At 39.2% G+C, this 144,179-nt stretch overlaps 1 protein-coding gene across 4 annotated transcripts; it reads right to left on the bottom strand.

Annotated features, from left to right (window-relative positions):
* Positions 1-25,284: 25,284 nt before the first annotated feature.
* On the bottom strand, positions 25,285-135,692 carry LOC127574359 (protein EFR3 homolog A-like). 4 transcript variants are annotated; one of them, XM_052023307.1, is made up of 26 exons: positions 135,555-135,692; positions 134,710-134,798; positions 122,227-122,263; positions 117,032-117,167; positions 110,369-110,445; positions 105,452-105,579; positions 100,758-100,908; positions 92,708-92,829; positions 85,024-85,173; positions 80,474-80,611; positions 68,750-68,828; positions 67,300-67,435; positions 65,978-66,127; positions 59,899-60,007; positions 58,703-58,754; positions 56,452-56,624; positions 55,436-55,511; positions 52,749-52,910; positions 51,239-51,370; positions 49,669-49,730; positions 44,567-44,694; positions 34,625-34,713; positions 31,533-31,581; positions 30,611-30,714; positions 30,022-30,071; positions 25,285-27,973 (listed from the first exon to the last, which is right to left on the bottom strand). In XM_052023307.1, the coding sequence occupies exons 4-26, from the start codon at positions 117,120-117,122 to the stop codon at positions 27,868-27,870; spliced, it is 2,514 nt and encodes an 837-aa protein (XP_051879267.1). In that variant the 5' UTR covers positions 117,123-117,167; positions 122,227-122,263; positions 134,710-134,798; positions 135,555-135,692; the 3' UTR covers positions 25,285-27,867. The 4 variants fall into 4 exon arrangements, with proteins under 4 accessions (XP_051879267.1, XP_051879266.1, XP_051879269.1 ...); XM_052023306.1 differs by lacking the exon at positions 122,227-122,263; XM_052023309.1 differs by lacking the exons at positions 117,032-117,167; positions 122,227-122,263.
* Between the last annotated feature and the right edge of the window lie 8,487 nt (positions 135,693-144,179).

The following is a 144,179-nucleotide window of genomic DNA, read 5'->3' as shown; positions in this document are numbered from 1 at the left end:
ACGGTATTTAAAAGGCATTTAGATTGGAAAGGAATAGAGGGATATGGGCCCAATGCAGGCAAATTGGAGTAGCATAGATAGACGTCATGGTCAGCATGGACAAGGTGGGCCAAGAGGGTCTGTTTCTGTGCTGTATGATGCTGTGGTTCTATGATTCTATGAAAATAATAAAGCTTAGGAAAAGGATACCCTGGATTTTGTAATGCTGCTGACTGGCCATCATGTTGCACTAAGCTTCTTATATATGAGGATTTACCTTTTATGGTAGACTGCAGAGGTGTTCCTAAGCAAAAAGAGGAAGAGGTGTTCATCGCAGGTATACAAAACGTAAATCGGTGTGTTCTGGAAATTTGCCGATTCTTTCAACGATGCCTATGCAAAATTAAGAGAAGAATTCAATCAAAGAGAACTGTTGTGATGTAAGTGAAACTGCATATTATTTTGGATCTTATTCCTGACTCAGTAATGAGATGTTGACATATAAAATTAACATTGGATTTTAAGCAATATCATCTATTCATATATAATCTCTAATGCTGGAAACATACTTTACACTTGGTAGGAGAGGGACATAACTTGGGTGCTTTCTGCTGGGATTGCACCAATTTACGGGACCCACATAATCAACCAGCTAGTCTTACCCGCCTTTGATTTACGCATGTTTGCAACGTCTCATTTTGGTCACAGTTCTAGTTAGGATGGAATCCATCCGATCTTTTGCCTTACCCAAATAAGATAGACAACAGGTGGTGTCTGACTTTCTGTCCTAAGAATTGTATGTGGATATAAAAAGGTGCTGAACATCAGAGCATACAGACATACATTCATGAATATAAAAATTAGGAGCTGGAGTATCTCACACCTGCCCTGCTGTTAATAAGATCATGGCTGAACTAATTGTAACCTCAATTCCACATTCCTGTCTAGCCATGGTAAACATTTTACAACCTTGCTTATCAAGTACCTACGAATCTACCTCTGCCATAAAAATACTTAAAGACTCTGTTTCCACGCCTGTGTTTCTTGGAGAACTGTCAGCACAGCTCCAGAGCAACACTGCAAGATTTCCCCAGAACAGAATCTGAGGTCCAACCATCCTCAGCTGCTTTAAAGGTCAACATAGGGATGGTCAGTATCTAAGTTTGTTTCTCCCATGAAAGTCTTTGCCATGTTCTCTGCAATAAAAGCAACATAAATGTGACCTATTGTTCAAGAGAAAGACCTGGGAGGTTTAATGTAATCCTTTATTTCTAAAACATCTACTCACAATGTCTTCAGTGAGTAGATGTTGAAAACCTGTGTAGAGGGTTCAGTGGAACTCCTGCCAATTTTTAGACAACATAAGTTGCCCTAAAGTCCCATATCAGAGGAATTTTCAGGAGTAAAATAAGAATTCCCAGTGAATGGGAAGTCCACAAAAACCTTCTCCTCTTATTAGAATTATTCTCCAGAATCAGTCAAAGTTATCCAAGTAATTGTGATATAAATACTTTCAACCTCGATTGCTAATTATTGACTGATTATTTCTTTGTAATGATTGTCTTGTTCCCTTTTATCTTTATTATTGCTTTATCTGTGAAAATGATAAAGCAAAATGACAAATTAAAATGTGTGTAAATATTCTTGAATGGAAATTTTAACAGTAATTTATTGTATATTCAGGTATTGTACTGATTACTACTCCTGGTACCAGGCACAAAAAAATAACATCTGCAGGATCACAACGAGTTTTTCTAAGCTGAAATGTAAGTATAACAGAGCTGAAGAGATGCAGCTTTAAAATTAATTAAAATGGAGAGAGAGGGGAAACAAGGATTGAGGGACTGTCTGTGGAAGTTATCCAGGCACTTGAAGTCTCTACCACCAAGACAGGGCATAGAATGGGGATGCATGAATGTCCAGGATCAGAGAACTGAAGGGTGCAGTAGGGATATGACTAGTGGGAGTTGAGCTATTTCAAGAAAGGGCCAGAAAAATGATAAGGGGTTTAAATTTAGTGTATAATGATTAAATTTAGTGCATTAATGGTAGTAAGTGAACAGGGATCATTGGGAGCAAGTGATGTGATAGCTTTCAGTATCTCTCTCTGTTCAAAGTGTTTGAATATGAAGTCACCACGATTCAGTTATCACTACTGAAGTTTATGAAGAAATCATCTGTTTGAATGTAAATTAAAAATCCTCAGATCTGTAATATCTCCGTCTGTCTACTGCAGCTTTGATGAAGATATGCCTGTCAAAAATCTGCAAATCAAACCGACTACCATAAATTAAGAAAAGAAATATTCTCATGAAATTACCAGTCATTTTGGATTATTCTGGAAAAAATATTTCTGTATCTATTAGCAATAATTCTTTTTTATGATATTGTGTTAACTGGACAAGGTGAATTCTGTAAAAATGATGGGTAATTAATGTAAACATACAAATCAATGAATCAACATGTTCTATATTAATACATCAAATGTTAAATATTAATCAATACTATAATGCTTTAGAAGAAGGTTTGGACTTGAGAAGATTAAACTGTTAAAGGCATTTTCTAGTAGTGTTCTTTTATCTCTTCAGTGGAAAGCACTTTCATTCTATCCTATCTGTTTCTCTGCTTAGAAATGCCCATCATGATTTACTAGATGTTTTGGATCACTGCCCTGCCATCTGAAGGCAGCAACTGTAAGGTTTTACTTTCTCATGGGATCTGGAAGAAATTATTGATTCAGGTGGAACAAACGGCCACACCTACCCAAACATGATCAATGTCCAACAGTTCATTAGAATCAACTAGGATTTGGAATGACTAATTTAAATAGTTCTTTAATTGCAATTACCTTGGATATTAATTTAAGAAAAGACGAGAATAATGAAGCATGATTTACTTTCTAAATAATTGTGAGGCTTATATGTCTTGTCATTACATTTGATGCAGCAACTTCAGGCAATGGACCCTTGTACAGTTAAGCTCCAAAGTTACCATCTGAGTTGTGCCCTTCCTCTGGTAGGTTTATGAAAATGATATCTTGCTGTTTGCTTTCACATGGAAAAGATCTGAACTTGTCCCGTACACAATAAAATTGCCACACAAAGGTATATCTTGCCCCTGTCAGTTTAGCCAAACGATTACGTGAATTACAAACCAGTCAACCTCCCGGACTCTGTAAATTAGCTCTTAAAGTGCTTAGAATTGGACTTATTAGAGCACTTTTTCACATGTAGATAGTGGATAAAAGATAGTTAAGGCATGATTTAAAGGAGATGTAAGTGCCCAGGCCAATTTATGGTAAAATTTTTTGTTAGAATTAGCACACACCATAAATTGGCCTGGGCACTTACATCTACTATTCACCTCTGTGCAGAAAACAACCTCAGGCTATTATTTCCACAGCTCAAGTAGAGTCACTCTGTGAGACTTCACTTTCTGGTTTTAATATCATATATTTGGCTGATTGGTTGCAACATTCTTGAAATCCATCCCCAGTTCAGCTGTGAGTACTTCGCTCTAATTTGCGATTTAAAGGCACACCACAGAGCAAGGGACAAACGTCTAATTGGCCTCCTTGAGAAGTCAGAATGGGCTACAGAAGCAACTTCCAAAACTCATTGATTTGGTTGAAACTCACCGCATTTAATGGGCATTAAGAATTAGGGACCCCAGTGGTCATACAGCTGGCTGCTATTACTGGAGGAATCAGTATGGTGATGATTGGCCATGCAGTGTGGATTGGGATCTCACCCCAGGAGGCACACCCATGGGCATCAGAACCCTATTCGCAGACAGTCTTCAGATACACAGTTTTCAGTCTGCACCTCTCTGAAGGGCAGTGTCTTTACAGGCTCAGGTTTTTAAAGGTAGCCACGACAGATATGAGAGCTCCTCAAGGAAGGCCTTACACCACACTCACACGCCAGGACTGCTCTCTCCATCAAAAGCAAGGTCACCTTGACTGTCAAGCTCTTGCTGCAGGACTGGGTAGATGAAGGTGCGATGGTTGGTTGGTAGCCAGACCACACCGCCACTAAATCAACCCCTATGCCTGTTTGCTGAATCCACCTCCCCAAACACAGGCACCCAGTCTCTGCTGCTTCACTCCCTCCCAGAACAGCTGGCAGTCTGTGAGGTTGTACATTGCTGAGGACACATGATGGAGGCTGCATGAAGTCTGAATGCATCCATGCAGTCAGTAGGAAGGTTGTCATCAGAACAAAACCCTGGAGCATGTATCTGGCAGGTTTCATATCCTACTTGTTCTCCTGGACACCTGTAGCCCAGCTTCCCCTGTATACATTGGCACCATACACAACACCCATTTCCTGCACCAAAAACACCTAAAGATCAATTTCTAGGCACATTCCTTCAGGTATTAATTGTAATTGGAGATATATAAATGTAAAATGAAATCTCTTTTAAGTTAAAGGAAGGGTTTGGAGGCCTTGGAGAGGATGCAGAAGAGGTTCACCAGGGCTTTGCCTGAATTAAAGAGTATTATCTATAAGCAGAGGTTGGGCAAACTTGGATTGTTTTCTTCGGAGCATCAGAGGCTGAGCGGTGACCCAGTAGAAGTACCTAAAATTCTGGGAGGTATAGATAGGATAGATAGTCAGAGCCTTTTTCCCAGAGTGGGAATGTTAAATACTGAAAGGCATAGCATTAACATGGGAGGGGGGAAAGTTTAAAGGAGATTTACAGGGCAAGTTTTTTATACAGAGAGTGGTAGGTGCCTGGAATGAACTGCTAATGGAAGTGGTGGAAGCAGATACGGTAGCAACATTGAAGAGACATTTAGACAGGAACATGAACAGGCAGGGGATTGAGCAGTATAGGCCTTGTGCAGGCAGTTGTGGTCTTTAAATTGGCATCATGGTCGGCACAGACATCGTAGGCCGATGGGCCTTTTCCTGTGCTGTACTGTTCTATATCCTATGTATGTTTTCCTTCATGCCTATTTGTTCTACATCTCTCTTAACCCAGGCTTTCCTTCCCTCTCTACTCTCATCTTTCTGTGTCTGATCTGACAGTAAATGCAGCTGCTGTGATTTACACTTACTTCTCAGTTTTTGTGCTGTTTATTTCCAAGTCACTTAGTTTGGTTAAGAACAGCAGCTTGTCCTGTCCCCTGATACCAGGTTTTACTCACTGCAGTGTTATTAGCTCACAATTTCAGCAACCTGTCACACAAAAAGTTTATAAATGCAAACTTCAAGGGTGCCATGGCTCAACAAATAATGAATCATTTGTTTAGAAGTATTTCATTTAAATTCATTTAAAAATATCTAATTTTTTTTTCGCTAAGGCTTTGAAAGGTTTTCCCCTTCTCTCTCTGCACAGACACCACCAAATAAAATGGCAAGAGGAAGAGGCTGGTCGGCTTCCCTCCAACTTTAGCTGCTTTAATTAGCCTAACAGACAAGAATCACCCCTGGTTTTCTGATTCCCTTGTACCTCCAGGGAAGCTCTCTTGCCATTTCTAAATGTCATGGGTAGCAATGGAACTAAGATTGGGCACCCAGTACAAAGGAGAATATTGAAATGATCTCACAATGTTTTGTCAACATCTTTCTCATAGTCAGTTTGGTGTGTGAACCTCTGCCAATTTTGCAGTTTCCATTAACTGCCTCTGACTATGTATTGGTTTATTCTACCTGAAGGAAGGGAAAATATTGCAAGTGTTTGTAGACATATTTTCTAGTATTTGTTAATAATACAATTCCAACTATTAGTAATTCTCTTTGGAGAGGAGGAGGATGAAAGGTGACTTGATAGAGGTGTACAAGATGATAAGAGGCATAGATCGAGTGGACAGTCAGAGACTTTTTCCTAGGGCGACAATGGCTAACACGAGGGGACACAATTTTAAGGAGATTGGAGGAAGGTATAAGGGGGATGTCAGGGGTAAGTTTTTTACACAGAGAGTGGTGGGTGCATGGAATGCACTGCCTGCAGAGGTTGTGGGGGCAGATACATTAGGAACATTTAAGAGACTCTTGGATAGACACATGAATGATAGAAAAATAGGGGGCAATGTGGGAAGGAAGGATTAGATAGATCTTAGAGTAGGATAAACTGTCGGCACAACATTGTGGGCCGAAGGGCCTGTACTGTGCCGTAGTGTTCTATGTTCTAATTGAAAACCGACATAAACAGATTGTTCCATTCTTTTTTCTAGTATAATAGGATGCAGTGTAATATTACATAGAGTCATTGAGTTGTATAGCACAGAAGCGAGCCCTTTTGTGCACCAAATCCATGCCGATCCTTTTACCCATCTAGACTAATCCCAGTTGCCCGCATTAGGTCCATATCCTTCTATGCCTTGCCTATTCTAAACACCTCTTAAACATAGTGATTGTATATGATTCCACCAACTCCTCAGAATGAGAAAAAGCAACTAAATATGTATATAGTTTCCACTCCTCAAAACTACATTGGTAAATAATATCCAGTGTTCCAATATGCTTTGAATTGCTCCAGTTCTGAACAGAAAATTGCAATATGTAAAGCTCATAAAGAAGCCAATCACAAGAACAATATGTAATTTTCAATGACATAGGAAGTTCATTCTGGGATCACTCTTTGCTAGCTGCCAATAAAAAGGTTTTCACAAATGTATTAGACAATTCCAAATAAGCTATATGGAACAAGCTGCCAAAGGAGGTGGAAGAGGCAGGTACAACTACAACATTTACAACATTTGAACAGTTAGGTGGACAGGAAAGGTTTAGAGGGATATAGGCCAAACACAGGCAAATGGGATTAGCTTAGATAGGCATCTTGGTCGGCATAGGTGAGTTGAACTGAAGGGTCTGTTTCCATGCTGTATAACTCTATGAATCTCTATGAATCTCAATGAATCTCTAAGGTTCTCAGCCTGTCTAGGCTCAACTTACTTTTCAGATCTATGGTGACAATGCTTCAGTGATTGTGCATTGCTAAAGAAGGAACTGCTTCATATTCTGTCTAGCCCAGCTTCAGTCATTGGTTAGTAATTTTCTCTTTAAATATGCTTTACAGGATCAGTGTTAGCTACTGTTAATGGTTTATTAATGGTGGGTTGTAGAATATGTTATAGAAGTATTCATAAGTTTTAGATGTTGGGTTGAGCTTTGGAGTTTGCTAATGCAGGGCATACACAGAGGTCTCTGTTTAGCTTAAAGTTAGTGTTAATGAATGAATACATCATTAGGCTGGTTTTGATTAAATGTGAAATGTAATTTTCTTGTCATTTCAAATTACAAGGTAGTGAGAAGTGATTTTTAATCCTGCTCTGACAAATCTGATAGAAAAACTAAAGGATATGATCCTATTAATTTTGTAATGACACATTGTTAGCATTATAAATTCTAAATTTCTCATAAATATTGGTGTACATTGCAGTATGTACATGTCTTCTCAATGAGGAGACACTGGATACCAATCAGGAGGCTATTTTTAACATTGCCACATATGCACAATTTTCAGCAAAGTATTAGGATGGGACTTTGAATGACTTCTAATGTATCAGAAATAGGACAGAGTTGTCTTCCAGGATAGACTTTGGCAGGATATTGCTGCATAATTCTCTGAAGTTGAAACTGAGGCTTCTTTTGAAATTTGTTACAGGCCTGTCATAGGCACCTGAAAATTTTCTGCCTTGCACTGGATGCACTGTAAAGATACTAGTATGTAGTTCCATTGATTCTCTATTCACAACTTTCTGGTTCGGTTAGCAGCTCATTGTCTCAAAATTGGATGGCACATTTTTGCCATTGTAACACATCATTGTATTTACAGCTAATGCCAGTTTGGGTCCCCCTTCAGAAAGTCATGATGTTGGTCAAAACCAAGTGTGGAACTGTGGCACATCTTCCACCCAGAGAGAAGTGCCAAAATGCAACCTGTTTTGTACCTGACAGGAGCAGGCTATCACTTTGCAGCCATCAATCAGCCCTTTAAGGCACACTCCCCACGGCAGACAGACCACAGCAACACATGCTGCTGCTGCCATGGAGGAGAGAGAGGATGCAGGGGTGAGGGAGGACACAGCAGGGTTCACTCAAAGGGACCAGAAGGTCCTGGTCCATGAGATGCATACCAGGAGGGTGGTATTGAGTATCAGGGTGAGTTGCATGCCACAGAAGGCATTGCTGTCTCACACACAAACACACATGCAGACATAGACACAAACACATATGCACACACACACACACAAGCTGGGACAACATGACCTGTCACTCCATCCACACTGCCACACAGACCACCTTCTCCCACATCGTCCCCCAGCCTGAACCCACCATTGACATTCTACCCGGACAACCACCCAGAGAACGTCTCCAAATGTTGGAAAATGATATTCTTCAGTGTGTGTTGAGCATTCTTAGTTGTCTGTCAGCTGGTGGCATTGATGCACATCCTGTCATGCCTCATGTAATTGGATTGCTAAAGTAAACTCATTGAAGATAAGCCTTGATCACTGCCAGCAGGTGAGGGTGCTTCTCAAATTGAAAAAATTGCAGCACTGCACTGGATCAGATGATTGTGGATTAATGTGACCAATGTAGAGCTGCTTTTATATTCTGGCAATGATTTAGCATGTGAAATTTATTGTTATCTCTGGAACCTCCGCTGCCATATAGTCTGTTCTTATAAGATTTATAGGCAGGACTCCTATAAAACTTAGAGGCTGCATGGTGAGATTGAGATCAAACATCAGCTGAACGCTGCCTGTTCTTTGGAGCCCCCCCTTCACCCCTCTTGGCGTGGGATTGGAAGTGGCGCACAGAGTGTGTTTGTCATAGCGATTGTTTGTGCAGGAAAGTGTGATACAATCAAGTTTTCACATCCGATTGCTGTGAAAGAATGAAAGGTGGTTCCTCGCCTGCTGGGTCTTCATCAGTTCTTCGACATTGTTTACCTTGAAATAGTCACCCTCCATTCCACAAGGGATATGTCATTGCTGAATGATTGTGGATTTCATTGGCTTGATATGCTAACCTTAGTACAACTCTTTACCCACTGCACACCACTCTAATCAATATATAGATAGGTACTTGATAAGGATGGGAGTAGAAGGTCAGACAGCAATGAAGATTTCTGATTGCAATAAAATCAGTTATTATCATTAAATGGTTGACCAAATGTGAGGGGCTGAGTAGCCTACCACTGCTGCTAACTCACAGGTTCAGATGTATGTTTATGTTTTATAATGCACATTACTCTCAGTTGCAGATGGTACAGCTGTGAATAGCTTTCAATAATGTTAAGCTACGGGCCAAAGGGTTCAAGCTCAATCAGGGACTCCTTCAAGTTGTTGTGATCTGTGCAGCTAGATCTCCAGAGCGGCAGATGAAGGATTATTGTGTGTCATCTAAGCTCCTTCAGCTGATTATTGGTATAGAAAGATGGTTGTTATGACGGGAGTGTGGAGAGGGACACCTGCTTGGCAGCAAGTACTCTGATTTTGCAGGCTCCTTACAAAATGTGTTTATCAGAGAGATTAACGGCTGGCACAGTGGCACAGAACTGCTGCCTCACAACTACAGTGATCCAGGTTCAGTCCTGATCTCAAATGCTGTCTGTGTGGAGTTTGCATGTTCTCCCTGTGACCATGTGGGTTTCCTCCGCGTCTCCAGTTTCCTCTCACATCCCAAAGATCTGCAGGCTGGTAGGTTAATTGGAAATTACCCCTAGTGTATAGGTGAGTGCAGTGGTAGTGTTAGAATCTGGTGAGACTTGAGGGGAATGTGCAGTGAATATAATATTATTAGTATAGGGTTAATGCAAAAAGTTAGTTGATGGTCAGTGTGGACTCGATTGGCCGAAGGGCCTGTTTCCAAACTGGATTACTCTCTGCCTCTATCCTTACATGCCTGCAGACAATGCCTGCTTCCTCAGCTTAGCTCGGAGATGAGGCAGTGGAAGCTGAGCAGGGAATCCCCCGGTTGCCTCCTTTCTCCTGTTCTTTCTCCTGCTGTGCTCCAAACTCCACCTCATTGTCTAATGGCTCCAGGGCTCCTTGCTGCTCCTCCAGCGCAGTAGACAATAATGACATCTCCACACCTCTTTGTCCCGTCCCCACGGTCGTCTGCAGACTGACATAATGAAATTTGAGTTCCATTCAAATGCACCAGTCCAATCATCATCACAAGGAAGAAGAATTGGGGAAGGGGATCTGAAACAAGACATGTATAGCCTGGGTCCATGTGAGTTCCCTTGGCTACACCTTTGACTTAGAGAAAGTGAGTGGAGTTCTAAGAGAAATTGTTCAATGTAAGAATGAGTTCAGATGAGAAAAGAGCTCGATGGTGAAGAAGGAGTGGTCTTTTTTACTCTTTTTTATAGAGTGGGCTTACAAGGCTATCAACTGTGGCCTCACCACTAGGCTAGGTTGTAAGCTCATCCTGTATTGGATTGCTGCTTGCACAGTCCACCTCTGTTCTTGTTCCAGTTTATTAACATCGAGTGTGAATTCCTCAAGGTGAGGAGTCTTTAGTAGAGAGATTTCGCCTTTATATCTGTAGCCCTATTAATGCCTTGCTTTCTGAAATAGGGCCACATTACTGTGTGGACCAGCAACCCATGCCTGTTATGGCAGCATCTGCTGAGAGTGAAACTCTTGGGCCATGTTTCCACAGTCAGATTAATATATAAATAGTGGATCATCAAAGAGGAAGTAAAGTAGACCCCGCCAGTATCAGAAACCACCCCGCCCCTCCATTCCCTTGCTCTTTGAGGCGGCAATCTCATGTCATCGTGTCTCATTCAGGGAGGTGATGTCAACGTCAAAGCTCTGCCTGTGGTAGCAGGAGGTCTAACAGCTCACTGATGCCACGTGCAGAATCTACAGCCCAAACACCCTAGGATGCACCCCGCTGAGAGGCAAAAACAGAGGTGAACTGATCAGGGACAGAGGAGTGTCAATGCCCATTAGAAGGCACACTTTGAACAACTCCTCAACCACGTCTTCATCCTTGTTGTAACTGCCTTGACTTCATTCCAAAAAAAACTAAACAATACAGCTGTGTCATTCCCCCAGCTGACACAAATTTGAAAAGACCACAAGGCTAAAGGAAAACAAAGCCAATATCCCTATTGAAGGCCTAAAACTTGGCAGAGAGAAATTCAGTTACAAATTCACAACCTCCTCTCCCACATCTAGGATGCAGAGAATATACAATGGGAGCTCAGAGGCACCATAACCTTGACCAGCTTCAAGAGAAGAGACAAATCCAACTGTGCTAATTACAGAGGGGTCTTCCTGCTGTGTGCATGGGGAATGTCATCATCAGGGTCCATCTCAAAAGCTCCTCCCAGTGGCTGAAGAACCAAAGGAAGGGATAATGACTGTTTCCTGAATCACCATGATGATTCTGTCCATGGTGGACACGATCTTCACCATGTGACAGCTCCCAGAGGAACACAGGAAGCAGCATCAAACACTATACATGGCCTTTCTTGCCTTTGACTCCATCAATCAAGAGGGACTGAGGAACATGGACTATAGCTTTCACCTCAAGGCACTGGAGAAGTACCATAAGTATTGTCTCCGCAAAATCCTCCAACTCCACTGTCAGTGTCTTTTCCCAAACATATGTCCCCAGAATTGAAGCCCTATTATACTCAGTCAGTTCCATTTGGCAGAATATGTCATTCATATGAACAATACCAGACTCCTGAAACAGACACACTGAGATCTGTCACGGCATCACATTATCAGCTGGACAGAGGAACTGATTCAAGGATGTGCTCAAATCCTCTCTGGAAAAGTGTAAACCATGAGAAACCCTGGCCCATGACTGGTCATATTGAAGAAGGAGGAATCAAGCTGGTATTGGGGATATAAAATCCTTTTAGCAAGAGAACACAAAAGCCCAATGTAAACTGCAGAAGGATTACACCACATCCCAAAATATCAAACTGCTCACCTCATCTGTAGCAAAGTCTACAGATTTCACATTGACCAAATAAGCCACCCATAGCCAACAGAACTGGTGAAAGCAAGTCATCCCCAACCCCAAAGGACTTTATAACAGAGAAAGAATTTATTTACATCTTCAAGCCTCTTTTCCTTTCATATACAAGCAATAACATTCTACCCAGATGTGCATATCCTCAGCACTGGTCATACTATTAATACCAGGGAGTAGAAGCTCACAAGAGGTGGGCAAAGTTTCATCTACATATGTCTTCACGAAGAACAAGATCATATAATTTGAGCAGAGGTCATGTTAGATGCATGGTGACACATGACAACAATTCTCCTATGGTTTCGTGTCCCTATATCTCTCATTCCTTTCTCATTGATTCCCACCGTCATGTACTGTATATGACCAATTGCTGCAGTTTTCTGTCCCTGGACAGTAATACCATGTCCCAGAGCAGTGACACTCCCTGACAGGAAAATGAATTGCAGCAAACACAAGGCATGCTGATGGGCATTTTTTTTTCTGTCTATTCTAATAATAATAATTTTTCAAAATAAAGATCTTAAATGGCTAATGGACAAAATGATTGACAGTATGATTATCGTCTGGCTGTAGTCACTGCATTTCTATTTCTGGACATCTGTAATGTCTCTAGGGAAAGCACTTTGTCATGATGACAGACCTCAAAAGGAAATGCCTAAAGCAAAATAAATGCCCTTCTCTTCAAAAAGAATATATTTCATAGTTTATTCACAAATACAATTACCTGCCAAAAATCAGTGAACAGTGCAGAAATCCAGATGTAACCTTTCTTTCATATATGCATAAACATTTCCTCACAATCCAGAAAAAGGATATAAATAATGTATAAACATCAACTTAGATATTTCCTCTGGAGAATTTTTACACAACATTAAAATTACCATGAGCTTTAATTATCACTTCTTCTTCCTCCTCCACAGTTCCATTGCTCCAAATTCCCATCCTCATACATCTATTGCATCTTAATATGTTAATATGATTGAAGGCTACTTATTATGTTCCAAGTTAAGCATGATAATTAGTTTAAAATTAAGCAAATACTATTGCGCAGTTATATAACTCTTAAGTCTGACATGTTCTTGACTCTGCCATCTTTTTTGAATGAGACACATCTTTACCTTGGATATGTGATAATGGGTTCACTGAAGCACCATTGCTCTTTGCAATACTTTGCAGTTGCTACTTCTAGCACCAAGAAGTAAATGAAATTAACTGTAGTTTAAATCCTGGAGAGATTCCAAATGACAGCAGATGTTTTACTGAAATTCTCACCTTTGCTAAGTATTGCTCTATATGATACTGGTGGGAAGGTTCTGCAAACAATCCCTAGTTGGAGTAGGCCTGATTCAGGAGCAGGACTTCCTGATTTGTTTTCTGCCTTTTGTTTTTATTATTTTTTCTTCTCTCCTGCTTTGGGAGTAGCTTAATTTGGGACATGACTCCAAGAATATGAAGCATTGATGTTGGTTAGCTGTTGGTAACATCACAGTCACACTTGATCCTGTTGTTACTTGACATCCAGACATCAGTGGAAGAAGTATTGGAATTGGTATTGGTTTATTATTGTCACTTGCATCGAGGTACAGTGAAAAACTTGTCCTGCATACTGTTCGTACAGATCAATTCATTACACAGTGCATTGAGGTAGTACAGAGTGCATTGAGGTAGTACAGGGTAAAAACAACAACAGAATACGGAGTAAAGTGTCACAGCTACAGGGAAGTGCATTGCAGGTAGACAATAAGGTGCAAGGTCAAATAAGGTAGATGGTGAGATCAAGAGTCCATCTCATTGTATAAGGGAACTGTTCAATAGTCTTATCACCATGGGATAGAAGCTGTCCTTGAGCCTGGTTGTACGTGCCCTCAGGCTCCTGTATCTTCTGCCAGATGGGAGAGGGGAGAAGAGAGAATGACCCGGGTGGGTCTGGTCTTTGATTATGCTTGCTTCTTCACTAAGGCAGTGAGGGGTATAGACAGAGTCCATGGAGGGGAGGCTGGTTTCTGTGATGCGCTGGGCTGTGTCCACAACTCTCTGCAAGTGATACAATTCATAAGCAGTTGACTTAATACTGCGTTTAGACTATCAATCCAAATTGATACAATCCCACATACTTTTCAGCAAATATCTCTCCATAATGGTTTGGAGTGGAAATTTTGTCTCATATCCTTTTCTTTCTAGTCTAGAGCTGGAGCCAACTGCATTTGCCTTACTTGGACCCAGAATCCTGTATGATGGTTTCACAACAGGCAGAGCAATTGGCCACCCAGCAGCAAGGGAAGCTTCAGACCCAAGGGGCCCCCTTGTGACAGGAATTCTGATCCTGTTGTGAAACCACAGCAAATTAAACTTCTACTTTTCTGCAGAGTATTTTTTTTAAAACACGATAGCTTTGAAAATGCAAGGAAACAAAATTCCAAACTAGTAAGATAAAAACTTGGCTTTTCCTGCCCTGGTAAAAATCAAATGGAAACAGGGGCTCAGAGGAATGTGGGTGCTGAGTGTTTTCAAGGTTGAGGTGAATAGATTTGTGTTCAGAAAGGGAATCAGAGGATATAGGGATCTGGCAGGAAAGTGGATGAGGAGTAATATCAGGGGGCATAAAGCCTACTCCTGTGTCTATTTTTTATACTGTTATATTGTAAGTGCAAAATTGACCAGAGTGTGAGCTAAGGATGTATGGGTAGGGGTGAGGGGTTGGCTGAGGTAGAGAACTTAAAAAAAAGCCAAAAATTGCAGATGCTGCAAATCTGAAATAAAAACAGAAAATGCTGAAGATACTTAGGCCAGGCAGCAACTGAACTCAGAGAAAGAGGTAACATTTCAGGTCAATGACCTTTCTTCAGAAGGGGAGAAATTTAGAAAACAGGTATGTTCAAACTTACGGAGAAGGAAAGAAGTTGCAAGATGAAGAGCACAAAGGTTAGATCTTGGATAGGTTAGACACCCAAAGAAAACAGACAGCCCAGATTGGTGTTGACTAGAAGAGGGTGCTGAAGGCTTGTGAATGGCAGCCAGCCACTCTCTCTGGAGGAGTTGTGAGTAGAGGAGAGAAACTAAAGTCTGCTGTAGCTGTTGATGGGAATCTGAAATGCTGGGAAAGAAATGTGTCTGTTCTGATGACATCACTTTGCACACCAGTGTATCTGAAGTGTCTTCCTTTTTCACTAACGTTGCTCCCCCTCCACCATAGTTGACAGGGCTCTCAACCACATCTTTTCCATTTCCAGCACTTCTGCTCTCATCCCTCTCCTTCCACCCAGAGCAAGGATAGAGTTCCCCTTGCCTTCACCTTTCACCCCAAACAGCCTCCACATTCAACAGATAAATGATTCACTGCAATTTACACCAACAGTATTGCACCACGAAACACATGTTCCTTTCCACCCACCCCCGGTTAATCGTCCATTGTCACCAACACCCACCCCCTCCTCTCATGGTGCCTTCTCATGCAAGCATAGCAGATACAACACTTCCATTGCTCCCATTCCACTGTGCAGGGACCCAAACTATCCCTTCAGGGGAAGTTGTGATTCACTTGCATTTCTTCCAAGTTAATGTACACCTGGTGCTTATGATGTGGTCTCCTCTACATTGGAGAAACAACAAATAGATTGGGTGACCAATTTGCAGAACACCTCTGTTAAGGGCACTAGGGTAAATTTCCAGTTGTCTGTCACCATGCTAGTCCCAACTATGAACTCTCTCAATTTGGCCTCATACACTGTTCCAGCAAAGCCTAATGTATGCTCAAGGAGCACTATTGCTTCTTCCACTTAGGCAAGATTCAGCCCTGGGGGCTCAACATTGGATTCTCCAGTTTCAGATAACCAGCCTTTCAGTTTCTGTCAGAACTGACCAGCACTGGTGTAAAGGCCAGGAATGCTGGACGATGCTAAGTGGGTAAATAGCATCTGTTAGGGTGGTAGGGTGGGTAGGGTTGTGGGTCAATGTCCTGTGTTGAGGGGTTATCAGCCTGTGGCATAAGCTCTGTTTATCTTTCTGCAGATGCTGCCTGAACTACTGAGTATTTCTATTATTTTCTTGTTTAGTTTAAGATTTCCAGCGTCTGAAATTTTTTTGCGTTGTGAACACTGGCCACATCTGGTGTAGCTCAGTTTTTCTTTCTCTGCCAACACTGCTTGACCTAGTGGGCTTTCCCTGCATTCTCCTTTATTTCAAATTTCCAGAAACTATTGTGTTCTGCATCTCACAGTTCCAGCAATGTTTTTTTACACTCTGTTCTCTGTCTATTTACACTTTGCCCAGACAGATTTGCTGCCACTGAAGAAAAAGAGACTACAGGTGCTGGTGCAGATGCAGAAGCAGATTTGTTGCCATTATCAAGCCTTCAACACCTTCTCCTTGTCAATATCATTCTGTGTCATTCTCTCCCTCTCTATCACATTTCCTTTGTTCTCTCCACCTATCTCCCTACTCTTCAAGTTTAAACATGATTGTTTTCTAAATTTTCCTAGCTGTAAAGGAAGGGGATCAATGCGAAACTTTAACTTTCTCTCTCTCTGCACTGATGTTGTGTGCCCTGCATTTGGTTTCTTCCCAAAAGTTATAATTCTCTCAAAAATTAGATGAGATACAAGATATTTCTTTATTAGTCACATGTACATTGAAACACACAGTGAAATGCATCTTTTTGCATTACTGAGAATGTGCTGGGGGCAGCCCACAAGTGTCACCACGCTTCCAGCGCCAATATAGCATGCCCACAGCTCCTAACCCGTACGTCTTTGGAACGTGGGAGGAAACTGGAGCACCTGGAGGAAACCCACGCAGACACATGAGGAGGACGTACGAACTCTTTACAGACAGCAGCGGGAATTGAACCTGGGTCGCTGGCACTGTAATAGCGTTATGCTAACCGCTACACTACTGTACCACCCGTATAATTGTAGGTGCGTGATTGGCAGTGCTTGTATGGAAACCAAGTCTTTGAAAATAGCAGTATAGAGCATTGTATGCTTATAAATTAATAAATTAAGAGTGTTGCAAATGTTCAGAAAAATCTCTGCAGCTGAATTGTGAACCTGAAGGTACTTCCCACAATGTACTGTACATTACGCCATTTTGTCTCAAGCAACAAAGGAGCTGTTGGAGGCACTCAGGGGGTCAGTCAGCATCTGTGGAGGGAAATGGACAGTCAATGTTTCAGACCAAATGTGGACTGAAAAAAGGTGTAAAGAGGTGAGTGGGAGGTGTGGGGCAAGAGATGGCAAGTGATATAGGAGGTGCTGATTGGGAGATGGAGTCAGGTAGGTGAGGGAAGGGTGCAGATAACAACAGAGGCTGGGAGGTGATACGTGGAGACAACAAAGTGCTGCAGATTATGGAATCTGATATAAAAGGAACCAAATAAGAGATGGATGGTGGGCAGATGGGAAGAGTAGGGGCAGGGGATAGGGGACCCATTGGCAGGACTGTGTGGGTGATGGACAGATTGAGTAGGAGAGAGAGCGAGAGACAGCAAGAGTGAGAGAGAGAGAGATAGATAGATAGAGATAGATAGATAGATAGCTGGGTACTGAAATAGGAGAATTCAATGCTCATGCCATTGGGTTGTAGACTACCCAGACAGAATATGAGGTACTCTTCTAGGTTGCATATGGCCCCACCCTGGCAGGGGAGGAGGCTGAGGACAGACAGGTTGGGAAGGGGAGTTAAAAACTCCAGATGGCCATTGTGGACAGAGCATAGGTTCTCGGCAAAGTGGTTGCCTAATCTGTGCTTGGTCTCACTCTCCCTCCCCCACCCACCACTCTCCACTTATCACCTCCTAGTCTCTGTCTCTATCTGCACCCTTTCCTCCACCACCTGACTCCATCTGCCAATCAACGCTGACTCAGCTGTATCCACTTATTGCTTTCTGTCTCTTACCCCACCCCTTCCCCTCTCCTCTTTATACAGACTATCTCCCCTATATTCTTCAGGTCAGAGAATCTCAACCTCAAACGTTGACTCTCCATTTCCCTTCACAGATGCTCTTGACCCACTGAGTTCCTCCAGCAGCTTGTTTTTTGCTCCAGATTCTCTTATGCCTCTGAGATGCCATTTTGTCTGTCGATGATATTTTTCAGTTTCTGCAAGGTAATGGGAGTAAACTCAACCTCAGCAGTCATAAAAGAAGTAGTGGGTCACTTGGCATGCATCATGGAACCTTCTTGTTTTCCCTTTCCATTGAACTTAATTTAGGATGGTTTGTACTTCAGGCACCCCTGGGGCTTATGAGTTGGTAGCAAAAATTGAAACATTTTCATATTGCTCTGGACTGGTAAAACACAACCTTCCTGGACTTGCAGTAAAAATCCCAGTGACTGGAAATGTTTTTTCAAATGACCTTTCTAATCAAACTTACGTGCTAAAGCTGCCAGCAATTCAGACTGACTGGACAATAAAATGTCCTTTTGCATTTAAGATATTCCAAATCTGTAAGAGACTGTGTAACTGGCTATTCAGGAAGGGGATTTAATGTAATGTAATTCAGTGGTTTCACAAAAAGCCTCAGAATAAATCTGTACCTACTTGAATGGTCCTAAATTGAAAGTTTGGAGCCCATCCATCAATTGCCACTTTCTGGAAGTGGTTACTTTGCTTGCTCTTCAAAATAGCAAAAGTAATTGCTTTAATTTGGGTATCCTTGAAAGATGGACCGAGGCTATCCAGTTGGAAATGTGGGCAGAGAAATGGCAGACGGAGTTGAAACCATATGAGTTGTTGTACTGAGGGAGGTAAAATCTAAGACGAAAGAATACAGCAAATGGCAGGACCCTTAGGAGCATAGGTGTGCAGAGGGATGTTGGGGTGCCAGTCCATAGCTCCCTGAAAGTGGCAACACAAGTAGATAGGGTGGTAAAAAAAGATGTACGGCATACTTGTCTTCAGCAGTTGGGGTGTTGAGTATAAAAGCTGGGAGGGAATGTTGCAGCTGTATAAAACTTTGGTTTGGTCACATTTGGAGTAGTGTGTGCTGTTCTGGTCACTGCATCATAGGGAGGATGTGGAGGCTCTGGAGAGGGTGCAGAAGAGGTTCACCAAGGTGTTGCCTGGATTGGAGAGTATTAGGTAATGAGAGGTTGGACAAACTTGGATCATTTTCTCTGAAGAGTCAGAGGCTGAGGGATAGCCTGATAAGAAGTATATACAATTATGAGCGGCATAGAGTAGATTGAGTCTTTTTCCCAGGATGGAAATATCAAATACTAGAGGGCATAGGTTTAAGATGAGAGAGGGAAAGCTTATAGGAGAGTTACCCAGCAAGATTTTCTACATAGAGAGTGGCAGGTGCCTGGAGCACACTGCTGGGGAAGTGGTGGAAACATATACGATAGCAATGTTTAAGAGGCGTTTAAGAAGGCACATGAACAGGCAGGGAATCCAGGGATGTAAGCCACATGCAGGCAGATGCTCAATTTGAATTGGCATCATGGTCAGCACAGACCTCGTAGGCCAAAGGTTCTTGTTCCTGTGCTGTACTGTTCTGTGTTGACAAATGCTTCATTTCCATTCAGAGGAAGATGTTCAAGGCTGATTCACAGTGGCATCGTCTTGTATTATGAGTTTACAATGTATTCAAAATATGTTAAATGAATGGAGAATATTGTTTATTTCATGCATGGTTAGATTTGGATCTTTATAAATCATTCCACGTGAATTAATTATGGAAATAACTGACACTGATTTTGAATGAAGGAAGTGAAAATTATAGCAAGTTAAATCAGATTCAGTTACATGGAGAATGATAACATACCTGGCTGTGCCATTGAATAGGCAATATCAATAGGCTTTCTTCATCTGTGTTTATCTATTAGTTAAGTGTACTACATTGATTTATGGAACACTGATGCAGCTAGAGAAGGTGCTTTATGGTTGGTCCCACATCTTTACTAGTAGAATGCAAGCTGATCCTATATTTTGATTTCATCCCCCCCCCCCCCCCCCCCCCCATTGCCTGTGCTTTCCTGTCTCAAATGCTAGATAGGGTAGGTGGTAGGAAATTTTTTCCTGTAGCATTGTTATCTAAAACTAGAAGGCAAAGGTTCAGGGTAAGAGGCAAGAGATTTAGAGTGATCTGAGGAGGAACTTTTTCCACCCAGAGGGTGATTGAAATCTGGAATGCAGATACCCTCACATCATTTAACAAGTATCCAGCATTTGAATCACTAAACCTGGGAAGGCCACAGACCAAATGTTGGTAATTGTGAATAGTACAGATAGATCTTTGATGGTTGGCATGGGCCGGTTTCCATGCTGAATGGTTCTATAAATACGTAGCATTGTCTCAGCACTTCTGGTTATAACCAACTGCAAATAATTCAATTTTGTCTATTGCTGTCAGTAGTAAGCTTAACCATCATGGGGAATTGGGATTTTCTTGAGCTTCCTTCTCTCCCATTTGTTGTTTATTTGTCAGCCACCATTCACAACTGGAAGTGTCAGACCTGCAAAGTATTAATCTTACTTGTTGATTGTGACCTTTGCCCCCCCAATTTTCTATCTCCCTCTTTACTTTAACAGTGAGGTTATATTTACTACATGGATACCATTCAGGAATTTAGGGTACACTGCATGAATATTCACTTTCCCTGCAGCCACCTCAACAATTATGCAAATAAATGCTGACATTTTCCCCAAGTCTTTTTGGGGGGGGGGGGTGGTGGGTGGTGGGGAGAGAGTGGTGATGGTGGTAATAAGTGCATTAAATGCAGTTCAGCAAATAAAAGGTAAAATCTAATTTGCCACAGATTGTGGATTATAACGAGTAAAACAGAATTAATTTTATCTCTGCACATTAAGCTAGGGTTACTATAGGACAAAGCAAAACATGTTAAAGCAGAATAATGATTGATCTGGCATTGAGATGTCAACATCTGATGAAGTCTGGAACCAAGTGTTGATACCAATGACTTGTTGCCACAGAAAAAGCTTATTCACATCACATCCTGTGTTGAAATATGTCTATAAATAGCAAAACCTTGAGTAGAGCAATATTCTGTTCATTTGAGATGCTCAACATTTTGCTGATGCTGGATTAATGGATTTTCCAGATTATTTATTGGATGGCATTCATATTAAAACTCAAACATTTTAACTCACTTCCACCCCCCCCCCCCCCCCCAGATGTTGCACAGTAGTATAATAAATTTTCCAGTGAGCTTAAAGGGAATGCAGGAAATAGGGCCCCAGTGTTTCAAGGAAGCACAGGAAACATGGCCCTGGTGAGTTAAAGGGAGCGATGGGAACCAGGGAGCCAGTGTGTTAGAGGTGCACAGGAACCAGAGCCCCTTGAGTTAAAGGGAGATCAGAACTGGCACCCTAGTGTGTAAAAGTGAGTGCAGAAACCAGCATCCTGATGTGTAAATGGGAGCAAGGAAACCAGCACCCCAGTGTGTCAAATGGAATGAGGGAACCAAGGCCCTAGTGTGTCAAGAGGATCAAGAGGAATGTGGAACTCAGAATTCAGTGAGCTAGATGCCAAACCATTGAAAAATCTGAACAATGGAAAAGCTGGTTGTTAGAGATTTACTGTACTGCTAAATCTACATTTTAACTGTAATTACTGACCAATGATACTGTTACCAGTTGCTGTGTTTATTGTGTGCAATAATTAAAGTAGGAAACAAAAGTTTGCTGCATGGACCAGGATGTAACAACACAAAATTAGACTTTATAAAATGTCATGCATTTCCAGCTACAATTGTGCCATTATCAGGCAGCTTCTAATGAGCAAAACATTCACCTAACATATCCAAGTACTTTCCCAATGAATTTAATAGCCTGGGAAATGAATTCTCTCATACTTGGGCTAATTGACATCAACTGAATGTAAAACAATCCTGGTTATGCTCCTGTTCCAAAGCCCGAGTGTGTTTCACTGCCAAAGGATTGTTTAATACATTTAGCTTTGGTTCTTCTGTAGAGGGTGGAAATCAGTGGGCTGGAAAAGCCAAATCATTGTCCTCTTTTCTGAGGTTTGCAATCGGAGAATTTGAGAACTGAGATGATCGTGGTTTTCTTCGTCCCAGAGTTGTAATTTTCAGCATGATTTGTCAGACTAGTGTTTGCCAATTTTTATTTTATAGATTTGAAAATATATTTTTGTACCTTAAAACAATAATGGAAAGGAAAAGACTGGTGAATGCACCACCTTCTTACTTTCTACAGTTCCCTTACCTCTTTGTCCCTCTGAGTCTTTCTGCTTTAATGTTTCTGTTTTTAGAAAATATTTTAGAGACAGGTGAATGCAAAATCATTCATTAATTATATTGATACTCCCATTTGTTTAATTAGAACATAGACCAATACAGTAAGGAACAGAACATTTGGCCCACCATGTCCGTGCCAACTATACCACCAAATTAAAATAATCCCATGTTTGCATGTGGCCTATATCCCTCCACTTGCTGCCTGTCCATGTGCCAGTCCAAATGCCTCTTAAACATTGCTATAGTGCCTGCTTCCACCATCTCCCCTGGCAGCACATTCCAGACACCTACCACTCTTTTGCATAAAAGAAAACCTTGCACAGATTGCAGCATCTGCAGAATCTTGTCTACCTCTTGCACATCTCATGTAAAGTTTCCCCTTCTCACTTTAAAGCTATGCCCTCTGGTATTTGACATTTCCACACAGGGATAAAGTCTTTGAGAAGTGTAGATAGGGTAGATAGTCAGTTTTATATACTTATATCAGCTCACTCCTGAGCCTCCGATACTCCAGTGAAAACAACTTTGTCTGACCTCTCCTTACAACTAATACTCTCTAATCCAGACAGCATCCAGATGAACCCCTTCAGCACCCTTTCCAAAGCCTTCACATCCTTCCTGTAATGTGGCGACCAGAACTGCACACTATACTCTAAATGTGGCCTGATCAAAGTTTTGTACGGCACCTGACTACCAGAGGATGCATACAAAAGACTGAGCCCTTCTGGTTCAGGCTCTGCCCCGAGTGCTCACCACTTTTAGGAGATTGGAGATTTGTCCATCATCTTCAGCCATGCACAAGGTACCAGAAGACTGGTACTTGATGTTGTTCCCATATTCAAGAACGATGGGGATAAGCCAGGAAACCACAGGCTGGTGAGCCTTATGTCATTAGTAGTGAAAGTACTGGAAACAATTTTTTTGGGATAGGATTTATGGTCAAGTGGAAAGGGAGCCACTGATTAGGGGGAGTCAGCATGGTTTTGTGCATGAGAAATCTTGCCTCACAAATCTGTTTTTTTTTTAAGGTTACTAAAAAAATTGATGAAGGCAATAGACTTGCTTCTCAGATTGTCTTTAAATATTTTCCCTCTCACCTTAAACCCAAGTTTTAGACTCTTACGATTGGTAAAAGACCAATCATCTACCCTACTTATGCCCCTCAATTTTATAAACCTCTAAAGTCACCCCTCAGCCTCCTTCACTCTAGTGAGAACAATCCCAGCTTATCCAATCTCTCCTTTTAACTACAGTCCTCCATTCCAGGAAACATCCTGGTGAATCTCTTCTGCACTCTTTCCAATGCTACCACATCCTTGCTATCGTGTGGTGACCAGAATGGCACACAATATTCCAAGTGTGGTCTAACCAATATCTTATACAGCTGCAATATAACATCCCAATTTTAGTATGCAATACCCCTGCCTATGAAGGCAAGCAAGCCAAACGCCTTCAGCACTGCCCTATCCAGCTGCATTTGACATTTTCAGGGAGCTATGAACTTACAACCCAAGGTCCTTCCATACATCACGGCTTCCACAGATCTTGCTGTTTGCTGTACACGTCCTACTAGTATTAGATGAACCAAAATGCATTACCTCACATTTTTCTGGATTAAATTCCATCTGCCACTGCTCTGCACAATTTTCCAGCTGATACATATTCCTCTAACTTTGTTTATCTACAACTCCAATCTTTGTGTTAACAATAAAAACTTACCTATCAGACCACAGATTTTTTCCAGAGTCATTTATACGCAATGACAAGCAACAAAAGTCCTAGCACCAATCCCTGTGATACACCACAGTTTACAGACTTCCTCACAGAAACACAACCTTCCACCACTACTTTCTGCCTCCCGTCACCAAGTCAATTTTGAATCCTGTTTAACTAAACACCTTGATCCCATGTGTCCAAACCTTCAGGTTCAGCCTACCATGCAGTACCTTGTTAAAAGCCTTGATAAAGTCCTCACATACCATGCCTACTGCCTTGCCTTCATCAATTTTCTTAGTAACCTCAAAAAAACTCAGATTTATGAGGCAAGACTTCCCCATGCACAAAAGATCTGAGGAGCAAGACCCTACAGACGGTGATGGGTAACTGGAACAAGCTGCTGGAGGTGGTAGGAGTAGGTGCAATCACAGGAAAGGAGGGGGGATATGGGCCAAATACAGGAAAATGGGATTAGTATGGACGAGCATCTCAGTTGGCATGGCTGAGTGGGCCACAGGTCCCATTTCCACGCTGTACGACTCTATGACACACCTGTGTGTATATTGTTAGTTGACTCAAAGCTACATAGTTCCTCCCTCAGACTTATCAGGTATGCTTTGTCCTCAGAGTAATTAATGATCCACTTCCTTGGAAACGTTGATCCAGGTGATAGACTTACTCCTCAATACTGTGTTTTTTCTATTTCAAAAAGGTAAACTGATCTTATTCTCATAATTGTATGTTAGCTTGGTCACATTTGTGCAATAATCTTGCTCCTGTATGATATAGGTAGGTTGCAACTGGCAGAATAGAAAAGGGGGGAACCAGTGGAGGTAGTGGACTTGGATTTTCAGAGGGCCTTTGATAAGAAGTTACTAAACAAAGTAGGAGCAGATGGGATTGGGGTTAATATACTGGCATGGGTTAAGGATTGATTAATAAACAGAAAAAGGAGGTTAGGAATAATGGTTCCTGGGAAAACAGCATCTCTGCATCCATCTTTATTTTTTTCTGCTCTTGCCAAGTCTGTTTTCACATATACCTGTGACATCTCAGAAGCACAGTTTTCAGGTATGCTCTTAAGCTCCATTTGTGACCTTTAGGTAAAGATGCACTGAGGTGGGCCCAAGACATGCAAATTACCGAGAGGAATAAGATGGTAATGCATTGTGCCTGTCAAAAATCTCAAATAAAATTCACAAAGATCCGAAACACTGCTGTGCAACAAGTATAAATGAAGATTGATAACATGTCATTCTCATGCCTGTCTAATAATATTTAAACACATTGGCAAGGCAATTGTTGTACAATGTTCACAATTCACTGAATAATTTCATAACATATGAATGTTAAAATATCTGAATGTCAATCATGCATTATGAAACCCCTCTCCTTAATGAAAACATGCTACAAGCTACAGCAAAGCTGTTTATTTTGTTCTTTTAATTGTGCAACATTTCACTTCCCATTAAGTTTAACATTTCTGAAGGTTGATAAAGCTTGAATTCATAGAAGCCTACATTTTAAACATTAATAAATACATTCAAGGTGTGAAGCCTCATCTGAAAATACATGATACATGACTAGGATTACATAATACATCATCACACATGATCCTAGTTTCAGCGCATGCATCAAAGCAGACTAAATTTGAAGTAATATTTTCCATGAGCATTATAAACAGAATTGACTCTGGTCTTATGGCATAAATTCACAAACCTTCCACTGATAACATTAAAAACTTGCTCAAGAACAAATGGTATTTTCAAAAGTGCTCAATAAAGTCAGAACATTCAATTAATGCAAACATTTGACTTTAACCAATACAAAAATACTATTGCTCACAGTATCAATCAAGTCCAAAGGAGACTGCAGCTTCCAGCATTGAAACTTTTGGGTTTGCCACTTATTTGGTTAAAAAAATTAAACATTGTGAAAAGGGAAGAATGTCCAATGCAACCTTTTCTCACATTATACAGTTATCATAATTTTGATTAAATATAGAAGATTAAAAACAGACAGCAACTTACCTATTACTTCCAAAAGTATATGAAGTTTTAAATTGAAAGCAAAGATATTCAAAATTAAACAAAATAACGTGAAAAGCACCACATTTAAATCACTTGACTAGAATAGCAAAGGAATGAATTTCAATCCTACTATAAAATAGCATATCCCTGCCACTCTCAGAACTGCTGCTTTAAATTTGGCTGACTGGTGAAAGTTTTGCAAAACCTCAAAAAAAAAGCAATTAATTTATCTAGTATTCCTTGTACTTTATCTGCATTTACATATTTTAATATTTAAGCTAATACAAAAAAGAAAAACTGTTATTACATATAGACGTTTAACCTCAGCATCTCAGACTTGTTTGAACTGGTCCAGTGCATAGATATTTCATGTGTGCCCTCCAGAATTATTTGAAATAGTCAACTTATTAAAAAAAAATTGGGTTTCAAAATGATAAAAACTGGCCGTGTACATTCTTAAAAACAAATATGCCATAACAAATTAATATCATATAGTTATTCAATAAAGCTGGATATGCAGCCTATATTCTAGGTTTTGAAACTCCAGGCATAATAAAAGTCAAAAAGGGATAGAGTGCAAAGAATTGGCCATTTAAAAATATGCAATGTGAAAACTTAATGCAACAAAAACAAATGTTCCATAATACACTGTAATGTAAATTATCTGCAGCTACTTCTTGTCTAGTGGTGCCAAAATGAACATACAGTCTGATGTAAATGCACATAACCAGCAAGCAGGGTAGAATTATACAAATTATATTTAATGCTGTGTTTTTTTTTTGAAACAGTGTTTTAAGTGTATATTTAATGGAACACTGACTCAAGCTGTTTTTCTTCTGAAAAGGGAATAGTTATTATTCAGTGTGGAGAATTAGGTTGGGGAGGGATGCAGAAAAAAACCCAATGCTACCTGTAATGGGGACTGTTAAAGAGTCTTGGATCCTCTGGTTTATATTACCTATTAATTTGTCAATTATTAAAATGCATAAACTGACCATAAGAACATTGATATTTTGCAGGTATAATTGAAACAAACAATAGCTTTTAAAGAATAGCAGAAACATTCTTAAGTAGGATTGCTGCAAATGATTTCAGTGATATTTTATCCTACACATCTAATATCTGAAAAGTTCGGCTTTTTAAAAAAGTAGTTGGCTGAAATATACAATTAACTTTTCATATGTACATTGGAAATAGTTCTCTTGATGCTTTACATCAAGCACATTTATGCCATGCTCATTGCAGTACTCTGCATTACTAAGTCTCTAGATTATGTTGTGCAACTTTATACAATTGATTTCATCCAATGTAAATAGTTGTGTAGACATTGAATACCAGCAATCTAGATGGGATTTTAGGTACCAAAAGTGAATAAAATCAACCCATTTCTCATATAGCTCTAATTTGCAAAACCAATTTGCTTCAATGCTCAATGTGGATGGCTCGGAGAATAAATCAGAATTGAAAATTGTTAACAAGAACTGTTTTGTTACATTTTTACATGTTTGGAATGCTGCTGAACAAAAATGACAATTCATTTAAAAGTTCTAATCAACAAATATGACATTATAAAAAAGTTATCACAAATTATTTGATAAAGTCCATTCTTTTACTGGATTAACTTTATTTTTAATATAAAAGTCATGCATAATTATGTTCATGACTACACTTTCACAGTTGTGAATGTTAGCAATTCCTCCAACATGTTGGACCTCTTGCAGGGTGAAACAAGATTTTTTTGCTTAAGTAAATAGTAAGTTTTTAAATGCACACTTGTACTACCTGATACTTATACATTTAGACATCATACATTTAAAGGACTAGAGCACATCACAGTGAACACCAGTCCAGCAAGCCCTAATAATTAACTGATTGTTCAACTAATTTATTGAGAGATTCAGTGAAGTACTCCAAACATTATTTTGAAAAATAGTAAATCAATGGAGGTATCTCAAACAGAAGCAGCAACTAATAAACACAGAGGTCTGGAAACTTCATTTCGTAGACTGGGATGGAATGATACTGAACATGGCCAGCTGTCACACTCATAGATCCCGATGGGCTTGGAGGCGGCCTGCTAGAAAAAATTCTACATCAGATTACTGACTTTCTTCCCACCTTGAATAAAGTTATTTTTAAACATTTAGACCAATGAATATCACATCTGTCACTGTGCTTGAAAGCCAAACAGTATTTTCAGAGAATAGGTCTCTTTATTTTCTTTCAATAAAGTTGTATTTAAATAAAAAGCAGATTAAGCATGGAAGATGTTCACTTTTTCTGCCCAGGAGGTATTCTACTGACAACATTGCATCTGTAGTAGTTGATGCTCAATTTTGAACGCACAGGATCCCAAAACCTATTTCTACCTTCATAAGTTTCCAAAGTCACATCCATTCTAGTCTCTGATACTGAAAATGCTGGTTGCAAATGGATGGTGTCTTGCAAACTGAAATGTAGTTGCACTTTACCTAGCTTAACTATTTTCCCCCAGTTATGATGTTTAGATATTCAAAAGTAGTAATGTAATGACAATTTTTTTTTAGTGTATGCAAAGGGTTTTATTTGAGAAAATATTTACTTTCCTGTTAACTTGTCCTACCACACTTTTCAAACTATGTTTCACATAACAGAATCTTTTACACATCTCTATCGTTCTTCATATCTCTACAATCCTTTGGGATAATGGAAGCCCCATTTCTGCTCCGGCTCTCTGGCTTCTGAGGTGGCTGATGAGGCCAATTTAGGACTACAGAATCTGCCACAAGTAGGGCAGGAGGGGTTTATTGGAGCTGGCCATGGGTAGTTTGGAAGGCGATGTGGTGAAATGGAAGGCGATGTGGTGAAATGGAAGGCAAACTTGTTAGTTGTACTAAACGTCATTCAAGATCTACCTACTTATTAGTTAGAAACGAAAAATATCTCACTTAAAATTTAGCTTAAGGTTTATATCAAGGTTTAGAATTTTGAAAATTATGGAAATACTCTTAATTGTGTACAAACTTACACTATGTCACATCACAATGAAACCTAACTTGGCTCTTGGGTACAACATTTCAGGCATTTGATTTCAGGTACACAACAGCTCTAACACAACACAATGCAGTTGAATAAAAGACAGATTCATGCTGTACCCTTTATAAACATAAAAAATGTGCATCTTTGATAGATGAATGCTGAAGTCACACAGCATAAACTTTGACTGTTTTAGGATTAATGATAGCACTGGTTTTCCAAACAGTAATATAGGGACAATACACAAATTGCCAGGTACAGAGCTTTCTATTTATTGGAAATAGTTGAGGGTAGAGTAGCAGAACATTTGAATTCATAGAGATTTGTGGAACACAATTGCATTCTAAAGTTCAGCTTGTCAGAAAATATCCAATATTCTTTTTCCTACTCTCATTTAAAATACTATAATTTTACAAAGAAAATCATAAAATGTGCATAAGAAGGTCAATTTTAGAGTTGGAATAAGTTGATTGCAAAGGCACGATCTTAGTTGCTGTATATATGATTTGCTTGTGATCTTTACAATTTTTCCCTGATCATTACCATTACCTGGAATATGTTTACAGTCCTGGACAGTAAACCATGAACGTTAAACTTAATTACACTGCCAGCGATACTCATGAAGAATTTGATTCTATTCACTGCTGAGGTAAATGCACATTTTTTTTTTGTTTTACATTTGGCCTCATTGAAAAAGACTTGAAAATGTATTCAAAATTGAGGAAATATTTTGGTCGTCAAGGTCACTTCTTAGAAGTGTGTGTGGGGTGGGGGGGGGGGGGTGGTGGAAGAAAGAGGAAGAGAGACAGATTTCAAAAGGTAGTCCATGTGTGATGATAGATTATTAATTTGTGAAGTATGATTAAATATGATGGAACATTAGTTGTATGGTTATAACACATTGGTATTTGAACAGTTCTATATCAAAATTCTTCACTTTTGGTAAAGTCAGAGACTAATAACAGAAGGTAATTCAATGTGTAAGTTAACAAAATAATTGTTTTGTAATAACTGGACACTCATTTTATTGTACTTCATTATCTATTAGTTGGTTATAATAAAATTAATGAATAGACTTAAAGATTTTACTCAAACAGAAGCACTCACCGTATTGTCAATTCAAATATCTCTGCAAGCTTGTCGTGGAGGAGGTTTGACTGGAAGGGAGATAAGTAAGACTTATCGTGGGAAATAAACTATTGCAATTTCATACAAGACTTATTTGGTTATTTATCATTAGTTTTTGAGCCAGTCAAGCTTTAAGACCAGCCCTATAATTGGAGTTTTACCAGATCATTTCTAAAATATATAAATAGCTGAAGAAATAATGTTGAATATCATGACAAAGACAATTTTGGTTTTTATTCACAGGCAACCATCCTTTAGGCTCACATATTCATTTAAATGTATTGAAATATTTCACTTTCAGCAGACCCCAAAATGAACAGAAATTCTACAGTGTGCATACAAAAATTAGAAATTATTAGCTTGGGAAAAAAAAACTCAACCATCAGGCTGTACACGCTCACGAAGAAAAGGATGCTTTTAGTGGATAGAGAATATGCAATAAACAGAGCATAGATGAGGCCTGTTAAATACACTGCTGTTATAAAACTACTTTGATCTGATGCAATACTGATTTGCTTTTATTAGCATTATATGTTGCATTTACACTGCATTAGAAGGTTGGTCTAACCTTGGATTCACACTGAGCTGCAATCTCCTCAAATGGTGCTTTCTGAAACTTCTCAATTATTTGACGCCGCTTCTCTCTTTCTTGTTCTTCAAGATTTTGGCTATCTGATTTACAGAAAGGATGAATTCGAACTCATTAAAATGACAAGGATAGTACTGAAACTATAAAAATAAATGTCAACAAAATAATGCCAGGAAAGCAATATTATGAAGTTTCAATTTCTTAATCTAATTCAGTCACAAATCATCCAAGAGAACCCACTGGTAGTAGAATAACTTTCTGCCAGTTTTAATCCATGAAGAGGCCACAGTATACTCAAATCTAATCAACATTGCACCACAAAACAATGAATGATATCTTGCACTAAATTTGCCTTATTTACACACACAAACACACCAAATTCTCTTCAGAACCAGGTTGTAAAATAAATCCAACAAATGTGGGCCTGGATTACACAAGTTTATTCTACATGCCAATTCCCTCTGGAATTAAAGACATATGAATTTTATTTGCTCTTGTAGCTCTCAATTCAGTATTTTAAAATTGAGAAATCAAAACAGTTGGAGAAATATGGAAAAAACTGCTACGAAGTTAATTGGTAAAAAAATTATACCACTGTATGGATGTACTAGCAAGGATGGCTAAAATGCAAGGCTTTTTACTAAATGACCAACTTCTCTTTAAAGCACTTATAAACTGAAGATTGGATGGGAGTTGTTAATAACTGTGCAATCTGTTTATCAACTGAGTGAAAAACATTAAAAGATTAAAGAAACATTCTTTGATAGACAATCAGGAATCAAGCTTTGTATAGATCAAAGATTTTCCATTTTATTGCAGTTATACATCAACCCTTAACCCTGTCACATTGTGCTATTGCTTGCTGCTATTTAAAACGCATTTAACTTTACATTACACATACCAATAGCTTTCTTTAGTGTTTCAAAGGTGATTTCTTCAACTACCTTTGCCTGTGTAAAAACAAAACAAAAGGAGTACTGTAGATCTTGAACCAAACCATGCATCTTTCCTTAAAGTGGTGCAAAGGCCACTGAGGATCTGTAGAAGAGATTTGCTAGCATGATTCTAGGGATGAGTGACTTTAGCTTCGTGGATAGACTGGAGAATCACAGAATGGTAACAGCGTGAAAGGATGCCAATTAACCAATTCAGTCTCTAAGTTCTTAAACTGGAGGAATCCAGACAATTCCACACCACATTGCACTCAAACTCTCTTTTCAAATACTTTCTTCTTTTCAGAGTCTATCAAGTTCCCACTTGAATGCCTTCCACCACTCAAACTGGAAACCAGGCGTTATTCTCTCTAACAAAGGAGCTGATAAAGGCTTGTAAAAATCATCAAGGGTATAGACAGTAGGTAGAGAAGCTGACCATTGTCAGGAGACACAGAATGAAAGCAATTGGCAAGAGGACCAAAACTGACAGGAGAAATTTTTAAAAATGAGCAAATGATTAGGATCAGGAATGTTATCGGATCTGAAGGTAAAGTGGATTAGCACTTGAAAGTGGAAAACAATACTTGATGAAGGGGTAAAGAACAGTGAAATGTGACAAGGTGAGTTGCTCTTGCATAGCGTGGTACATTTTTGGTGAGCTAACTGGCCTTCTTTCATACTGTGAGCTTTATGATTATGTGATTCTTCATTAATGATACACTTTACAGGTCAGTCTTTCCAAAAATGCAACTATTTCAGCTAGGCGTCAATAAGGATCAGTGAATTCAAGCCCAATCTTTTACACAGTGCAATGTCTGTCTATACCATATGAAAGGTCTATGCATCCATGAGTGGGGGTGGGGGTTGGTAAAGTAAAGGGATTCCAGTCAACAAGTTATTTACATGACCAAGTAACCATCCCAAGAGATGTGTAGGTTTAAGATGAGAAAGCTGCATAATCCACAGACATCAGGCCTCTTTCAAAAGAATAGAATCCATCAAATAAGTTTCAGTAATAAGACAATATCAGACTTCCATAGAAGGACAAATTTCAAAACAGCTCAATTATAGAGATGCATTTTAAAGACTGGTGTTGGAACAATCACTATGCAAAACCAAATATACTTCAAAATCACATATTTCAAGAACAAATTAATCTTGATATTTAGAATGTTGCATCATATAATCTGCAAATGTGCTTTATATCCAACTTTTATTTATATGCATATTAATGACTTGGATATGGGTAGATATTGCCTATGATATCAAACTTGGGAGGTATGGGAAACAAGGATGATACAAATTGAATGTAACAGGATACAAACACGCTACAAGAATGGGCTGACAAGTGGCATCTCAGCACATGGAATGGGAAAGGCAGTATAGACTTAGAGGCACAATTCTAAAGAATGTGCAGGAACAGAGGGTCTTGATGGCTCTTGTGACCTACTGTTCCATGGATGAGACTGGCTGCACACAGGGTAGGCTAAAAATTGAGAAATGAAAATAAGGCAAAGTGGTAGACTGGAGTGTGACCATCCACTCAAAGACTCCAGGCAGCACAATGCAGACAGAAAACTTTGACTTCGCTATCATGTAGCAGTACACAATTGTTTAGTGGGGAGGGCCAGATATATTACCCAAACCAATTCCACGGGCTATTCACAAGAACAACATTTATTTTGTCCAAGGGCTATTCATGAGAGGCATTTTATTTCGTCCAAGATATTCAGAGAAATGCACAAAAGCAAAGTTTTTTTTTAAATTATAAAAGGTATCTGTTCCTACTTAGGAAGCTGGACATACTTCCTCCTCAAAAGTCATCAACTCAACCTGACATACACATGCTCGTTTCTAACAAGAGTTAAATTAGGGAGACAGGCTGTGGACAAAATAGTAATTCAAAAAAATACTTGCAACCAACTGTGGCTGTACCAACTCTTTAAAAATCTGGTTAGTGGCGCCAAGAGGTGTTTTGCGGTGATAGACTTACGACGAACAGCACAATACATCTAGATCAATGGATATGGATCTGGACTTGTGCTTGAACTCACTAACTTGGACAGGGCTTGCATTTGGTCCCCAATTCCCAGGCAAACAGCAAGCTGAGTCAGATATCCAGTCTGCAATCATTACTTCTGCTGCACCCCTCCTGGTCACCACCCACCTCTGTCAGATGACATCATGGAACACTGCCTTTAAGGATTTGGGGATGTCCTGGAAACTGTCAGTAAGCTAATTGGTCTGTTATTGTCACATGCACCGAGGTACAGTGAAAAATCTGCCTTGCATACTGTTCATACAGAATTTGGGCAGCTAGTATGGCAAGGAGCTAGACACTGTGGAACTGTATGGTGGCAAGTGTTCACAGCCCAGATGGGCTCATTCCATGGGCACCATGGCTAATAAGGTAGACTGGGAACTCAAAGCCACCTGCAAAGTTGGAATTTAATAAATGGAATTCTGGAAGTCCACAAAAATCAAAAGATTTGTCCCTGCACACCAGAGACCCTTTAATAAAATAATTTAATAATGCAATTAGATTTTTAAGCAAAGACCCCAAAATATAAAGATCACAAGATAAAGGAGCAGAATTTATTAGTCACACATATATCGAAACACACAGTGAAATGCATCCGCAAGTGTCGCCATTCTTCCAGCGCCAACATAGCATGGCCACAGCTCCTATCCTGTACAGCCTTGGAATGTGGGAGGAAATCGGAGCATCCAGAGGAAACCCACAGACACAGGGAGAACATACAACTCCTTACAGACAGCGGCAGGAACTGAACCCAGGTCGCTGGCGCTGTAATAGCATTACGCTAACCGCTACGCTATCATTTCAACCAAATCAAAATGATTGGTTCTTAAGATGAAAGGTATACGGTTTGTATTGCTGGGAATGAGGTGGGTAGAAGGTTTAGGGGAAAATGAGGAGAAACAATTACATTTATTAGACAAGTATTCACATTCCCAAAGACAAGAGATTTCCTTCCAAAATGACACATGGCAGAAAGCCAGGAATAGTATTAACATGTAGAGAAAAAGTTTCCTTTACCTTATCCTGCTGAACATTGACACCAAGGAGGTCAACTTGGATTGACACAGTGTCAACAACGCTTTTTCTTCTGGACAGTCTATCTTCATCTAAAAACGTTTATATGGAATGTGAATCAAAGTTCAAAGTACTTTTTACTTATAAAACGCAAGAAGGTATTTATAAACAATCAACCAAAGTTTATAAATATGTTTGAAAGTGGCTTTTAAGATCCAGGAGTACAACAATTTATTCTAAGAATAATGTAGAACATGCTACAATATCCAACTTTACCACTGTCCTAATTCATAAAGCATCACAATCTCAGTTTCGGAAAGCATGGTTATTAGTTTATCTAGTAAAATGCGTCAATAAATGTAGATACTGTAAGATCTTCTATTGGTGATGCTGTAAAACACAAAGTTTGGATCATCAAAACACACAGAACGCCATTATTTTAAGCTTAATAGATCTCACTGCTTTGAGGAGGAGATGGTGAAAAGGCAAGAAAAAAAAATATTACTAATACCAGAAGTACAAGAACATTGCACACAGTACCACAAACTGGGCTTGGTTAAGCCAGAAAAAAAAGCAACATATTTCTATGTACATCACCAAAATTAATTTTAAAGATGTATAGGCAACCCCCGCATTATGGGGGAAGGGGTAGACTTTGCATTCCTAGAAAACTGCCTGTATCACCACTTTTCTGCAATGCAAAGCTGCATTATCTGTGCATTCGTCAAGAAACACGAATTGAAACAAAAATTTGTATTTACTTCTTCCCCCACCACATATATTGAATTTTATTCCTTATCTCAAATTTTTGGTTAATAATTTATGAATTATGCAAGGGCAAATTTACGTAACTTGTATGGCTACGATGCAGGGGTTGCTTCTAATTGGAGTTTAACAGACCTCACTCAATTAAAATAGTTGGTTAAACATGAAATACATTTAGTGCACTCAGCCCCATGTATATTAAACCAGCTCTGGCCCGAAGATGGTGATCATAACCTTAAATTACATTAGCTATGTATCATTTGCTTTCTCAGATTTAATCATGGTAAAAAATGCACATTAATTTAAAACTGCATTTGGAAACTGATAGAACACATTAGACAGAATAACAATATTGTTCACATGTTGAGTTATTCATGCCAGTTACCTAACCTTAAATATTTGAGAACAGATGGCTATGTGATTAGTATTAATGAAGCATTAAAGTATTCAATAGAATCAAATCTTAATTTTCTTCGGTTGTCAGAGGTGGGTCTCAGCTGAGGCTGCTTAACTGTCTGTCACACTCTCATTCAGATTTGAAGGTAGAGTTTGATGAAAATGTAGGGAAGACATTTGGTAGTATCTCTGCCCACTGATTAGCAAGAAAAGCTTAATAGTACTACAGCGCAGGTATTAGGATTACTGATAGGACTATCCTTTTGTTAAGCACTGTTGAGTTTTAAATGTTCAATAAGGTTGCAGCTAAATAATAGTGTTGACTTTTCATTCCTTTCATCTGGTGGGGAATATAAAGCCTGAATGTAGTTTAGAAGAAAACCATTAATTTCATGTCCAAATTAAAAGCCTTTTTAGTCTAGAAAACAAAGTTCTTTGAGGAGATTTGGTCAAGAAATAAACCTGTTCAGATCCTGGATGTGGATGAAAGGTAAAATAAAATAGAAATTACAAGCAGCACTCCAGGTCAGACAGCATTTGAGGAGAGCAAAACAGAGTTAGTGTTTTAATGTAATAACCTTTCAGAGCTAGGAGTAATTGTAGATATACAGACTTAAAATTGCAGAGAAAAAATGGGGAGAAGAGCAATCAAGTCTCTGATGGGTGGAAGGCAGGAGTGATTAAACGGTGAAGAGGATCATAATGTAACAAAAATCTAGAAAAGATGTAAATGTAAAAATTAATCAAAGTAATGGAGAATGGATGTTTGAAATCTGAAATAAAAATGCTAGAAATTCAATTTAGAATTTGGAAGGCTGTAATGTACCTGGTTGAAGAAACAAAGTTGTCTTTGTAAACAAAATAGCCAACACTTATCACAGCAGAAAAATGTTTTCACATTCTGGGATCATTTGTTCTCTAATGAATAATTACACTTGGGGAAAGGCAACACAACCCCTATTCAAACCTGGGATCTCAAATTGCTCTTATCTGGCTAATCATTATCTTTCAAAATCTATCATAGTTTTGAATATATTCTTCAGTGGAGAAAATTCTGTAAGGAATATATTCACAATCTTTGGAGCGAAGAAATTTCTCATATCAGTTCTAAATGATCTCTAGTTTTAGGGTCATCAGCCAGGGGAAAGGCACTCAGCAAATGTCTGCCAATCCTCTAAAAAATTTATGCAAGTTTCAATGAGATTTGAATTTAGAAAGAGGGGTGACCTTATTCAAACATACAAGGTGCTAAGGTAGCTTGTCAGGGTAGATGTTGATACGTGTTATTGCTAGGGGATATACCTATAAAATAGGCTGGTCATTCAAAATTGAGGTGCATAGAAATTTCTCTCTCAGAGGTCAGTGAATCTTTGGAATTGTTTGCACCAGAGGGTGGTTGAAGCCAGATTATCAGATGTATTTAAGACGGAGATAGATAAATATTGGAAAGATTGAAGAATTGAGGGTTATGGGGAACTGGCACAGAAAACGAGTTGAGGACAGCATAGGTCAGCCATGATCATATTGAATGGCGGGGCAGGCTCGAGGAACCTGGTAGCTTTCTTCACCCATTTTCTTGCGTTCTTGTATGATCTTGGATTTTTCTAAATTCAAGAGACTCAATCTCACCTTAGTGACCTCCAGGAGTCTGTTTCAAAACAAAGGTTTGCCATTTAGGATCGAGATAAAAAGAAAATTTTTGAGAGAGTCATGAATTTTTGGAATTGGAGGGCTGGAATTTTGGAATTGAGGCTCAGGATAGAGTTTACTCAAAACAGGGCTAGGCAATATTTTTTTTAATATTAAGAGCATCATGGGATCTAAAGTTATGGGAAAATGACACTAAGGCAAAAGATCAGCCAAGATCTTGGCCTACTCCTGTATCTACTACTTATGTTCCTGCAGCATAACCCATAATATTGTAAATCTGTCTGCCGAGGCAAATATACTATCCCAAGGGCAAAGAAAGCAAAAAGACAAACTATCTTAATGAAGTTCTAAATCAAGTTATTTAAATTGCTTCTGCTTCCTTCATTGTGTTGCAACATCCTTGTAATAAACTTCAATGTGTAAGATTGCTTTGCACAATAGAAAAATTAAAAGATCGTAAAAAGAAAACAAAATAACATTGAACCACTTGTTCAGAGTTCATCTTATCTTTTACAAATGCACTCGAAAACAGCAATAAATCACAACAGTGAACTTGTCATACTGATATGCATAGCTTTACTTAGAAGAAGCCTTTGGTTCTAAAGCAGAAATTCCTCTCTTCCCACCATACATCACAAGTGGGCTACTTAATTGCAAGAGAGCTTAACATGAAAAATTTTAGTTTTTGGAAGACCTCAGATTTCCTGTTGAAATGAAAATTCAAAGATTTAGTTAAGTACTGATACAATCATCAGCTGAATTCTGCTGTAACAACTTATCCCAAATGTCATTTCATCTTTCAGAAGTTTCAAGAAAAATTCACTAATCAGCTCAAGATATGTCCAATATTTGTTTTCAGACATCAAAAGAGCCAGCTGTTATTAGCCCGTTATGAGATTAAGTATGCTAAAATGATGTTGTTCATCTATGCGTATGCCTCTGAAATCAGCACCAGCATCTTTTGGAGCCATTTTGCTCAAGTCTATGAACTAGCGCAAGGCAGCAACAATTGGGTGAAATAACGTCTTATGCTGGGATGCAGTCATGCTTTTTATTTTAAAAACATGATGCAGCTCCTAAGCTTATGTTTACCTCTTAATTTCCGCCTGCAATTACATTTGGGTTTTCCTGAAGTAGGAAGCTATTTGAAGACTAGGCATAGGAGACAAATTAAAGAGAATAGTAATGGTAAGTGTAAAAAATAAAGGAATATTTATGAGATAGGATGTATTAGTATCTATTTTTGGATGAACCATAGGAATATTGTCCTCAAGTACTGCCAACTTATCCCATGCATAAAATGCATTTTAAATAGTGTCAATTTAAACTTTAGCTTAGTTTTATTTGCTCATTATAGTTACGTTTATCTGCTTATTTAAAAAAGCCAATTTTCTCTCCCATCTTCAACGGTCTTTATTAGTTAGCAATATTTGCAATATATGCAACATTTTAGTCAGCTGCACAGAATACCTACAAGTACAGTCATTCATTATATTAATCTGTTACATTACAGGAGGTCGTATACATTTTCTCCACGGAAATATTTGCATGCATTTTAAAAATAGATGAAAAAATGAACAGACCTAACTATGGTACCTTTAAGGACTTTAAGGTATCTTTTAAGACACAACTATACTTCTTCATGCAATGACTCTGGAAAGGCAAGGAATCTCAAGGAAGATTTACAGAGTTTATTAGCCACATCAGTAAACTATTATTTGCAAGGTTAATCAAAGCAACGAGTAGGCTTTAGGAAAAGCTGCAGAAGCCGGAAATCTGGAACAAAAAGTGAAAATGCTGGAAGCATTCAGTAAATCTGGTGGAGTAGTAGTAGTCAACATTTCAGATTGATGACACTTGATCAGAACAGGAACTATCATAGGACGTGTGTTTTAAGTTGCAGAGTGAGGGAGGGGTCAAAGGTGAGGCGATTCTGTGGTCAGATCTCTGAAGGGCTTGAGCCCAAATAGTGAATTTTTAACCAGTTGACCAAGGTAAGGGTCAACAAACCATAGTGCAACTTACTTAACTGACACAGCATAGGAATCTTATATCCCCACTGCTTTTAAATCAACAGGGCATTCTGCAAGGCAAGATGATAACGGGGTTCATATGCAGTGTTGATGGACCAAGCTCTTGCCACAAAATGACAAAGAACCTTTGACATTCAGCCAAGCTGTGGCCCGTCTTAGATGGCTGTTAAAGCCTTTGACTATTTCTGAATGACTGACCATTGCAAACATTGAGGAAAAAAATCTTGTACTTACCTTAACCAATTACATTGTTGTTTCACTGAAATCAGGACAAAATGGTGTCTACATCAAGACCAACAGCACAAATTTTCAAGACAAGTTTCAAATGCAAACGTGAAGCAAAATGCCCAAATTCTCACTCCCAAGACAAGGATAATGGCAGAAACTAGCAGCCACAGCTCCTGGATTTCACAATTTTTTTTGCAGGAAAAAAAAAGGTTTAAACATCTATTCTGTGAACTGCTAACTACTCCTAAAAAAAATTTGAGGCTGTGGCGACTCACCGTCTAGTCAGGCGAACCGGCTCGGCAGTCGGGTCGCGCGGCGTCGGAGCGACGAGGCCCAAGATGGCGGCGGGCCTCGTCTTTCCGAGCGATGGGGAGAACCCGCGCGCGGGAAAGTCCTGATGACGTAGGACTTACGTCATTGCCGGTTTTTTTGGGCGGGAGTTTTTCTCCCTTAAAGGGCCCGCACAAGGCGGGAAAATAAACCAGTTCTGTTTGGCAATCCTCCGAGTAGAGTCTTGTTTTATTCCGCGGTAGCAACCGCTACATTGGTGACCCCGACGGTCCAAATGGCTTTTGGACCCGCGAAATGGACGACAGCGCAGCAGCCAACGCAGTGGCCCTCAAGCTGCCCACCTTTTGGACCCTTCGGCCCAGCGTCTGGTTTGACCAGGCTGAAGCGCAATTCCACCTTCGGCAGATCACCTCCGACTCCACGAAGTACTACCATGTGGTTAGCTCTCTGGACCAGGAGACAGCCGCCCAGGTTGGAGACTTCATCCAGTCGCCTCCGGAGGAAGATAAGTACCTGGCTTTCAAAGATCTTTTGATCCGGACCTTCGGCCTCTCCCGTCGTGAGCGCGCCGCCCGCCTGCTTCATCTGGACGGCCTGGGGGACAGATCCCCATCCGCCCTAATGAATGAGATGCTGGCATTGGCCGAGGGACACAAGCCATGCCTGATGTTCGAACAGGCCTTCCTCGAACAGCTCCTCCTCGAACAGCTCCCCGATGACATCCACTTGTTGTTAGCTGAAGCCGACTTCAGCAACCCCCGTGAGGTGGCCGCCCGGGCAGATGTCCTGTGGAGGGCCAAGCGCGAGAGCGGTTCGTCCGTCAGTCAAATCACCAGGCCGCGAGCCCAACGCCTGCCTCGCCCGGCCCCAGCAACCGAGCAGCCACGCCCCAGGAACGCAGACGACGACACGGGTGACCAGCTGTGCTTCTACCATCAGAGGTGGGGTGCGGAGGCCCGTCGATGCCGCCCACCCTGCAAGTTTCAGGGAAACGCCAGGGCCAGCCGCCGCTGATGGCTACGGTGGCTGGCCGCCGACAGAGCCTCCTCTTCGTTCAGGACAAGAAATCTGGACGGCGTTTCCTCGTTGATACTGGAGCGGAGGTCAGTATTTTGCCCCCGACAGGCCACGACACTCGTGACAGGCCACCAGGTCCTCTACTCAATGCCAACGGTACAATGATACGGTCTTTCGGCACCCGTACGCTTCAATTACACTTTGGCGGCAGCCGTTTTACCTGGACCTTTACCCTTGCCACCGTCGCCCGACCACTCCTAGGCGCCGATTTCCTTCGGGCCCACAACCTGTTAGTCGACCTGCGAAGGAAGCGGTTAGTCCACTCTAGCACTCTCCGGACCTATCCCCTGGGAGAAATCAGCCCACCAGCCCCGCGCCTGGACTCCATTACCCTTTCTGGCGACGATTTCGCCAGGCTCCTAGCCGAATTCCCATCGATTTTGGCACCTTAGTTTACAAATTCTCGGCCCACACATGGGGTACGACACCACATCATTACCACAGGGCCACCCCTTCATGCCCGAGCACGACGATTACCTCCAGACAAGCTCCGCCTGGCAAAGGAAGAGTTCCATCACATGGAGGAGCTGGGGATTGTTCGCAGGTCAGACAGCCCCTGGGCCTCCCCCCTGCACATGGTCCCCAAAGCCACCGGAGGGTGGAGGCCCTGCGGCGACTACCGCAGGCTGAATGACGCCACCACCCCGGACCGCTATCCCATCCCTCACATCCAGGACTTCGCAGCGAACTTACACGGGGCCCGCATCTTTTCCAAAGTGGACCTCGTTAGGGGATACCACCAAATCCCGGTCCATCCGGATGACGTCCCCAAAACTGCGATTATCACCCCATTCGGCCTGTTCGAATTCCTTCGGATGCCGTTCGGCCTTAAGAACGCCGCGCAGACCTTCCAGCGGCTGATGGACGCGGTAGGCCGAGACCTGGACTTCGTGTTCATTTACTTGGACGACATACTGATCGCCAGCCGTAACCGCCAGGAACACCTTTCCCACCTCCGCCAGCTGTATTCCCGCCTCCGCGATTTCGGCCTCACGATTAACCCGTCCAAGTGCCAATTCGGACTTGACTCTATCGATTTCCTCGGCCACAAAATCACCAGCGACGGGGCAACACCCCTACCCGCCAAGGTGGATGCTATCCGCCGTTTTGCCCGCCCCGACACAGTCAAAGGCCTACAGGAATTCCTTGGGATGGTCAACTTTTACCATCGTTTCATCCCTGCAGCAGCCCGTATCATGCGCCCTCTGTTCTCGCTGCTGGCTGGTAAGGGCAAGGACATCACCTGGACTGACGAGGCTGCGGCTGCTTTCGTTAAGGCCAAAGACGCCCTGGCAGACGCCACGATGCTGGTACACCCTAGGACTGACGTCCCGACTGCCCTCACGGTAGACGCGTCCAACACCGCGGTGGGTGGGGTACTGGAACAGCTGCTCGAAGGCCGCTGGCAACCCTTGGCATTTTTCAGCAAACACCTTAGACCGCCCGAACTGAAGTACAGCGCTTTTGATCGGGAACTTCTAGCGCTGTATCTGGCGGTCCGGCATTTCCGATACTTTCTAGAAGGCAGGCCTTTCACCGCTTTCACCGATCATAAGCCTCTGTCCTTTGCCTTCTCCAAAGTCTCCGATCCCTGGTCAATTTATCCTACATTTCCGAGTTCACAACTGACATCCAACATGTCTCCGGAAAGGATAATGTCGTTGCCGATGCACTTTCCAGACCGATCCTTGGGTGTCGACTACACGGCCCTGGCTGACGCACAGCAAGCCGACGACGAACTGCCCAGCTACAGAACCGCAGTCTCGGGTCTGCAGCTCCGAGATTTCTTGGTTGGTCCAGGTCAGCGGACCCTACTTTGCGACGTTGCGACTGGTCAGCCCCGCCCTATTGTCCCTGCAGCCTGGCGGAGACGCGTTTTTGACTCGGTACATGGGTTGGCGCACCCATCCATCAGATCTACTGTCCGACTAGTCGCCAGCAAGTTTGTCTGGCATGGCCTGCGCAAACAGGTCAGTGAGTGGGCCAGGACTTGTCTGCACTGCCAGACGTCAAAAATCCAGCGACACACCAAGGTCCCGCCACAGCAGTTCGAGCCTACCCGTAGGAGGTTCGACCACATACACGTCGACCTCGTGGGCCCTCTGCCGGTTTCAAGAGGAGCCCGGTACCTCCTTACCATCGTGGACCGGTTCACGAGGTGGCCTGAGGCAACCCCCCTGACTGACATCTCAACTGATTCCTGCGCCCGAGCGCTGCTCACAACTTGGGTCTCACGTTTTGGCGTTCCGGCCCACATCACTTCAGACAGAGGCACCCAATTCACTTCCAGTCTCTGGGCTGCATTAGCGAACCTGCTAGGGACGCAGCTGCACACCACCACGGCCTACCATCCTCAATCAAACGGGTTGGTGGAACGTTTTCACCGCCATCTAAAATCGGCCTTGATGGCCCGCCTGAAGGGTCCTAACTGGGTTGACGAGCTGCCTTGGGTCCTGCTCGGCAGACGCACTGCCCCCAAAGAAGACCTCCGCACTTCGTCAGCTGAGCTTGTATACGGGGCGCCACTAGTTGTCCCCGGGGATTTCATACCTGCCCTTCAGGACCAAGGGGAACAACCCCCAGCAGTTCTACAAAGACTGCGCGAGAGGCTCGGCGCCTTGGCCCCGATTCCCACCTCATGGCACGGTCAAGCCCCATCCTGCCAGCCCAAGGAACTACGGGACTGTAAGTTTGTTTTCGTTCGCAGGGGCACACCTCAGGCGCCATTGCAACGACCATATGAGGGACCGTTCCGAGTCATACGGAATAACGGATCCACTTTTATTTTGGACATTGGAGGCAGGGAACAGGTTTTCATGGCGGACCGCCTCAAACCGGCCCATTTAGATCTGCAACAGCCTGTCGAGGTTGCCACGCCACGACGCAGAGGCCGCCCCCCTAAGCGGCAGCTGGCACAGCCCACGGACCTTGGGGACTGTCTCGCCGGTTCTGGGGGGGGTTGTGTGGCGACTCACCGTCTAGTCGGGCGAACCGGCTCGGCAGTCGGGTCGCGTGGCGTCGGAGCGACGAGGCCCAAGATGGCGGCGGGCCTCGTCTTTCCGAGCGACGGGGAGAACCCGTGCGCGGGAAAGTCCTGATGACATAGGACTTACGTCATTGCCGGTTTTTTTGGGCGGGAGTTTTTCTCCCTTAAAGAGCCCGCACAAGGCGGGAAAATAAACCAGTTCTGTTTGGCAATCCTCCGAGTAGAGTCTTGTTTTATTCCGCGGCAGCAACCGCTACAAGGCCATATATTAGGGTTAAGTAATTGTCCAGAGATTTTCCCCATGACACATCCAATCTGCTTGCAAGTAAAAGTTGTTTCTATGAGGTGTCAAGATAAATTGTCTAGGACCAGATTTACCTAATGCAAAGAAGGTTACCAGATCATTTTAACAGTTTTGTTTTCAGAAACTCAAGTCTTGTAATGGGTCAGTACAATCACGTGTTTCTGGCCTTTATTACTATTAACACACAGATTCTACACTCTGTAATGCATTCCTACCTGTAGCCTGGGGTACATAAGGCACTGACAGCCTGTCCACACTGTACCCACTACCAGCAAGTGCATCCGCAATCCTGTTTTGCAAGAAAAGACAGCTTTTGTCTGGTGTCTCCAAAGACTTGGGCAATCTAAAAATAAAAAGAAACACAAGATTATATGGTAAGATTAAAAAAATTCTCCAAATATGTGAAACCAGTAATAAAATTTTGTCTTTTATAGAATTTGAATTTAAATTCAATGTTAAATAATTTCAAAAGTCATGAAATCTGAATCATGCAATAAATGTGCAACAAAAACTATATTTAAATAATCACCAACTGACATCTCAAATGCTTTGCATATAATTATTTTAAAATGAGACTGAGCATTATAACGGCAGTATCTTTAGCCACAGTTAAAATCCTGTGAACAGCAATAAAATGAATGCCCAAGAAGTGAACATCATGATTGAGCTGGCCTACTGTCTGGATGCATTGAGTGCAGAGGCTGCTTGGAGCTACTTTTTCAAAAATGAAGACTGAACAATTTAATCCCCCCTGCCCCTCCATCCCACAAACACACACTCCTGAGAGATGTCATAGCAAGGTGGAGCAGGCTCTGAACAGTGAGTAGGCCTCAGAGAGCATACCATCAACTCTATGACCCCAGAATGCCCTGACCATCTATGACAGATTGCCACTGTGAAAGGCCTTGGAAGTATTTCTAAGTGTCTCAGACAATGACATCTAAAAACAATGCAAACAGATTTAAATAATTAAACACAAATTAGAACCTTAAAACACTAACAAATAACTAAAAGCATTAAAACAATGTAAAATAAGTCATTCAGCCTCAAGCTGAGGGGTCTGATGCAAAATGCATCTGGCCCCTATGCTCAGCCTCCTAGAGCTTCACTGCTGGATGGCGGCAAGTCCAAAAGAGGTACAGGTGGTCAGATAGACCAGTGTCAAACTCCAACTCAGACTTTTTGTTTAGGCAAGTATTACAGTTGTCAAACAGCCTGGTTTAGCACTGATTGAATTGGGACACAACAAAACATTCTCCATGAATCACTGGGGAAAACCTTTAGAGCTCAAGAGTGACATTTCTGTAATGATTCCAGGTTAGAGTTCAGCATTACTTCTACCCTGTTTTAGGATTAGAACACAATCTTAAAACAAAATTTCAATGTAGTATATTGGTACTACATTGGCATTTTGTTTTAAGATCAAGTGCTCTAATCCTAAAAGCAGAGTAGAACCAAAGCTAAGCTCTGATCTGGAATTGGGAACCATAGCATACATTCAGGGCCAGATCGTCAGCACTAAGGGCCTGGAAATTTTAACAACTTGAAATCATACAGTAAATTAGGCTTATATGGCATGGATTCTTGATGTCCCCGCTTTAGTAAACAAGTCAGAGATTATGCAGGCTATACTCAGGTCTAAGGTTTAAATAATGCCTGCATTTGACATGGTTCCACCATTTAAATTATATCTCCACACCTTTGGGGCATGGTCCTTGCCAACCACCAATTTGCAGAAACAATATCAAAATTGGTAATCTTGAACAACATCCATCAGCTGAATGAACAAGAGTAAAGAATCATGAGAACTTCAAGTAAGTTTGGGCTGAAGGATTAAGTAGCGTCTAGAGTAAAATAAATGAATAGCTGTTGGTGGAGTTAAAGGGCAATTCATACAAAATAATTCACGAACTCTATCCAGGTTGATAAAAATAGATTCCATGATGGCAAATTGCAAGGTGGCAATCTCATTATTCCCCACTGAAATTAGCTACAATAATCAGTGCTAACGTGTTGTTTGAGTAATGATATGGAAATGCTGGTACTGACATTTAAATTAAATTTTAATTTTGCATGAAGTTACATGGCTAACTGGGTTGCTTGCTTTTGATCAAAATGCACAAAATTGCATTCATAAAAGTTAAAAGCGAGGTGAATCTAGAATTTGATGGAGTTTATGACAGTGAACATTTTTTGCAAAGAGCAAGACATCTAGCTATAAAAAAAAAATCCCAAGAATCACATTTCCCTCAAAGACTTTTACACTACTTTCACCAAGATTAAAAATATTTCAAAACTAGAAAGTATTCCAGGAACTAACTAGATACACATTTTCTCCACTGACCAGCATGACACACAACCTATTTGTTGACAGTGCACATTGCAAATTAACAAGCTAGAAGCATTGCAACCAGTTTGAACAATAGTAGTTAATAATGCTACATTTTTCCATATCAAACAACAAAATTGGCTAGGCTGCTGAAGCCATACCTGCCCACGCAAACCAAGTAAAACCAGGAATGTGTAAAGAGCTAGAATTGGAGAAGTACAGAGACGTTGGCAGGTTGTAGGGCTGGTGGAGGTTACAGTGACAGAGAGGGGAGGATAAGGAGAAGATTCGGTTCACCTAAGGACATAAAGTGGAGAGCTTTGAGTGAGTTTAGGTTTCTGGGATAGAACATGCAAATCCAGTCTAAATACACTGGAGTAAAATCCCTTGGCTTTGATCTTATCATAGGCATTCCACTTTTCTCTTCCCTTCCCCTCTACCCTTTCTCTGTATCTTAGTTATTGTTTCTATATCCATCCAATTCCAGTGAAAGCTATCCCACAAAACATTAATTGTCTCCCTCTGTCCACAGATACTATTTGACCTACTCAGTATTTTTGGACAAGAATAGTCACAAAATGGTGATTCAGGGCTGAATGCTAAAGCTTACCAGCAAGTACAGGTGATGTGCGAATAGGAATTAATACACAGGCAAGATGTGAAGCAGCTCAAGTTTGTGGCGTGTGAATGACAGGCCAGCCAGAAAGGCAACCGCTCTAACTATGCTTGCCTCTGCCTTTATTTTAGCCCAACAGCAGATGGGCTGAAATAAAGGCAGAGGCAAGCAAAGTTACAGGAGGTGGAAGCGAGTGACTTCTGAGATGGGAAAATAGCTTGGTTGGAAGCTCAGCTCAATTTCAAATGTGGCACCAAGACAATTCAGTCTGAGGTCATTTTTGGACCGCCTCTTCCTGGTAGGTGTCTAAGTGATGGAAAAGCCCAAACCCTTCTCATAGATGTTGGAGATCAAATTAGCTAAGGCATACATTAGTTGGCAGCCAGCCAAATAGGCCACTGGTTGGCTAAACTAACTTCCAGAGTAAACAGTATTTAGTTTTAGGCACTTCTCAGAAAGAAAGGGGAGAGGCTCTGAAAAAGATTCAAAACTACCACCAGAATGAATGGAGAACTGAGTCATTTTACTCCATTCGAGTATATACTTGGATATATTATTGAGAAACTCAAAATGATGAAGGAATTATATGGTTCATTTAGATACTTCATATAAATTTGATGTTTTAAGAAAAAATCATGAAATGTGATATAAAAGATATGCAAGATAGATAAAACTTCAGACATTTGGCAGGAAATTGGATGGGAGAGGTATACAGGGATCTGGGCCTAAGATGAGCAAATGGGAGTAGGGTAGATAGGCATCGTGGTCAGGATGGATGAGGTGGACCAAAAAGGCCTGCTTCTGTGTTGTGGGTTTCCATAACTTTATGATATTAAGGTAAAGAATTAGGTGAGATGCAAGGAAAATAGTTTTTACAATAGCTAAATGACATTTGGAAAATGTTGCTAACTCTTGCAGTAAGTACAGATTCACTGCAAACCTTCAAAAGGGAATCGGAAGCGATTCCTGGCTAAGGCAGAAATTACACAGAAGGTAGGTTCTGTGTTTTGTGTCTCTTGCAGTCACAGTGATCTCCTAGAACTCATTTCCTGAAAGTGGTAACACAGATGAATAAGGTGGCGAAGGTGACACACAACATGTTTGTCTTCATTGGACAGGGTACTAAATACAAGAGTTGGGATGTCACGTTACAATTTTACTCCAATTACAGCCAAACCAATGTTTCGTATCGTGTGCAGTTCGAGGAAGGATGAGATTGTGCTGGAGAGGGTGCAGAGGAGATTCGCAAGGATGTTGCCTAGATTGGAGGGTATTACTTAGGAGAGATCGGAAGAAAGCTGGGTTTGTTCCCTGTCAAAGTCAAGTTTACTGTCACACGCACAAGTATATGTATGTACAGGTCCAATGAAAAACTTCCTTGCAGCAATATCACAGACACACAACATTCACAAGAAAAACAAATTATACAAGAAATACCACAATTACAACAAAAAAAAGTCAGTGGTGGTGCAAAGTGGTCATAGTGAAGCTATATTGAGGTAGTGATTAGAGTCTGACAGAGCTAAATAAAATTATGAGGGGCATAGACAGAGTAGATAGTAATAGTCTTTTCCCCTCCATGGTGGTGAGAGGGGAGGGGTATCCAAAACAAGTAGTAATAGGTTTAGGCTAAGAGGGTGAAGGTTTACAGCAAATCCGAGGGGAAAGTTTTTCCACAGAGAGTGGTTGATATCTGGAATGCACAGCCAGAAGTGGAGGCAGATACAACCACAACATTTAAAATGCATCCAGACATTTGACTATGAAGGCACGGAAGACTAAAGACCAAATGTGAACAAATAGGATTGGTATAGATAGGTACAAAGGTCAGCACAGATGGGTGGACTGAAGGGCCTGTTTCTGTGCTGTTCGTTTCTATGACTCCATAATTGCTTTGGTCACTTTCATTGGCTTAAGAAATCTATAGAATTATTTTTATCCTTGAAATTCTCTTCAGTTTTTCTTTACGTACATGATGATGTGGCTGCTGGTGCATGGAAGCATTATAATCCTTAAATACAACATTTGTATGGGCCATTCAAGCACATCCATTGCCTTTAATTTATTTGATAACATTAGATTTTCATTTCCATAGAATGGATACAACCTGAAGGATTGTTCATACATAAACTTTTCTCCCTACTTAAGTAGCAATAACTTTATTTTTCCATGATACTCATCAGTGAGCACAACCAGTAATTTCTCAAGTCCTTTTTTCATGAGGTTCTAAACTTTATCACCTTAAATATAGGAATTGATTGAATACCAACGTGTGTGAATAGATCCAATTTTCTATACCACAGACATTTCCCTTCCATCAAAATAAACATAGGAGTCAAGTTAATTTCCAAGGAACATCCACTTGCACATACTTTTCTCTAGAGAGGTTTTCTGGCAGAAGATGTGGTGCTTCTTTGCTTCGTATTTCAATCACCTTAAAAAAAAACCAGAAGTTGTATAATATTTAAGTTGGACAATTCTATACTTTGCTTATTCTAGGTCCCTGGATTTCTGGTCCTGCAATTTAATCCCCATGCTCTAATACCATGTAAATATGGATACCATTCTTGCTGAAATTGGATTCATTGTCTTGTGTCTCAATGGACTACCTTCTATTGGACACTATACAGTTCAGCAGAAGACAAAATTAGGGAACTGGAGAACTTAACTTTGAGAGGTGAAGACCTGATAATGGATACAAGAACGTTGCTCAGTTATCCAGCTCAGAATCCTCATTTTTCATGGATAAAATTTGAAATCTACAACATATTCCAGTTTATAGCTTTCGTTCAAGTAAACACCAGAGTAGGAATAGCAAAGTGAGATTTACAAATTCTTGGATCAACTTAATTTTAACAAATAGGTTCAACAGTATGGTATGCAATAACAAGTTGTATTTGTACAGCACATTGTGAATAACTGTTCAAATGTACTTCACAAAAGCATTATCATGTATAATTTGACAGGTTAAGGAAATATCTGGATAGATATCTACATCCTATTGATTGGTCAACACTGATGGTCTTAATTAGCATCTTAAAATTGGAATGAGGTGGAGGGATTTAGGAAGGGAATTCCAGGGTTCTGAACTTTGGTTATAGAAGCATCTGCCAAGGTGAAGCAGTTATTTTCCAAGAAGCCAGAATTAAAAGGAGTGCAAATAAATCAGATAGATCAAGGGATGGAAGAGGTTATACAGATGAGGGGGGCTAGGATCAAGGAGAGTACATGTGAGAACTTTAAAATCAAGTAATAACTTAACCAGGGAAGAATGAAAGTCAACAAAGAGCATGGTGAAGAGCAAATGGAATATGGTGCAAGAAGAGACAGACAGGTATTTCTTTTTGACAAGTTCAAGTTTATAAAGGGTAAGATGAAGGACACAGGCTGAGTGTGTGCTGGAATAATGCTGTCTAGAGATTAAAAATTGATATGAGGGTGGGATTTAAGAGATGTCGGGGTAGAGTTACACAAGGTTAAAGGAGGAGGTGAAAATAGGTGGTCTTAGTAGTGGCACAGATGTGGTTTGGAAGCTCAACTCAGGGTGAAATCTGTGGCTTGGGAATGGAGTCTGTGGATAGGCTAAGGAAGGCTATTTAATGATAATGGCAAAGGAAGGAATTTAAACCCTAGCTACATTTTGTTTTTAGAAACTACTCCCAATGCTTTCTCCTCTAGGCAAGGAACATTATATTTTCACTGTCATTCCTATTGACACATTAATCAGCAAGATGCCTTTAACACTGAAAGAATCCATTACAGCAGCATCTATTTCAGCATTTGGCTATGGTTATCAATAAAATGTATTATTTAATTTTAAAATACTTCAATCCAATGTAGCTAATGGCCGATCTGTGCATTGCACAATCCTCTGGTACCTTATTCAAGCAACCATTCCTTTTGTAACCCAAGAAAGAAAGCGCCTAAAACTAAACTACAAACCTTATTTACATGTTGACAAAAAGCTGGTACTGCAATCATCTGACTCAGGAAGTTCAAGTATGCAGCCACAAGAGCTAGAATGGCACAACGGTTGTACATGGGTAAGTTATCTTCATTAGTCACAGCCAAATCCTATTAGCAACAATTAGAAAAAGAAATTAGAAATAAGAGCAATAACCAAGTGTTTTAAAAATGTGCTCCTGAAAGCTGTGATCTTGTCCAAACCAGGAACAAGATTATAAGCTAATATTTCACTTCTAACATAGGGTAATGCATCACTGAATTTCAATCCGAAAAGTGTGACTTAAATGCCACAAGTGAATTATGGAGATTTTCAGGAACTAAATTAACTCACTGATGTATTGGAGCTAATGGAACTTGTGTTACAGATATATTAGGAAAGGATGCAAAGGACAGGATGTTTAGAAATAATTAATGAGGACATGGATTTTTCTTTTCCAAATATCATTAGATCAGGTAATCATTATCCACATCACTCAAAACATTTTTTAGTTGTTTCACCATGCAATAAAATCACTATGCAGAGTTCTAAGGTCTTGAATTTTCTTTGGTTGCCTTCAATCAAATAAAAGATACAAAATATTAAGGAATTTTAAGCACATTTTATTTCCTGTGCAAATTGAGTTGCAGGTGATTTTTCTGCTAGTTCAGAAAACATGCTGGTCCTGACCAAAAAACTACCCATATCCAATCAAGAAAGTAGACCAGGCAGAAGCACAAGGACATTAGTATCTGAGTGGGTGTTTCGATCGATTGGGGGTTGGGGGGAGTGGTTGGATTCCAGAACAAGGGGGCATAATTTCAGAATAAGGATTGCTCTTTTCAGATGGAGGTGAGGAAGGTCATAAGCCTTTGGAATTCTCTACTCTAGGGAACAGCGGAGGCTGAATCACTAAATACACTCAAGGTCAAATTAGGTTTTCAACCTTACTGAAATGATGAAGATGGTTCAAGGGGCCACATGGCCTACCCCTGTTCTTGCTTCTTACGTTACCGTCATGAGCTTCATTTATAGCTTTTATCTTACAGGCCTAACTGCATTAATAATGAACTTTTCTTTTTGTAAATCAATTATAAATGCGACTTCAGTACAACAATACAACAAATAAAAGGTTCCATGCAGATTTTATTTTAACCAAAAAGGTTGTTTTCAGCTATTGAAACTGCTTTTGATTGATGATATGCTAATGTAAGGATCAGAATCTTGAGTAAATATCACAGTTGTTTTGCACACTGAGTTATTGAGCACAATTTGCAATTGGATTAATAATTATGCCCCATGCAGAATTCTCAGCCTAATGTCTCAGCTTGAAGCATTTAAAATGCTAAAAAGCTTACAACTAACAATACTTACATTTTAGAAATTAAATCCTAGTCAATTCCTTCCATACAGCTGTTTTGATTAATACAATTATTTGCATTAAAGGTTATTATAAAATAACCATTTCCAATACTAAACTGTAAACTTAGTCAAATTTGTGAACTGTACCTGAATAGCTAGAGCAAGACGAATCAAGTCTACAATCACTTCATCATTGCCCAGTTCGATTGTAATAAGTAAAAGAGCAATGAATAGGGATTCAAAGTTTTTCTGTTCATTATCATCTTCTTTACATCCCACGTAAATGTGTCTGTACAATTGCTGTCCTTGCTGAAAAATGCAATGAGATTAAATTGCTGGTTACCATGAGGAGGAAATTGTTAATGACCGACATTTACCAGTAAACGCACTTAACTATGGTAACAAAACTTACCACAATCATTTCAGAGAGTAGTCGATTGGACTTTGAAATTCATTATTTAAGTGACTTTTTTTGATAATCAGTGATGAGTAGTCATAACTTCACTATAAAAAAATGACTACAGTCTGTTCTGTACATAAGGTTTTTGTTTGCACTAAAAGCAACTTCACTGCCAAGAACACAGCCAGATTTAACAGCCATCCTTACTTTTCAAACCTTAAACAGATCCCTTCACAATCACCCAGCTGTCAACTTTTCCCTAATGCCACTCCTTCCTCATCTACTCGAGATTACTCACTCAAGGCCAATGGTAGTTATGGCCACAAGTGTTCTTTCTGTTTTAGAGCAAGTTCCTTTTGGTCAGATTGTGCTGTGATAGGTGAACAATGACCTCACAGATTTGGAGTCTGAGAAGTTCGAGGTACTGTTAGCAGTGGTGGAGACTAATTTAAGTACTCTCACATATCTTCATTCTCATTCTTTTATAACAGAAGCAATATTTCTGATATGCCACGAAGTGTACAGTGGGTGGACGTGTTATGTGAGGAAGAAAAAAAAAGGTGAAATTCCAACAAGATCTGGTGGTAGCAGCAATTTCATTCTGGTAATCTCTCATATCCCATCAAAAACTCTGATTAAAATTCTTTCCACAATGTTTACCATGATTTCTGTTGTTGCATTGCAATTTCTCAAATGAAATTATATTTTTAGCAGAAATCAATTGTTCATTATCCTGAACAATCTAATAATTGAGCTATTACCAACTGCACTATTGAAACAATAAGGAATTTGGATGTTTTGAACTAAGTCTTATTAAATCATTTGTGCGAGGTGGCTGAAAATAAATAAAACCTCAGGAATTTGTTTTAAACTCCAGTGATTGCAATACTGATAGAACAACTACCAAAAAGAGTATCAAGCTCTTAATATCTTAAGCTTAAAGTAAACTTTGTATCAGGAAATGTGCCAAGGATAATTATGTAAATTTCCCCTTAATGATTAATTGTAAAATTAGCTTTATCGTATAGTGATTATATTCATGTACTCAAGAGTCAACTTTGTAACTATACTCATAAAAGCCTAACATTCAGCTGAAAAGATAACCGAGTAAGAAAGGGTCATCATGACATTTACCACAAGGGACATTAAAGGTACTTACACTGTAGCACCCAATCAAAACATTACAGGCCAGATAGTAAAGGACGAGAATTTGGATTTTTCCATTCTATCAAGTGCAGATTTTTCACAAGAACAATTTGAATGCTATTGACAACGTTCAGCATTGGTAGCATTGTGCTGCAACATGGAATATTAAATTATTGGTGTTATTTTCTATTCTCATCTAATCCACTGGTCCAAATTACACTGGTTTCAGTTAAGGTCAAGAACACTAGCTCGATATCCTCAGAGCCTGCCATTAACCTAAAGCCATGCTTCATACAATACAAATTGGTAAGGGGCTAATTGGTTTAACTGAAGAGCTTTTCAACCATTAAGTTGGAAGGTTCTGAAGCAACAGTTTTCACAATTTAGATAAGATCCCATTAACATAAAGATTACTGATCTCGGCTAGTCAGTTCTGTCTGACTGGCTGAGAGAATTTGGCTAATTTTGTCTCCTGAAGAGTGGTTACTAGTAAAGAGAATCCATTTCATGACAAAGTGTGCAAAACCTCAGGCAGCCTGAACAGTAGGATCGTATAAACAAATCATTGAAACTCTGAAAATTGAAACTAAAGAGATAGAATGATTCAAAACCAATTAAAGAACCAAATACCATATGCTGAAATCTGTAGCAGCCTCTAGAAAAATAAAAACTTTAAGTGAGAACTTGATTGAGGCCTTTTATTTATGAAGGGGTTCACAGGCTAGAACGAGGAAAAAAACGTTCCTGCATTGCAAAGTCCAAAATGAGGGCCAAGAAAGTCACTAATAAAAGTCAATAATGAATATGCAACTTGTAACCACATGGATTAGATGATGTGAGCATGACAGCTGTACTAATGGGAATGTGTGGGTGGGTAGGTAGGGGAAAGAACAGAGGAAGCAAGGGGGAAAACCAGGAACAGAACAGTATGTTACTGGTATAAAAGAAGGAGACTCATCCACTTATTTCTGGTCCATGTCCAAAACTTGTTAGTCTCATATATGGAAGTACTGGAGAGCAAACAGGGCCATGAACCATAAGAGTCCATGCCCACAGTACCAAGCAAAGATAAAAGTACATCATGAGCAATTTTCAGGGTTTTCTTAGATTTATTTTTAGATTTAGAATATCCTGATAAATTCTTATTAAAATTATAAATGCTTTGAGGAACTACAAGAATCCACCAGCACGTTAGCTCAAAAGCCTAACTAATGCCTGTGACGTTTTTCAACATTTTCAATTAGCTGTTCATTACAAGCTAAATGAAATACATAATTATGTCAATTACTTTTTTCATAAAACTTATGTCTTGCTTCGAGCTCTTGTCTCTTTTTATCTTCAGTGCTGAAACATCTGGGATGATTCTGATTAGAAAAGAATGGAAATATTAGTGAATAATTACATAAAATGTCACTACAAATAAAAGTGACGGTTCACTAATAATATATTGGATCTTAAATCTGCAATTCTGAAACAACTTTTACATCATTTTACCATTTTAATTATAGTTGCAGTTGACCAATGAACTTTTAAGTGACTATCTGGTACAAATAGTTTTCATCAATAACATTTCTAAGCACACAGCCTCTATACAAAGTTAAAAGGAAACTTATCAAGTATTACTGCACAAAACAGGATTTTCAAAATACAAATGGAATAAAAATTTTTAAAGACATGCAACATAAATTACTTTTCAGCTATACAATACTACTGTTCAAGATTATACAGGAATATGGCAAAATTAGGTTCTTGGATCACTTAAAACACTAGCTCTAATAATCTTGCTATACTGCATAAACTGATTTGGTAACTGCATATTTATAGGGCTGTAACCCAGCACCACTGCTGTCTTCAGAACAATCCATATTTCACATTCAATGTCACACTTTACTTCAAACCACTGTGTATTTTCCTTTTTATTCATCTCAGAATATTTTATAGCATTCCAGGAATGTTAATAGAGACACAAGAGACTGCAGATGCTGGAATCTGGAGCAACAAACAAACAGCTGGAGTAACTAAATGGGTTGAGCAGCATCTGTGGGGAATCAGGTAGAAATTCTGCATCAGGACTGAGAGTGGATGTAAGATGACATTTCAGATCCTGACCCAACTTAATTTGTACCTCCACTAAATTCAAACGAAAATGTATCCACATTTCTACTGTACTTTTATAAACAATAAACAGGGTCCCATTTAAGAGATCTTCACTGAGCAATAATCCACATTACAATACCATTTTTCTTTCAAATGTATGGAATTATACACACATCTGTAATAATATTCCAACAAAAATAATTTTACCTCATTCCTTTGAATTTTGCTTTGTTCTCATGACGATCAATAAGGCTGTGTAGAATATGCAGGACGAGCAATCTCAGCTCACTGTCTTCCATTAAAGAGACTGATAATATTGGCTCTAAAAATGGAGAAGGAAGTGCAGCTGATATACTTTTGGCCTTGTACCCTGAAGTTACCTGTTTTAATTAAAAAAAAAGTCAACAATTTAATTACCTCTGGCTGAAATTATATTCTTAAAGGCTTACGAGCAAAAACAAGTCAGCTTACATCTCATCTTCTGCTTACTTATTTGTAAGGCTTGTTTCAGATATATATTTATCAAAATCAATTATCAATCTCTTGCCACTAAATACATCTTCTGTACTGGTTTCCCATTCTGAGGAGCATTTTAGGTGAAACAAAATCATCAGTACAAAATTGCAGATTTCCACAAGGAAAAGAAAGTTTGTCTGTCAAATTGTTCTTTTGGCTCTTTTTCACTAATTTTATACATATATAGTTAATCTATATTACTGTAAGATGTTGTTCCAGAGTGTGTTCTTGACCCACAGAACTTTCCTTCCTACCTAGACACTATTCTTTCACCCTTTGTCCAGTCCATTCCAACTTATATCCCTGAAATCTGATGTCCCGTCAACTTGACAGTTTCCATTTTCCTGGTCCCAGATAACTCTTCTTCACAATGGATGTTCAATCCCTCTTTCCCTCCATCCCACACCAGGATGATCTGAAAGCCTTTCACTTCTTCCTTGAACTGAACTCAGTCTCCTTTCACCACCACTCTCCTTTACTTGGCTGAACACATTACTACTTTGAACAACTTCTCATTCAACTACACTTTTTTTTAAAACAAGTCAAAAGTGCAGCTATGGGAATTCACATGGGCTCCAGTTTTGCCCGTCTCATGGTTTATACGAATCCCTTCCCTCAACTCTCGTTCTGGTACATTGATGGCTATATTGATGCTGCTTCCTGCACTTGTACAGAATTCAAAAACTTCATTATCTTTGTTGTCAATTCCACACTGGTCTTGTTTACATAGTCCATATCTGGCACATCCCTGCCCGTCCTTGGCTTTTTTAAAAAATAAAATGTCCACCTCAGCAGATAGATTAGCTACCAATATCCATTAAAAAATCCATTGATCCCCACAGATGTTTCAACTGTACCTCCTTCCACAATGCATCCTGTAAGGACACCTTCACATACTCCTAACCTCTATATCCATTGCATCTTCTCTAATGATGAGACTTTTCATATCAGTGCCTTAACTGTGGTTTTTCGCTCATAGTTAACCAGGGCCTCAATCACATCTTCTCCATTAACCTCAGTTCTGCTCTCACCCACTCTCCACTGAGCCAAAACAAGGATATGATTTACTGTCCTCACCCATCTCCACATTCAACTAGGTATCTTCTATAATTTCCACCACTTCCAACAGGATTCCACCATGAGTCATATCTTCACCTTTCATCAGGACCATTCCCTTCGCAAATCCGGTCCACTATCACATCTCCAGCAACCACTCACCTTTTCAAAGCACTTTCCAATGTAGCCATGGGAAATAGAAATGCCCTCTTACCTCTTCCCTTCCCATCATCCAAGGATGGAAAGAGTCCTTCTAATGTGAAGCAGCCATTCACTTCCATTGCTTCCAATCTAGCACATTACATTTGCTGCTCACAATATAGTCTCCATTTCATTGGAAAAACCAAATACAGACAGGATGACTGCTTTGTAGGAAACCTCTATTCAGTTCACAACTGTGACCCTAACCTTTCAGTCTCTGTCACTTTTATTCTCTGTCCTACTTCCACTCCAACCTCCATCTTCAGCCTTCAACAATGATCTAAGTGTCTAACACTAGGAACAGTACCTCATTTTTTTGCCAGGGTATTTCATAGCTAAATCCTATACTTTTCCCCTCTCTCAGACCACAGATTTGCCTGCACTCTTCCATCTCAATTGTCTTTTTGTCTCCAACTGCTAATTTTTAAAAGTACTTGTTACTTTGATAACCTGGGTTTTAGCCTCTCTCAGATACTTCACTGTTCTCTCCAACCCTTCCATTCTTAAAACAATCATCTCACTTTTTCCAGTTCTGATGAAGGGTTCTGAATTATTCTTGGTATGGAGTTTACTTGGAATACTCCATAGAATTATTTCTTCAACAACTTAAGTTCCAGTTAAATAATCCCATTGATAGCATTTTTTGTTTTAAGCCTTTAATTGGGATTCCTTGTTTAAATCTTACCATAAGTAGTGATCTTAGTAGCTTGACCTGGATGGTTCTTGTTCCACGGTCCCTATAAAGAATTCAAATTTGCAAATTAAAATAGGTCTCAGTACCTTAAGATCAGAAAATGTCATTTTAAGTATTGCCTTTAATTCAACCATGACTCAGAAACAAAATTTTAAACAGCAAGTTAAATAAAATTAAATTTTGTGATTTAAAGTGCATTTATTTCCATTTCAAAAACCACAATTCCAAACACAAATGTGCCAATTAGAGGTACTGCACAGTCTAATATATCACTACAGCAGTCAACTGTCAGTGAATAAAAATTTTAAAAATTGCAGACGAGGAAGAAATCTGAAATAAAAACAAAATGCTGAGAATATTCGGCAAGTCAGGTAGCATCTCTGGAAAGAGAAACAGTTAACATTTCAGGTCAAAGATCCCTCTTCAGAACTGGGGAAAAAATCCGGAGACTGTACTCTATTGTTAACAATGTCATGATTACAAAAAGATCAAAAAGACTTCTTTAAAAGTTAGGAGTTAGGAAAGAGATTAAGAAGCAGGGCTTCAAAAGCTGGTTGTCTCCAGATTACTCGCCATGTATTATGCTGGCTATAAAAAAATTGTAGACCAGCACAGATAAATGTATAGCTAAAGAAACAGTGCAGCAGGAAGAACCTTAGATACCTGCAGTATTGTGCAGGTTCTGGGGAACAGAGGACCTGCACTGGCCAGACGGATTAGACCTCAGAGCTGGGACCAAAGTCCTTGTAAGGGGGATTCACCAGTACTGTGTATAGAGGTTTAAATCTGGCAGAGCCAAAAGGCACAGGAAGGAAGCATTGAAATGATAAGAAATAAATTACAAAAGGAATAGAGGGGGTGGGGAAATAAATTGTATCAATACAAGAAACTTTTTTTTAAAAAGATAGGATAAGACTAAGATATTTCACTTTGAGGCACTGATCCATAATGGATAGAACTGCATAGATTCCCAATTTCTTCAGTACATTTCCCATCATTATGAATCTTGCTAATAGCAGTATATTTGATTGCAGTGGCTATCAGGTCCAAGGTCAAAACTGTCTAATTATGAACATTTTAACAGCTGATCTATAGCAGACAGTAACACATGGCACAGTACCCATTAATGACAAGGTACAAATTTGAATTCCATATCAGTTTCCTCCCTTGTAGTAATCAAAACTTACCCAGAATGACTCGACTCCAGGGCTCCAGCATCAAAAGTGGGCACTTTTCCCATAATAAACATTATTATTTCAGATCTTTGATAATCTGGAAGATTGCTCCCAAAAGAGCCTGAGAAAATAAAAGTTGACAAGTTTAATTAAATACTTAATGCACAATGACTAGTTCAGATACAAGGCTTTGCAATATAAATAGTCAGTCAAAACACCAACACAAATGGAAGACTTAACATTTTTCTACATTTATATTCATAGAGAACATAGTACAGCACAGCACAGAACAGGCCCTTCGGCCCACAATGTTGTGCTGGCATAGCCACCTGCTAAAATTGATGAAATTGTTTTGCAGACAGTCCCTACCCTCTTCAGTTTACTTTTCCACTTAGCCTGATATAGTCAAACTCGGAGACATTACACTCACTCCCTTCTTAATTATTAACACGCGGAGGGCGCAGCACTCTCCATTTTAACACCAGTTTAAATGGTTTTGGACAGATCAGCAATTAGTTTTGTTGAGTTCCAAAGCAAAGCAAGAATACAAGAATCCCTAAACAACTGAACCTCCTTGCAAATTTTATAAGTCTGACGTGCGTCTTTTTTGTTATACAAGTATTATATTCAATTAGTTGCAAGGCCACAACGTTAAAATACATTGCCCAGGGTTTAAGGTCCTGCACAAACGTCACAGTGCATTTGTAGTTTTTGCTGTTCAACTGTATAATCTCTGGATAAGTGTTCTCCACATTGCATGATAAAGGATAACAGCTCGAGATGACAACGTTAATTATACTTATGACAGGACCAACTACTTTCACTGCAGCTTTTATAATGAAGTGATGCTCTCCTCCATATATACTTATGTATATGCAAATCAGATAGTTAACATGGTGGATTAACTGAACTTTATCAGCAGTCTTTACAACTGATGAAACAAACTAAATCAGAATTTAAGAAAAGCCATTGTCTGGCACAGAACAGGACTAAGTTGTTGCTAACTCATTTATCCCTCAAAAAAAAAATCTGCTTAATATTTCAAAAGCAAGTACAAAAATGCCATGAAACAGTATCAGGATTTTAACAACAAACATCTCTTATTCTACTTTCAAGAACAAAAGCCTGAATCATAAAGATGACTGACAAGGCTTTCAAACTAGTGGTATCACTTTTAAAAAAAAGTATAAACATGCAAATACAGCATTTTTCTAAAAAAGTGCAAGGAGCTGAAGCGTAGAAAAGAAAGTTATTTTAATTTAAAAATACATTATACTTTTAGAATCACTTAATTGTGTTTACACTGCCTACTTATAAACAATCTTTTTCCCATGGTGGGAGAGTCTAAAACTAGGGAGTTTAGGTTTAAGGTGAGAGGGGAAATATTTGAAAGGGAACTGAAGGGCAACTTTTTCCACAGAGGGTGGTGGGTTTATGGAACAAGCTGCCAGAGGAAATGGTAAAGGCGGGTACAATTACAAAGTTTAAAAGACATATGCAGTTTTGTACATAGGTACATAGATAGGAAAGGTTTAGGAGGGATTCAGGCAAATGGTACTAGCTCAGGATGATACCTTAATCTGCATAGACAAGTTAGGCCCAAGGGCCTGTTTTCATGCTGTATAACTCTATGAATCTTGGTTTACTATCTTATGTCAAAATACATCAGAGCAAGAACAAAAATGTCTTTACTAAGCCACTAATTAATTATTGCCAGCAGCTAAGTTACCATGGCCAGCCCAAAATATGCAATTATTGCTTATTTATGCATAAATGCCACGGCACAACAGGATGTGCCATCTATCACCAAATTTCAGAAGTTGTTAGATGTGCTCCTCCACCATTATATATTATTAGCCTCTCGTAATGGCATCTTGATCTCAAGCTCTCCGTTCCAATGGTGTGAGTTTCCTGCATTAACCCAAGTCACGTTATATACTGTTTAGATAAAATGACTAAGTGTTAATTACTGCAAATCAACTTTGTTTGGCACTGAAAACTAGCTTAAAATTGTGGAGACAATTTTTTTTTCCCCCCGATGTCATCACTGGAAGTGTATACATGCATGCAATTCATTTTAACCTCACTTTTCTAATCCAATCTTCCCTTTCTGTACATGATTTGACCAAAATATAGTTTTTTTTAAATCTTTGTGCTGTAAATTTCAAAAGGCTTCATGCCAATAGGCTGCTGCTTGCCCTGTTCACTCAGGTAGCAGATGTCTCATTTCCTCTTGATGTATGGTTTCCAATCTGTGGTTCTAGAAACTTGTTGCGGAGAATAATGACAACTGGATGTGTATGCATAATTAAAGATTTTGTTAAAAATAATTATTTACAAGAAATAGGCAAAGCTGGCAAGGCCAGCATTCCTTGCCGATCCCTAACTGCCCTTGAAGTTTGTGGTGAGCTGCCTTCCTTGTGCTGAAGAAACTCTCACTGTTTCCTTGTGCTGAAGAAACTCCCACAGCACTGTTGAGCAGGGAGTTCCAGGGTTTACTTCTAGTGACAATCATGGACGGCCAATATATTTCCAGGTCAGTATAGTGTGCGACTTGGAGGGGAACTTGCAGGTGGTGATGTTTCCATATGCTCCTGCCCTTGCCCTTTTTAATGGTAGAGATCACAGGCTTGGATGTTGCAGTCAGAGTAGTCTGGGTGAGTAACTGTGGTGTATTTTGTAGATGGCACACACTGCAGCTACTGTGCACTAGTGGTGGCGAGAATGAATGTTGATGAGGTGTCAATCAAGCAGGCTGCTTTGTTCTGGATGCATCAAGCTTCTTGAGATTTGCTGGCATTGCATTTATCTAGATAATTGAAGAGTATTCCATCACATTCCTGACCTGTACCTTGTCGATTGTGGAAAGGTCTTGGGATGTCTCTAGTTTGCTCTTGTAGTCGTATTTATGGGACTGGTCCAGTTGAATTTCTGGTTAATGGTGATACCCCAGGATAGTGATAATGGATAACTTTACAATGATAATACCATTGAACGTCAAGGGTAGTTGGTTAGATTGCCCTCTTGCACATGGTGATTTTTGTGGCACGAGAGTTCTCCACAACCCTCCAGAATAGAGGATGCCAGAAATTAACCAATCCCTGCAAGGAAGAATTCCTACACACTGCAGTTTTAAATGATTGGCCCTTATTTTGCAACTGGGCCCCTCATTTGAATCTGTCCCATTAGTGGAAATATTTTAACATCTACCCTGCCATTCCACTTAGGATCTTGAATGTTTTAACAATATCACCTGTTTTTCTGAACTCTAAAGAATACAGATCCAACCTCTTTAACATCTTGTTATGCCATTTTCCTTTTAAAGGATTTGCTGCACTTTCATAATTGTGTTTCCGGCACAAGAACACCTTAATTCTTCTATACTCATTTGCAATCCTTTTCCATTTAGATTGTAATCTGTCTTTTGATTCCTCCTACCAAAGTGCATTACCTCACACTTTGCTACATGAAATCCATGACTCACCCTATCTATTTGTCCAAATATCCTCATACCATCATGCCCTTCCATCTATTTTTCTGTCCATCAGCAAGCGTGGATACCTTACGCTCTGTCCTCTTCCCCAAATCATTATTATTGATAGTAAATAATTGAGGGCCAATAACTGACCCTTGGGGCAGCAGCTAACATCTGTCCATTTAATCTGAGTCTGACTTCTATGTGGTAACCAGTCTTCAAACCACGTTTAGCACTTGCTCCTACACTATTGGCTCCTATCCTGTTCAATAGCCTTTTATGTGGCACCTTGTGAAATGTTCACTAGAAATAAAAAATCTACAGGTCCCTGTCTATCAATTCCACTTGTTACATCCTCACAAAACTCCAGCAAATTTGTCAAATGTGATTTTCCTTTCATAAAAGGACATTGACTTTATCTGATCATATGAAACTTCTCTAAATTACTAGCTACTTCTAGCATCTTGTCAACAAGTTTTTGTTTAGCTAACTGGTCTATTGTTTCTGCTTTTTTGTCTCTAGCTGCAATTGCGTTTTCCACTGGTACCCTCCCAGAACTCTAGTTTTGTAAAATTTCAACCAATGACTCTACTATCTTTGCACCCACTACCTTTAAAACATTTGGATGTAGGCCATCAGGTCCTGGTGACTTGCCTGCTTTTTAATCACAATGCTTTTTTAAAAAAAAATCTTGTCCCTCCTGATAGATTGTTACAAGTTCCTCCATGGTTTTTGAAAATAGCCCATCTGTTAACTTTGGGATTACCACAACCCCCCACCCCCCCAAGTGTCCTCCATTGTGAAGACTGAAGCAAAGTATTGATTTAAATTATCTGCCATTTCTTTGTTACTTGTCACTTATTAGTGAATGTTCTCTAGGTCTTGTCATATGCAGGTACGAGCTGCTCCATTTGCTGAGTAACTGCTAATAGAATTCAATGTTATCCAATCATCAGTGAACATTCCCATTTCTAACATTATAATGAAAGGTCATTGATAAAGCAGCTGAAGAGGGTTGTTCAGAGGGGGAGTTCAACCAGCAATGCATGCTGTTTGTTGAGTTATCATCAGTATCAACAGTCTAGTATTTCAACTAAGAAGTCAAGAGCTAGAAAAATTCCTCCTATACTACTCCACAAACACAGCAGGTGATGGTGCTTTGGTCCAGTTTTACTTCATACTCAGTCTGCCATATTAGAAATAGAGTTTTCCTAAAGGCCTGATTATTATTAGCTTCGTGCACATCACTGGAGTGATGGTAATAACTGCTGTGGTGCCAGTGAAGAGTAGATTGAGGTGCTTTAGGCAGACCATGTGACAGACTTGGGCACAACAGTGAATATTTGATTAGTACATTATTTTACATAACAAACTAGTACTCCTTTCATTAGTTTGCAACACTGAATAACTTCTCCTGAGCACAAGATGCAATGCATTTGTATCACGTGGAGTTAACCCCATAACAACATCAACTGCATCATCATTAAAAGCTGCCAACCTCCGAATAACTTCATTCACAGCAAGAACTCACAAATCACACAATGCAGGCTTAACTTTTGTTAAGTGATCTCATATCAACATCAGAACCAGCAAGAGGAAAAAGAAAGCTGATTCATAAATAATGCTGAAATTTTAGTGGAAATAGTTACTTAGCTGACAGTAACATAAAATTATTTTTCAAAACAGTATGATGCAAGTCTCCAGTATCTAAGATAGACTTCTTAATTCTATATACAAAGGAAAATGCACCTCTATTTTAGTTACTAATATCTTTCCCCCCCCAAAATATAGTCCCAGAGTTGATTACAGGACACCAGCTCCATTAAATACTAAGCAGCACATGAGACATACACACCCGACTTGGAACCAAAAGGCTGAACTTGCTCCAAGCTAATTCAGGATCCAAAATAGCAAAATTAACATGATAGCAGAACTTTGCACACTTAACTGCTGATAAGGCAAGAATCAAAGCAAGCTCTTTCTGCAAGATACTGTAACTGGAAACTTCGACAACTGTTAAAGCTACACTGCCAACTGTTTCTTGCCTTTTGAATGTCCCCGAGATTCAGAAGCATTCCAAAATTGAAAATAACTTAAACCACTGAAACATCAAAGCAATTACATTTACAAAAAATGTCAACATCTCATTCTTACTGTTCTTTCTTACAGCTGTCTTGTTTGTTCCATTCAATAGGGTCATAGATCTTAGCCTGGTCCAAGCAGAAGGTTCCCCAGTACAAATGCTGGACAGTCTGTGCATGAATGCAGCTGGGAAATCATTATGCAGCTCAGCGATCAAGTGTGCGACTTCTGCATTTTTTTTGCATGTGGCCTGACTACTGGCATTTACCCACTTAAGTTCCAGCATTTCACAGCACGTTCTGGCCTATAATTACTCTTGGTGTTGGAACCTGGAGCTTAAATCACATAGCTAAAACTGGCAAGTTATATGCAACTTCACAACCTACCCAAGGCACAGGAGTTCTTGTACAAGTTCAATAGACAAAATTGATTTCGTGCTATTTTCCATTTCAATTTACACCATTAACATGCATGGAGAATTAATGTAATCCAAAGTAACATACACAATTTGACACTGCTAAAATCTGTACTCACCAATAGTCTGGATAATTGCATCCTGAACTACTTTCTCATCATTGTTTGTTGATGAAGCACTGGTAGATGCATGCTGATTTGACAACTCAAAATCAACACTGAGGCGCAAGTGTTTCAACAATGTGTTAAACACCTCTAGAACAGTTGGACCTAATGTGGAAAAAAGCTGCATGGTTAGTATTCCCTTAAATATTAAGTACTAACTGTGTAACCTTTTTAAAAAATAAAACAGAAAATGCAAATGAAAGGCAACTCAGAAGTGATTATACCAACAACCAAGCACAGTATAAATTAGTCAGATAGTAATTACACAATTAGCTCCAAACACTTGCTATGTCAAAAGTTGTAAAATAGATTTTAATAAGAATAATCAATAAAGAAAACAGTTGACAGACTTGGGTTTACAGACAAAATATATTTACAAATATATATTTTTACTCCTTTTGCTGGAAGTAATCTAAAGAAATGCTACAGAAGGAAAAAACAAATAGGGCAAATCTTCCACCTAGATCACCAATAGCACTGGGACTTCTGCTCTGTTGAACTCTTCACAGTGGACCCTTAGAATCCAACAGATTTACCAGCTCCACTGATCCATTCAAGTGAAAGGAATAAATACTGTAGCAGAGAAGTATTGGACCTTACCATTTGATTTAATTAAGTTTAAATGTCCTAGTTGCTTTAAAGTGTGCATGTATGTGTTTGGAGTCTTTTAATAAGTTCAATTATTTTAAACATTATCTTTAACTTTTAATAGTTTCTAAGCTCCTACATTGCCCTGGGTCTCAGCCAAAGTCTACACCCAGATCCGTGCAGAAGAAACTGTCATCCAGGGCAAGGACAAATGGCACTCTAAACAGCACAACACCTACCCCAATACTGAGCTAGTTTGCTCACTTTATAAATCAAGGAGTAACCTCTACTTTATTTAATTATACACTTAGTTTACTTAATTAGGAAAGGCATAGAGGGATAGAGGTCTAATGTAGGCAAATGGGATTAGCATAGATGGTCTGCATGGATGTGGTGGGCTAAAAGAACCTGGTTCCATGCTATAGAATCGATGATTCTATAAAAATGTGGAACAAACTGCATTCCAGAATAAAAGTCAAGATACAAATGAACTGTAGAAATGAGCACACGTACACTAATACTAAAAAAAACCCAGGAATGCCATTATCAGGGGTTGCTGTGGCAGACCAGGGAAGGAAGTCATGACCCCCGTACTGTTACATCTACAGTGAATAAATGAACAGGCAAGCAATCAGTATTGTTGATTATCTTAGCATCCACTCTTTTTTCCAGCTGTTAGTCCTACTTACCAATTGAACCTTTTGCTGCTATAGTAACAGTCTCTAAAAGGACCTGTACAATGCCAGCTCGGACCCTTGGGGAATCCTTGTTGTGAGTGTCCAGGTGTCGAAGAATTTGCTGAATCACATGATGAGAATGCTGAGCCTGTAACATTAGCTATATTGTAACAAGCACGCCTGGAGCACATGCAATTGAGAATATATTTTTATGCAAGTGGGGAAAAAAGTTTTAAAATGAAAATAAGCAGAAAATAATTCAAGTTTCCATGCACATTATATATATACACACACACACACACAATCTTACTTGATCTCACTGTAGATTTTAAAATGGATGTAACTTTCTTTTTAATTCTACATAAAGGACCAACATAAAAAAGCCCATATGCTTCAAATAAAACAGAAAATGCTGGAAACATTCAGTAGATTAGGCAGCATCTGTGGAATGTTTCCTGTTAATGACCTTTTGTCAGATCAGGAAAAGAAAACAAGTTATTTTAATCTGTATGGTAAGAAGAGAGGATGGAAAGGGATGAGAATAGCACTAAGGAAATACCTCCAAAAAGTTGCAGCTAGGATTACTGTGGGGATAAGCTGTATAACAAGGTCATCTGCTTGATGGGTTAATAAGAAAGTTAGAGAATCTGAACAAAGAAACATAAAAGCAATGAAATTAGAGTAGTTGGAGAGCGAGAATACAAACAAAGGAATGTAAAAGTTATGAAATGCAGAGCTGTAGGACATGCCAGGCAGGTCAATTTGTGCTAGGAAGAACTGAGTAAACATCACAGATGGACTTGCCAATTCTGATAGGGAGAGTTACTCCAAGTTGTAGAATTCAATATCAAGAAGGAAGGCTGCATGTGTCTAGATGGAAGATGGGGTGCTGTTCCTCAAACTCACACTGGGCCTTGTTACAACAAAGCAGGAGGCTATAGGTCACAGAGGAAATGGGACAGAGAAGTTTTATGTTTCATTAATTCTATTATTACACACTAACTGCCTCATTTTATGGTTTTCCTGATTTTTTTGTTCAGATTCTCCATCTTCCTTCATTAACCCATCAACCAGATCACTTCATTTACAGGTCATACCCACAATTGAGATTTCTTTTTGTCCCACCCACCCCTCTACAAATTAAAGTCAACTTGTTTTTCTATCTTTCCTAGTTCTGATGAAGGGTCTTCAAGCTGAATTGTTAACTGTTTCACATTCTACAGACTGTCTAACCTGCTGAATGTTTCCAGCATTGTCTGTATTTATTTCAGATTTCTAGCATCTGCAGGTTTTTTAAAAAAATATAAATTTCCAAGAGCTTCAAATGTGCAGAATATTAACCCTGGACTCTCATCAATTAAATCACTACTTTTCAATATTAATGGACTTCAGTTGCAGAAAAAGCAGTAAAATGTTTTCAAAGAAGAAAACAAAACTGTATTGCAAAGTATTATGCACTAACCTGTATGGAATACATTGTAATTTTAAAGCAGGAAACAGCAAATGCATTTGGGTCCCAGAGCTGATGGTTGTCTAAATGCCTACAAATGCAATAAGTATTATAATTAAAATAAATTCCAGAAGCTAATAATCATACTAAGTTTATAATGCACACAGTCAACCAGTACAAACTTGAAGACCAAATTTCAGTTTCGATGATTTATAACGAAGATCGGTACATTCACCACTCATTTATCGGCTGCCACAAAACAACAAATTTCACAACATAAAAGTCAGTGATAATAAACCTGATTCTGAGTCTACATTACATTTATTATTGTTTTCCTGGGTGTAATTGGGCAGTGCGGCCAGAAGGGCCTGTTACCATGTTGTATAAATAAAGTTTTAGAAAACGAAGTTTCAGAAAAAGGTATGAAATGCTTTGAAGTACATCGAAGTTTCACTTAAAAGAAACCCCAATTTTGATCTCAGTACTTCCTTAATGTTGAAGAAAAAAAATATTCACCAACTGTGATTTGTGTGGCATTTCTAACATGGAAAATACTTTGAAGTACCTCACAGGAAAAATCTTACACCAAAGTAGATGGCCAAAACCACGATCAAGTTTTAAAGACCGTCAGAGGTAAGAGGAGTGGATTGGGTTTAGAAAGGGAATTCCAAATCTCAGTCTTGGCAGGTGAAGGCTAGGCTACTAATGTGAGAAGTTTTAAATTGAGGATGCATGTAGATAGAGACAGGAAGTTTTTGTAGACAGAAATGGAAGTTTTCGTAGATGACGTACTGTAATTAGGTAGTCCAAACATCATCTTGGAGTCAAAAGTGACACTAAAATTCAAAATATTGCCAGGAAGAAGAATGGAGTGAACAGAGTTTATGGCAAGAACCCAAGACAACTGCTTCAATGTGACCACCATTTAGTTCAGCTTACAATTTAGAGGTAGTGTAGGAATCAAGGTCAGAGGTAGCAAAGCAAAGCATATAATCTTATCACCACAATTTAATAACCATTGTATTATTTAAAATAGTTCCTTTATACCATTTAAAAAATAACATTCTCTTAATACTTCTAGGGGAAAAAATAATCACTGATTTTTAATATCATACACAGAATGAGGGAGCAGAATGGAATGTTACAGCAGTTCAATACAGATCCTGCAGTTTGAATGTAGTGTAATATGCAGGATCTCTCAGAATCATCAGCAGGAAAAGTCCCTCAGCATCCTCAGCATCGTCAGCAATATTAAGAGATTCAGGAATTACAGGATTATCTGAATATAGCAGATATTAATTCAAACAAGAACGAGTCTTCAGTTCTTAATGTAAATTGCAAACAGTAATCAGATTGAAGTTAAAAGGACAGCTTTGGAAACAAACAGCACTGTCTAGAGAGCATAGGCTACTTTTTCTTATTCCAAAATAAACTTTATTCATCATAAAAAAAACAAACTACATACAATAAAACCGTGCAAAGCTTTACTTTTGTGTACGGATCAATCATTGGTGTTACTTTTTATATAAAAAATACAGCACAGATGCCACTTGCGTGGCTCCCTGGGGTGCTACCCCAATCCCGTTTTTACACTATTTAAGCGGTTTTCGGGCCTGACCCCAACTTCTACCTATTCCCATTTTGCATTTGTTTCTAGCACACACAGTTTTAAACGTTATACAGAAGATTAAAAAAAAGCAGGCAGGTGTCTGGTGTCTTGCTCTAAGTTGATGACACCACTAATGACTTGTTAATTTAGTTAATGAGGACATAATAGCTGGGTTCTGTTTATTCTGTTTTGGATAAACTAAACTTAAGCAATCTTATACACCATCAGTTAGATGCCAATGTTATAGCTACATAATGCTAGAGTGCTAAATCTATATGCTAGAATGCCAATGCTACTTTGATAGTTTATAAAACAGACCACAAATAAAGGCAAAGATCTCTAAATGAATTCAAAAGGTCCCATCAAGTTACAAGACTTAAAGTATTTACACTGAAAGTTTTATGCCCAATTGCTTTAACATGCTTTTCCTGTGACTATTCTTAATGAAAACACCGCAAATTCTCCACCATATAAAAAGATTAATTTTTAAATAGAGATCTTTCAATCAGTCATCATACTGAATGGTTAATTTTTCTTCCCCTACTCAAGTAATACAGGATGCACTTCTCCAGGGGTTTTCTCTCAGTTTTCAACCAAAATGACATTTCCTATAGTTTGGACTGTTTATTAAAATTTTAGGCTCCACATTTTGCTGCTTGTGAACTGGCAGTATACCAGTCAGAACGTTCCTGATTTCTGTTTCTATGCATTGCGGAACTCAGGATCTGTATCTTTTTTTTGCCTTCAAGTAATAAAACACCTGGATAAAACACGCTTAAAAGGGATATTGGTCAAAGTGCTCAGTAACACAAGAGCAATAAGGTGGAGTTTTCTGTGAAGTTTATCTGTTACAGTGTGAACCCTGCCCTTGGCAACCAACGGCCAAATTTTCTACACAATTTGTTTGAGGGGAATGGTCACACAGTAATATGTGGACAAAACAAAAGCAGGACATACAGTCTAGATGAGGATAGTTTCCTCAGGTTTTCTTATGATAGAAAAAGAGGCCTTTATGCCCATCGAGTTTATACAGACTCTCCTGGCATTCCCATTCTTTGTCTACTTGGATGCAATCTATTATCAAGTGACCCTCAACTCACTCCCTCCCCCCACAGCCCCCTCCACAATTTTTCTACCACCCACCTACACCAAGGACAATTTGCAGTGTTTAATTAACTTAACAACCAGCAGGTCTTTGGGATTTGGGAGGAAACCAGAGCACCTGGGGAAAACCAATGTGGTCACAGACAGAATCTGCAATTTCTACACAGGCTGGACTCCAGGTCAAGATTGAGCCTGGGTCACTGGAGTTGTGAGCCAGCAGTGCTAACTGCTGTACCACTGAAATAAGAGTACTGTGCAAAAATGCAAGCAATTTAAGTAATAAATAAAACACAAGGTCAGCTTTAAATGTATGATATAGTATCCTTCACAAAGAGATGTCTATGGCCCAACAAAAGTGAGAGCTAAATATTTCAGTCCGTTGAATGTTATACAGGACATGAAAATTAGAATCATGGAATGATAGACTAATTTAGCCCTTGATGCAAGTACCAACCCTCTGAAACTATCCAATAAGCCCCAGTTTCCTGCAAATCTTTTCCCTTCAGAAGTTAATTAAATTCCCTTCAGTAAGTTTTTCCAATCTGTTTCAAATAACCTTTTAGGCATAGTGTCTTAAATTATAACAAATCATTTGGTTGTTTTGCCATTTTACCTTAAATCTGTGACCTTTGGTTATTGAACCTTCACTACTAAAAACCTATTTTCTCAAAATTCTTCAGTTTTGAACAGCTCTGTTCAATCGCTTCATTGCCTTCACTGTTCAGAGAAGAACAATCCAAGCTTCTGGAATATGTTCATGATATTAAAATCTAACACTCCCAGTATCCTTTAAGTAATTTACATCTGCTTTGACATCTTCCTGGAAAGGCAGTTTTGACAATTAGGTACAATATTCTATCTAGTGTTTAAGATGGTTTAGCATAGCTTACTTGCTTTTGTACTGTTCGTCTACAGGAAAAGATTCCACTGCCTTTTTAAATAGGCTTTTTACTATCCAGCTCCTTCAAGGATTTGTATATGCATACTCTCAAGCACCACTATTCCAACAATCCTTTAAAACTGAACCAATTCAGTTTCTATTTCTACTCAAATTCTTCCAGCATAATGAATGATACATCTCTGCATTGAACTTTGTGTGCCCACTTCATTGACATTTATTTGATGCTTATTAACACTTCTCACTGTTCCCTACCTTGAGTTTTAGTTCATTGTCCTCACGACTTTGTTCCTTAGCTCATTTTTACCTCCAAAGCCTCCATCCTGTTGATCTTATAAGCATCAATTGTTCTAACAAGTCTATTACTTGGTACTTCATCAAATGCCGTTTAAAAAAGTCACCATCACTCAGACAAAGTAACAAGGGTAGTTAAAATGTTTAGGATAAACTAATTAAGACAATAGGAAGGTGGTGAACATCATGGGCAGAGCCAAGAAATAACAAAAGATCTCCATCAGGAGTTGGCCAAATATGGTCAGACAGTTGGATTCAGAGGAAGGGGTGTATAACTACAGGGATTAGTTAAAACAAAAATGAGGTATGCTGTGCCTAAATTTGTGGGTGCAACTTGACGCCAACATGTCATTACTCACACAATTCTAGGAAACTCACTCAGGTTAATCTTTTACATGGAGCAGTGGGCTTCAGCAAGGTTTTGTAGAACCTTCTGAAGCAACACCAGGAAAGTCTGTACATAGAGATATCACCATAAACTGAAAAATAAAAAGTTCAGGTCTGCTGTTTCATCACATGTAAATCAATGTTTTTCAAGGAACTACAGAGCAATTTTTAAAGATCAAGCACGTCCATACCTTGCAGTTTGTCTAAAGTAAACTATTCAGAAATATTACAAAGTCTATTTTAATAACTAGTTTCCAAAGTATGACAGCAATTAGATGTGCAAAAATTGTGATTTTACAATTCAAACACTGAATGATAAAAATCATGTTATCACAAATTAACCATGAAAAAAGCCAGCTTCTTTGAATTATGTACATTATACCAAGTATATTTTCATTACATACAATGTAATTTTTAAATAAGGAAATTAGCATTTCACAGCAGTACTGGGATTGTAATAGGCTATGCAAAACATATTACAACAATCCTTTCATCTGCTTTTTCTTTGACGCGAACAAACATCCTGCAGATTAAAGCGCCAGCTCTAGTTACCTTGTTAAAGGTTTGAGCAAGCTGTGGGACAAGTTAAATGTCATCTGTCTTCTCATTGTTCCTTTTTTAATTGGCTGCTACTTTCAAATCAGCTAATGAAGTAAAGTTTAAAGAAAATCTGATCCTTTCGTAGTTAAAGAGAAAGGTACATTAAATAATCCCAGGAAAGAGAAAAAAAATCTTACCAGCTAGATAGATGAACTGGAGTCATAAATAGAGTTGTACAGCATAGAAACAGGCCCTTCAGCCCACTGTGTCTATGCTGACCATCATGCCCATCTATACCAATATGAAAGAGGTGATCATAATGGCAGAGTTAAGGAACAATATCTCCATTTGCCTGTATTAATTCCATTCTACTCCACGCTTTGCTCATCCAAGTACCTGTCCAGATGCCTTTTAAATGTTTTACTGTTGCTACCTCAGCCATTTCCTCAGCAGCTCATTCCAGATACCAAATAATCCCCGTTAAACCCCCTCCCTCTTACATTAAACCTATGCCCTCTAGTTTTAGACACTACTATTATGGGAAACAGACAGGCTACATACTCTCTATGCCTCTCATAATTTTACAATCTACTACTATGCTGCCTTTCAGCCTCCTTCACTCTGGGGGAAAATGACCCAACCTATCCTCATAACTCAAGTGATCCAATCCAGGTAATATCCTTGTGAGTCTTTTCTGCACTCTCTCTAACTTAATCACATCTTTCCTGTAGTGCAGTGACCAGAACTGCACACTTTACTTTCAAGTGCAGCCAACACTTTACACAACTGTAACATGACATCTTAACTCGTGTACTTAATACCTTGGCCAATGAAGGCAAGCATGTTATAAACCACCTTCACCACCTGTGTACCCGTCTACCCACGTTGCCACTTTCAGGGAACCATATCCTTGTATCTCAAGGTCTTTCTGTTCAACAATGCTCCCCAGGGCCCTAACATTCACTGTCTATGCCCTGCTCCAGCTTAACTTCCCAAAATGCATCACTTTGCACTTGTCTGAGCTAAATTCCATCTGCCATTCTCTTACCCACTCTCCGACTGGATCTATATCCTGTTTTAACCTCAGACAATCTTCTTCACTGTCCACTATACCAGCAATTTTGGTGTCATCTGCAGACTTGCTTATATCATCACTATTCTCATCCAAATTATTAATATACATGACAAACAGAGGACCCAGCACTGACCTCCGACGCACACCACTGGTCACAGGCCTCCAGTCTGAAAATTAATCCTCTGCTACCACACTCTACCTCCTATCACCAAGCTAATTTTGGCTAGCTCACCTAGAATCCCACCTAACCTTCCAGACCAGCCTATAATGTGGGACTTTGTCAAAGACCTTGGTAAATTCCAAGTAGACAACGTCCGTGGCCCCGTCCTCAGCAATCCTCTTGGTCACCTCCTCAAAACATTCAAATTTGAGAGATACGATTTTCCATGTACAAAGCTATGCTGTCTATCCCTAATCAGTCCTTGCTTTTCCTAATGCAAATAAATTCTGTCTCTCTGAATCCCTTCCAATTACTTTCCTATCAATGATGCATGGTTCACCAGCCTGCAATTCCTTGGTTTCTTAAATAAAGATACGATATTAGCTATCCTCCAGTTTTGCAGTACCTAGCCTGTGGCTAACAAAGATAAAGAAATCTCTGCCAGGACCCCAGTGATCTCCTCCCTTGTTTCCCATACATCCCAGGATGCATCTGTTCAGGCCCCAGGGATTTATCCACCTTTATGAGTTTCAAAACCTTCAACACCTCTTCCTTCGTAATACTGATATGCTCCAAGATATCATTGTTCCTTCTCCAGAATTCACTAGCTTTCACGTTCTCCTCCACAGTAAATACAGACAAGTATTCAGTTAGACCTCACCCATTTCCTGTGACTCCACACAGATCACCACACTGATCCTTAAGGGGCCTACACTCTCCCCAGCTATCCTTTTACTCTTGATAAGTAGAATCTTTTAGAATTCTTTTTTATTTTGTCTGCCAGGGATATCTCATGGTCCCTTTTTGCCCTATTTTCTTCTCAGGTGTACTCTTACATCCCCTATATTCCTCAAGGGACTCGCTTAATCCCAGCTGCCTTTACCTGACGTCTACACCCTTTACTTTAACCAGACCCTTGTCAACCACAGGAATTAAGAATAAGGTGGCAATTAAAGGGTTGTCACTGTAACACGTTGCAAACAGCATTTGTAGCATCTGCTTTAAGTAGTCAAGATAATGGAAAATGATTCTGTGGTGTTCCTTCCACTGATCACTTCATCTCTGTGCAAGTAAATTCTAAGCTTCATGCTGCAATCACTATCCCTTTCATCAGCCCAGACTTTGGAGTGGACCAAAGCCACTAATGGCTCAGGAATCAAGTGGGCCAGCCCATCGTGCTGGGAGTGTACAAATACACAGGAGGACACTTTTTTCCTTTATGTTTTCTGTCACCTCCATGGCAGTCTTTTCCATTATTGTGTCATGGCTGCAAGCTACGACTTATTTTCCAGTGATCAGCACATCAACAACATAGCAACTGCAAATTCTGCATACAGCTCTCAAAATGTACCGCACAGGTTCTGCTTCAGCATTTTGTGGGCAATGAGTCATATTACTGCTTTTAACAATTCAGCATGGTTTTGTGCACAGGAGATCATGTCTCACAAATCTGACGGAGTTTTTCCAAGGAGGTAATGAAGAAAATTGAAGACGACAGCAGTAGGTATGGTTTATATGGACCACTAAGGTTTTTGAGAAGGACATCATGGTAGGCTGGTCTAGAAGACAGGATTTGAGACACTGGCAAATTGGATCCAAAATTGGTTGGGTGATAGGAGGCAGAGGGTAGTGGTGAATGGGTGTTTTCCTGAATGGAAATCTGTTACAAGTGGTGCAGTGCAAGGTGCTGGGATCTTTGTTGTTTGTAATATTGGATGAGAATGTAAGTGGTCTGATTAATAAGTTTACAGACTCCAAAAATTGGAGTAGTAGACAGTGAAGACCATCTAAAGATACAGCAGGACACAGATCAACTGGAAAGTTGGGCAGAATGGTGGCAGATGGAATTTAAGCCAGACAAGAGCAAGGCACTTTGAGAGGTCAAATTCTGGTAGGATATGTACTGCAAATGGCAGAGACATTGAGAACTGATGCAGAGAGAGACCCAAGGGTATAAGTTCATAGCTCCCTGAAAGTGGCAACACAGGGTAATAGGGAGGTGAAAACTGCATTTGATATACTTGCCTTCACAGGCTGAGGCATTGAGTACAAAAGTTTGGACATGTTGCAGGAAGGATGTGGTAGCAAGAGAGAAGAGTGCAGAAGAGATTCACCAGGAATGAAGGGCTGGAGTTATAATTAGAGTTTGGAGAGGCTGGTTTATTCTCACTGGAACATAGAAGGCTGAGGGGTGACTTTATAGAGCTTTATAAAATGATGAGGTGCATAGATAGGACAGATGGTCAGAAACTTTTTCCAGGGTAGGGAGTCTAGAATGAAAGGGCACAGGTTTAAGGTGAAAGGGCAGGAGTTTAAGAGATCTGAGGGATAAGTTCACACAGAGGGTGGTGAATGAACTGCCAGAGGAGGTGGTGGAAGCAGATGCAGTAATGATGTTTAAAGAGTTTGGATAGGTAATTAGATAGGAAAGGTGTAGGGGGATTCAGGCTTAATGTGATGCAGACAAAAAGCATTAGCATAGATAGGAACTATGGTCGTTGTGGATGAGGTTGGCTCAAAGGGCTGGCTTCTGTGCTGTACGTTTCTATGATTCTTTGTCCAATTTTACAATTTTTGGGAAAATCCATGAGTATTTATGTTATATATGGCATATCTAATGCACCAAGAGGGTGAAGTCCAATTTCTAGGTACAGGTACTTTTATTTAGTGATTGTTTAATGGTCAGTCAAAAACCTAGTGAGGCTCTGACCCACCAACATTCACATTGCCTCAGCACAACTTGTGTCGCATCTATTTGTGCCTCTGAATAGTCGCCAGGATGTGTGGTACAAATTACAACAGGAGCTAGAAAAGGCATGCAAGGAGGACAATGTTATGGTGGTCATGGGGGATTTCGATATGCAGGGAGATTGGGAAAATCATGTTGGCATTAGATCCCAAGAGAAGCAATTTGTAGAATGGTTATGAGAGGGCTTTTTAGAGCAGTTTATGGTTGAGCCCACTAGGGAAAAGGCAATTCTGGGTTTGGTGTTGTGCAATGAACCAGATTTGATTAGGGAGCTTAAGGTAAAGGAACCCTGAAGAGGCAACGATAATAATACCATAGAATTCACCCTGCAGTTTGAGAGGGAGAAGCTAAAATTGGATGTATTGGTATTACAGTTGAGTAAAAGTTAACTGCAGAGGCACGAGAGAGGAGCTGGCCAAAGTTGATTGGAAAGGGACCCTAGCAGGGATGACGGTAGAGCAGCAATGGCAGCAGTTACCAGGAGTAATTTGGAAGACGCAGGATCAGTTCATCCCAAAGCAGCAGCATCCTAAAGGGAGGATGAGGCAACTGTGGCTGACAAGGGAAGTCAAAGACAGCATAAAAGCAAAAGAGGGCATACAATATTGCAAACATTAGCGGGAAGCTAGAGGATTGGGAAGCTCTTAAAAACCAACAGAAGGCAACTAAGAAAGCAATAAGGGGAGAAAAGATGAAACATGAAGGTAAGCTAGCCAATAATATAAAAGGTTACCAAAAGTTTTTTCAGATTATGAGTAAAAGAGGGGCAAGAGTGGACACCGGACTGCTGGAAAATTATGCCGGAGAGGTAGTAATGAGAAACAAAGAAATGGCGGACGAACTGAATAAGTATTTTGCATCAGTCTTCTCTGTGGAAGACACCAGCAACATGCCAAAAATTGGAGAGAGTCAGGGGGCAGAAGTGAGTGTAGTCGTTATTACTAAGAAAGTGCTTGGGAAGCTGAAAGGTCTGAAGGTATTAAGTCACCTGGACCAGATGGACTACACCCTAGGGTTCTGAAAGGACGTAGCTGAAGAGATTGTGGAGGCATTAGTAGTGATCTTTCAAGAATCACCAGAGTTAGGAAGGATTCCAAAGGACTGGAAAAATCACAAATATCACTCCACTTTTTAAAGAAGGGAGGGAGGTAAAAGACAGGAAATAATAGGCCAGTTAGCCTGACTTCAGTACTTGGTAAGATGTTAGAGTCCATTATTAAGGATGAGGTTTCAGGGTACTTGGAAGCACATAATAAAATAGGCTAAAGTCAGCATGGTTTCCTTAAGGGGAGATCTTGCCTGACAAATCTGTTGGAATTCTTTGAGAAAGTAACAGGCAGAATAGATAAAAGAGAGTCAGTGGATGTTGCTTACTTGGATTTTCAGAAGACCTTGGACAAGGTGCCGCACATGACAAGATAATGACATGACATGATAATACCGGTGGTATTAAAGGGAAGGTACTAGCATGGATAGAAGATTGGCTGACTGGCAGAAGGCAAAGAGTAGGAATAGAGGGGGCCTTTTCTGGTTGGCTGCCAGTGACTAGTGGTGCTCTGCAGGGGTCAGTGTTGGGTCCGCTACTTTTCACGTTACATGTTTATGATCTGGATGATCGAATTGAGGGCTTTGTGGCCAAATTTGCAGATGATACAAAGATAGGTGGAGGGGCAGATAGTGTTAACGAAGCAAGGAGTCTGCAGAACGACTTGGATAGGTTGAAAGGATGGGCAAAGAAGTGGCAGATGGAATATAGCATAGGGAAGTGTTTGGTTATACACTTTGGTACAAGGAACAAAGGCATAGACTATTTTCTAAACGGGGAGCAAATTCAGAAATTTAAGACTTGGGAGTCCTAGTACGGGATTCCCTAAAGGTTAACTTGCAGGTTGAGTCGGTTGTAAGGAAGGCAAATGCAATGTTAGCATTCATTTTGAGAGGACTAGAATATAAAAGCAAAGATGTATTGCTGAGGTTTTACAAGGTATTGGTCAGACCACATCTGGAGTATTGCAAGCAGTTTTGGGCCCCATATTTAAGGAAGGATGCGCTGGCATTGGAGACGGTCCAGAGGAGGTTTATTAGAATGATCCCGGGGATGAAAGGGTTTACGTGTAAGGAGCGTTTGATGGCTCTGGGCCTGTACTCACTGGAATTTAGAAGGATGGGGGGGGGGGGGGGGGGGGGGGGGGGGGAGCGCGGATCTCATTGAAAGGCCAGGACAGAGTGGATGTGGAGAGATGTTTCCAGTAGTGAGAGAGTCTACGACCAGAGGGCACAGTCTCAGAATAGAAGTATGTCCCTTTAAAACAGAGATAAAGAGGAATTTTTTTAGCCAGAGGGTGGTGAATCTGTGGAATTCATTCCCACAGACAGCTGTGGAGGCCAAGTCATTGGGTGTACTTAAAGCGAAGGTGGATAGATTCTTGATTAGTAAGGGTGTCAAAAGTTACAGGAGGAAGGCAGAATAGGTTTGAGGGGGGATAAAATAAATCAGCTATGATAATTGGCAGAGCAGACTTGATGGGCTGAATGGCCTAATTCTGCTCCTATGTTTTATGGTCTTATTTATAGCAGGTGCTATTCGAATCAGCCAGTTTCTTCCCTTGTGCTGCAACAGTGTGATACCAAGGTGGTCCAACTTGACAAAAATCCTTACCTCTCCATTTTTCTAGTTGAAAAAAAATTATAATTGGACCACCGCCTACCACATAAGGATGCTGTACAATTTACCCCCTTCCATTTTAATGAGCAACTCTTAAAATACACACTCATCTGCATCTCGCTCCATTCCCAATGCCCACAACCCATACGCAAATTAATGTGTTGTTCAATCTAAGCTAACTTTCAAATGAAAGCTATTTCAAGTTTTATACTGTACTCTCCCATCACATCTTGCATCAAGCACTATTTGACTTACACTAGAACAGGTCTGATGGCATTGTTCATGTTACCATAGGCTGCGCGACCCAGCAATTCTCGAAAGCAACTCTCTGCTAGAGTAGCAGGGTTCTCATCTTTATCAGCACTTCGTGGTATTGATGGAGGATTGTTCTTGCTGAAAAATGAAAGAAAAATATTCAAAACATATCTTTACAAATTATTGTTGTGATTTAGTACACAGGATTAATATTAATGTTTAATTTTAAACCAGATACAATCAGCAAAGCAAGAATTAAATTTTACTTGTATAAACCAGAAATTTTAAAATCCTTCACATCATACCAACCAAAGACAGGAGGACAGTTACGCCATTTATTTTGCTATAAACTGCAGTACAGGACTTTCAACCTCCCTAAGGAGTTGCAAATCCAACAACTTAATCCCTGGCCTTTGTTTCAAAGGAAAATTGTGGCTCATTAACTAAATGAACCCGATGGCAAGTAATACATTTAGCCCAATTATGCAGCAGTTGCACAAGATTGTTATTAATATTTCTCCTGTTTTATACCAAAACAAAAACAATGGGGCATTGGAATGAGTTGGGAGCAAGGAAAAACATTTTTGCTTTGTTCTCCCTCTCTGTACTTGACTACTCTAACTTCCACTACCCCATGATCAAAAAAAAATAGGCCAGCAAACTGAAACTACTTCATTTCAGTATCTGTTCAATTCTTTGTCTGGTCTATCATTCATACTCTGGTGGAATCACAAGAGTTCCACTCCACCATATTCTCAATCTTGCAAAGGAGAATGAAGAACTTTCCATTTTAACATACACCCAATCAGCTTTGATGGTTTGTTGCTATAACTCTTCTTAAAATATTGGGCATCTTCTACAAGAGGAACAGTAATGAATCAATGGAATCATTAGTTTTCTCCTTTTTACCTCACTGCTTAATCCCAAATTTTCTTATTGCTCCTTATTTTATGCCTGAACAAAGTGGTTTAATCTTTGTTTAATGGTAAAACAGTATGCGCAACTCCAAAGGAAAAAATGTCACACAACAACAAAAAAAAATCAGATGGTAATGCGAGAACAAATTTTTCCCATAAGACTGTTCACTACTACTCCTTTCAGTTTACCATTTTCTCAGATGGCATGCATACCCAAAATGACTTTGCAAAATAAACCTCGCAAAACTAGTGCCACTGGACAGTATGTTACCCAGCATTCCTAACACCCAATCGATGGCAAATATTAGCAAAATATTGCCAATTTAGAAACTATTTGATGGCCGCTTCTTGCCCCTTCAGAAATCTATTTACTGGTATGCACTACTCTTCCCCAAATATCATAAATAGCCAGCAGCAACATGTTTGAAGGAGGCCAGTGGAGATGATCTTATAACACAAGTTTGAATTAAAGTGAAAATATGACAGTGGATGAAATTACCAACTCATTAGGATGAAACATACAAAAACCAAAGGCAGCAAGTGTAACATTGACAAAATACTACTAGCATCCATCTCCCTTCATTTAACAAACAGCAATTTTCTAGAAATGTGACTGGACTTGAGCACAAATTAGATATTGTTACTGTTATATAAGTCCATATACTTCAGGACATAATTAAACACCCTTACTGGGTGTTCAATTAGGTCTTGAAGTGTTTTGACTTCCACAATAAGACTGCACTTTTCCACATTGTTTATTTTGCTATATTTAATGCCCAATTCTGGAGCACATCGCAAGGTCAGTTGTACCAGTAGCACAGATCCCCAAGCAACTGTTGTACAGTAACTGCATATCTCATGTGGAAGATAAAAATTTGGTTGGGGTAACATTGCTATTATGTTACTAGCTAGAAAAAAGTTTTTCCATAAAGTATTAAATCTACAGACTAATCTATGGTTAACAGGCTCCACATTTCATTTACTAAGTACCAAATTCAAAGTTTATAAAGAGGAACAAATTGTATGTTTCAGATCTGGAAAACCAAAGCTCATGCTGCACATAATGTTCAAAGGCAGGTAATGTGGACAGATAACCCTAAAATAGACTTTCAGAATAGTTGTTAGCAAATCCAAAATACCCAACTAGCTACAACTCAAGAAAATTGTGATTATGGCAAGATCAGGTAAAATGGGCACTGTAAGCAAGAATGGAGATTATTTACAAGACAAAAAAATCACTAATACTACTGGAAGTAATGATAATAAGAGTTCTCTGGAGGTCAGCCATTTAAAAAGGAATGGCACCAAAATTTACAGGGTTGCTGCAGTAAATCAACTACAGGATAAATTGACAGGGCCTATTCTTGTATCCAATGCTAACCTGTATTTCAAACAAGGACTATATCTCAAACATTAGCTATGCATCTCAGCACAGAACTTTAAATAAACACTAGTTCAGGCATTAATATTTTAATAATTTGATGACTTAATAGATCAAATATATTTGACTTCAGCCAAAGTCACTTTATTTTTCCAGTTATTTTGTGCTCAGACCTTGTTCTAAATCGGCCCAAATGAATGCATTTACATTACAAGAAGCCCTGTTTTAAGGCAATGCCATGCTGAAACAGATAGAGCTGGCTTTTTCATGAAATTTGTCATGGAGGATCACACAGAATTAACTAATCTTTCTTTGGAGGATAGCAGAGATGGCAGCAATTTGCTATACCTTTCATTTTAAAAGCTGCATTCCATTTAAAGGAAAAGATATTAGGACTTTAAGTGATAACACAGAAATGCATCCATGTGGTTATGGCCTATTTGAGCAGCATTTCTTCTCAAAACTTTCATACTATCACTTCTTTTTTCTGAAAATAAAAACCATTTGCTGAGTTAACCATGGTGGTGATAAGTTGTGAAAGTCACAGAACAAGAATAGACCCATCTTTCCAAGGTATAACCTCATCTTTTGAGAACTAATTAAGAAATGCTGAGTATTTCTGATATTACAAGACAGTTTTATAATACTCCAGCATTTAGAATATTGTGCTTAATGCAAAACCTGTACAATTAAATCAAATGATTAATACCCAGTAGATTTCACTCCTGGAAAACAATTAATAGAACCATATTACTTGGGCTGAATAATTCCAGCTATTTAACTTCCACAGTATTACAATCGTTCTCAATATTGGAAAATGAAATGACCAGTATCATCACCATCATAAAAAACAATTTCAAAAACAAAGTTTTCTGGTAGCAAAGTAAATTAGTTAAAAATCAAAAGGAGTATGGTTTGTTAAAGCTTAACAAGCTTAAAATAACATCACTAAATAGGAATTGACAATGAACTTTAATCTGTTAGCAACTTGCTGTATATAATTTTTAACCATCATACATTTTTAAAATATATCCATTTAGGCACTTACTTTCTTCATTTGTAATACAGGCACAGGTATTCTCAATTTCTACAAGATAAATTTCAAGCAGTACTCATGATTATTGCCACTGCCAATATTATTCACTAAAAACTACACATGCTAGAAGGCATATAAGCTGGTGATGTACTTTGAATTTATTGGATTGAAACATCGTCCTTTAAGTTTTCATAGATCCTCAGCTAACACATTCTAACTGTGTTTTCAGCTTTGTATAATTAAATCAAATTGAAACATTTATTGGAAAACCTACATATTTTGTAAAATGATATTAGTGATAGTAATCAGCACTAGACTAATACACAGAGGCCTGAACTTTTGATACAGAGAAGCAAGTTTCAATCCCAGCACAAGAGAATTGAAATTCAAGTAATTAAAAAGAAAATTGGAATGCAAAGCTTCTGTCAATAACGGTAACTATGAAACTACTAAGATTACTGCAAAAAACCCACTGCACCCAATGGAGTAGAGGTTCTATCCCAAATATTCCTTTTTTTAAGCAATTAATATCCAGGGATTCCCATGAGTTAACGGCAATGTTAGACTTCCTCAGACAGGCTTTGAATAGTCCAAGGGTTTCCTCTGTTCAGCAGGCAGTCTCTTGCCCTTATGCAGCTCGAGTAGAATGACTTGTTTTGGAGTCAGGTGTTGGACTTGCATTATTTTGGTCTGCCTATCATTATCAACCAAAAATAGTTAGGAGACTCAATACCGGGGATGTTAGCCTGGGAGACTCCACCAATGTTGGTTTATGTTGGCAGTGGATTCCCTCACTCAGAAGAGTGGATGGAGCACCAGGACCCAGCTGGAGCTGGAGGATGGCAGTTCCACCATGGAAACGCCATAGCCTGCAAGATCCAGCCACAATAGGGCCTTCTGCTTGTACATCCCATCTCAATGAGGGGCAGAGGAGAGGGTGGTGGGCAAGGACCAAAAATCCCAAAACTACCATTTTCAATGGAATAATACATTCTAGAGGTGTTCAGTGAGAAAGAGTCTGCAATTCCAGGCACTAAACATTAAAGAAAGCTGAACCCTACATCTCACCAACTACCTTAGAATACAATAAGACCAAAAGGTAACAATTTACAAACCAAACCTGCTTCCTCTTTGCAGGGGGGGGAAACTGCAACTACAAAGTACTTCAAAGATTTTCATAGCACTCTATTCAATTCTCCTTTTGTTATATTCTAACCTGTCAAGTTCCTCTGTTGTTTGCATGTTGAAAAGAAGTGAAGGAACAATCTTATCCATGTGTTGAGGCTCCCAGATTATAGTTTGGAGCTCATCATTCACTGTTTTCCGTACGACTCCTTGAATACCTTTTATGCCTGCAATCCTGATCCTGTCAACAAAACAAAACATTTTATCTTTTCATTGATCATCCATTTTAGGTTTCAAATCTGTATCAAAGGTTATATAGATCATTACTTATATAGATCATTACAAAAATGAGACTTCAAATTCATATACTTCTAATGCTAATTAAAAGCAAAACCAAGCTTGTACACACATTTTTGACCATTTTATTCATGCTTTTCTTACAATTTCTTACAATCTATTCATGTTTTTCTTCAAAAAGTAAAAAAAAAAGCAGCTTACCAGGCTTTTAAATTTGAGTTTAAATTTAAATCTGAATTTCCTAGGTTTTTAAATTCTACATCTACTTTACTGTAAAGTTAATTTAGTGAACCATAGTCAAAATATAGATCTCACCACATTTTGACCACTGGAGAAGTTCATAATCAGAGTTTTGCAATACACGAAGGGGCCATAATATCTGTGCTCCCTTCTAAAAGCAACCCTTTGGTCCCATTTACTTTTATTTTTCACATTTCCCAAGAGCTCTTTTTCAAGGAAAAAGCTGAATTCTATCAGAATGCCTTTCCAGAAACAACACATCCAACAACTGTACTTATTAAGAGCTTTTACTACGTCTCCCTTGGTAGACAATTTATTCTACATTTATCAAACCTCTTAATCTTTCACCTCTGCTATTTGGATTGATATAGAAGAATGCCCAAGATTGGACAGAATATTTTAAACAAGACATTAACAAAGACAGATAAGTTTGCCATTGCCTTTTTTATACTCTGTGCCCCCTAATTATAAAATCCAAGATGCCATACTTTTCCAGAACATATCATAATTCTCTTACATGCCTTGAAGCAAAACTCTGGTTTTTCTACTCCTTTAAAAACTATTAAGTGTATTACATATTTACTCAAAAAAAGTCACCTTATTATTTTGCATTAAGTTTTGGTTAGCGTCATCTGCCCTATCAATTAATTTGCTTTGTATTCTTTACAAGTCACCTTCAGTCAGTTCTATTCCTTATTTGTGTCTGCACATTGAAATTTCAGGCTTTCCTGACAAGTTTATAATCAATTATTTGAGACAGAATAAAAAACAAGTGGAAAAAAAAGACAGGCAGTCATCCAAACACTGACCCCCTAGCTGTTTACAAATATTCAATCTTAAAATCATGCTTAAATATTACAGTACTTCCTATCCATTAACAAAACTCTAATTTGATTGCATTCTCTTTTAAAAAAAAATTAAATCTTAAATCAGTGGAGCCTCCACAATAATCTAAACACAAACATATCTTTAAAAAGTCATATGCTGTATTAAAAATTACATTTATAAGTTATTGTGATAGTAGTGTGGATAATTAGAGAATAATTTTTAAATCATAAACGATCAAACAGTAAATGTTTGGTTATCTAGCATCAGATTATTCAGAAATCTTGGTTGTTTGGCATCAGGTGCACCGGTTAGACCAGAATGCGAGCTGGAGTTCCAGACAGTGGGTTGGGTATGTAGTCTGAGCCAGGATTGGGTTTTGGAACACCAGAGGTCAGGATAGTGGCTAGGTTTGTAGCCAGTGCTCAGGAATGCTGATACATTTCCCATCCCACTGGAAAAAATATAATTACTGTGTAACATAAAGGAATGAAATAAGAGCATGTTTGGGTATTAATAGGAGTAACATCCAATAGTCCATAAAATTTGCTAGGCCAACACAGGCTAAAGGGTGCCACATTATACGACTTTTCCCATAGCCATAACTATGTTGCAGTGGAGTAGTTAAGTGAACAAAAGGTGACAATGCATTACTTAATGAAGAATACACAATTATGTAAAAACATGATCATAAAATAGGGTTAATATGGTAAACATATGAACAATAAAAGCTTGGTTGTTTGCTTTAAAAATTAGAAACATGAAGTTCCTTATTTTCAGCTATTAATGAGCTGGATCTTTAAATGGCACTTGAGCCACAGGACAGATGTTGCTAACAAGATCATTAAAATAACTAATATGCATAGTATTGAGAGGGAGTAAAAACTGAGAAGCCAAGTACAAGAGTATAGATAAGAAATAGGAAATTGTGCCCAATTATGGTAGATATCAAATTAAACAAAGGCTAAGGGATTATAAAAAGATAGCAAGTGGCATAGAAATTTGGACATTCTCATGAAACTGATTTGAAGAGTTTTGAGGAATTTCAGAGGAATTAAAGTGGAATATTCATATGTGTTAGAACTTGCTGAGGGGAGGTTTTACAAATTTGTATGGTCTGTAGATTGTTAGGAGTCAAACATCTTTACTTTGTTTTCCGTATAAAGGGTTGTCCCCAGGTTACATCAGGGTTCTGTTCCCATGAATTGTTCACAACCCGAACAGTTCACAAGTCAGAAATGCAGCTGCGAACCAAATTCCCAGGCAGCAGAAGGTGTCTGTAGGCCCACAGCAAATCCGTACCATTTGTCTCCCAAACACTCACTCATATGTACGGGCTCCACATAAATCAGGCATTCGTAGGCTGGGGAGAACCTGTAATGCAAAATCTCTCCGGCTTTCTTCTCCTGCCATGTGTCTTGCATTTTCCTCAAAGCTGATTGTACCTTGCTTACTGGCTGCTCGAACTTCTAAAATCTTGAACTTCAAGATCATTCTGGCATTCAACATATGCTTTCTGCCCATTGTTTGAGTACAAAAATCTCATCATTCTCATCAAACTAATCCTGATATAATAAGTGGACCCCAGCACTAATTTAGCTGTATTAATAACTATCTTTGAACCAAGTCCATTTTCCTGTTAGGTCATAAGTGAGGAGTTGATATCAGTAACTCGTAATAAACTGTATTGATACCAATGTACTTGATCTTTATTAGGCTTAAATTAATGTGGGGGGGGGGGGGAGAGGGAGGGAGGGAGGTGGGTTGTGCTATGTGGGGATTTAGTACACTATTTACACCAGTCTTTGTCCTCTCCAAGAAACTGCACCACACATGGCTCTGGTAACTCCGCCATCTCTAACGTCTGGCTAGCAGTAGTCAATCACGTACCAATGTTTGTACCAAGAGTACATCCCTTTGTTTTACACGTTTCTTGTATTAGTGATTGACATTGCTCATCCATCTCATTCCATGTTGTCCTATTACTTTTCCAATTCACTGCTACCTCTTACCACCTTCAGTAATGAAGCCTCCCAGCAAGCAGAGTTTATCACTTGCAGGTGTTGACTTGAGGATGAGGTGCAGCTTGGAGGATTATTTTCTGCTGTTGTGGTTAGTGTTGTTACATAGGCACTGACTAGGATAAAATGCCTTGAGGAATTGAAGGGGAAATTCAAAAGTTTCAGGAGCTGCTTATTCAGGCCAATAGGAAATCAGGAAGTCGTTTTAGGAAGAATTGCCCTGTTTTTAAGTCAATTCCACTGACCTTGCCTTCATCTCATGCTTCATTTCATAGAAGTTATTGACTGCCCAGCTCACAAATGGACTTCTCCAATCAGTCTTGTTTCATCTAGTGCTGCAATATTATTGTGGCAGGCTGGTTGCCCAAAGAGCTGCTCTTCCCTCAGGACAGAGGGTGGAGATATTCATTCTTGGAGCATAGAATCTTCTTTTATTAATGTTTTTCAGTCCTGCATATGATCTTCCAGCTGTGGCTGTCTAGCCAAATCTTGCTGCAGGCAATGGATATTGCAACTTCTCTTTACTTCTCCCTTAAAATGTTTGAGCAGTATTATCTTAAAAAGAATTTCAGTTGCCTGGGATTCTATCAAATTTCTCCACTGCTCACAAGAAACTACCAATCCCAACAACACCAAATGACAGAATTGCAATTTTATTAGATGGTCATCTCTACCTTTTGTTTTGCCACAGCACTTTGGCCAAGGGGTTTGGATTAACAAACAGTTGGTGGAATGAGATTTACAAATGAATTCTGTTTGGGAAAATTTTAAGTGAGAAGACTGCTGCACGCATGCAGTCCACTCACTTGGCTGCAGAATCCTAGCTTCAGTAGCACATAGAATCATTACAATCGGAATCAGTGACAACGACATCAAGTACATCACCTTATTCTTCATGTCCCACATCACACTGCTTAGTTGTATTTACAGCCACTAAACCACAGTGTTTTCTTCTGTCCAGTGTCAGAAAGGCATTTTCCCCATTTCATTGAGGTAGAATCACCTTTTTTAAAAATAAGAAACACCCATTTTGCCCCTTTCAGATTCAAACAAATATTGGAATATTTGTAACAAAGAAAATGACAAAAGTCACCATTTTTAGTTGGTCAAATTCAGAACTGTAGACTGCCATTACATATCAAAAGCACCACAAATCTTGTAAGCAAGATTCCTTTCAGACTAATTTAGTCTCAAATCAATATGGCATTTGAAGTAAAGGTTGACCAATTAAGCAAAATATAATAAGTACTTTTAATCAACCAACCATAGTTTTTTTTCAGCTGAATAAATGTGATGAAACAAATCTGGTTGCAGCAGGCAATTCTTCAGTGTACCCATGTAGAATTTTTCTTCTAGCACTTCTGCATCCTTCAGAGTTTCAAGTTGATAATAACCTCACTACACCAAGTTAAATGAGAAAAAGATGTTCAAATTTATAAGGGATGCAAGATAACGTAGATGTCAAGGGTGTTGTGCCCAAGTCATCCAGCAAACTCGGGTTCAAAATACAGGCTAATTAAGAATATTTTGAGTATTTAACAGTACTCCAAGGGGTTAAAAGTTACAGATCTGAGTGCCATAGGCAAGGGCCATGCCATGGACATGTCATTATTCCCTGCCATCCCACAGCAGTGTGCTGTTATCGTTAATCACTGCAGTCAGCTTGGTGAAAATATGCTTCACGTTTGTATTTAATGCAGAAAATCCCAAATTTTGACTCGGTGAAGATGAAGGAACATTTTCAAGTCAGGGTGGGGTGCAGCACAATTATAGCATCATGATGCTTCTACATTACCTTTTCCATGCAATTGATCACGAGCTTGGGAGGTGCTGCCAAAAGAAGTTACACCATGTTATTGTAGAGCAGCTTGCAGAAGGTGCAAACTGTAACGTCGATGCACAAGTGGTGCAGGGAGTGACTGTTTACTGTGGAACAAAAGCTAGCTACATTGTCCTGGATAGCATGAAGCGTTTTGATTATTACTGAAGTTGTACTCATCCAGGTATTTGGGGAGTATTCTATCATAGTGCTGTCTTGTACCTCGTGGGTGGTGGACAAGCTTTGCACAGTCAGAACGAGACATCCATAAATATGGCTCTGTAGTTAATTTTACTGTCCAATTTACACCCACCAAAATATTGACAGTGGTAGATTTGATCACTTTGCACTAAAATGGACTATTTGTTCTAATTGTGTTCTTTCTTGTAAGAATTGTATATAATTTATGCTTCATTTGTTTTTCTCACAAATGCTGCTTATATGATGCCATGTGCCTGTGATGTTGCTGCAAGTTTTTCATTGCACCTATGCATACACGTACTTGAGCATATGACAATATACCAACTTTGATGACAGTAATGCTACTGAATGTCCAGGTGTGGCGATTAGACTTCTTGTTGGAGATGGTGTTTGCCTGTCATTTACATAACATGAGGAATCTTACTTATCTCCAAGCTTAAACAATGCACAAAGTTTCCCATCATCTAAGCAGTTAGAAATCACCAGCAAGCATCCCACTTTTTGCCTCATAGTATTTTATTGATGAAATAACTGAATATTGTTGCAGCTAGGATATTGCTGCTAGAATTGTTCAGGGGCAATGCCCAGGAGCCGAAATGAAGGTTTCCAATAGCCTCAATCATCATCTGTACTTCTCATGACTTCATTGGAGAGTTATACAAACCATTCTCAGTAACTTCAAATGTGCTCCACTGATACCACACTATCAAACGCTGGCTTGATGTCAAGGACAAATCACTCTCACCCCCAAAATTAACCTCTTGTCTAGATTTAGACAAAGATTATAATAGTCATGAACCAAGCAGTTCTCAAAGAACACAAAATGAGCATTGGTGAACAGGTAATTAGTAAATATTGCTTGACGTCTGTTTGCTTCAGGAAGAAAGTGGTCTAACGTGGCAGCAAATTGCCAAGTTAGATTTGCCCTGCATCAATGTGAAGAAACATTTCTGAGCGAGTTTCCATTTGGGCTGTAATCAACATTGCAGCTGCACTGCAGTAGCTTGGCTGGATTTGCAGATCAATGAATCAAAGTTCATTGTTTAGACAATGGAAACAGCAAAACAAAACATATGGTTTTCAACTAATAGTAACAAAAATAACAAACATATGGGAACCAAAGTAGGCTATTAATCTCATTACTTTTTTGCCACTTGGGTAAATCAGGGCAGATTTGTGCTTCAGCTCCATTTGCCTGTTTCCAGTAACCAAACAAATACAATCTGTCTCAATCTTAACTTCAATTGACCCAGTGCCTTACAGCCTATAATGGAAGATCCAGATGCCCATTAACTAGTGTAAACAAAACAAAATTTACCTCATTTCAATTCTCAACCAGACAGCACTAATTTTCAGACACCCATACGCAATCAGTAATTTCTTAACTAAATAACATATGGTTGAAAATTTAAAGTGTGTAATGGGAAAACTTAAATATTCAAAAGCTGACAAATATGTTTGAAATAATCTATAATTTAAGGCAAAGGAAGCAAGAATACTAGGCTGGTCACAATAAAACAAAATTCTGTAATGAGATTCAGAATAGCAGAAATAAAAAGCAAATTTCAATGTGCTGATGGTAAAGCTTCTGCCACCCCCACCCATAAAGTCAATGAATGATTTATCAAGATACCACTATAGGCTGAAATTAACAGTCAACAAAGATATGCAGGGAAGAAATCCCAAACACTAGAAATCAGTTTTTAGCCATCAATGTACTGTCAGTAGCTTTGAAGGTCACTAAATGCCAAGTCCAAAGACTCAAGGATTTTTTAAAAATATACTTGTGTATGTCCAAATCTAAAATAATCCTGTACACATTCCACAGAAAAATACAGATGCTGCAAATCATTAGGTTCTAATGTGGATTGAGACTACTTTTGCAAGTCACTGACCATCAACTTGCAAATTAAACACATACAGCCACAGAACAGACTTTACATATTAAAAAGGTACTGAGCTGCATAAAAATAGAAACATTGCTACTGCAACACAGCTTGCGTCATCTGAACACTTTCCTGCAATAATTAGCACATTTTCCAGGGTTTAAATTAGCACCCTTATTTGTCAAAGAAATTTCAAGTTTTAAGGGATTTTATTTTTAAAACCTGGGAAATGTAGTTCTTGCTATCAGTTGTGTGAAGGCGTTATGTGAAAACCAGTCTGCATTAATCAGATCAAGATTTATTTGATTCAGAATGCCATCTGTAAAGTACTAGGAATTTTTTTTGGATATTTTACCAGTACCCTCTGCAACAAAACAACATGCAATGTAGAATAATATCTGAACATGATTCAAAAGGAAAGAATTTTGAAACAAAAAGAAGTGCACAAGTGAGCAACTAAAATTAGGAACAGCCTTTTGTACTCACTTAGTCCTTGTATCCAGATCATCATTGTAGGAATGGCACATTGCACTGAATCGAGACACAAAGAAATCATAGCGTCGATGGTACGAAGCAGTGTCTTCCTCAATGTTTGCAAACTTGACAAACTAGAGTAGATAGCATGCAAGATTAATAGTAGGCTGGACATATACACAGATGGTTAAAATGCAATTCTCAGCCAAAACATTTTAGGGCATTGTCGATTGCCCAAATAATCTGGATCATTGATAAGATTTGAAAAGGCTAGATGTTTATTGAATGTTCAGAAAACAATCTAAAAGAGAGGCTGTATAACCAACAGGAATCATTAATGTCCTTTGTTGATAAAATGTATGATCCCAAGTGAACAAACCTCAACTTTCCTCAATCATATAATTGGGAACCATCAAACTACTGCTCTTTCCAATCTGTGCCCAAATTTCCCAAAAATAGTTCAAAAGGTCTGTTGACAGATTGTGTCTTCAGAAGGCCTTTTCCGCTATTTCTAAATGTCTCCACTGATCAGAGACATCCAGCCCCTTGGTGCACAAAACACTCAATATTGCAGTGCACAAATGAGGAATGCTTCCAGTAGGTGCACGGCAGCTGCTGGTATTTCTCTACGAAACTGGCTGCAGCCATTTGTGCAGTCTGGCCCAATTACTAGCTACAATTTCAAAAAATGGCATTATAAAGCATTTTGCAACTACATCCTTGACATGTTAGATTTGTTTCATTCCTGGGCTGAATTTGTAGTTTCATTACCTGTATTTTGACTAATTATTACAAATGTATTTATTATGAATAACAGTGACTATTTTTGATTGTTGAGTATGAAGCAAACAAACCTCTAGATATAATGGTCCCAATTTATTTTTTTCCCCTTTCTAAATAATAACACAAAATGTAGTTTGTTTCACATTGTTGGGAAGTAATTATGCAAAAAAAAGTGCTGTTTATGAAAGCATTAATTAACATTTTACATGAAAGGCTATAATTTCTTCTGAAGTTTTCAATGGCTGTTGCAATCAATTTCAGAATGACACCTCAGTCTGCACAAAAGCTGGGCCTCAGCAGTGGAGAGCTAATAATCAACATTTTCAGAATATCCACTCTCTTTTATGTTGTTGACTGGCATTAAATGTCTGCTACCAGAGCCTACGATTTGTAGCAGGCTCATTATTCATCTGTTGGTAGAAATAATTAGGTTAGATCCTTCCAACCTCACTGACAGACTTGAAGCTTATTTCATGGTGGGGAAAAAAAACAAGATAGCATTCCTGCACCTACAGATGTACCAGTATTCAGTTTCTTTACTAGGTTTTCATTTATTCCAACATAAAAATCCTGCTCAATTACCTGTCTTTAGCCTAAAATTGAGTGCTGGTTTGAAAGATAAATGGACCGATAAAACAAAAAGTTACATTTCTAACAAATGGTTAGTGACAAAATTCAATGAAGTGATTGAACAATAACCAACCATACAGCTTTGCAAACCAGGAGTTTCTTAGGAGGCATGCTAATGTGTAAATCAGCTGCATAAGGCATCGCCATGTAAGCTAATAGTTTTTTTTAAAAACCCCACAGTATCCTTTGTTTAAAGTCCATTAAATAAAATATTTTAATTTAGAACACTTTTTAAAAAAAATGAACTAGAACTGTTATCAAATTTTCCCCCAAAAATTTTGAGAGAGATTTTAACCAATAAATCAGTGATAAATGCATATGTCTTACAAGTAATGACTGTTCTGAAAAGTGCACAAAGCTTTCCATACATTTATAAAAACAAAGCATCAGTAGAGACAAAAGGTTCAAGCTTTTGGCTGAAATTCCATTATGATAGATGTAATGGCAGAGGATTCAGAAGGATTCCAAGGCATGCCAGGAAATCCCAAAATATCATTCAGCATCCCATTTCTAAAGTTTCTGCCCTTGCTGATAGACATTAATATGGCTGGGAACTAAAAGACATTAGGGAAGGTGTTTCCCCTTAGATGGCCAGTGTTCCTGGTAGTTTTATAATATTTCCAGAGGATGTTCAATATATCAGTAACAGTGTGAAAATCACTAATTTAGAGCAATGGAGTGTTAGTGCAAAGTCAATATTGCTCTCCTGGCAAAGGTAAACAAGGCACCATGCATTCTCTTTATTAGGGACTGGCAGGTAGTGCTGGTGCCTCACAGCTCTATTAGCCCAAGTTCAGTCCTGACCTTAATGCTGTCTGTATGAAGTATGCATGTTTAGTCAGTCATATAGCACAAAAGCAGGCCCTTCAGCCCACCAAGCCAGCACTCAAACACCCATTTATACTGACCTAGTGACCAACTAACCTACCAACACACACACTTTTGGGGTACAGGAGGAGACCCAGGCAGTTACAGACAAAATGTGCAAACTCTACACAGATAGCACCATAGTTCAGGATTGAACATGGGTCACTGGAGCTGTTTGGCAGCAACTCTAGTAGCTGTGCCACATCCTCTTTGCAACTGGATGAGTTTCCCCCCCAGATACTCTAATTTCATCCCAATTCCAATGCTGTGCTGGTTAAAAACCACAGTGCAGCAGGTGGCAGGCGGTTCATGACAAGAGTTGACAGGCAAGCAACAGAGAATGTGTTACAAGGAAATATGGGATTACTTGAGAGTTGGCATAGTCTCAATGGGCCATCAAATTCCTATGCTGTTATGATATACTAGTGCCCCAAACTTAGTTACAACCTGTTGATGGACCAATGCTAAATGTTCAATACTCTAACATTTAAAAAGTTCCAAAACATTCCAACATAAAGAATGCCTCTTACATTTAACAAAGCTAAAACAGCTTGACCCACATTACTAAAGACAAGGAACAGTCTGCTGGAAGAACTTAGTGGGCCAAACAGCATCTGCGGGAGGAAAGGAATTGTCGATGTTGTTTCGGGTTGAAACCCTGTATCAAGACAGAGTGGAGAGGCGAGATGGCCAGTATGAGGAGAAGGGGAGTGGTGAGAAAGGAGTCCAAGGCAATTGGTGGACTGAAGAGGGGTGTAAGATGACAGGCAGGTTGTGCCAGGCAGGGGAAGAGAGCAGGGATAGAGTTGGAAAAGGGCAACAGGTGAATGATAGATGGAGGCAGACAAAGAGAGAAGAAAAACATGGATGGAGGGAAGTTCTTCCAGCAGACTGTTGCACCGGATTCCAGCATCTACACTCTCATGTCTTCACTAAAGAAGTACTGGTGGCCATAATGCATATTAAGGTGGATAATTATCTAGGGCCAGACCAAGTGTATCCTAGGACATGGTGGGAAGTCAGGGAAGAAATTGCCAGGGCCCTTAGAGAGATATTTGTATCATCGTGGATCACAAGCTTCGCACCAGAAGATGACTGGAGGGTAGCAAATTCTTTAAGAAGGGCTGCAAGGACAAGCCAGTGAACTACAGGCTAGTGAGTCTTACTTCAGTGGTGGGCAAGGTACTGGAGGGGATTCTGAGAGACAGCATCTACCTGCATTTGAAAAGGCAAGGACTGATTAGGGATAGTCAGTATGGCTTCGTGCACAGGAAATAGTGTCTCACGAATTTGATTGAGCTTTTTTTTAAAAAAAGAGAAAAAGGTGACCAGAGGATTGAGGAGGGTAGGGTAGTTGAACCTACGTGGACTTTAGCAAGGTTCTGCACGGTAGGCTGGTCCAGAAGTTTAGATCACGTGGAATCCAAGGTGAGCTAGCCAATTGGACACAAAATAGTCTTTGTGGTAGGAGTCAGAGGGTGGCAATACAGGGTTGTTTTTCCAGAGTTGAGGCCTGTGAGCAGTGGTGTGCCACAGGGGTCAGTGCTGGATCCCCTGCTGTTGATCATCTACATTAACAATTTAAATGATGTAGGTGGCATGCTTAGCAAGTTTGCAGATGACACCAAAATGAGTGGCGTGGTGGAGAGTGAAGGTGGTTATCAAAGATTACATACAATTTGTCTAGATCACACATTTTTGATATTTGCAGATTAGAAATTTTTTTAAAAGCTACTATACCCTCTTTTCCGACACTTTACAAAACTGAAATTACAGAAAAAATTTTAGGTCTTAATCCTTATCAGAAGGGCTTGATAGCAATAATCTATGATTTAATTATGAAAATACGTCCAGAATCACTGGACAAAATTAAGAATGAATTGGAAAGTGAACTCCAGACATCTTTACCTACAGAGACATGGAAGAAAATTCTTCATTTAGTTAATGTGTGCCAGACACTTTGATACAGTTTAAGGTAGTTCACAGGATCCACATGTCAAAAGAGAAGCTAGCCCGTTTTTAATCACCATATAAATCCTATATGTGACAGATGTAAATCGAATGTGGCTTCTCTGACACATGTTTTGGTCCTGTCCTCTTTTGGACAAATATTGGAAAGACATTTTTAACATTATCTTAACTGTATTGAATATTGATTTACAACCTCACCCTATCACTGCAATTTTTGGATTACTAAGGATAGAGTCTGGCCATTTATCTGCTTCCACTTACCGTATGATTGCCTTTGTCACATTAATGGCCAAACGATCCATTTTGCTTAAATGGAAGGATCCAATACTCCCACTACTTTTCAATGGTTCCCTCAAACTATATCATGTTTAAACTTGGAAAGAAAAATTAGGAGTGGTACTGTTGATCCTTCGCTTAAATTTGAAGATACTTGGAGTCCATTTATTCAATATTTTCAAATCATATAGATCCCTTTTAGAGGAACGGAGTTGATGACATAATATCGCTCTGTTTCTATTGTGAAATTTCAGTCCAGTCTTTTTTTTCCTTTGTCTTTTTTTGAAATTTTCTTTAGTTTGGTTTGTTATATTATTTACAGTTTTTTCTAAACTGATTTGGGGATTTTTCTTTTATATACACAATAAATCTTTTTCTTTCCTTTCTTTTATATTATATTACACTACTAAGAGATCGTGAGATTTAAAGATTTTTTTATATTTTATTATTCTTTATGATTATATATACCATGATTGTTCTCTTGATCTCTTTGCATTACATGTACAATCATCGATGTTATATATTAATCTGGAAACTAATAAAAAGATTGAAAAAGAAAGAAAGAAAGATTACAACAGGATGGAAATCAACTGGGAAAGTGAGCCAAGGAATGGCAATTGGAATTTATCTTGGACAAGTGCAGTGTTGTATTTTGGAAAGTTCATTGAGAGCAGGACTTGCATGGTAAATGGCAGGGCCCTGGAGAGCGTTGTAGAGTAGAGACCCCCTAGAGGTACAAGCACATTGTTCCCTGAAAGTGGTGACATACTAAAGCCTAAAAGGGTGCAGGAAAGATTCACAAGGATTTTGCAGGGAGTAGATGGCTTGAGTTATAAGGATAGACTGAGGCTGTCTTCACTGGAGCACAGGAGGCTGAGGGGTGACCTCAGAGGTATGAGGAGCGTAGATAAGGTGAATGGTCACTGTCTTTTTCCCATGGTAGAGGATTATAAAATTAGAGGGCATAGGTTTAAAGTGAGAGGAGAAAGATTTCCACAGAGGGTGGTGGGTACGTGGAATGAGCTGCCAGAGGAAGTGGTAGAGGCAGGTTCAATTACAACGTTTAAAAGACATTTAGACAGGTACATTGATAGGAAAGAGTTCGAGGGATATGGGCCAAATGGGACAAGCTCAGGTAAGCAACTTGATTTGCATGGATGAGTTGGGCCAAAGCGCCAGTTTCTGCAGTGTGCGCGCAGTACAATCACAGCATTCCCATATCACTCCAACCCCACAGGATCAGTGCAGTTAGTGTAAATATTCAATTTACTTTTCTTCTTTAACCAGATGGTTCAGGGAGATCATTTTTAAAAAATCAGATCTAATTATTTGAAGGTATCAGAAGTTGCTACTAAATCTGCCCATAATATCTCCATACCAAACATATGTACAACTTACCATTTTTGAGATACTTTACTGAAAAGACTCCTCTAATAGTCTTCAAAAGGGGAAAAAAAGTGTGCTTTCATGACAACAGGAAGAGACAAAAATGAAAGGAAATGCAAGCAGAAGAGAAAAGATGAGATTTGGTTCAAAGGTAGGAGGTGTTATGTATTAAGAGGTGTGTGCTCCAACTAGTAGGGTGTGATTAATGACGTCTCCTAGGAAACTACACTGGAGCATTGGTTTTCCCATTATATTTATAACTGGCTTTGACAAAAGTACAAGGAACCTTATAATTAAATCTGCTGACAATATTAAGTTAGATGGCACAGTAAGTTGTGTAGATGGAAATTGTAGGTTGCAATAGGATATTGGGATTAAATGACTGCGTACAACTCTGGTTGATGGAGTTGGATGGGGATAAGTGCAAGGCTACCTACTCTATGTCTAAGATGGATAGATCAGAGTACTTTCAGAATGGTCAAAAGTTAGGAACTTTGGGAGAGTGAGTAATGGTTAATGTGATTTGTAAAAGTTAATTAGTTTTCCACTAAGGGAAGTCAGAAACAAAAGAAAATAATAAGCCATTTGGCCCTTTGAGCTTGTTCTACATTCAGTTCCCTCCCCCAAATCATTCATATATATTATGAAAAGCTGAAGCCAAGCAATAATCCCTGCAGTACCCCACTACTTACGCAACACAAGAAAATAGGGAGCAGAAGTAATCAGGCCCTTCAAGTTTGATCCATCATTTAATACGATCAAGGCTGATCCATGGTGGACTCAACTCTTTTGTGCCATTCCTCAACCTATCAAAATTTATCCACTTCCACTTCGAACACTTCTAATGATCCAGCTTCCACCACTCTGAGGCAGAGAATTCCAGAGATTCACTACCCTTTGCAAGAAAAAAAATTCTACATACATTTGCTTTAAATGACTAGCCTCTTATCTTACTGCATATAACGTTCCCTCGCTTAAGACTTCCCACTAGCAAAAACATCCCAATGTCTACCCTGCCAAGCCCTCTCAGATCTTGCATGTTTGAATGTCATCCCTTGCTCTTCTAACCCCAAGGAATACTGGCCCAAACAATTTAGTCTCTCTTGGTAGGACAATCCACTCATCCCAAGAATTAGCCTGTTAAATCCCCTTTGCACTGCCTCCAACGTTACTATATCTTTTTGTTTAAAAAAAAAGGACCAAAACTGTATGCAATATTCCAGGTGAGTCCTCACCAACACCCTGCATAATTGCAATGAAACCTCTCTATTTTTAAACTCCAATCACTTTGCAATGAAGGCCAAAATGCTGTTTGCTTTCTAACTACATTGTATCTGTCTATTAGTTTTTTTGCAATTCATGCACTAGAACACCTTGATCCTTCTATACTTCACTCACTTAGTCTCTCTAAGGTAATAACTTCCCTTTTGAACTCTCTTACCAAAGTGCAAGACCTCATACTTCCCCACATTAAACTCCATCTGCCAGTCTTTTGCCCACTCATGCAATCTGTATCCCGTAGCAGAATCACAATATCCTTTTCACAATATGCCCTTCAAACCATTTTTGTATCATCAGCAAATTTGGAAACCTTGTATACATTTTCCTCCAGGCCACTAATATAAATAGCGAATAATTGCGGGTCAAGAACTGATCCTAGTGGTACGCTGCAAGTTACCTCATTCCAGTCTGAAAAGGATGCATTTATTCCAACTCTGAGACAGTCAGTTTTCAATCCATTCTAACACACTTCTGATATCATGACCACCTATCATTAAATATATTCAAGGAATTGAATATTTTTCTTAGGACTAGAGGTATCAAAGGGTACGAGGAGAAAGCTGGAACAAGGTACTGAATTTGGATGATTAGCCATGATCATACTGAGTGGCAAAGCAAGCTAAATGGCTTTATTCCTGCTCCTGTTTTATAGGTTTTTATGTTTCATATACTCCATAAATACAAAATAAATGATGATCCGAAATCACACATTACACAAACACCAAGAAAACCTGCACACATTTTAAAATTCTGGCTTCTGCATCATCCTGATGAGTGTTGGCAGTAGATTTGTCAGAACCAAGAGGAATTAGCTAAAATGCATGGAAACTATCCAACTTAAATTAACAAGCCTGGCCATCCCACTTACCGAATTGGAGCCAAGAATTTGTAGCTCAGGCTCTCCTGACTCCAATAGCTTGGCTACCATTTGAAGGAAGCTCTCAACGAACAAATTAATGCTTTGGGAATGACAAGCCATCAACAACTGGTCCAATGCCTCCATCGCAATGAAAACATACCTGTACACAAAACAATAATGATCAACTCTAATGCAAAAGTCACTTTTCTCCCCCTTTTCCCTCTACCCTTTCCAAATATTCCATAGTTCTGAATATCTAACTTTAAGAAAGATTGAATCCACTGAAAGAGAACAAGTAAAGCAATTGAAAAAAGGAGTTTATCAGAACAAAATAAATGTTAAATTTATATTTATTCCTTCAACACTTAGTTTATTTTCCAAGACAGCATAAGGCAAACATACATATTGAAAAGAAAATATACCAGAAATATTCAGTTCAGGAAGCATCTGTTGAGGAAGATAGTGTTATGCTGAATGTTTTTAAAATCAGAATTAGAAAGTGCTTGAAATATAACAGCTTTTTAAAGTACAGAGGCAAGAGAAAAGAAGGAAAGGTTTAGGATACAGAGGAGAAAAAAAGATTAAATGATAAAAATGATGAAGGAACAAGGAAATAGGGACAAACATGAACAGAAGCAAAATATGTACTCAGCTTCAATGGAACCAAATTCCAGAAGTAGAAAACAATGCATGGATGCTATTAAACTGCATGATTATCATAAACAATGGAGGACAAATTTCAGCACAATGCTCCACAAGTATGTGGACCAAAATTTATATTGGGGCTGGGCAAGGAAGAGGTGATATATCAAGGAACATATCAAAAAAAAACAGATTTCAAAGAACATTGCTGTAAAATACCCTGCAGATGTATTCATGTAGGTGAAATAGTACGTTAAAGGAATCAACAGCACACTGAAAGATTCTAGCAATGACAGGAAATTAACTATACCAAACAATGTGTTCAATGAAGGGTAGGACTAACTTTTCAGGAAGAAATGCTGGAAATATTAAGAGGGTGTAATTTCAGGTATTGCAGTCATTAGTAGAAGAGTGATCAATTTAATCTATCTTCGTTACAGAGAATGGTGGTAGAATAATGGATTCATGATGTTGTCCTTAACATGTTTAAAGCTTATGTCTGTGATATTTTGGTCTTAGTAATTTAACTAGGTTTTTAGTAAATAACTAAAGAGAGTTTACACAAAGACAAGCTGTGGTCATACCACAAGCAACAATTTACTCAAGTCACAATTTTTAAAGCAAGTGTAAGAGAAGGGGGAGAAAAAGCAAAATGGATGGTGCAATCAAGGAAGTTGTTACCAGGATTTGTTCCCAGATCATGCCCTGAAATGTGAGTGTTCTGATGAAGGATCCCAGATGTAAACCGTTAACTTTAACTGTTTTTCTTTCCACAGATGCTACCTAACCTACAGAGCATGTTCAGTTATCTCTTAAATTTAAATGCCTTCCCATCATCTCTCTCTCTCCACATGCTCTCCAAAAAGTCACCAATAAGTTGCAGCACAACTCATAGGGAAAGTATGCTCTATTCTGTTAATAGTTAAGAAAAATATCAAAAATTGAGTAGGGCATCAAGTCTCTTTTTCGCTCCACCATTCAACAAGATCATGGCTGATATTCTACCTCAACATCCAGTACGAGTCCTATATCCCTTAATTCCTTTAATATTCAGAAATCTATTGATCGGTTTTGAATGCAATCAATGACCAAATTTCCACACCCCTTCAGGGTAGAAAATTCAGAAGGTTCACCATGTTAACCAAGTTTGATTATGTTCAACTTTCTTAAGTGATTAAATACCACATCAACCTTAGCCACCTTCTTCCTATTTACATATCCATAGAAACTCTTACCAAGTGTTTTGATATTACATAAAAATTCTTCCTCACAATCAATTTTCTCTCTTCTTGTGAGCTTTATAGCCTTTTGTTGCTGGATCCCAAAAACTTCCCAGTCCTCTGGCCTACCACTAGCCTTTGCCAGTTTTTATGCCCCACTTTTCAATTTAGTATTATCCTTGACCTTCGTTAATCATAGATTGTGCTTCTCTCATGGGAATGAATTCCCACCGAGTGTTGTGGAATATCTGCCACTATTATCCACTGACCTGACTCTTAGCTTATTTTTCCAGTCCACCTTAGACAACTCCACCATCATACTGTTATAATTTCCCTTATTTAAGTTGAAGAATGTGGATACGGTGCTGTGGCTTTCACCCCAAGCTGCATTTGAAATGCTATCACATTGTGGTCACTACCATTTCGGCTTTTTGAAAATCCAAATATACTATATCAACTGGTTCTCCCTCATCTACTCTACTAGGAACATCCTCAAAGAATGTCAAAAGATCACTCAAATATGATTTCCCTTTCACAAATCCATGCTATTATTTTCCCAAGTGCCTTGATATGATATCCTTCATTATAAATTGCAGTATTTTCCCTACTATCAATATCAGGCAAAGAGGTAGATAGCTCCCCATTTCCTCTCCTTCCTTTCCTAAATAGTGGAGTCACATTTGCTCCAATCTACTGAAACTATCCCATAATCAGAATTTTAAAATACGGTATCCAGAGCTTCCACCAAGTCAACAGCTTCATTTTTCAAAACTCTGGGTTTCTGATTATTTATCAGTTTTCAGACTCATTCTTTCTAGTGGTAATATTTCTTTTATTTCCTTATTTGCATTGGACCATTGGTTCTCCCTTATTTTTTATGAGGTTTGTTTTGACCATCTTCACAAAAGGAGGCTCACATATTTGCATAATTCCTCTGCTGTTTCCTTATGTCCAATTATAAAGTTTCCAATCGCTGTGAAGGACTTGCATTTGCCTATGCTAGCCTTTTCCTTTTACATACTTCCAAAAGTTTGCAGTTTTGTTTTTAGTGCTGCATGCCAATTTATTCGTTGTATTTTCTTTTTCCTACAAAATCATTTTATTGATCATCCTTGCTGAATTCTGACACACACAATCCTCAGGCTTACTGCTATTACTGACAACTTTATAAGTCATTCCTTAGATTTAATACTGTCTTTAATTTCTTCTGTAATCTATAATTGGACCACTTGTGTGTTATGCCTTAAAAGGAATGTATACATGTTGCAAACCATGTTTTACTTCTTTAAATGCTAGCCATTGACATACAACCCTTAAAGCCATTTCCCAATCTATCACAGCCAACCTGTCCCTCATATCTTCATAGTGTAATTCAATCTAAGTAAATTAAATCACTTTCAAACTGTGTAAAATTCTAGCATAGTATTGTCACTGTTTCCTATGGATTGCTCTACAAGATTATTAACCTCTTCTTGTACTAGATCTCAAATAGCCTGTCCCCTTGTTGATTCCTAAACAAAACAATCTAGAAATCAATCTCATACACAATCCAGGTATTCATCCTCACTGTCGGTACTAATTTGAATTAAGCAGTCCATTCACGGATTAAAGACACATGTAAAAGCTGTATTATTCCTGTTAAATGCTCCTCTAATTTCCTCATTTATACCACAACTACTAAATTGGAAGTCTTTAGACATGTCCCATCAATGTCTTCTGTCTGCTGCTGCTTCTTTAATGTAGGCAAATTAATTCTATTCCTATATTATGACCTGCCAAACCAAGATCCTTTTTAATACTGTACAACAAAATCCCATATCTTTTCTTTTTGCCTGCCTCTTTCTTAAATGTTGAATACGCTGGAATATTTCATTCCCGGTTATGGGAACCATGCAGTCAATTAGCTCATATCCATTTAACACTATTTGCATCATTAATTCCTCCACTTTTTGCAGGTGCAGCTTGCATTTGGATACAGTACCTTTGAATGGGACCTTAATATTGTTCCATATTCTAACATTTGCCAATTGCCTTTGTTGCCACCATTTCTTTCTTTGCTTACTACATTCCTAACATCCAATTATAGCTTTTCTTCTATCCACCCTGACGCTCCTCTAAAGTTTCATTTCCCTGCCAAGCTAGTTTCAACCTTCCCCAAAAGGGCCAGCAAACCACATTGAGAGGATATTGGTCCCTGTTAAGCACCACCTGCCCCAGAAGAGATTCCAGAAGGTCTAAAGTCCTCCCTCCTCTTCCACCTCTCCAGCCACAGATTCATTTGTTATTTCTGTACTTACTAGCATGTGGCAATCGACATAATCTCAAGCCTGCTAACTTTAGCCAATTTTTTTTTTTAAAACCTCTTACCTCCCCAAAATCTGCTCACAGGACCTCATCCCTCCTTCTACATCAGTACCATTACTTCTGCCTCTTCACCCTCCTCCTTTGGAATGCTGCGCATCTGTTCTGGCAACCAGGAGGCAACAAACTACATTGGAATCATTTCTGCAGACAAAGAAATGCCCACCTATCCCCCTCACTATTCTTCCATCCTTCCCAGGTAGCTGAGTCAATCGTGGTGTCACACTCCCAATTCTGGCTGCAAAAGGCAAAATCTCCTGGACTACCTGCCTGCTGTTATCTAATCTGCCTGGTAGACACCCATTTCCTCTCTCTACATACACAAGTTGTGGCATGAGCAAAATCAAAAAGCTCGTATTCCATTTGGTCTTGAAACTGACCAAATTTATTTAGGTCCCAATTTCACTTGAGTCACTTTTTAAGTAAGCAATATATTGAAATAAGTGACAACACAATTTTGAAACATTAACAGTTACTTACCCATATCTATGCCTGATAACATCACGACTGAGTCTTTCTGCAAGGTACTTTCCTATTCGATCCAATTTGTCTGGTGCTGAAACTGCATAAAACGTCAACTTCTCCATGTCAGCCTTCACGAGACCATCCTAGTTAGAAAGTAGCGAGCAAGTTAATGAGCAACTTCTCCCTTCACTCTTCAGGCTAGCTTGTTGTCATGAATTGCATTTTCCCCCACATACTTTTTTATTACCGAAGGCAAACAATGTACCTGTCGGGATCTTAATCATTGAGAATTGGTGCTCCCAGCCAGCATTCCCAGAAATAAACTCCACTCTTCTTAATCAACAACATACTTCAACCAAACTCTCAAAAGTATTAATGTTGCACATTACAATTCATGAATCCATATAATTTATGCTCTTCATTATAAAATCTTTGTTACAGAAGTGGAAAAACAAAAAGATCTGGTGTCACAATGTTTATTTATTTTGTAAAAGCAAGAATCCAGTTTTAAAATTCTTAAAAAAAAACAAATGAGATTTTTCTCCAGTAATCAAAAGACATCTCTTTGTACCAATAAATCTGCAAAGATTTACTTGGTGGCTTATGGTTTAAAGCTGTCATCAATGTCAAATGAAGGTAATTGCTTCCTACAATATCAATTATAAATGTTCAAAGTGTAACAATATTTAAGAATAACACCCCAACTATAGATTTTAGGCTTCATATTCATGGTACAAGCAGCAATTTTCTCTCTAGGTGCATTCTAGTTGTTTTTAATATTTTGACCATTAGGTGGCATTACACTTCTTTATCTGTTACACATTTATAAATGGTAAAAATAATCTGCTTAGAAGCCGTATTGCTCAAAGACCACCAACTGGATTGCTCTGCATACAAGCAATGCTTACATACATTTAGCTCTTGGTATGTATGGCTCCATTCCAGCACTTTATTTCTAAGGGGGCAATTGTGACTGAATTGATTTAGAATCAAATATTAATCAATAGAAAGGGTCAAGTTAACAAATCAATTCAATTGACAGACCATTTCAAACAACATTTTGCCAAGCCAAATAATATTTACAATTGAAGGACAAACACCTACAGCATCCTAACTTCCCACCTTAATCTGCTTACAATTGCTCTGATTGCAATTTAGCAACCATAATTATTGCTATTGATGCAAGGTAGTAATTGGATAGATGTGCGAGCTGGATGCTTTGCAGAGTGAAACATGAGTCTTCATTCTAGAATAGGCACTGACATGAGAGCAGCAATATTTAGTATATTTCTAATCCTTCCTCATGAATGTTCTATACACAATGAGTGCATTTTCCCAGCAACAGAGCCACCACCATAATGTAAAAAAAATAGAAGGCCCCTAATCTCAGTGAATCTTAATCCAAGCCTTCATCTACCTGACAGAGGATCTCTGTAGGCATTAATATAGTATGATACCTCTCACAACCTACAGTATCTGCAATCGATTCTCCATAAATCTGTTCTGACCTTCAGTCCAAAATGTGTTAGCCTCGCAATGCTCTTTGGAGATTTAGCGCTTGCTTGGATGGTTCAGCAAAATGGCTGAGGTGAAGGGTTATTAAATGAGCAGGATAGTTAGATGTTGGAACACCTCTAAAAGCCTAGTTTCAATACACCTTAAGGTCCAAGAGAGTGGAAAACCTCAGTACATGTTCCATGTATGCAGAAATCCAAAATATGAAACTGTGCCTAATTGAGAGTAAATTACCAAGGCTCTATGTTACGTAGTCACATTCCGGTGTGAAATGGTCATCTAAGTCTTCAATAACATACACTACTTCTCATGGCCTAATTAAGTTAAATCTATATCCCATCCCCAGTGCTGAACTTTGTAGCTTGACATTTCTCCATTGATGACTTGATGGTTAAAAAAGATTTCAGATTTGAGTCTGGATTTAGAAATGTCCTTAAAGTTAATTATCTATATTGTGAATTTTGAGTCCATTGGTTCAAAATTTCCACAATGATAAATCTAAATTTATGCATAAATAGTCCCTGAACAAAACACAGATTGATTTCATTTTGCATGCAGAAAATGGCATCTGCAGATGGAATACCACACAGTATGAAACTTCCTCCCGCCCTCTCTCCTCCCACCCCAAACACCATGCCAGGGATAATTATTTCTAGGAAGAGATGCAAGCTTATAGAGATGAGGGCAGTGCAGTGGATGTGGTTTACATGGATTTTAGTAAGGTGTTTGATAAGGTTCCTCATGGTAGGCTTCTTCAGAAGGTCAGAGGCCAAGGGATCCAAGGAAGCTTGGCTGTGTGGATTAGGAATTGGCTTGCATGTAGAAAGCAGAGGGTTGTGGTGGAAGGAGTGCCCTCAGATTGGAAGGCAGTGACTAGTGGTGGTCCGCAGGGATCGGTTCTGGGATATTTATAGATATTTGTGATATATACTTTTTGTGATATTTATAGATGACTTAGATGAGGGGGTGGAGGGCTGGGTTAGTAAGTTTGTGGACGACTCTAAGATCGGCGGTGTTGTGGATAGTGTGGAGGGCTGTCGGAGCTTACAGAGGGATATTGATAGGATACAGAGCTGGGCTGACAAGTGGCAGATGGAGTTCAATCCGGAGAAGTGTGAGGTGGTACACTTTGGAAGGACAAACTCCAGGGCAGAGTACTGGGTAAATGGCAAGGTACTTGGCAGTGTGGAGGAGCAGAGGGATCTGGGGGTTCATATTCACAATTCATTGAAAGTTGCGTCACAGGTGGAAAGAGCAGTTAAGGCGGCCAATGGGATGTTGGCTTTCATAAATCGCGGGATTGAGTTTAAGAGCCACGAGGTGATGATGCAGCTTTACAAAACTCTAGTTAGGCCACACTTGGAGTACTGTGTTCAGTTCTGGTCGCCTCATTATAGGAAGGATGTGGAGGCATTGGAGAGGGTGCAGAGGAGATTTACCAGGATGCTGCCTGGATTAGAGAGTATTGAATATGAGGAGAGGCTTAAGGTGCTAGGGCTTTATTCACTGGAAAGGAGGAGGATGAGAGGAGACATGATAGAGGTATATAAAATATTGAGAGGAATAGACAGAGTAGACAGTCAGCGCCTCCTTCCCAGGGCACCAATGCTCAAGACGAGAGGGCATGGCTTTAAGGTTACGGGTGGGAGGTTCAGGGGAGATGTCAGGAGGTTTTTCACCCAGAGAGTGGTTGATGCATGGAATGCACTGCCTGGGGTGGTGGTGGAGGCAGATACATTGGACAGGTTCAAGAGCTTGTTGGATAGGCATATGGAGGAGTGATGGATGGGGGGGGGGGATATGTGGGAGGAAGGGGTTAGGTAGTGTGAGGGTGGTTTGATGGAAGGCACCACATGGTGGGCCGAAGGGCCTGTTTTGTGCTGTATGGTTCTATGGTTCTTATAATATAGACAACATGATTGCAAATATTAATCCAAGCAAACAATTCTTTTGGACAAAGCACATATTTTGTTTTAAATTGTCTAGTTAATAAGGAGACACTCATTTAAGTATGTTGGTATTCAAGTTTTCCAGCTCAAACACATTTCTAATGTAGATGGCTTTAACTGGGAAATGTACATGGTCTTTAACAAAAAAATGAAAAACTGAAGGTGCTAGGAATCTGTAATAGAAATAGGTGTTAGAAATACTCAACAGGTCAGAAAGCATTCTGCAAGGAAAGAGGAAAAGTGTTAATATTTCTGGTCTAAGACCCTGCATCAGAATGTATACTGCAACTTGAGCTGTACTGATAAATATAACAAATTCCAATTCAGCAATTTGCAAAATTGCTCTAATGATGTTCCAGATAATGAAAAAGTGGAACATGTATAATGTGCTTCCTTTTACAACTCCACATGTAACCAAGGTAATTTTTGAAGCCATTAATACTTTCATCAGATTTGCACATAATTATACAAATTCAAACCTGGTACAATACTAGACAAATCCCTGTGAAACTGAAAAAATTAAAAACACATTTACATAGTCTCTCTTAACATCTTGAATCATGACGGGCAAATCCATCAAATGAATTACTCAATTATTATTCACTGTTCTTCACCGATTTGTGTTTTGATGTTTAAGCTACTTCTTTACACCTGAAGAATGCAAATCAATATTTACAGTAATATTTATTGGGAAAAAATAGTATGATAATTTTAATCTAGCTGGGAATGAGTTAATATTCAACAATACAAGAAAAATCAACTGGCAATAACCATATAAGTGAAGTGATAAACAAGATCCTTCAGGTAGCAGCTTTCAACTCGCATCTAACAATCCAGTCACTGTGAAGCAGTAATGGACAGTATTATTTTTATGTTGAAATAACTCACTAGAATCGATACCAACAACGATGCAACATTGCAGGGCAATTTCATCAGGGCAATTAGCTATTTCAAACATTTTGACAAGTATAATACAGGTCATCATTATCTGATGTGCATTTACAGATTGCATTTATTTTCCCTCTACTGTAACTTCTCTGATTGCAAATTGAGAGGCATTTTCTCTCAATCTGCAGATTGAGAGGCATTTTCTTACATCTGATGACAAAGTTCACCCCTATTGCTTAAAGAGTACCAAAAAATAATAAAATCATTGTTTCTATTAATACTTAATATTAAAACATTAATCAACCTATAGGTAATAATCTACAATGCTGTGGTCAAATTAGATTGGGCCACTAGACAATTAGCATATCAAGGTTACTACAATTAACGACTTATGTGAACTTTTTTCTGATTATGTCAACTGCTCTATCAAATTAGTCCCAGTTGAGTAAAATTTTATTAATTTGCTAAATGACAATATATACGTTTTGGATTATTTGGTAGTTACAACTCCACTAAAACAATAGGTTAAACATTTTTGGTTTAAAAAAAGATCAGCAACTAAAAGTTGTCATTCACTTACTTTTGGATCCTCAGGGAAAATGTTATCTACCAGGCGTTTGTATCTTGGGCGCAACGCGCCACAGCAGCCACATACTCCTGCAGAAATACAAAAAAATATTCAGGCTTGAAACAAACTGATAAGGGGGTGGATCACCAATAGCAGCAGAGCTGCAACAGAAATGGCAAAACAAGGTGTACAAAATTCAAGCAGTAAGGAAGGTAGAACAACTGCAACCAAAGAATAGAGCAGAATTAGCTGGAGGAGGAGATCACAGCAGCTTTGTGGGTTTGCATGTGGGCTAATAAGGGAACTGTTATACAAGTTTGACAAACAAGAGCTGTAACATGGGTTATGAAAAAGGGGCTATAAAAGACACCAACCGTAAACATGGGCAGGAATGGGAGTCAGGAGAGAAAATGAATTAAAAAAATATAAGAGCAGGAACCAGTCATAGCAATCATGTAAAGATATTGTTATAGTTCTGCAGACAGACAATACACTAGTTTTAAAGATTGTAACTACTTACTAAAACATTGAAAGGGGTCATTATATGCTGGGTGTTCAATATACTGGATGAAACAGAGGAGCAAAAACTGTGGGAAAATTTCAGAGAATGTAAAAACAGTAGTAATGGTAGACTTCAATTACCCTAATATAGACTTGGGGCAGCAGAGGGCATACAGCATAAAGAAAATGGAGGGCAAGATTTCACAAAAATGTGTTAATAAACAGGTAAGCTTCATTAATCACTTGTTTCTAGCTCAACAAGGTTGATGCAGTGCTGGATCTAGTTTTAGAAAGTAAAGTAGGGCAAGTGTAGTGTATTTCAGTGGTAGATGTGTGGAGACAAGCCACAAAGCAGAATGATCTTATGGAACAGCAGAACAGACCCAAGAGGCCAATGGCCTATTCCAGTTCCCATGTTCAATTCTGGATGATGTAAGAGTGCTATGAAAAAAAACAGTAGTTGTTACATATGTCAGAGGTATTTGATAAAGTACCACCATGGCATTAAAGGAACATTTTGCTTTCATTCAATTGTGTGCTCAATTTAACCAAAGGCGGGTAAGAGTAATAGCAAATGATTTACCCAACTAGAAAACATATGCAGTGATGGTCACCAATGGATCAGTGTTAGAAAATGAAGAGTTAATTAGGTCATGTGCAAGTTCTCATATTTGTGCATGTAGCTTGAGTATGTTGGATCATTCTGCCCACCTTTTAGGTTATATTTAATGTATATTATTGTCTCAATAATAGCACCCAATGTGAATAATTCATCCCAATATGAAGTCCACACAAGGATTTACTGACACGTCTCTTTTCCCTTCTATTTTTTCTTGAAGCAGATTGTAGGGATAACACTAAGTTTGCAAATGATAAAAGTATGGCAATGTTATAGTGAGCAAGGTGGTAGCAATCTTTGACTAAATGCATGGATGCAATTTGATGTGAGAATTAATGTAATTTTGGAAAACCACTATAATTTAAAGTTATACTATTTTGTGGAGGGTGTAAGGATACAGGGATCCCAGAGCACAATTCTACAAGTCTTTCAGACGGCAGGGCAAGTTGATAAAATTGATACAAAAGCAAGTTCAGTCATATTACATCTTTACAAATTACTGGTTAGGTCTCAGCTGGAGTAAGGTGGTACTACAATTTTAGTAGTCTCTGTGGAGTACTCCCACAGATCTACACATTCTCCGTGTAGGTTTCTCCTGGGTATTCGTTTCCTCCCACATCCTAAAGCTGTCCAGGGTGGTTAATTTGCTGCTATAAAATTACTCCTGGTGTGGGTAAAAGGCAAAAAAAAGGTATCAAAGGGTAGCTGATGGGTATGGGAGAGAGAATAGGTTACAGGGATACAAGAGGGAGAACAGGTCTATTGGAATTGCTCAATTGGGAATTGGCATACATCCATTGTGCCAAATGACATACTTCTGTGTCGTAATAAGTAACAATGCTAAGACCTTGCAAAGGGTTCAGAGGAGATTCACCTGGTTGATGAGATGGAGGGATATGTGGAAAGCAGCAGCAGAGGTTAGGATTATTCTCCTTATAGGAGAGCAAAAAATAGGAGGTATTCAAAACATGAGGAATTTTGATAGAGCAAGTAGTGATTAATTCCTGTGGCAAGTGCATTAGTGACCCTTTAAACCACATGTGGTTCAAGTTCCTGGTTTTACCAGGAGTGAACGATGAAGGTTGCAGGTAACAAGCTTTAGATCCAATTTCAGTTGTTACGACATGACTACTTGAAAGAAATATGGCAGAGAAATGACAAAAGAAGAGTGAATGATGACAGGAAGTGCCTTGTACAGTTGCCAATAGACACATACACAAAAATACATGTGATTTATGCATTCAAAAAGGGCAAATGGTTTTATTCTAATCCAATTTCTAGGCTCAAGTCATTTTTGCCAATTCAAAACATTCACAACAGCTAAATTTGGATTTGGGTAGCAAACTGGAAAAAAATTGACAAATTGAAATGGTGTTGAAATCAATTAAGGTAATCTCATTTATTTGACCATTTACTATGGACTAGTAATACAGGAAACAGGCATTGCCTACTGACAATATCCCTGGGTAAAACTGAAATTTTACACCATGATCCAATATATAAACTATGATACTCACTTTTTCCAAGTTCTATCTGAGATTAAGTGATAACTAAATAAATCAGAGGGAAAGATGTGAAGGAGAACATCTACTCCTGGAACTCAGAACTATCACTTCATTAACTTGTGTCATTACTACTCCATTAGTATTATAGGCATCACAGATGCAATAAATAAGGTCAAGTGCTGCTTCTTGCAAGTGAAACTACACAGAAACTTAAGAATTTAATAGCTTTCCCCGAATATGGCTTATGAATAATTGTCAGATTTAAGGGTGTGCTGGATTCCACAAAAGACCCTCGAGTGTATGGTTCTCCAGGATAACTTTCATAAAAGTAGATGACATTACATCATTGGATGACACTTTAGGCCTGAAACTATTCCACAGTAAAGAAAAATCCAAAAGCTGTCAAAACTGTGTGGTCATGACTAAACTGGAGCACTAGTAAACTAATTGTATTTTATTATGAAAAGGAAATATAATAGATTAAAACTAACCAATTCAAGGTCAAAGTAAAAACAGCAACAGCCGCTTTACACTTTGTACAATTTACAATTTTAAAGAAATGTCTACAGGTTATATCCTCTTTCATGCCAACTCTTGCATTCATCATATAGTAAAAACATTTAGCATTTTACGAATAGTTAAAAAGAAAGATGTGGGTTTCCTCCAGGTGTTCCAGTTTCTTCCTACATTCTAGAACAGTGCTTAGGAGTTGTGGGCATGCCACGTTGGCACTGGAAGAGCTGCTCCAGCACATTCTCAGTAATGCAAAAAGATGCATTTCACTGTGTTTCCATGTACATGTGACTAATAAATAAATCTTAAAATATTAAAAAGTATAAATCATCTTAATTATCACGCTTAATACCACTCTTCTGAGAATTAGAGCTGAACAACGGAGGGCGAAATATCATTAATGTTATTATTTTCAATTGTCTTTAAACTCATACCACATTGCAACAAAAAATTAAATACTGCCTTAACGTTATACAAGTTTGATTACAAGAACACATTAGTAATTTTTTTTTAAAGAAAGAAACTTGTGCTAAGACCAGCATTATGCAATAACCACAATTAATGTCACAAGCTACACAACTGAACCTTTACAATGAGAAACAAAGTTGTTACAGACAATGCCCAAAATATTGCTGAGAAACTCAAGTTTTCAATTGCACAATGACATAAAATCCAAGTTTTTGTTGTTGCTGCAGCCAAGGGTGGTCTTGGTAGTAACTTGGGTTTCAATGTTGACATAGAATCCAATAGTGCTAACAAAGCTAGCCTCAAATGTAGCATGTTATGTAAAAAAGGAAAACAAGTATGCAATAAAATATTGAAAAAAGATCAGTAGATAGAAATGGTTTGTCTTGCAATTTGCCCAATTTCAACGTAATGAATGGACATATTTCAGGAGAATTAAAACAAGACAATTCTATGGATTTTTATCATCGTGTAGGTGCAGCAAATAATTAGGAAATAAAATGCAATATACCATTATTATAAAGGGGGATTGATTACAAGAGTGAGACATATATAGTTTTAGTGCTTGTATTAATTCTCACCTTGGAGGCAGATTTTTGGACCATCAGCAAATTAAGGAGTTTGGGGAAAAAAAAATCAGGCAGGAAAATGAAGTTCAGATCAACCATGATCTTAATAAATGCTCCCATTTGCGTTCATATGCTGGTTCCCCCAATTTTACGGTGAAGATTTTTGAGCATAGCAGAAAGATGGGAGGGACAATTATAAGAATTCTATCACTTTTCGTAACTGTCATGTATCTCAAATGTCTTTGACACAATTCCTTTCATCTCTTTCTGTGCCCTTCCATATTTACCATAACATGACAATGAATTGAAATATAATGGAAAACAGAGGGAGATACTGGCAGGAACATTTTTTTTTAAATATGTGCTATGAGATCCAAATCAGCAGCACAAAGAATTTCTGATCGGGCTGGAAGTGAAATGTTCTAACTGACTGAGCACCATTTCAAAATGGGATGAGGACAAATATTGATTTCATGTAATTCAGGCAAGTTAAATCATAAAAATCAGTTTAATAGAAATGGATTAATAGTAGCCCTAAACAATTGTATATAGGTATACATATTGAAAGTTTTGGGGAGATGCAACTTGTGTACTGGATTTCTAGTAACAAAATATGCAAAAGAATATTTCCATAATAATACTAACTGGTAAGTGACATATAAATATCACATAAGATCAGTGACTTATTGCATGGTTGTGTCGATACAAAATGTATTCAACTTGTGTTTCCTGTATTGCAGATAACAAAATTAACAGACATAGCACATACTTAGACATCAAACAGCACCTTGCCTTCTGCTGCTGGTAACTAACTACAGTAGCTATCTGATAAGAATACAACTAATAAAAAACCCAAAATATTACTTAAAGAAACTGAACAAGTAGTGCAAACATTAAAAAAAATGACCAAGAGTATCCAAAGGAAATATATTCCACTAAAGTTCAAAAGCAAACTAACCAGTAAGGAAATGCCATAGATGCCAAAACTAAGAATAAAACTAAGCCAAAGAAAAAACCTACTCACACCATGTGTATAGACAACTAAAGAAGATTTTAAAAAAAGTCAGAAAAATGGAAAAATAAGAAAAAGAGATGTCCTTTAAATCCAAAATAATTGAGTACCAGATACAGATTTCTAAAGAGAAATCATGCTTGGCCATCCGTGTTGAATTCTTTGATAGAAAAGGAGTAATGGATAGGGTTAATCTAGAAAAACAATATATTTAGATTACCATACACCAGAGATACCATATGTAAACTCACGGCTACAGTGTGGAGTCAGGACATATAGCAGAATGGATAGCAACATGGCTACAAAACAGAAAACAAATGGTTAAATGCTATTACTCAAAAGGATACAAAGTGAGAAAAGACGTTCCACGTGAACCAGAGGCAAGATCACTATTCTTCACTATTTACACGAATGATTTAGATAGGATTGAAGATACAATTTCAAAATTTGCAGATCACACAAATATAGAAGGCTGCAACAAAATACAACACTACCCAAAACTCTGTAACGTGTACTTGCAACTATTAAAAGATTTTCAGTGCAGAAAGTTGTGAGCCAATAGATTTGGACAGAATAAATCAGTAAACCACAAGCAGACTATGCAACTAGGTGAGATCACAGGATACAGAAATCAATAAAATGAGCAACACAGCCATAACATGAAACAAAACAAAGCCATTGGGTTCACTGCAATGAAGAGATTTTGAATATGTAGAACTTTGGGAATGTCACACTCTCAGTACCGTAGACAATCTTGAAGTGCAAGATTTTAGAGAAGGTGCAAAAACAAATAGTACAATGATACCAGGACCACAACATTAATCCTGTCAGGAAATAGTGAATACGTTGGTGCTCCCATCGCCAATCAGAAGACTGTGGAATTACTTGACAGAAGTCTTTAAAGATTATATAAAATTTCACATGCAAAAAAAGATTGCCTCCTGTAGAAGAGATCAGGTCCAGGTGCCATGAAGATACTCACCAATTAATAGGAATTCAGAACAAACTTCTTTACCTGAACAGTGGGACTCACAATCATGAGAAGTAGTTAAGGCAAATAGCACAGATGCATGATTAGATGAAGAAAAGCATGAGGAGGTTCACATGGAGTATGCATCGGTACGGACAGGCTGGTCCAAATGGATTGTTTCAGAGCTGCAAATACTACGTAAATAATAAATGCAAGACTATTTAAAAAAAAATATACAGCATCTACTGAAACTTATCTAGAATTTTCATTGGATTCTCCAAACATCAGGCATTACATCACTGAACTTAAGAAACAAGTCAAACAACTTATGTCATTTCTCTGGAGTTTCTGAACTTGCAGAACAACACACTGGTTTACAATGCACTGAAAACCTTAGCCCAAAAGTCTGAAAAAAAATATGCAATGTTTTCTTTCAGATATCAAACTTATCTCCTAGAAAAATATATTACGATCTTCCAGACAAAAAGCATAAACATATAATGTGTTTTATTCTAACTTACCACAGGACAGCAAGGGTCTTGGTTCCCACCCAGTGTTAAACCTGTAGACTTGTTCAGGTTCAGCTCTTGGTACCTGAATATACCTTCGCATCCTGTACACTGTAGCTTCAGACTTAAGACTTAGATTTCACTGCACCTACAGAATTGTATACCCATAATCAGACAGATGATCTTTGGATTCCATTTACAGTAACACTAGACGAATTGTTATCGGATAGACTACTTACTCATTAGCATCAAGGGTGGCCAATGGCTATACAAACAGGATGGCAAAACTGGGAATACATGACCTTAAAAAGTTAGTGCTTAGCTTTTGTTAGAAGAGCTCTCTCAGTACCAGAATAACATGAATCATATAGTCCAGAATGACACTAACTCAAATTTTAAATGAAAATAAAATGTTTCTCTTGCCATTTAATGATGTTTCACCAAATGGTGGAGTTTTGTTTTCCAATTTAACAGAATTTGAACAAATTTTACAGCCTCAGCCACCTTGGAAATTAAGTACCAGCAATATTATTACCCCAAACATCTATAAACTATTTACCATTTCAGGACCTCTGTAGATACAAAATAAATGACAACATTCTCCTCTGGTATAATGAAGGTTCGAAAGGAATAGACTGGATAGCATGAATAACCAATTGTAGGGAGCAACAAAATGCTTCCATTAAAGATAAGCAACTTAGCAAGGGCTTTACACTAATGTTCCACATTTACAGTCAGACATCTGCAGGGAATACATGAAATAGTAACATATATTTGCATTAAGTTAGACCAAAACATGACCTTAAAAAGCATGGCAAGAATCAGTAAATACAGTTTCATAGATGCATCAGAAAGTTCACCAAATCACTGCAGGACCATTCATTTTATCAGGAAGAAATTGGCTCAATCAATATGATAATAGGTTTAGGAATCCCTCACAATTTTAATGGAAGTTTTTTTTTTAAAAGTAGAAAGATTAATGTAATATTCAACTTGTATGCCACGATGATTCTGGTGTAGAGACTCTGATATGAAAAGGACAAAGGGCAACAGTGCCTGATATGCTCCATTAGATCAGATGGTAGATGGCTAAACCAGTTGTGAACCAAATATACAAGCAGGTCTGCATCCTTGACAGGAGTAAAAAAGGATAGATCCTCAGCAGTGAAAAAACAGGTGAGAAGTGTGCAAGAGTTTTACTGGCATTTAGGGCATAAAAAGGTGGAGTTGAGGAAGTAAATGAGTCATTTTAGCAATCTCCCAACAACTAGTGGTGGAAAAATTAAATGATCTTAATTGTCCTTAGCATTTGGATAAGCTCATAAAAGGGTACTTGCAGGTTTATTGATACTGCAGATTCAAGCTAATTTCCATACCTGCTTTCTCCAAGGCTATCTTTTTGTTTAAAAAAACAAATGCATTTCCCCAAGAAATGTAAAATAGATTATGACAACATAATGGAATCTCATTTGTACAACTATCAAGTGATCAGAATTAAGATCTGATAGGAAAAACAGTTCATTTATTGAGATGAATTGAGCCTCAGAATGAGGAAGTGTAATGTCTAATTTACAACAAAAAAGGGAATTAGGCTCCAACTGATATTTGACAGCAGTAGAATTGAACATAAAAGTGTGATAGTACGAGAGGTGTTTGTTCGCCCACATTATGGAATTATGATCATCTTAGGCAACAGAAGTCAAATCTGTGTCAGTACCAAGTATAATGTATATGATAGTTTGCAAACATCTTTTCTTTAATGAGAAGCACTTTATAAAAACTAGACCTAAAAACAAAATTCTTTAAGGAAACAATTAAAGTGAAGCACTCTGCAAGTAGATTATTGCCACAGCTCTAAACAACTATGCTGATAATATTGGAAGTAGGACATGCAAATGCATTTAATTTCTTTGCCAAAGAATCTACATCAAATTTAAATATATTTAACTGAACTGAATAAATTTAAAAGTCAGCAGAGATTGTTCCTATTTGCAACACTAAGATAGTTAAATACATAACTATCACAAGGCCTTGGAATTTCCTTTCATGAACAGTCACCAATTTTCCAGGAGGGCAATCTGTTCAGATGCTCAAAGTATCTGTAGTGCCAGTCCATACAAAAGACATCACACACTGCTATTCTGTCTTGATTCGAGTGCTGGTATTGCCCATCTTATCCTCCAGACTCAATGTACAACTAGGATACTTCCTGGTTAAAGATTGCCTTTGTACATTTTCACGATTTACCACAGAATTAAGATCCTGCTGTATCGAACTACATATTAAACTGCAAGTGAGTAATGCAATCTCCAGCAAAGACTTAGTCCACCAATCCTTACCACCTCACTTCAATAATGAGAATTATTTCAATAACAGTGGTGACTTGACCACTTACACCAGCTTTCATGCCAACCAACATAATCGATCACACAACTGGATTGTATCAACAACAAATAAGTTGGTTTTCACTTACATAATGACAAAAAAAAACAGGTTCATCCCCACTGTCTTTGATTCTACATTGGCTATGTGCAACCCTGAACAAGACTTGAATGTGTCACTGGAAAGACAAGTCCGTTCTCAACTCATCCACTACCATGCCAATTATTCCATTTTGCTCCCCAAATGCTGCCATGAGTGGATCCAGACTGCGTGCAGTCTCACTCTTCCGACTGGTCCTTACTTCACGCCCTAAAACCTTTCCATTTCAGGAGAGAGAGTGTACCTTTGTATTCACAAAATTGTCCACATCTTCCATTACCCAATAATATAAATTACCTTCGAATCTGCTTTTATCTGCTCAAAACCCCTTTCTAGCCTTTAAATTCCAACTCATCTAAAACTCAACCATACATATCTAATCTCAAAATAATCTGTACTGGTTTGTCATTCCAGCTTCATTGACTTGCTGTAGCTTGCCTATGTTAATACTAAACTTAACATAATCATCTCTCACTTTCTCCATAATTTATGCTTTCCAATCTCTTAACTCCTATAGTGTAATTCTTCTTCTTTAAAAAAACAAATTATTCACATGTCAACACTTTTTACCATTTACCTACCTGCACTGTAGCTTGGTGTCCTAGTACATCGTAAAATACCACATAACTAATTGCTTTAAAATTTCATTCTCCATTACATCAGAAAATCCCATGAGTAAAGGATTACAATTAATCTGCTTCTGGTAGTGCTGGTCAAAGGACAAATGTTGACCATAGCTCATTTCCCCTTTTCACTTTTGCACCATTTTGTTAATTCACTTCAGAAGTTTGCAATACTTAGTACAGATGTCTTCAAATATATTCCCATCTCTAAAGCCAAGGTTTTCTTATCCACTTCCAATTTAATCAAGTTCTTTCCCAGTATCTCTGAAATCCTTTAATGTTTATATACTGGGTACGTTTATTGAATATCATCAATATCATACATCCAACATTGTTCATTTCTATCCAAAAGTTATCAGCAGGAAAGTTAACTGTTTCATTCACCACCAATGCTGCCCAATTGCTGAATATTTCTAATATTTTCTATTTTTATTTCAGATTTTCAGTATGTGTTATTTTGGTTCTTTTATTATTTGGATCATTAGGATCAAGATCAATTGTGGTTCACTCCTGCTGACAGATTCCATAAAAAAAAAGAGTATTCCACAGGGTAATCCACCTTTGTTTGCAGCCGCTTATTCAAGCGAGACTGATGACAAACCAACTGTGCACTGATTCACTTATTTTCCATATGCTCATTGAGAGCACTATTTCTAAGAGCCTTGCCTCACTTTCACCAACTGCATTTTCCTAAAATTTAGCATTAATCCAAATATGAAGTACCCTCTGGAAGAAGCAATTTCTTCTCATCTTTTCCTGGATGACCAACCACTTCTGTTGAAATAGTTACCCCCATTTTCAGATACCAGGGGAACACATCAACTTCACATCCACCTTCTCATGCCCTGTTAAAATTTTGTGCATTTCAATGAGATTACCCCCAATTGTTCCAAACTCCCTGCCTGCTTTTGTTTTCTAGCAAAGTGAATAACCTCATTCTTCTGCATTGTTTCTCCATCTGCCATGTTCCTATTCATTTACTTAACCTATCTATATCCCCCAAAGCCTCTGTATCCTCCTCACAACCCATAGTGCCACTTATCTTTGTATTATTAGCAAACTGGGTTATATTACTCTTGCCACGCACATACCTTCCCTTCTCACCTGGATTCACCTATCACCTGCCAGTTTGTGCTCCTCCCACTCAGCCCCACCCCTTTTATTCCCTCTTTCTTTCCAGTCCTGATGAAGGGTCTCAGCCCGAAACATCGATTATTCATTTCCCTCCATAGATGCTGCTTGACCTGCTGAGTTCCTCCAGATTTCCAGCATCTGCAGTCTCTCTTTTGTCTTGCATTACTCTTGATCCACTTACCCTTTTTGATATAGATTATGAGCATCTGGGGCCACAGCACTGATCTCTGCCACAGCCCACTAGTTGTAGCCTCCCAACCCAAAAAGAATCTGTTTATTCCAAGCCTACCTATAAATCGATGCTTAATCGATGGCAGTATTTTTTTGTTTACACCCAATTCTGTGCACTCTAATTTTGTTTAATAATCTTTTGTATAGCATCTTATCAAAGGCCTTCCGAAAGTCCAAATACACTGCATAAAATGGTTGGTCCTTAACAATTCTGCTATTAGAAATTCAAATATGAACAGATTTAGAAAATATGATTTGTCAATTAATGATCAATAATGACCTCAAGTACCACAGGGTAATGCTGATCTTTAATCAGATTTTCAATTAAGCACCATATTTTCTAAGACCCAGTCAGGCTGAAAAAGTAATTGACAAATAATTTAAAATCAACAGGGATTCAAATGCAACAAGGTGTTTACATTGGGAGAATGACTGCCAGTTGAGGTGATTGCACTTCCAACTTTAGAAATACATTGGAAATTCAGTGAAACAGAGACTCCTTCCTGATGTCCATTACAAAAGGTATGCCAAATATTTGGCATCTAATCCATGCTTCAAAATACTAACATCCATTTAAGAAGTCATTATTTTTTATATTCCTTACATTATTTTTGACATTTTGGGTCTCAAAATACTTCACATACCTCAAGTTATGATATCTTGTTACAAATATATGAACACACAAATTGTTATCAACACCTCCAGCCCCATTCAGGGTACCCAATGGAGTTATCATACCTTATAATTCATAACATCACATGTTCCACTCTAGCTCCTAGAAGTAAAAAAAACACAAAATAAACCAAGCCAATCACAAGATCACAGGATAAAGGAGCAGAAGTAGGCTATTCGGCCCATTGAGTCTGCTCCGCCACTTCACCATGAGCTAAGCTATTCTCCCATTTAGCCCCAATTCCCAGCCTTTTCCCCATATCTCTTGATACCCTGACTAATTAGATACCTATCAATCTCCATCTTAAACACCCCCAATGATCGGGCCTCCACAGCTGTACGTGGCAACAAATCCCATAAATCCACGACCCTCTGGCTAAAGAAATTTCTCCGCATCTGTTCTAAATGGGTACCCTCTAATTCTAAGACTGTGCCCTCTTGTCCTGGACTCACCCACCATGGGAAACAACTTAGCCACATCTACTCTGTCCAGTCCTTTCAACATTCAAAATGTTTCTATGAGATCCCCTCTCATTCTTCTGTACTCCAATGAATATAGTCCGAGAACCAACAAACATTCCTCGTATGTCAGCCCTTTCATCCCAGGAATCATCTTTGTAAATCTTCTCTGAACCCTCTCCAACATCAGTACATCCCTTCCAAGACAAGGGGCCCAAAACTGCACACAGTACTCCAAATGAGGTCTCACCAACACATCCTTTCTTTCATATGCTATTCCTCTTGAAATGAATGCCAACATAGCATTCGCTTTCTTTACCACCGACCCAATTTAGAGGTTAACCTTTAGGGTATCCTGCACGAGGACCCCCAAGTCCCTTTGCACTTCCGAATTTTGAATTTTCTGCCCATCTAGATAATAATCTGCCCATTTATTTCTTCTTCCAAAGTGTACAGCCGCACGTTTTTCAACATTGTATTTCATCTGCCATTTTCTTTTGTCCATTCTCCTAAACTGTCCAAGTCTCGCTGCAACCTTTGTTTCTTCAACACTTCCTGCTCCTCCACCTATCTTGGTGTCATCTGCAAACTTAGCCACAAAACCATTTACTCCATAATCTAAATCATCAATATACAGTGCAAAAAGTGGCCCCAACACCGACCCCTGCGGAACACCACTGGTAACCAGCAGCCAACCAGAACAGGATCCCTTTATTCCCACCCTTTGCTTTCTGCCCATCAGCCAATGCTCTAGCCCTTCTAATACCTTTCCTGTAATTCCATGGGCACTCATCTTATTAAGCAGCCTCTTGTGCAGCACCTTATCGAAGGCCTTTTGAAAATCCAAATACACAACATCCACTGCTTCTCCCTTGTCCATCCTGCTTGAGATTACCTCAAAAAATTCTAATAGGTTGGTCGGGCAGGATCTTCCCTTAAGAGGTCCAAGTCAGCATGGTTTCATCTTGTCATGCAGCTCTAGGTATTCCATAACCTCATCCTTGAGGATCGACTCCAGTAACTTTCCAACCACCTACGTCAGACTAATAGGCCTGTAATTTCCCTTTTACGGCCTCCCTCCTCCGGAACCATGCCAGAGTCTATAGGTTCCTGGAAAATCATCTCCAATGCCTCCACAATCTCTAAAGCCACCTCCAGAACCCGAGGGTGCACTTCATCCGGTCCGGGAGACTGGTCTGTCCTTACTCCATTCAGCTTCCCGAGCACCTTCTCACTAGTAATCTTGACTGTACTCAATTCTATTCCCTGAAACCCCTATCAGGTATACTGCTGATGTCTTCCACAGTGAAGACTGATGCAAAATACTCATTTAGTTCCTCTGCCATCTCTGTTACCCATTATAATTTCTCCAGCATAGTTTTTAAAATCAGTCCTATATTTAACCATCTCTTTTACTCTTCATAAATATTAAAAACTTAGCATCCTTCTGTATGTTATTTGCCAACTTCCTTTCATAATTCATCTTTTCCTTCCTAATGACTTTTAGTTTCTTTCTGTAAGTTTTTAAAAACTTCCCAGTCTTCTCCCACTAACTTTTGCTTCCTTGTATGCCCTCCCTTTTGCTTTTATTTTATCCTTAACCTCTCTCATTAGCCACATTTCTGCCATTTTTCCATTCATAATTTTCTCCTTTCTTGCAAAAATTTCATCCATTTCTGTTCTGCAGTCCCTCCATCTAGCTTACTTTTCCAATCGATTTGGGCCAGTTCCTCTCTCATACCACTTTGTAATTTCCTTTGTTTCACTGAAATATTGACACACCTGATATCAGCTTCTCCTTTTCAAATTTGAAACTGAACTCAATCACGTTATGATCACTACTTCCTAAGGGTTCCTTTACCTTTAGTTTCCTAATCACCTCAGGTTCATTACACATCACCCAATCCAAAACAGCCAATCCCCCCGTGGGCTCATCAACAAGCTGCTCCAAAAAGCTATCGCATAGGCATTCCACGAACTCTCTCTCCTGAGGTCCAGTACCTTCCTGACTTTCCCAATCCACTTTCATGTTAAAATCTCCCATAATTATCTTGACATTGTCTCTCTGACACACTTTTTCTATTTCCAGCTGTAACTTACAGTCCACATCCCAGCTGATGTTTGGGGGCCTGTATACAACTGCTATTAGGGTCCTTTTACCCTTGCCATTTCTTAACTCAACCCATAAGGATTCTACCTCTTCTGATCCTATGTCCCTTCCTTCTAGTGATTTAATATCATTGCTTACCATCAGGGTCACGCCACCCCCTCTACCTACCCGCCTATCTTTCATATACACTGTGTACCCTTGGACATTCACCTCCCAATCAGATCCATCATTAAGCCATGACTCTGTGATGGCCACAACGTCATATCTTTTAATCAGAATAAAAAGTCAACCACTTTTTTTTAAAAAACCCTTTGACAACCACATAGGAAGAAATACAAGAAATCAACATTTACAGCTTGAGTGACCAACCTGTTTACTAGTCCACTATGCTCTAGGAGAGAACACCCATTCCAGTTTAGCCTTGTGTGCATGACCTTTGACCCTGCCCAACCTGATCAGTTAAAATTATTAGCAGACAAATGTAGATTGGCCCTTTCTTTACCTTATACATATCAATAGATCACAAGTTGTATGTTTTACGAAAATTTGAGACATAACCAGTTCTGCCCATCAGGATAATTAATATTTTAGACTAAGAACAAATCTAGTGACCCTTCTCTGAATCTTTGAAGTCTCGATATCCCAATTACATGTAAAAACTAAAGCAGATGGTGGTATACAATGGAGGCTTAACCAAGATTTCCTACATTGCAACAGAGATTACATTTCTAAATGTTTCACTGACCATAAGGCGCTTTGAATTACCCAAAGGTTAGGACAGATACACAAGGGAAAACCTTTAAGATCCTGGATGGGCAAAATGCTACCTTTTCAGTTACAGTGAATAATTCTTGAACCTCACACACTTCACTATTTACAGTAACTTTTATATTATACCACAGACATTTTAAATTTGATCTCAAAATGGTCACTATATGTTTCTAGGATCTAAATTCAAACCCAATCATAACAGTCAATGCAGTTTTTGACAATGAAGTGTACAAACAACTCACTAGTAAATAGTAAGTTTTTTTTAAACCATTAATCTGGAGTTTAAAATGCAGCAATGAGTCATTTCACATCCCTGATCTGTACTTGAAGACAATTAGCCATTGGCGGTAAAACATTTACAACTTCAATCAGGCAACTCAGACTATTTTTTTTGCATAGGCCCTTTTTTTTTGAAATGAGAAACTGGAAAAATTACTTAACCACTGAGGCATGATCATGCATGTACAAAGGATACATATTGTTGGATCATAAGGAATGTTTTTGTTTATTCAAGTTACATTATTAAGTTCCAAAATTGTTGGGCAATTAACTAATTTCTTTCATCACAATGCAATATTTTAAAGAGGAAGCAAAATAGAAGCCACACTAAGGTCAAAGATACAAACTCTAGGTCAGGTTGGTATCCTGTAAATTAGATGCTAACTACATTATTTATATTTAAAAACACCAGCAGATAAGGTTACTTGGATTAAGTGTGAACACTTGTGACATTGCAGGATATGCATTATTGCACAACTTTGCTTCCAATACACAATACCTAATAATTCTGGTTTAAGGCCTTTAGATTCCTTCCCCCCCCCCCCCACCCCCCACAATATTGGGAATACTCCCACACCTTTATTCCCCATTAGATTATTTGAACTTCATGGAAAAAGATCATGTGACTCTTCAGGTACAGAGGTGCACAGCATTCCTAACAATTATCAAGATACTTAATGAAATACTCAAAAGTGTTTTTCTGTTGCAATTGAATTTTAACTTTCTATGACTCATAGCTAATGCACAGTAGTCCACTTGTAAATAAAACAGACTTGTTTTCTTTAGATGAAGGACACTATGATGCTGGAGGAACTCAGCAGGCCAGGCAGCATCCGTGGAGAAAAGCAGGCTGTCAACATTTCGGGTCAGGACCCTTCTTCAGGACTGAAGATGGGAAAAGGGGAAGCCCAATATATAGGAGGGAAAAGCAGAGCAGTGATAGATGGACAAAAGATGGGAGGTGGGGTGGGCACAAGGTGGTGATAGGTTGATGCAGGTAAGAGATAGTGATAGGCAGGTGCAGGGGAGGAGGGGAGAGCAGATCCACCAGGGGAAGGGTCAAAGGCAAGGAGGAAAGAAAGAGATAGGCTAGGAAAGGGAAGAAAAGAAGAGGCATTGTAGCAGGTGGGTGGTAGTGGGGATTACCTAAAGTGGGAGAATTTAATATTTATGCCATTAGGCTGCAAAATTCCAAAGTGGAAAATGAGGTGCTGTTCCTCCAGTTTGCACTTGGAATTCTCCTGGCAGGGGAGGAGACAGTCATATTTGTGATGGAATGGGAGGGGGAATTGAAGTGACCAGCAACAGGGAGATGAAGATTGCGGTTACAGACAGAGCACAGTTGTTCTGCGAAACGGTCACCTAGTCTGCGTTTGGTCACACCTGGAGCACTGAATGCAGTAGATGATATTAAGGGAGGCACAGGTAAATCTGTCTCATCTGAAAGGACTGTGTGGCTCCCTGGATGAAATTGATGGAGGTGGTGTAGGGGCAGGTTTTGTACCGATGGCGAGGGCAGTGGGAAGTTCCCAGGGTGGGAGCAGGATAGGAGGGAGGGGGAGAAAAGGAGCGAACTTGGGAGTAGTGGAGAGAGTGGTTCCTGTGAAAGGCAGAAAGGAGTGGGGAGGGGAAGATAAGATATGCTTGGTGGTGGGGTCCTGTTGGAGATGGCGGAAGTGGCGGAGAATGACGTGATTGATACGTAGTCTGGTAGGGTGAAATGTGACGACGAGGGGGACCCTATCCCTGTTGGGTCTGGGAGTGGTGGGGGTGAGAGCAGAGGTGCAGGAAATGGCAGAGGTGCAGGTCCGAGCTCTCTCGACCACAGTAGGGGGGGAAGCCACGGTTGGACATCTTGAATGTCCTGGAATGGAAAACCTCATCATGGGAGCAGATGCAGTGAAGGCAGAGAGGATAGTGTGCTTGCAAGAGACAGAGTGGAAGGAGCTGTAATCGTGGTGGCTGTGGGCATCAGTGGGTTTGTAGATGACGGTGGACAAGGAATCTGGCGGGAGGGCCCTCTGCCAGGAGAATTCCAAGTGCAAACTGTTGGAACAGCACCTCATTTTCCATCTTGGAACCTTGCAGCCTAATGGCATAAACATTTTGGATTTTGTACCTTCAAAATACTAAGGGCCAGATTTACTCAGGTCCTGTGTTTTATATCATACTGGACTGGTACCCAGATTAACACTATCCAAATAAGTGCTGTTGCATGCAGCGTTCTTGACCTGGGAGAAAATACTTTTTGTAATACAACAAATGAAACTAACAATCACCCTTAACGGTCGACCAGCTTGCTGAACACTACCATCTTGTTCACATTTGCTTAATCAATGACAGTGCAATACATTCTTGATGTTTGGCCAATGAGAACAATATTCAAATGACACTATACTAATGAACGCAATACGTAATTGTTGCTCGGCCAATGACAGTACAGTAACATGTTTTATATGACCAGGCTATTTTAAATGAAGGGGAGGGGGTGGGCAAAAGAGGAGGGAGAAGTTTCATCAATTAGCACTTTAAAAGTCTTGTTATTTGCTTGGGTGTACACAATAAATCCAAGCCAAACACAGTAGAAATTGCAATAGAAGCTTATAAGCAAAACTGTCAACATTCATACAAGCGACTCCATTGACCCGAGTGATGTCTGAAGGATGTGCAGATTGAAAGACTAAGCCCAAGTAAGTACTTCATAGAGTTGAAAGGATGATGACCTGCAGAGGGAAACTTGAAGGTAACCAAACTACCCAAGCTACTCAGACAGAACTGTAAATTTTTGCTCAGCCAATTAGAGTGCAGGAATATATGTTGTTGTGTTCAGATGTTGCAGTATCTGTAGTTTTGTGAAGGCACTCCTGTTACAGTATTTGAACCTATAATGTTAGGAACATTAGTTACTGTGGGTAACATGTCAAGAGCAAGCATCACTTGGATGTGAAACTGCAAGAGTTGTAATACCACCATGTCCATGTGGATATCAACAACACAAAGAAGAAAGAAGTCCAAGCTCAGCAATTTTGACAGAAGATATCACAAAAACCTAGTAATAGAGCTAATTACTGAAAATGACCCAGATTGGTTGGTAGCTCTTTAGTGAATAGTACAGGCAGCCTCCACATGATGGCTGTTTAGGTTACAGAAATTCATAAATAATTATCCAAAGATTTGAGAAACAGAATAAAATTCACTCACAGAATTTGTATGAAAAGTAAATAAATCACATTTTTTTTTTATTATTAATCCCAACTCACATTTCTTGACGCATGTGCAGATGACAATTCCGTGTTACTGAAAATGATACAGACCATTTTCTAGGAATGCAACCTTCAAACCCCCCCATCCCTGTAATGCAGGGGTCACTTGTATAGCCACTATACAAAGCAAACAGGAAATAGAATTGCAAAAGAAGAAACCAATTAAGCAGAACTTGTTGCAGTGTTCTACCACTCTGACTCTTAGTTACAACTGCCTCAAATTTTGATGCAACATGATGTCCAAGGAGCTTAAAGCAGATAATGTTCTGGCATAGTGCAAGGTAATTCCAGTGTTCAGAAAGCGTCCAATGCTGTAGACAAGGAAGACAGAAGGTGCTTCAAATAAAATACATTGAGGTTAATTGAAGCATAAATTTAAGAGAGGGAGAGTGTGTTCAGGCTCAAAATGTACAATGAAAAACACTGCCAAGTCTTCATGTATTGACTTATACATCTTGTAAATTAGGAAGAACAGGAGCCAGCATAGATCGGTCAGCAAGAACAGCCACAATGCATAAACAACATTTGATAAGAGTTTAGATATGGGCAGCATCTCTTGCTCAGGAAGATGTGCCAAATCTTGTGTGCAAAACTACAGACAAGGCAGTGAACTTAAAAGGTTATCATTAGCTAGAAGATTCAGCATTGACAGCAGAATACAATTGTTTGGCAAAAATTTTAGAAGAATTTTTTTTTAAACAATGTTTATTATGACAAAAATTTTGATGTTTGCATTCGGATGTATTACAGGCATTTGGACAGCACTTTTCCCCTCCTGACAGAAACATGTCAAAAGCATTAAAAACCACCAAACTACCTATTACCACAATACGAAACAAACAGAAAATAAAAATGCAGAAGAAACTAATTGAGCACATGCATTTGCAATGAAGGAATGCTGTTTCTAATCATTCTTGCAAGTGTAGGTACCATAGCAACTAATCAGGCCACGATAGCTTACATTTTAAACAAACCAAAATATTTAACCTTCCAAGTTCAAGCAGAGCCCTTTCAAGTAAGTACATTTTCAAAGAGGAATCTCTTTGGCACAGAGCAACTGAAAGCAAAAGGAATTAAACTGTTATTTAACATGGATCATGAAATAAAAGGATTGACAAAAATAGCTGCTTACCTAAAATTCTCGAATTCATTAGTGAGTCCTGTAAGCTGCAACGTACTTGGATGGAAGACGAGGTGTTATTCCTTGAGCTTATGCTGGGCATCATGAAGCAGTAATGGAGGCCAAAGGTAGAGATGTGGAGGTGTTGGTGTTGAGTGCTGGTGCTGAGGTATTGGAAAGCTCCAGAATTTTACTTCATTTTAATGTTAGTGCAGCACACAATCTTTAATACTTAATAATAAATGACCCACTTTGGTAATGGGGCCACTGCGAATGGATAGGCTGTATTAGCGTGATGATCTTTTATTCCATTTTTCTCATTTTGACCGTTTCATTTTCAAAGAATGCAATCAAAAGGAAAATCTGGATGAAGGGATCCCCACAGCCAAATTATCTTCATTCCAGATTTCCAATTTCTGCTATTTTATTAAGAACTATACAGTCCCTCCAGTTGAAGCAGCAATTTACTTGTGTTTCTTCCAATTTGGTGCACTATATTCAGTGCTCATAATGGTCTAACCAAATGTAGACCAGATGATTACTTTGCAGAACACTCATTTAGTCAACAAGAGTTATCCTAAGTTTAAAATCACCTTTTTTTTAAAAAAAAATCACACCTCCACATCTCTACCTTTGGCCTCCATTACTGCATTGATGCCCAGCATAAGCTCAAGGAATAGCACCTCGTCTTCTATCCAAGTACGTTGCAGCTTTCAGGATTCAATAATGAATTCGAGAATTTTAGGTAAGCAGCTATTTTTGTTAATAGCTATTTCAGTTTCAATTGTTGCTTCATTCCTCTCTTTTGTCTCTTACTGCTGGTACTTAATGTTTATTTTGACAACTATGGTCTGCACTCTACCATAGATATTTGCCCTCCCTTTTTCTGCTCAAAACATTTGTTTTCTAATTTTTTTCAGTTCTGATTAAGGATTCATGATCCGAAACACCGACTCTCCATCTCTGTCCATGGATGCTGCCTGACCCACTGAATGCTTGCGGCATTCTGTTTTTGCCCCCCAACAATTGGTCTGGTACCCTGTAACCTAGCCAGACCTTGTATCATCTAAGCAAATGCCACTATTCTTCACAGGAACCAGGCATCAAAAAATTTCCTGGACTACTGAGACACAAACTTATTCTCCACTTTCCCCCTTATTGAATAGAAGACACTACAAGTTAATCACCACTCAGAGACTGTTCAGATATTAAAAAATTAGCTAAATGAAAATATCTTTTACCATGACAAAAAGATCCGATAGTTTGGCTTTCAATGTACCTATTTGAAAGGCATGTTAAAATATTAGCCGCATAGCAATTAGATAATGCTCTTTGTAACTACCTCCAAATTGCAGCCACCCTATTCCATTTTCTCCAGTTTTCCTCCATCAGTTAAAAAGGCAAGTGAACTTTTATCACAGTTTTAGTCAGACCCCAATTAAATCTCCCCTCACAGATCTGTACTTCACACTGTTTCCCCCTTAAGGGGGCAGAAAGGTGAAGAACATCACCAATAATTTTCCCCATATAGGACAGTCATGAAATCAGGCAGATCAACAGAAGATATTAAGCAATCAGTGATACATTTTCTACATTACCCATGGAAACAGTGAAAGTAATTGAAACAAAAGATTTGGTCTAATCAAGGATGAAAAAGAAAGTTTTTGACGAGGCAGAGTGGTTTATCCTATTGATCATTGAAGCCAATCAGCATTTGTTTTGATCTGAAAATATAGCCAGTACTAAATTTAGCTGTGAATGGCAGTGGGTGACTGAACAGCCAATGGAAGGACATGGCTCCAAGAACACCCCCGTCTGCATTAATAGGCTGAAGGCTGAAAAATTAGCAACCACGTTCAGCCATAAGCATCAAATTAATGATCCATCTCGGTTTCCTTCCAAGATCCCAATAATCACAGAAGCCACTAGTTACAACAATATCTTCTACCAGAAAAAAAATTCTAGATATGGCTTGTTCACAAAAATCGGGGTCTATCAAAACCCAGCTAATTACCACCTAATCAGTCTGCTTTCAATCTTCAAAGTAACGGAAGGTGTCGTTAATAGTGCTTTCAAGCTGCATTTATTTTCTTCCAATAACATCCTCACTGATACCTAGTTGTGGGTTTTGCCTCTCTGCTCTAGATATAATTACAGCCTTGAACCAAAGGTGGACCGAAGGGCTGAATTTCAGGGATGAGGAGAGAGTGTCTGCCTTTGACATCAAGTCAGCATTTGCTGAAATGTGACATCAAGTACAACTGATGTAGAGTTTTCTTTTTTCCTATTAACAATTGTTGGAGTCATCCCTCACACAAAGGAAAATGGTGTGGTTGATGGAAGTCAACCATTCCAGTCCCACAACATCACTGCAAGAGTTCCTCAGTACAGTATCATCACCCAACCACCTTCAGCTCCTTCATCAATGACCTTCTCCTCATCATAAAAGGCAAAGTTTCCTCTCATCACTGAAAGGTGTACAATTATTTATATACGCATATACATACAGACATACACAATTCCTCAGCAATTGAAGCAGTCCTTCCTTGCAAGTAACAAGACCCAAACATGCAGCTATGTGCTGTCAAGTAATATTCTGTGCCAGGCAAAGACCATCTGCAACAAGACAGCCTAACCATCTACCTTTAACATTCAATGACATAACCCCTGCTGAGTACCCTACCATCACGAAGTCACATTGAGCAAAAAAGCAACTGACAAGCCGTATAAAAACTGTGACAAGATCAGATCAGAAGCTCAGTAAGCTACAGTAAGTGACCCACTTCCTCATACTCCAACAATATAGTTAAACACTTTCCTTTTTCCTAGATCAACACAGCATTAACCAAGCAAACCAGCCCACTTGACTGTCATCTCACCCACCATCCTAATTCCCTCAACACTGGAACCCAGTAGCTGCAGTGTACAAAGTGCACTGCAATTACTTGTGTAGATATTTCAACAGCACCTTCTAAACCCACCTTTGCCATTGAGGAGAACAAAGGCAGTAGGTGCATGGGAATAACACCATTTTGCTGGTTTCCCTCCAAGCTGTATAGCATCCTAATGTTCCTTTATAGTTGTTGGGTCAAAACCCTAGAACTTCACACCCAAGAACGTTTTTGTAATGCCTTCACAAGAAGTTGGCTTTCTACTAACTTCTCAAGGCCAATTGTTGATGGGCAATAACTACTCATTGTGTGAGCAATGCCCACTTCCTGAAGAATGAATAAATTAAGACATGGCCACATTTGCTTTAAACTTTGTAATGAAAGATCAACTCATCTAACTAAATCTCATTCTAAAAGAATCAGGCTAAAATGAAGCAAGAGAACAATTATGGAAACCAAAGGATCTCAAAAAAAATCTGAAAATAATAACTTTTCCTTTGGAATAACTATTGTCTACATAGGATTTGACCTAGTTACTGGGTTTATTTTGTAATTAAAGAAATAACTTTATAGTAATAAATCCCATAAAGTTTAGACAATCTAGAAAGGCCGGCTATTTTATCATGGACTAAAATTTAGCTGAAACAGAAAACATACTATTGTAACCACTTTTGAAAGTACTCTGAATACAATATTAGCATCATTGCACAAACACATAATTGAAGTATCAAATGAAACAGAAAACACCTGACCCCACTGTTTACTCAAATTTAAAAAAAAGCAAATAGCTGGAGGAACTCAGCAGATCAGGCAGCATCTGTGCATGGTCTCAACACAAAATACTGACCATCTCTCTGCCTCCACGATGCTGCCTGACCTGCCAAGTTCCTCCAGCAGTTTGCTTTTCTGCTTCTGATTACAGTATCTGCAGTGTGTTGTGTCCCCGCTGTATACCTAATATTTTTAAATCTGTCAAGATTAGCTTAAGCCATTTAAAAAATATTATATTACGACAAACATGGTAAGACGGACATATTACTTTTAAAAGCAACAATACAATGTATAAATTACAACTTATGAAATATTGACCAGGATGTTACTCCTTATTGCATCTTTACATATACAACATTAAGGAACTTCATTCCAAATTATTTAAACTATAAGTGACTATTTTAAGTAGTAAAATGCTCACAAAAAACCTAACAAAGGAACAATGAGAATACCAATTCAAAACCAAAGAAAGGTGTGCCAATGCTGTAACAAATACAAACTAAACATTTTTGTAGAATCTGGTCCCACAAAACTTTCAGTTCTTTTTCTCCCAACAACCTTTTGAATTAGAGTTAACCAATCAACCACATCAACATATTCAGGAAAGGAGCAATAACAGATTCTCTCATCTACTCAAAAGTAAATATTACAAACACAGGACTTATTTTTACAAATACACTAATGTTAACTTTTAACAGACTCAACAGCATTAACACAGTTTATGAAATAACATAGTAAATTGCAAGCCTAATGTCCTAGTACTAAAGCCTCAAACACAGGCCAACCATCTATCACTCACAATAAGAAGTTTCACAAGAGATATGGAGAAGTATTTAAATATTTTTCTTTTGCATAGGATAGTGGTGCAGCTACTCCTGTCTTTACCTGCTGGCATCCTGGGTCTTGGCAATCATTTACTCCTCCTATCGAACCAGGAGACTCACTTGGTGTACCTAATGAATCATTTTCAACACCTGCAACCCAAAAGGAGTCAAACATCAATAATAAGAACCAGCATCGTACACAAACCAACTTCACTCCTCCCCAGGTTTCTTCACCCCTCGGGTCAGTGACGACAAGCTTCAGTTGGCGGACACCAATGATTTTCCTCCAGGGACAGAAGGGGCAACACAATGTTTCAGCAAATAACAATGTGGTTTCTCCCCAGAGACATTGCAGATAACTCCAGTTGGTAAATGGGTTAAAACCACCAGCTGCACAAGCGGGGGGAGGGGGAGGGGGAGGGGGAGGGGGAGGGGGAGAGGGGGAGGGGGGGGGAGAGGGGGGAGGGGGGGAGGGGGGGGAGGGGGGAGGGGGGGGAGGGGGGAGGGGGAGGGGAGGGGGAGGGGGGGGAGGGGGGAGGGGGAGGGGAGGGGGAGGGGAGGGGGAGGGGAGGGGAGGGGGGGAGGGGGAGGGGGGGAGGGGGGGGGAGGGGGGGAGGAGGGGGGGAGGAGGGGGGGAGGGGGAGGGGGGGAGGGGGGGGGGGAGGGGGGAGGGGGGGGGAGGGGGGGGGGAGGGGGAGGGGGGGGAGGGGGGGGGGAGGGGGAGGGGGGGGAGGGGGGGGGAAGTCTCACGAATGCAGAAACCCCCTGCCCCCATCAGCGGCAGATACAACCGGCTGGCCCATCGCCGGGGCCTGAACCCTGGACCCGCTCTGCCACCCCGAGCCCGTCCTCAGATCCCGATTAGTAAACGGTGATGCTGCCGGTTCATACAACCATCCCCTTTACCTCCTGACTCCGCGCCGTTTCATTAATCTTCAGCTTTCTCTCCCTTTTAAAATATTTTGCTGCAGATTTCGGACCGAAAGAAAAAATACTTCCGGCGATCAACAGGGAACTTCCTGTTGCCGTCTCCGGTGGGCGGGGCCAATGTGGGAGGAACGTTTGGGGCTTTTTGCTAAATTGCTTTTCCCAATTTTTTAATATATTTGAGAAGCTCATAGATTTGGTGCGAAGGGTGGACCTGGCCATGTTGTCCCAGCAGGTTCCATCCTGTTAAACCAAGTCCTTCCACCCTGTCTCTTGTAGAAAAGTTTGTCCACAAGTCAGTCAGGCAGATGTACATCAATGATGTTGGAGCCCTGGAAGAAAGGAGATGATGGATCCCGTCAGATGGTTCTTCAAACAGACTGTCAAATTAAAGTATGGTCAAGTTTCTCCCACCCTGCTTCCAGGAAACCATGGATGAACCGGGAGATCCACTTCCTACTGAAGGAGAGGACTGCTGCACACAAATCTGGTGATCCTGATCTGTTCAAGATATCGAGATATAACCTTTGGAAAGCTATCAGGGCTGCCAAGAGGCAGTACCAACTCAAAATAGAGTCCCTGACCAGCCGCCAGTTATGGCAGGGCTTACATGCCATAACAGGCTACGAGATGAAGTCGGGCTGCCTAGCTAACAACAGCGCATCTCTTCCTGATGAACTTAACACATTTTATGCGCATTTTGAACAAAAGGGAAGTGGATTGTCACCATCCACCCTGACAGCCACCAACGCAGTTGGACCTGTGATCACAGTGGAGGACGTAAGATCAGTCTTCCAGAGAGTGAACACGAGGAAAGCACCTAGCCCAGATGGTGTCCCAGGCCGCGTGCTCAGATCTTGTGCTGATCAGCTGACAGAAGTATTTGCGGACATATTCAACCTCTCCCTGCTTTAATCTCAGGTTCCCTCCTGTTTTAAGAAGACCACTATCATCCCGGTACCAAAGACAAGCAAGGTAACATGCCTCAATGATTACCGACCAGTGGCTCTGACATCCACCATCATGAAGTGCTTTGAGAGGTTGGTCATGGCACACATCAACTCCAGCCTCCCAGACAACCTGGACCCATTGCAGTTCGCCTATCGGCAAAACAGGTCTACAGCAGATGCCATCTCCCTGGCCCTACACTCAGCTCTGGAGCATCTGGACAGTAAAGACACATACGTTAGACTATTGTTTATTGACTACAGCTCTGCCTTCAATACAATAATACCAAGCAAGCTTGTCACCAAACTCCGAGACCTAGGACTCAACACCTCCCTCTGTAACTGGATCCTTGACTTTCTAACAAACAGACCACAATCAGTGAGGATAGGCAGCAATACCTCCGGCACGATTATTCTCAACACTGGTGCCCCACAAGGCTGCGTCCTCAGCTCACTACTCCCTATACACACACGACTGTGTGGCCAGATTCTGCTCTAACTCCATCTACAAGTTTGCAGATGATACCACCGTTGTAGGCCGTATCTCAAACAGCAATGAGTTGGAGTACAGGAAGGAGATAGGGAGATTAGTGGAATGGTGTCATGACAACAACCTTTCCCTCAATGTCAACAAAACAAATGAGCTGGTTATTGACTTCAGGAAAGGGAGCGGTGTACATGCACCTGTCTACATCAATGGTGCTGAGGTTGAGAGGGTTGAGAGCTTCAAGTTCCTGGGAGTGAACATCACTAACAGCCTGTCCTGGTCAAATCGCGTAGATGCCACAGCCAAGAAAGCTCACCAGTGCCTCTACTTCCTCAGGAGGCTAAAGAAATTTGGTTTGTCCCCTTTGACTCTCACCAACTTTTACCGATGCACCATAGAAAGCATCCTATCTGGATATAGCATGGCTTGGTACGGCAACTGCTCTGCCCAGGACCACAAGAAGCTGCAGAGAGTTGTGGACACAGCCCAGTGCATCACGGACACCAGCCTCCCCTCCTTGAACTCTGTCTTTACCTCTCGTTGTCTTGGTGTAGCAGCCAGCATAATCAAAGACCCCACCCACCCGGGACATTCTCTCTTCTCTCCTCTTCCATCGGGTAGAAGATACAGGTGCCTGAAGGCACGTACCACCAGACTTAAGGACGGCTTCTACCCCACTGTGATAAGACTATTGAACGGTTCCCTTATACAATGAGATGGACTATGACCTCACGATCTACCTTGTTGTGACCTTGCACCCTATCGCACTGCACTTTCTCTGTAGCTGTGACACTTTACTCTGTACTGTTACTGTTTTTACCTGTACTACATCAATGCACTTTGTACTAACTCAATGTAACTGCACTGTGTAATGAATTGACCTGTACAATCGGTTTGTAAGACAAGCTTTTCACTGTACCTCGGTACAAGTGACAATAATAAACCAATACCAGTAAGGACTCCATTTCATTCTCCTAATCTCACATTTGCTTTGATAATGAGACTTTCCTCACACAGAGTCCCTGAAATGTTTTCCTTTTTCCTAAACCGTGGATTCTGCTCAACCCCAGCGGATGGAGCCCTTGACTACTCATCTATTTCCAACAGCTTTGCTCTCATCTCTTCTCCAGGGCAGAGCGTATAGAGTTTCCTGGTCCTCAGCTGAATCCCACTATCCACTGCATTCAATGGATCCTTCAACTTTTCCACCAATTTCTCCCAGCTCCAACATGATTGCACCACCTTTCACCTGTTCCCCTTCCCTGTTGGCATTTTGAAGAGACCATTCTCTTTGCAGATCTTTGGTCCACTCTTATGTCCTCATCAACCACTCCTCATCTTGAGGCACTTTCCCATTCAATCACAGGAGGTGCAACACCTGCCCTTTCATCTCTTCCCTTCCCACCATCCAAGGACCCAAACAGTTTTTCCAAGTGAAACACTGATTCACTTGCACTTTTTCGAATCTACTGTACTGCATTTGGTGTTCACTGTGCAGTATCCTGCATATTGGAGATACCAAATGCAGATTGGGTGATGACTATGCAGAACACCTATGTCCAGTGCACAGGAGGGGTGACCCTAAACTTCCTGTTGCCTGCCACTTTAATTCTCCAACTCACATCCACTCTGACTGATCTGGCTGTGGCCTCCTGCAATATTATAACAAGACCCAACATAGGCATAAGGAACAATAATTCAACTTCTGGCAGGGCTTTTTGCAGTTTTCCAGACAATATCAAATTCTCCAAATTTAGATAATTTCTTCGTTTATATGAGAACTGGCCATTTCCGCTTATGCTCATCCATCCGTGACATTGGCTCATTTTCTCTTTGTCAGTTGTGCCTGACCAGTTGGACATGTCCTACGGCCCTGCTATTAGCAACAGATAACACAAAGAAGCAAAATCTTCCTTCATGTACCATTGAAGAAAATATTCTCCTTGATTCCCACTAGCTTACATTTTATTAAGCCTCCCTCATATCATAGTCAGTCATTTGCTGCCTTTGCATCAAATCACACTTAGCTCATCAAAAGAACTTAGTTCATTTATTCATGTTTACACCAAGGCTGCAATGAAATCTGGGAGTGAGTGGTCTGGATGGAACCCAAACTGAGCATCAGTGAGCATTAAGTTATTGGTTAGTGTTGTGACTGTGACTAAGCCACACAGAGACTGTAGCTGGGAAATATAAAAGATCTTTATTCAGCACAGCAGAACTTATGGAAAATCTATTTCTCCTCTTTCCTGACACTCAACAGTACAGTGATGCTTTCTATTTTTAATCACAAAGACAATAATAAATGACTAACTACATTTAAATCATTATAATTACCTACTTTAACGTTTTGAGTGTAGACAGCTAACTTTTGCAGAATTACATATTTACAATGGGAGCACATTCCAACTGGCAGAACCCCTCTGAATGTCAAATAGCAGTGGCTGGTCTGAGGGGTTCTGAGCACAAAACACCAGATACCCAAAATATACTTCTTTTGTCACAGTGTTGAGGGATAGCTCCTGGAACATACAAACACCTAGAACATTAAGTACAAAACAGATGTGTCCTAAACTGTGTATTAAGTGGCAGGGATATATCTTTAAAAATGTGTTAATACAGGAGATGGCCACTTACTGCCTTCCCTGATCTTATTATGAGGGTTGCAATGAGGACCAATTAACATAACCATTCATATATTGGCTTCCCCTGCATAGTTACAATAGTACAGAATCAAAATGGCCCACACCCAACATTGGTTTCAATGTCCTTAAAATATCAGTGGAAGTTAAATTGTGAATATGTCCTTTTTTTAAATACTGTTTCTCATTTTAATTAGTACCTACTATCAATATAATTTCATAACTCCAGGTAATCTCCAACAGTTCCTTCACAGCAATGTTGATGACACCTTCCACCACATGGATGACGAGTAAGAGCTGAGTTTTGTGCGTTAGTTGGTCAGATTGCATTTATCCTGCTTCAATGTATGCAGGCAGTTCTCTAGTTTGGATCAGTTTAATAGAGTGCAGATACATGTGGAATACAAGTCATTCCTATTAGCTGGAATGTTTTGGGATCCCATAGCTTTTGCTGCATTGAATATGATCAGGTGTCACTTGACCGGTCGTGGAGTGGATCAAATTGATGGAAGACCAAGATCATGTAGATCGCAAAAGCAAGCTGAGATGCATCCTCCACTCAACACATCTGACTTAAGATTATTGCAAACTTGTCTTCTGCTCAAGGGCTCTGCTATCATTTAGGATGTTCACAGCAGCTTCTTTTGGGTGTGTGGTTGAGTAACTGTCAACCACAATCAGTGACTGGATGTGGAAGGATTGCAAAGCTGATTCTTTGATTCTGGGATCATTTTGTTCTTTCTGCAACATGTTTTTCAAGGATTATTCATAACAGCCCATACATTCTGAACTTATCAGAGGCACTTATATCCTGTGACCTAAATAAAAAATAAAATCTTGTTCTATCAGTTACAGAATGCAGAATCAGAATCAAATTTATTATCACTGACTTATATGACATGAAATGTGTTGTTTTGTGGCAGCAGGACAGTGCAGAGACATAAATTTACTATAAATTGCAAAAATAGATAAATAGTGCAAAAAGAAAGGAATAATAAGGTAGTGTTCATGGACCGTTCAGAAATCTAGTAGTGGAGGAAAAGAAGCTGTTTCTGAACCATTGAGTGTGGGCCTTCAGGCTCCTGTACCTCCTCCCCGATGGAAGTAAAGGGAAGAGGGCATGTCCCGGATGGTGAGGGTCCTTGGTGATAGATTCTGCCTTCTTGATGCACTGTCTCTTGAAGATCTCCTCGGTGGTGGGGAGGGTTATGCCTGTGATGGAACTGGCTGAGGCTACAACCCTCTCCACCATATATAGAAATTTGTAAGGGTCTTTTGGTGACATACCAAATCTCCTCAATCTCCTAATGAAGTGGAGCTACTGGAATGCCTTCTTCTTGATTGCATCAATGTGTTGGGCCCAGGATAGCTCCTGAGGTATTCACGCCCAGGAACTTGAAGCTGCTTATCCTTTCCACCGCTGACCCGTCGATGAGGACTGGTGTGTGTTCTCCTGACTTCCCCTTCCTGAAGTCCACAATCAATTCCTTGGTCTTTCTGACACTGAGTGTGAGGTTGTTGTTGCGAAACCACTCAACCAGCCGATCTATCTCACTCCTGTACACCTCCTCGTCGCTATCTGAGATTCTGCTAACAACAGTGGTGTCATTGGCGAATTTATAGATGGTGTTTGGGCTGTGCTTAGTTCACATAGTCATGAGTGCAGAGAGGGTAGCACAGTGGGCTAAGCACACATCCTTGAGGTGTGCCTATGTTGATTGTCAGTGAGGAGGAGATGTTACTACCGATCCACACTGACGGTGGTCTCCTGATAAGGAAGTCGAGAATCCAGTTGCAGAAGGAGGTCCAGAGGGTTCACCCTCTTGAAGGATGTTTGGACATCGGCCTCTGAGACAAAGATCACAGGGTCTCCGGATGCTGTGGGGATTTGTACAGGTGTAGTGTTATTCTCTCTTTCAAAGGAAGAATTTCTGGTTAACATTAGAAGAATGCTTGTTAATGTCAATCACAGAAAGTAGTATAGCTAGAGTTCTCATCACTTTCTGTAAGTCCCGGTCAGTAGCAGGTTGCACACTCAGGTGGCAGTTCATGAAACTTGGGGACTTTTGGTTTTGCAGGTAAGGCATCAATACTGGTTACTTTCATAGTAAAACTTTCATGTACCTGTTGTCTTCATTTCATCTTGAGAAGCATTAGCAGTGTTCAAATGAAAAAAAATGTATGCTAGGTCTTGATAAAGTACTGTATGTGTAATATTGGATATTTCTGGATCACACTGTATAAACCACGAAACAGTGTACACAAATGTGTTTAGAATGTAATATGTAGACAACTTTATTATTTATTAAGATGAATCAAAAATCATTGAAAATTTGAAGGAACTACGCCCAATGAGTGAAATTTTCAAAATTACTAAATATGGTCATGAAAAGAATATTGATAGAAGCCACACTTTTCTTTCCTGACATTTTTGAGAGCATTTTTCTACATATTTTGATGCCTTGTCTATGTACATATATCAATTTTTGATCTTTCCCATCAGAAATAATTCCTCATAGAATGCCCTTGTCCATAGAAATGCTGCAACGCAAGCTAAATGATGTTATTGATTCTTTGTCATATATAACTACAATAGAAACAATCATATACATTAATTTCTAATGCAGCATCATTTTGCTGTAATTTTTGAAACAAACTTTCCTTAAAATAAAAATTGACATTTTTATTTTATGATTAGTGTCTGATATATTTTATCCAGAACACAGATGCTGACAATTAATCGCTTTGTTTGCCAGTTAACAGAGATGTTTTGTCATGTTGTCAACCACATATAGAATAAATTGTATGGTTGCATCAGGCTGCAGTACAGACATTTAGAAAACATTAAAATTCAGAAAACATGTATCCTACCTAATGCAAAAATACAACAAATTCATCAATCTGGTTTCTACCTGCATCCCGTGACAGAGTTTCAATATTGTGCGGTTATCTATAATCAGTGTTTTACAGCCTTTCAACTGTAACCATATTTTGATTACCTCCAGCAGACTTGGAAAGACTTGAAGGCAATATAGGTTTGTCATATTTCTTGACAGCACCCTCATCATACTTTCATCTCCATGAGAGCTCCAATTTTGTAATTCATAGAACAGTCCCAATCTTGTAAACAGTGGGTGAAATGTTAGCGCGGACCAGACAAAAATTACTTTTGTATCCACACCATTTATACTTAACAACCTAGGAACATTAATGCTCCCTCATCCTTAGGCCCCTGAAGCTGTCAATGGTGCTGCGTATTATTTTAGAACACAAAGGGCTGATGAATTCAAACTTTGTATGATCAAAATTAAATTAGACAGTCTCATTGTTTACAAATGCTTCACTTTTGGCATGAATAAACAGACACACATTAATGGTTTTGAGGAATCTGACAAAGGATGAGCTATCAAATTCTAGATGTAATCAATTTGGCAGGACAGTATTCATGAAGTGCATTGCTACTACTAAACTAAATTTTGCAGTGCTTTCACTTTCTAAGCTTATCTTAAAACAATATATATTAAAATAAACACTTAAGGTGTTGCCAGTAATCTTTCGCATTATCCTGACACAGCAACATATTTCAATCAGTTCTGACAAAACATATTTCTTTATAGAAATTAGAAGTATATCTTTAATTCTGTAATATGATCAATTGAGACACCAGCTCTGAGAAAATGCGATATAATATTCCCAGTTCCCATAAAGTTTCATAGTTTTAGTGGGCTGTGTATAAATACAAGCAAAATATAATTAGCAAGATATTCTAGATCTTTAGTGTCTAATTTTTCAAAGCTATAGGCATTCAGAGGTCTAAAATGAGGTTTGCAAACCTGTGCATATTTCTTATGCAAGGAACAATGCACACTGGCAATTATAGTGAGGGTCCTTGTGGGTTTGCTGTGAAAGAGAGTCTGTAAATAAATGCATTCAGAAAAACTCTGATAATCTGCCATCAGTATTCCAAAATCCCAATGGTTCTGCATCAAGCTCAGCAGGAACTTGTTCCTGCGCTGCCTCTGACACGCCAGAGCCCTGGTTCCCACACTCCGTCTGCCATGCCAGGGCCTGGTTCCCATGCTCCCTTTCACACACCGAAGCCTCAGTTCCTGCATTCCCTTTAAACTCACCTGGTTCTGTTTCCTGCTCTCTGTTTACTGGAAAATGTATTATTCTACTGTGTAAAATCTAATAAAAAAGGTGAATTGAAAGTGCATTGGGGTACTAATAGAAATAACAGTTTAAGGTCCAGAACCACCAAAGTTCCAAGCATGCTGGATTAATGGAGTTTTATTGTATCGTAATTGTAGTCAATGTGGACTTAATACTTGTATTTTTTTTGAAATCAATGTTACAGCTAATAGCCCTACTTAGTCTTACACGGCTGAATACTTGCTCAGCAAAAGAGGTGAACCCGTTCCCCACAAATTGCTCACTCCCCAATGCCCACGTTTGTATACCAGTGCCCCCAAACAGTGCAATTTAAGGAGATCTTCATTACTTTTTTATTAGTTACTGGTTGATTTCT

Source organism: Pristis pectinata, chromosome 9 (assembly GCF_009764475.1).
Source record: "Pristis pectinata isolate sPriPec2 chromosome 9, sPriPec2.1.pri, whole genome shotgun sequence".
Classification (NCBI taxonomy): Eukaryota; Metazoa; Chordata; class Chondrichthyes; order Rhinopristiformes; family Pristidae; genus Pristis; species Pristis pectinata.
The sequence above is the reverse complement of the archived record's forward strand: the minus strand, read 5'-3'. Positions and strand labels throughout refer to the sequence as shown.

Excerpts from the sequence above, each read along its gene's own strand:
- LOC127574359 (XM_052023307.1), bottom strand. The coding sequence starts at position 117,122 with ATGCGAAGGTATATTCAGGTACCAAGAGCTGAACCTGAACAAGTCTAC. Across the intron at positions 56,625-58,702 it reads TACTAAGATCACTACTTATG|GTAACTTCAGGGTACAAGGC; the intron begins GTAAGATTTAAA and ends TAATTAAAACAG. Across the intron at positions 34,714-44,566 it reads TTATGTACCCCAGGCTACAG|ATGAAGATAGACTGTCCAGA; the intron begins GTAGGAATGCAT and ends AAACGTTTTTAG.